This window comes from Empidonax traillii, unplaced genomic scaffold (assembly GCF_003031625.1).
Source record: "Empidonax traillii isolate 1590-97213 ecotype Southwest subspecies unplaced genomic scaffold, ASM303162v1 scaffold1114:size179974, whole genome shotgun sequence".
Taxonomy (NCBI): domain Eukaryota; kingdom Metazoa; phylum Chordata; class Aves; order Passeriformes; family Tyrannidae; genus Empidonax; species Empidonax traillii.
Genome location: NW_020956307.1, coordinates 40,064 through 171,000, shown reverse-complemented (window position 1 = coordinate 171,000; position 130,937 = coordinate 40,064). Strand labels below are relative to the sequence as shown.

General features: G+C 38.7%; 6 protein-coding genes and 1 long non-coding RNA gene across 18 annotated transcripts in view; all 7 read right to left on the bottom strand.

Annotated features, from left to right (window-relative positions):
* LOC114068708 (sodium/hydrogen exchanger 4-like) overlaps nt 1–2,648 on the bottom strand; it is a 9,745-nt gene extending 7,097 nt beyond the window's left edge. The window contains exon 1 of the mRNA XM_027905053.1: nt 2,304–2,648. Within this exon, the coding sequence (XP_027760854.1) occupies nt 2,304–2,565 (262 nt within the window). The 5' untranslated portion in view covers nt 2,566–2,648. The remainder of the gene's footprint in view (nt 1–2,303) is intronic.
* Nucleotides 2,649–4,456: 1,808 nt separating this feature from the next.
* Nucleotides 4,457–19,464, bottom strand: IL18RAP (interleukin 18 receptor accessory protein). 4 transcript variants are annotated; one of them, XM_027905049.1, is made up of 11 exons: nt 19,454–19,464; nt 17,862–17,993; nt 16,602–16,869; nt 16,328–16,502; nt 14,898–15,072; nt 12,674–12,742; nt 12,389–12,509; nt 10,493–10,647; nt 9,486–9,623; nt 5,551–5,721; nt 4,457–4,911 (listed from the first exon to the last, which is right to left on the bottom strand). In XM_027905049.1, the coding sequence occupies exons 2-11, from the start codon at nt 17,983–17,985 to the stop codon at nt 4,541–4,543; spliced, it is 1,767 nt and encodes a 588-aa protein (XP_027760850.1). In that variant the 5' UTR covers nt 17,986–17,993; nt 19,454–19,464; the 3' UTR covers nt 4,457–4,540. The 4 variants fall into 4 exon arrangements, with proteins under 4 accessions (XP_027760850.1, XP_027760848.1, XP_027760849.1 ...); XM_027905047.1 differs by lacking the exon at nt 19,454–19,464 and adding an exon at nt 19,338–19,439; XM_027905048.1 differs by lacking the exon at nt 19,454–19,464 and adding an exon at nt 19,081–19,416.
* Nucleotides 19,465–27,103: 7,639 nt separating this feature from the next.
* Nucleotides 27,104–43,405, bottom strand: IL18R1 (interleukin 18 receptor 1). 2 transcript variants are annotated; one of them, XM_027905051.1, is made up of 9 exons: nt 43,122–43,405; nt 37,175–37,352; nt 35,947–36,100; nt 35,382–35,444; nt 32,445–32,601; nt 32,131–32,264; nt 30,592–30,753; nt 29,166–29,324; nt 27,104–27,513 (listed from the first exon to the last, which is right to left on the bottom strand). In XM_027905051.1, exons 1-9 carry the CDS (start codon nt 43,388–43,390, stop codon nt 27,155–27,157), a joined length of 1,635 nt encoding a protein of 544 aa, XP_027760852.1. In that variant the 5' UTR covers nt 43,391–43,405; the 3' UTR covers nt 27,104–27,154. The 2 variants fall into 2 exon arrangements, with proteins under 2 accessions (XP_027760852.1, XP_027760853.1); XM_027905052.1 differs by having other exon boundaries at nt 27,104–27,510; nt 43,122–43,383.
* An 883-nt stretch (nt 43,406–44,288) lies between these two features.
* On the bottom strand, nt 44,289–47,896 carry LOC114068707. The gene is made up of 3 exons (XR_003573651.1): nt 47,127–47,896; nt 44,787–44,936; nt 44,289–44,500 (listed from the first exon to the last, which is right to left on the bottom strand). It is a non-coding gene; the product is annotated as an uncharacterized LOC114068707 (long non-coding RNA).
* A 7,234-nt stretch (nt 47,897–55,130) lies between these two features.
* Nucleotides 55,131–80,063, bottom strand: IL1RL1 (interleukin 1 receptor like 1). Of its 2 annotated transcripts, XM_027905045.1 has the most exons (13): nt 79,971–80,063; nt 79,441–79,501; nt 76,894–77,007; nt 75,928–75,998; nt 73,554–73,755; nt 73,100–73,268; nt 72,855–73,017; nt 70,365–70,433; nt 68,348–68,480; nt 68,099–68,256; nt 60,168–60,311; nt 59,333–59,491; nt 55,131–55,492 (listed from the first exon to the last, which is right to left on the bottom strand). In XM_027905045.1, exons 4-13 carry the CDS (start codon nt 75,992–75,994, stop codon nt 55,146–55,148), a joined length of 1,611 nt encoding a protein of 536 aa, XP_027760846.1. In that variant the 5' UTR covers nt 75,995–75,998; nt 76,894–77,007; nt 79,441–79,501; nt 79,971–80,063; the 3' UTR covers nt 55,131–55,145. The 2 variants fall into 2 exon arrangements, with proteins under 2 accessions (XP_027760846.1, XP_027760847.1); XM_027905046.1 differs by lacking the exons at nt 79,441–79,501; nt 79,971–80,063 and having other exon boundaries at nt 76,894–77,048.
* Nucleotides 80,064–103,137: 23,074 nt separating this feature from the next.
* LOC114068703 (interleukin-1 receptor-like 2) lies at nt 103,138–117,353 on the bottom strand. Its single transcript, XM_027905044.1, has 11 exons — nt 117,335–117,353; nt 117,026–117,118; nt 112,181–112,424; nt 111,689–111,875; nt 110,715–110,877; nt 108,972–109,037; nt 108,300–108,420; nt 106,200–106,348; nt 105,712–105,855; nt 104,495–104,656; nt 103,138–104,016 (listed from the first exon to the last, which is right to left on the bottom strand). The coding sequence occupies exons 1-11, from the start codon at nt 117,351–117,353 to the stop codon at nt 103,625–103,627; spliced, it is 1,740 nt and encodes a 579-aa protein (XP_027760845.1). The 3' UTR covers nt 103,138–103,624.
* A 10,110-nt stretch (nt 117,354–127,463) lies between these two features.
* The window catches only part of LOC114068702 (interleukin-1 receptor type 1-like), a 22,774-nt gene continuing 19,300 nt past the window's right edge, over nt 127,464–130,937 (bottom strand). For 6 of the 7 annotated variants that reach the window (XM_027905038.1, XM_027905041.1, XM_027905039.1 and 3 more), the window contains exon 13: nt 128,524–130,778. In XM_027905038.1, the coding sequence (XP_027760839.1) occupies nt 130,402–130,778 (377 nt within the window). In that variant the 3' untranslated portion in view covers nt 128,524–130,401. Of the gene's footprint in view, nt 127,733–128,523; nt 130,779–130,937 lie in introns of those variants that run through there. The other variant, XR_003573650.1, reaches the window with a different exon arrangement.

The following is a 130,937-nucleotide window of genomic DNA, read 5'->3' as shown; positions in this document are numbered from 1 at the left end:
GATACAAGAAGTAAATACTTGAGTTCATCACTGGGGGAGATTTGTGATGCGAAGCAAAGATGATTGCTCCTACCAGTGCTCCAATGGCAATCAGGATGCAGCTTTCAGGCATGAGTCTTGGTAATCGGTGATAGATATGAAAACCTTGAATAAAACATTAGGATATTATTCAAGTTTAAAGCAACCTGATGTCAGACAGATGTTTTGCCTGTGTTTGAATATTTTGTCTTCAGACAGCTTTTGTTCTTGGGATTATGAATGTAAAACCAGGCAGCACTGTTCCCCTTGAAACTAAATGTTCCCAGACTTGTATCATTAAAGCAGGCCAAGAGTTTGGCCATGAATCTCTTCTCTTCCTGCTTCCCAGCTCTTGATTTTTAAGCAAGTATGCCTGAACCTAATCTCCATTTCTGGGAAGGCAGAAACTTCTTTGAAAAGATTCTCCACAATTTGGAAAGAAATATTCTTCAAGAATCCTTAATGCCCAACTGCTATTAGGTTGTCTACTCACTATACCAGGAACTGTGTAATCATATAGTGAATGAAAGGTGTCTCTACTAGAAATGTAAGGAATTTTTCAGAATTTACAATAATGGGAATGAGGCAAACTAAGAAACCTTTAAATGCAATGTCTGTGTCTCTATGTCTGAAGGTAGGTCAGCCTTCATCTTATAGCTCCAGAAGGTAATGCCATGAGTGTATTTCTGTGACTCTTGAATTATCAATCTTCAAAAGTAAAGGAACAGAAAAATATTTTTATTAAATTTTCAATAATAAATGTAGGACACTAGTTTTGTTGTTTGTTTTTTTTTTTTTCCAAAAGGTATGTTAATATTATAACTTGTCTCATCTCCCTCTTAATTATCATGCTCAAGTCTTCTGTCAGTTTTACAGAATAAGGGGATTGTTTTGCCTTTCAAAACCTCTAAAGTGTTTCCCACCCTGAAATCTTGAAATCCACAAAGATAATACCTGAATAAAACACTGAAAATGTTAAACAGTTTGAAAATCTTCTTCTCTGGGTAACCAGATTATTCAGACCAACTCTTCCTTCCAAGTATACTTGAAATCAGCAGCTCCACACTTTGCATCAAAAATAGTATTATTTGAAAACTCCCATTAAAGGGAACAGGTTCACTAGGAAGGCATCACATAGTTCTTCTAAAGTACCTATTTCTTGCTCAAAACAAGAATATTGAGTAGATGTGCCATATGGCAAGTCCTGTGCATTTATGGATGATGAATAAAGAAATTGGTCAATATGCTTACTGCTAACACACTCCACTGATGCCACAACAACAAATTTTATTTTATGCTAGCAGTGAAGACGTTTGTTTATAGGAATTGGATTGAGACCATCAGCTATAATGAAACTGGCAAATCATGGTCAGTGGTAATGATTTTTGTCAGCAGGGTGACTATGATATGAAAAATGTTTTTCTTCAGGCCACCTCCAGAGAAGTATCAGTCACCTACCAGCCTATTCTATAGTAATGTTTGAAAATCCCAGGGAAAGATTAAAAAAAAAAAAAAAGATTACATGTGTCAGCTTTTCATATTAGTACCATCTTCATTTACTGGACATTGCTGCATTAATTCAGAGTAGTCAAAATAATTTGAGCCCAGCCATGAAAATGTGTAAGATATGATGAGCCATTTGCTGTGTTAGTTGCAGTCCCTACTGTCCCATGAGTTATTTTGGTCCATTCAGATACCCACATGGAGTTCTAGTAGAAGCTGGATGCATTGGTATGTATTCAGAAGGTACCCACCGTACATCTCTGATGACCTACACCCTCTTAGACTCTCAGTGTCTCTCCTCTAGTATTACTTTCTGAGCAACTTTTAAGAGCAAATATGTAAAACAAAGGCCCAGAGGGAAATATTTCCTATTATTCACACAGCAGAGGAATTCTTTCCTATTTTGTCCCCCAAATTCAACATGTTGAGATCTCAGTCTGGTGTAACTGATTTCTACAGCAGTTTTATGTTGCAAATTCTGGTATCTTGTGATGTATAAACATTAGGAAAAGGGTTGGACAGCACTGTGTAGGGGAGCTGTGTTGCTACTCAATAACATAGAAAACCCAAGAGATGTAAGGTCATATGTTTACTTAAGTTAGCTGGAAGCATTCAGAGATGGAATATTGCTACTGCCATGGTAATGAACATACCTGTTCTTTTGAGGACAGAAAAAGTAAAATCAATCCCAACTACAAAAATGCATGGAAGGTACTTGGCTATGTGGTATATTTTTGACTTCTTGCCGAGGTAGGAGGACCCAAGACCCATTTTCTACTTACCTATTTTTGCAAGAGAGGCAAGGAGGATCCAAAGAGTAACTTCATAGGGAATTTGCACATAGTCATAGTCCACTGTGAAAACATGTAGCCTCGTATCTTGCAAAGAGTCAACAGCACCCCCAGGATCAGGTTCATGGCGAGGCAAGAAGCTCTTGCCCAGGTTGGGCTCATCCACATAAGCAGCAGCAGAACAGGATATCAGACTCAACAGCAACAGCAAGCAGTTCAGAAGCTTTGCACATTCAAGTGCAGCAGAGCCCATGTCTGGGGCTGTGACTATTTTATGACAGAGTATAGAGGATGCATGAAGGTGTGTAACACTCACTTCTGTTGATTCATGATGCTCATAGCCACAGCCACTTCATCCTCAGGACTGTTTCATTTACCTGTTGGAGGTCATTTTAAAAGCCCTAATGTGCCTGTCCTGTTCCTTGTGTTACAGACGGACCTGGAGTTTGTATGAAGATACCGGTTCAGCAGGTTCCTCTGACCCAGATAAACCTTAGCCACAGCATCGCCCTGTTGAGGAATAAAAAGCCCTTTCCAACTACATTATTTATCCAGCCACTTTGATTTTTTTCCCCACTGTCAAAAATATATTTAACAAAAAAAGAAAAAAAAAAAAGAAAAAAAAAAAGAAAAAAAAAGGAAAAAAGCTGCAATGCTCAGAGTTCAGGCAGCAAGAGCAGCACGAGTGAATAGCATCAGCTGGGAGAGATGCTGGCAGCCTGGAAAGTCTGGAGACCTCGCTTCATGCCTTCCTCTCTTGCCCTCGCTCCTCGTCTGCCTCCCCAGTCCAACTGGAACCTCGGGCATCTCACTTAGCACTGCTCACTGATCCCGTCGCAACTGGTAACAAAACTGCTCGGTGTGTAAATAAAGGGACTATGGCAGGGCTCGCGGTAGGGACATCTGGTGGGGGACCACGAAAATTGCGTCCTTGTTTGGAAAAGGGTTGTCTCTCTTAAACGCAGGTTTAAACTTACCACATTTTACCAACAGAAAGAGGAAGGTCTGAGTCACATCACACGCCTAAAACTTGATTTTAAATTATCTTGTGTTTGGCCTTTGCTGGCATTTACTGGGCAGCCACATTATCCTCCTTCAACAGAATATTCAGCCTTACAGAACTTTTTTTTGAAAGGTCAACATCTTTTCTCCTCCACAGCACCACCAGTCCTTCCACCGAAATCTTTGAACCCAACGCAAATTTAGGTAGATAATGCTCAGCCTGCTTGCAGAAAAGTTGTTCCTTTTTTCAGTATACAGCAGTATTTCTTGAAATCCCTTTCCGAAAAGGAATCTAGAAGATGAGATATTCAATTAGCGTTATAAAACAAGCATTTTTTTACTGGAAGGCCAAATGAAGTCTACAGAAAAACAGATCAGTGGGTATAGTACTCAGATTTTCTTAACACTGAGCATTGCATTTCACTCATCTACAGCCCCACACACAGACTGCAAGCTGTCTCGAGAGTAAGTGATATGAACCCTGGAGAGCTGGTAGTCAGAAGACTGCAAAGGAAAGGCTTCAGAATCCCTGGAAGTGTTCTAGCTGTGACAACCAGGGCTTCGATTTTCAACTGCAACACACCCATAATGCCAACATGTTCAGTGGGCATTGAGTAACCAGCATCAGACAGGATAAGCAATGTGCAGGTGTCTGTGAGTGTGAAATGTTTCACAACTGGTAGGAATTCTTTCTCTCACTGCAGGAAGGATGGAGATGCCTGGGATCAGCCCTGGGACAGTGCTCCTTCTTTTCTGAATCCCGTAGGCATACCCAGTTGTAGCAGTCTCTCATGGCGTTTTCCTGGTTCTCCCACTGGAGGAGGTAATTCACTTAAAGAGTTTGGATTTTTCCCACTAGGCTGCATTGGAAAATTAAACTACAAGCTTCCTCTGGAGTTCCCTTTTTTAATGATTTTCTAGGAAAAAAACCTATGAAAATATTCTCAAAGAAATACAGGGAAAGAATATTGCATGTCTCAGAGCAAAAGAGTATAATAAATATAATTTAAAAGTAATCAAATAATTTATGAAAGATAGCTCACATTTATGGTTGCATGCAGTGACAGTTTTACTGTGGGGCTACAGCACTGTCACACTTCAGTCGTTCTTACTGTTTTGGAGCAAGCTATTGCTGACTGTAGTGACAGTTCACAGTTGTCAGATGATGTAGAAAAAGTTTTTGACAATCAAGACACCATTCCCAAGCCCTTCTGACATTTCTGTTATCAATATACCAATCTAAAAACCCTTTGGAATAAACCCTTTAGGCTGCAATTTCCCAGCATCTTAGTAGTTTTCACTGGCATGTGGTAACGCATATATTTCCAGAACTTCTTGTCTGAAGGGGCAGAAATAAAAGACTTCCAGGTAACAACTGGTAAAATCCGAAGAGCTTTCTTCACTGCTGGAGGTAAAGTCTCTGGCTCTTGGAAAGCCTGGAATTTTATTAATACCAGTTTGATCCTTTTATCTTCCAATGCACAGTTCACCGCTGCCTGCAGTTCAAAGATGCTTGGTCCACTGACGTAGGCTGGGCTCAAGATAATTATTACCCTTCTGCTTTGTTTAATAGCTGTTACAACTTCATCTGTGTATGCTGGAGAGAAAATGGTGATAGTTACTGCATTCTACAATGGAGTTTTTATCTTATTAGTTCCTTTATCAAAAGCTAAAAAACAGAAATAAGGAAAGACAAGAAGAGGAATGCTGATCAATCACATAACCTCTAGAAATGTGTTTGCTATCAGAGGGTACTATGGCTGATTTGATACAGCCTTGAGAACACAGCTTTTTCCTCAGGAGATGAAGGGCACAGCTGAGACCTCAACAGACTTTGTTGCTACTCAAACAGGGTCTCAAGGGACACTGGGACTGGTCTCTGTCTCTCCCAGGAACCCATGGCTTTCTAATTACTGCAGGTAGCACAGACTAAAGTTGTTCAGGAAGTAATTACTGAAATATCTGGGATCTTCTTTCCAGGGAATGGAGTCTGCTTGCAAAGACATTCTTGGATAAGAAGCTTTGTCTCAGCCTAGTAACTCCCAGTGATCACACTCAAATGTACGTATGCCTCAGGAACAGGGACCAAATATAAAGAACAAAACATTATGATATTTGAGCATAAACTCCACTACCAAAATACACAATTTGTTGATATGAAGCATAAGGGTTTTTTAGAAAGTGAAACACAATTTCATAAAAACTGAAGAACTTCTACTGTCCACAGTGAACTTACCTCCTCCTGGAAGAATATCTCTTTCAAGAATACATAACTTGTATCCATATTTATTTTCTAGCATATCTGGAAGAAGCTCCAGGGCAAATTTTTCCTCACTAATTAAAGTACAGTCCCTTTCAGAAGAGTCTAGTTTTGCATAGGACACAAACGCATCAAATTCCTTGCCATCTAAAATAAATGAATAAAGAAATAAAAAACATTGTATACATTAACTGGCTGAAGTTATATATATACTATACATATATAATATATATAGTCTGGCTGAAGCATTCAGCTTCTTTCTTAATGCTCAGTTTCCATTTCTATCTATTTAAGTAGGCACAACACAAACCTGTTTATGGAATACAGCTGTCCATTTATCAAAGACAATCCCCGCCCTCATTGTCTTGCAAATTTTGTAGACATACTCTACCAAAGCAAAGGAGGAAGCTAGAGATGACTAGTGCAAGGTAGTTTAAAGATCTGGCCCCTTCCAGGCAAAAGCCACGTGGTGGGAAATGATTCCCTGTCTTTTCTCTCATTTGCCCAAATGCTGCTTCCAAAAATTTCTCATCAATGGCCAACCATCTTTTACAATATAATTAGTTTTTAAGTAACACTGTTCTTAAATATTAGCTGCTTGCAAAAGATTTTTATGTTTTCATACACTGTTATGTTTCTAAGCACAGAGACTGGTGTAAGGAGCAAAGCCTAAGTCTCATTAAAGTATCAGTTCAGACACCAAGTACTGACCTGTAACTGAACTTTTTTTAAGTCTCATTAAAAGAATGTTTGTAGAGTGCAGGTGAAAAATATGTAAAGAACTTAGCTTTCAGTCACCCTGGTACCAATGTCCTGAGTTAGGCCCATTCTTAACTACAAGGCAAAAGCAATCGCATCTATTTGCTGAATAAAATTTGAGCTACATCTGAGGGAGAAGGAATCAAAAAAAAAAAAGGATTTCTGGTGAAAGCAAAAGGCCCGGTGGACTCAGTACATTTTCCCATATGTAGTTTTTGAGGCCATTTAAGTGTCCTAAGATGGACAGAACTGCCAAATTTGACAGGGGAAATATTGGAGACTCAAGTTTTTTGGAATGGCATCGTTCAGGCAGCCCAAATTACACTGGACACCTATGAACCAATTAGCTGAGTTGTATCATATGTCAGCACAGTTAATAGAGACCAGAAAGAAATTCAGCAGTTTAGAGCAGATTGCTGCAGCAGGACAAGCTGAGAAGCTCTCTAGATTTCATTGTATTGACTGCATCTTCACTGCACAGGAACTGAGACACCAACCTCCAGCACAGACACCTAAGTGTTGAGTATCATGATCCACATGCCTCGGTGTTAACAATTCCTATCCCTGTATATAAGATTAGTATCACAATCAAGAGCTAGAGCCACCAAGTTGCCACAGGATCTAGAAGAGTCCATATGGAAAGAAAACACACAGAAAACTAACGACATGGATGAGCTGGAGTTGGACACCTATATTCAGAACCAATATGTAGCAGAACATGTGTCACCAAGACAAAACATAGGTGTGCAGATTAGGTTTGGATGCCAAGGATGAGATCAGGCAACATACTGCATTTCTGTTCCTCCCCCCTGCTCCTGGCCACACACTTTCAACCATGTCCTTCTACTGGTGTAGAAGCTCTTGTGGTAACAGAGGAAGCTGATTCCCTTTGCTGGCTACTTACTGATTTTTACTGAGTTATTTTTCTACCAAGCTGAGCCAATTTAAGTGCACAAGAGTGAATCACCAGCAGCAGGCACACAGGACTAGTGTGGGAATTGAAGGTGGTGCAGAGGGTCACTAGATTGATTCACCTACAATCTAAATTGAAGCTTCTTTAAACACAGTTTTTAAATGGCAATAAATTGCACTACAAGCCAGGTATTCCTCATTTCACCCATAGAGGTCACTGTGATTTTATTAGACAACAACCATTAGTGAACACATTCCTTTACGATATAACTATTACAATAGCAAGTTAAAGCCAAATACACAGTAAGCACCACTAGGACTTTTTTTTTCCCCCATAATTGTACAAGACAGTTACAAGCTGAGGAACTTTTGGTACAAACATTTAAGATCCTCAAAGTGTAGGAAATGAAGAATACCCAGCTAAAGCAAAATGACTGCGTCTGTGATCTATAAATGTTAGTATCAAAGTCCCTGCATTGTTTCTTTCTTCTTGTGGAAGAAAGCACGGTTTTTAAGACTTACATCTTAACTGGCTAAGGAGGAAGCCCAAGTGTTAAAGAGGCATGAGAGAAAATGTGACCTTGCTGCAGTCTTCAACCACCAAATGGGAGGCTACAAAGATGATGGAGGCAGTAATAGATAAGGCGGCAACAGACACAAGTTGCAGCAAGGAAAATTCTCGTTAGAGGTTAGTGAAAAAGTCTGCAGTGTGAGAGTGGTCAAACACTGGAACACATTCTGCAGAGAGGTTGTGGTTTCTCCATCCACAAGATCCTGCACACCCTGGTCTAGGATGGCTCTGCTTCTAGCAGGATGTAGGATCAGATGACTCCCAGGGGTACCTTTCAACTTTGTAGGATTCTGCAATTCTCTGATTCTACGCTAAGAGGGGTGTGAGGGAACAAATGATGGAAAGGCAGAAGCAGCAAAATCAAGTCATAACTGCTGGTTTGTTAGTCTATGAGCAAGCCCTTTCAGACCTCAGGTGACTTGATATGCATCCACATGAAGTAAGAAGGACATTATCCTGAAGGTGAGAACACATTTATCCTTAGAAAACTACCTGGGTAGGCACAGTTGGTTTGCACACCTCATATAGCCCCGCTCTGCAAATGGTGCTGTGTGCATGAGGTACATGAGGACGGGGACTGCCACTGTGGAACCCAAGTTCAATGCACAAGTCTTGGCATTTCTGTCTCTGTCCTACTGACATAGCGGGTGTGCTCTAAGGGGACTTTCCAGAGGTTCTTAAATCACTTGGTTACCAAATAGCGGGGAATTTTTGAGTGATTTCCCAAATCACTTTTGCCAAGTGCTTTAGGGCTCACAAAAATGTTTTCCAAAAGGACAGTTAATGTCTAATTGTGTATGTTTTTATAGGTACCTAAACACAGTTATTTCACACTCACATATAAGCTACATATTCACATGCAAACACAAAAGCAGACTCAGACACCTCTAGCTAAAGCTACATTAAGATGCAAGAATTTTTAGAAAAATTTTTGGGGGCACAAACTTTCAGAATTCTTTCAACCCTTGTAAGAAAATTATACATTAAGTTCTTGGAAGTAGTCATAGTCATAATCCTTTCTGATACATTTTTACACTCTCTCCTATTTCAGAGGCCCGTTTCAGCTGAGATGATGGAGCAATGCTACTACAGAGATTTGAAATATCCAAAGCTAATCACTCTAGTACAAATTTCAAGACTATTTCAAAAATTTTTAGAAAGGAATATGAATTTCCCAAACATGCACTTCTCAGTTGGTGCCCTATATCATCTTATTTCTCTCTTTTGTTTATTCTTCTGAGAAATTTTTGGCTTAAAGTGAAAAAAACACAATACTTTGGAGTCCTTCACTTTGTTAGCTAAGAACATTTCATTCTTGTCCACAAGTACTGTTGAACATTTTGGGAGAATGATGTTAAAATGTTGGAAATGTTAAATTATTACCTGCAAATGGACTGCCAAAAGTCGACTCTAATTTTCCATGGGTAAATTAGGATAAAAGCCTAACTGTGACATTTCAGTTGGTGTTAGATATTTCTTCCACACTACCTGGCGTTTTTCATCTGCATTCACTGAGAAACTAACTAGGTTTGATAGCCTTTGTATTGGGTCAAAGAGAGTAGGGTCATTAAGAGAATTTAATTAAATGAGTAATTTATTCCAGATTATCCCACATGACAAAAGGCAGTAGAAAAATTGGAGGAAATTAATATTATACAAAGTGTCTTACCTCCTGAACTTTCATTGTGGACCAGATAACTTCGGTACATCAGCACTATTTCAATCCAGTGCTGGTAAATAAAGGCAGTGCACAAAACAAACGCAAATAGAGTAGAAATGGCACTGCATAGTATGTATAAGAACAACACTGTAGAAAGAAAAGATTCTATCATAACTCATGCTTTCCAAAACAATATTTACACTTAGATAAGAAGCTCAGTCCAGAAATGGGGGCAAACCATTTTACAATCTTCATTCTTATGCAGCTGTAAAAATTTAGGGAAGTCAGGATTTCTTAGGTAGCTGCAAACCTTAACACAGAGTTTCAGTCTACCATCAGGGATCTTTCTTGAATAGCATCTCTTTGGTAGCATCAAAAGTCAATCTGTGATAGCAGGCACAAAGAACACAGTCTCTGGTATACTCAGTAGTGCTGAAAGTAGTCATCTCCTGAGATGGAAAAGTCACATCAGAACTGATAAAGCTGCACACAATGCTGTGCTGGCAGCTTGCTGTGCCACTCCAATGATGAATCTTCACTGTGAACTATAGTTCAACAGTTTAATTTCCACAATGATTCTGGTTTTGACCTTGAAAGGCTTGAAGGGCTGCCACATCCATATCAGTTATGGTAACTTGACAGAAACATGCTGCTAACAACGGGGAAAACAAACAGAAATGTCCTAAGAAAATCAAGGAATACTGTTACTTTCAGCGGCCTCCTTGCTTCAATTTAGTAGATTGTCTTTTAATGTTCAGAGATGCTACTCTCCTCTTCTTCCTCCCAGTTACTCTCTAGCTTCTACTTGGCTCACCTGTCCCCAGATAACCTTGTCCTTCTGAGTTGTCCTCGTAATACTGTGCCTTTCAAGACATTTGACAAATCAAACTTTTCCCATTCAGCTTCAACTTCTGCTACTAGCTAAAAAGCCAGTGTCAAAGGGGAATGAATTTGCAGCAATAGAGTAAATCAAAATGTGTCTTCAGGGGCAAATAGTTACCAATTGATAGTTTTACCTCTCTGCTTTCTTTTCAGCTGAATCACAGCAGTGGCATTCCCCACTGAATTCTCAGCAAAGCATGTGAAGTTGCTTCTGAGGTCCTTTTCAGTAACTTCTTTCAGTGTTGCAACATGAAGAAGTATGTGCCCCTTCAAACCTTTTGGATAAACACTAGAGAGAAAAAATTGCGTATCTTCATGGTACCTTTGCTGTTCATTCACACAAAAAGTCTCCAAACTACTTTCATAAAAAAAAGAGGAGCCTGCAACTTTTTAACATTCACCTTGAACTTTTAATAGTAATGCAATATTCTAGTTTGGAACTTCTATTTGGTTTATACATTGTAAGGAAAATACTAACAAGGGCCTGAAGACTGAAAGGTTTATTCTTAATTCATCAACTCAGCAAAATATTTATCACTAGCCTAGTTTTCAATATATAATCCCCTTGGTCTTCTATAAGATCATTTGTGTTTTTCTAAGATGCAAAAAGTTCCCCTAGCAGAAATGCAGAGAAATTAAACTTCAAAAAGTAGCTCCAAGAGAGAACTAGCTGGGCAAAAAGACTGAGCAGCACAGTCTCTTGCAAAGGGGTAAAAAGCCCAAGGACAGGATAGGCAAACAGAAGAAGATAGGGACAGAAGTATAGGAAATGAAGAGGTAATGGAGGAATCCCTTTGGTGTTGAGTGAAGGATACGGATAACAGACCTGTGTCTGCAATCACTCTAGAATGCCCAGGGTTTCTGAGTTTCAGCACTCCCCTTTGAAAGTACAAGTATGAGCATCTTTGGGTCATCCTAAAGGCACCTCACATCATGGCCCTGCAAAATGACAGTCTCCTATGGCCCTACCACTGCTAACTCAAGATACACAAGCAGAAGCATGGGTAAGGATTCAACCTGTACCGAAAGTCTGTGGGGAATGTTTCATTTATTTCTGTTTTTAAAAAAGAGACAAACAGAAATAGTACCCATGTGAAAAGCTAAAAACTTGTTGACAAGAACATTACAAAGCTAAACATTCAAAAGTTAGGAAAATCCAATTTCCAATCTACTCATGAGTGAGTGTGTGCATGTGTGTGTGTGATATCATAATTTGTTATTTTTTTTTACCCATATGACTCCTAATATGAACTTGATTTTAGCAGTGACAGCAGGGTGTTTGCTTCCCTCAGTGTACAGTAAAGTTTACTCATAAAGGTGACTCAGAGCTGTATAGTGAAAGACACACTTTCCTGTGTTGCCTCCACTGTATTTCTTGCCCAAGTTGAACACTGCATAAATGAACAAGAACAGGAAGGAAAGGGAAGCATGGTGACCATAGGGGTTGTTCCTAAGTTACAGAAAACCTTTTCCCCACGTGTTTCTTCTCTGCAGGGTCTCATTAATTCTTGCAAGGGAAGACTCCTAAAAGTCAGTGCCCTGAAATCCAGGGATGAAAGTCCTCAGACTGGGTCTGTAAACACTTCAGTGTTCACTCCTTTCAGTGCCCACAGTACTGCTTTATTGATCTGATTTATTCCCCACTTGGAGACAGCATCCAAGGACAGACTGTGTGAATTGCTAGCAAGGCACAACAGAGGCACTGTCTTTCTTCAAGAACACTTGAAAATAGCTGATGGCAGTACAGGCAACCAAGCACCACTCATGTTGAAGCTATCCATAAGCTAAAGCTTTAGGAAGAAGAGTTATGATTCAACAGAATGTTTGAGTTCTTGATTTTATAGCCATCAATATGTGCTTCTGTATGTGAAGTGAACGTGTCTCATGCTTATGGACATACACATTATTAGATTGAAGAACAAAGCCTTCTGAGTTTCTTTCAATAAAACATATTCAGTAAAGTTGTTGTAGAAGGATTTTTACAGTTGCTGGCAGAAGTAGTAGTAAGACTAAGGGGAGAGGTTTCTCACCTTGTTTCCTGATTCAATTTCTCATTTATATTTTCTTCATTGTTTCGGTTCCATGTTACCCTCATCGGAGAAACTGTTTCAAACCCAAACTGTACACAGCATTCCAATTCAAGTGGCTTTCCTAGAAAGAATTAACACAGGAAAACCATGAATGGAGGTCACTAGAATATTTTTATTAAATAGTCTAGAAAACAAAGCTGTTTTGCTTCATCGAGATTTATCTTTATTTATCAATACCTCATTTAAACATGTTCTTTTGCTTTGAAATGAGAAATTAAAACTTACCAAGTTCTGCTTCAAGGATCACAACACCATTGGGATACAAAAGGTTTGGTGGATGAATAGTGTTTTTAGCTGCAATTAACAGGAATATTATTAATAAGTATAAATAGCTATTGTCAGTGCAGAAGACCAGAGAAAATGGCTTACAATTTAATTTTTCAAATGTTAGGTGGAATTTAGACACCTAAATCCAAGAGGATGATTTGCAGTTGTTGAGATATCTGAGAGTACACAGATAAGGGAGTTTCAACCACAGAACTCATCTAGCAACTTACACACCTGCTATCTCAGTTACTCTGAGACACTGTCAGCTTATATGAGCTGAGGAGCTAAGCATACAGCCTGCACTTAAGATTATTTAGGATGCAGAAATGAGGACCCCCCCCTGCAAGACCCCCTGAGGGATGTAAGTCTCATCCCAGTTCCTTGCCAAGCCTTTTTCCGTGCCCAGTAAGCACACATAGAGCAGACACACACCTCTTTAACAAGCACAGGTATTTGCACTAAAACAGCCATGCTGTTTTCAAATCACAGGCTGCCAAAGGGCACAGAGAATGACACCCACAGGTTATACAATTAAACCCACAGCTCTGATATTCTAGGAAAGTCCCTTATGGCAGGAAATGGGGCCACATAACACTTTTTTTTTCCCACCGAGCCACAGCAGAGAAATGTATGAAAGGTTCTGGGGTAGTATATGTGTATATGTCACCTTTTAAGTGTTTTTCTGACTGTGTATGAAGTGAAGGAAAAGAACTGAGGACAGTGTGTCAGCTAGGGTTCAGCCAGATCAGAACAAAAGCAGCGCTAGTCCATGTGTGCTTGGAAAATACTGTGGCAATATAGTCAGAAAGAAGAGTGAAAGAGCATCAGATATTGTGAGCCACCACATAGAGCTCTCAAAAGTTGGTGAGACATTGTTTCCTGTCCTGATGGGGTGTATACATTTTTTCCTATGAATTCTTAGCACCAAATGCATAAAACACCTGAGGGGAAAAAAATCACCTATTTCAGAGAAGTGCTATCTTCACTAGATCATTGAATTTCAAAGGAGTGCTTCCTCACTAGACCATACAAACAGGTTGCCTCACCAGAGACACCTTTCTTTTGCTCCCTAAATCTTATTCTCCCTTCCACAGAGTGGCCCACTTTCCACCAGGATTCTGAGAAACAGTCCTGTGCTGTTGTCATACAGAATCAACTGTACTGGGTCCATACAGTTCAAGATACAGAATAGATATATATACTTTCCTATGGGACTTGTGATTCACTGGAGTGACTGCAGTGTCTTACAGCACTCAACCGTAGATATCTGGAGAAAAGCATATGTGGAGAAAAACATCTCTCCTTGAGCAAATCAAATAGTCTCCCTCAGTACTGATCCTGAGTTGCTAGCAGGCTCCCTTGCACAGCACTGATGCTGTCCAAAACCACTCTTCCAAGGCAATATCTGGACTTCACCTGAAGGCAACTGAAGATAGTCAATATTACAAAATAACGCCATGCCACATCGCTGTGCCATAGAGTCCTAGCCAGTTTTATTTAGTAATGCATACAAAGCCTGAAAGAATGGGTCATGCAGGCAGTGCATGCAACAAACGGCTTGTTAGATTGCTCACAGCTCTCCTGTTTACTCTGCTGCTAAAAAATTAGGAATTGTGGAAGAGAAGCACTGATCCCACCAACCGCACCTTCCTTATCAGTGTCAAGAGAAAAAAAAAAAATTAAGGTTTCATCCACACCACAAGGAACAATTTTTTACCTAACTCATACTTTCTCCCTCACTTCAGGGAGACAGGTAGGATCGAGATACAGTGCTTTTGTCCACATTTCCAATGTAGGATCCGCACTCCTTCCTCCTAGCATGAGAATATGTTCCTAACACTCCTCATACAGTACATGGAGAACACTGGCACCAGATGGAGTTTCATAAATTCTACTCCCAGATCAAGAGATCTAAATCCTTTTGTAGATTTGACCCCCAGTGAAAGGAACTACAATAAATCCAAGGCAGAGTTAGATCCTGAAAATTATGGCTACATGCTATTACTGAACCTTCAAGGTTCTAGTCAATGTCCCAAGATGTCCTCAGAATACTTGGATTTTAATGGTCCTATAGCTAATTCAGATTATGGGTTTTTCAGAACAAGAGCCTGAACAAAAGACATAAATTAACACAACAGAGAAAACATACTTCAAGTAATTTATTCTGCGTTATATTACTCACCAGTGACTTCTACTGTTACTGCTGTTCTCATTGTCCACTTGGTAGTGTTGTCATACAGAGTGTAATCACACACATATATTCCAGCATCTTTGTCATAGGTTGGATTCAAGTAGATTTCATTATGCCTCAGCTTTAGGCTTGGTCTGCTTTTCCTAAGTTTTATCCGATGACCATCCTAATGAAAAGAATTTCAAGGCATTAAAGTCCTTTTTTATTGCTGTTGTTGCTGCTTTTAAATTATATTTTTAATATATTTTTATGTGATTACCATGGCAGTAGGGCTAAACCAAAGTCTTTCCACTGAAGCCCAAAAAGAGATGTATTAGCAGTCTGATGACATTTTTCAGTTATACTAAAAAATATGTGAATACCATTGTCTTTTTAAAAATTAGTTGAAATTTATGGTTGCTGTGAGAAATGTGAAATCATAAAGCTAAACTAAATTAAATGCCTATTACTAAAGAGAAACCAAAAGGACTACTTTTTTGATGGACTAAGTATATTACAATTTGTAAAGAAATTATTTTGAAAGCATTTTCAAGTTCTTTAATTAGAAGTAAATCATGAGTTTGGATTGTCTGAGACTAAGAACACTGTCACTACTTTTAAAAGAATGAGAATAGACTATTTTTTGAAAAGTACTCTTATTTTTCATCTTAATATTATTCCACTGAGCACATTAAGAATTTTCTTTAAATCAAGTTCCTGAAAAAAAAATCCACTAATGCAATTGCGAAGAAATCCCTTAACTTCAGTGGGCTTCAGACCCAAATGTAGGTAAAGATATACTCCTTTCAAATTTGGAAGTAAATAAAGAGTAACTTTGACTAGATCATAATTCGGCTTCATAGAATAAATAATGTAAATAATACCAGGGAGTAAAATGCACAATTGAAAATTTATTTATTTTCCTTTGCTCATTTATACAGGTTTAGACATTATATTGCAATCCTTACAAACTGTAAATCAATAATGTTTCAGTGGAATAGTGTTTCATTAAAAAGAGGAGTCTTGGAAAGAACAATTTGAAACATTAAACTTAAAAGAATTTAATTTCTAACAAAGACACTTTTTCTTTAGCATATTTGATATTTTCAGAATTTAAAATGTCCAAATGAACTCAAAATTTTAAATTTCAATCATATGTTAGTTTGTAAAGAACCTATTTTGATTCTCAATTACTTCAATCTCTTAGCTGAAGAGAAGACATTCCTCATCTTCTGTTTCATGGGATAATATTTTGGGTGTGGTAAATTTCTTCAAAACTCCTACTTAAAAACTTGATATATAGCAATTCAAGATTCCACTTTCGTGTTGAATTTCTCAGGCTGCATTGCCTGTCAAAGAGGAGTTCAAGAACATATGGGACATGAACATTAACTAGACCTAAAGCTCAGGTTTTTCTGAATGCTACAGAGACTGACTCTTACCTTGTACCATTTTACGTCTGGCTTTTTTATATGACTGTAACATTTTGTCCCAGGACAGGTTATTGAATTCCCACTGTCAGCAAGCAGATATAGCATATTTGTGTTGTAACCTGAACATTTTGCTGCCTTCTTTGTTTGAACCTCCAAAACAATTTTAAGACATGGGATTTTTTCCCTGAGTTATGTAAGGGAAAAAAAAAAAGTAAACACTTAATACACAAACAAAAACAATAATTCTTATTTAAAAATATAAATATTTTGCTCCATTACTTACCATATAGTACACATGTAAATTCCAGAAGCATTGTCCCTTATTGGTTTAAACCAAAGTGCATCCCCCTGGAGAGACAAATCAGAGCTTTCCTTGATAGCCTTCAGTGTCTCTTCATCTTTCTGACGCCAGAACCACTTCACCTTATGCTGATTTGGAAGTGAGTTATTATAAATGTGGGCAGCATCTCTATCTGGTAAAGCACACTGTAGAACAAACTCCTCACCATTAATTGCACGATACCATATTTGAGGTTCAACATGGGAACACCCTAAAAAGCAGAATAATAAGATATCAGTACCATCTGAGAGAACACACAGTCATGGTGAAAAATAAAAATTAGGAATACTACATAAATAGAACTTTACTTTTCTTGTGTTAAATATGTTTTTATGTGATCAGATGCTGAACAAATAGGAAATAGATTTCCTTAAACATGCAATTTGCCAATGTCTTAAAAGTTTATTCAAAGGTTTCCAAAGGTTTAATAGGCCTTTTTTAAAAGCTTAACATGAAAGTATCCGAAGATTTTTATTGAACTGAAGATTTTTTCATGGGTGCCAACCTGTTGAACCTCAATCTGTAGAAAAGCAAATGCAGCGCTTCTAGATCTCCTCATATTAATGGAGAAGGGACTGAAATAAACTTGAAGAAGCATATCCTGCCCTCCACATGTCCTATTCAGGCTGAGACTCACAAACATTATAGTTCCACTGCTTTTAAATCCTTGCCCTCCTATGTTTTAGTAGCTGTCACTAAAATTAAACAATTTTTTTGATTCTGAAAGGCATAGTCAGCCATCCTAATCCTCTTCCTTCCACTCAGGCTGTGGTGACCCTTGAAAGTATGGTAGGATTTCATTCCAGCAGAAAGGAGGGCATGAAATCTATTCCTCACAAGCCTAGCTGGGGGACTCTGCAGTTTCAGTTTCTAAAAATTAATTGGATGAAGCTTCTACAAATAGACGAGAAAAAGATTTTGATAGATCAGTCTTGTTCTGCTTTTGTCTTCCTTCTCCCTGTTCCCCACCTCCCCAAGAGGCTTGGACTAGCTGCTGGAGACTTCAAGAAGTCAAAAAAGTGATTTGTTTGTTTCATTTGGGTCTCAGAAATTCTCCTTTACATTTGTCCTTTTCATTAGGGAATTGAATTTTGAGTCATATTTAGAATAAATTGTACTACCAATACTTTAAAAGCTTGCAGAAAGGCTATTTGTCTTGGACATGTGCAGGAAAAATCACAAAGGCAAGGAGCAGACTCTTACCCGGCAAGTTAATCCCTTTAACTTCTGCCCCACGGACAAACAATGTTAGTATCCAGCACAAAGTGAGCATGATTTTCTTTATCAATTTTGGTTGATATTCTGAGACATTTTCTTTAAGAATCATCTTGCTTTCTGTAAAAGAGGAAAACAGATTTTTTTTTTGTAGATAAGAGTCCAGTAAAATAGATAGATAATTCCATATTTTATTCTGTGCCTCTATAAAACTAGTAGACACTATTTCCTACATATTGTGGTTTTTTAAATTGGTGTTTGTAGCACTTTACTTGTTCTTACTGTTTCTCATAAATGCAGGATAGATTATACTCAAGAATATGCAATTGTCTCTTTAAATACACCATCCATAGAGTTGCTTATAGATAGATTTCCAAGTCATACCTACAGAAGTGCAGAACTCCACATCTGGAGTGAAAATGCAGATCCTTCCTCCTTTCATAGGAAGATGTTCTCTAAGATGAGAGGTAAGATACCAAACAACAACATCAGTCTTCATCTAATGACAACTATTAACAACAGGCATCAAATCCATAGAGATCTGTTGTATCTTGAAGGTCAGTAGGCCCAGAGTGTGTTGACTGGACTTCTCCGAGATTAAACCAAATCTGAACAAGTGCTGCAGCTGCAAATGGGACCAGAGTAGAACTGTGCAGAAGTAAACCCCCAAAGCATGTGCTGTGTGGACATATGTCTTTGGTTCTAACTCTTTGACTCAAGAGACATGCCCCCATAGGGCTTTGTTACCGGATAGAATGAACATACCCTAGGATGCCAAATAAAGTCGACACAGCAACCTAAAAAACCCTTCTTCTCTTCCATGACTTACCTGGGTGTGCAGCATCGGGCTTTGCTTTTGCACCCCAACACTGTGCTGCACTGCTTGAATGCCCCTAACAGAGTCAGGGTAATATCTACATCATCATAAGGTACCAGCTCTGTGGTGTGCCATCTGTAAGCTGAGACTGGGAACACCCAGGGGGTTTGGAGCAGGTCCACAAAGCACTCAGCTGCATCCAGACCCCTATATGACAGCATCTTGCCCAAGGTGAAACCCCAAACCCTGCTGTATGAATTGTTTTCCCTCTTCTACTAAGAGGTCTGATCTGCATCCCACAGCCTTCTCAGCCACAGGGCTAGAGTGAAGGCAGGCTGCCCAGCATGCATATGGTTTAATCTGGGTATTTAGTAAGAACATACCCAACACCTGTGACTGACACGTCTGCAGTGCCTGACTCAGCAGTAAAGGTCGTGTATTTTGCTGATGTTCACTTAGTGAAACTTTTCATTGTGCAACTGAGACCTCAAGAGGTTTTTTTCTTTCCTTTGGCCACAGAGTGACTCTGCATTTGCACTGCTGTCAGAGAGGCACTGAGTCAACCCCAAGGAAAAACAGAAAAGGTTGGGCAAAGGCAACAGTCCCTTATCAGTTGGCACTTCATGCAAATCAGACACCACACATACTGGTAGGCATCAAGTGAGCATCCAGTTCACACTGAGCTAGCAAGAGAGGTGATGAGAACTCCCACTCTGCGCCTTTTCAGGCAGCTGTTCTGTGTAGAAGGGAGCACTTGAGTCACCATTCTCTTCAGCATGTCTCTATTCCTTGCAAGTGAATGGAATGCTCTATTTTTATCCTCAAAGGTCACAGAGAGTAAGTTAACTCATTTGTCTGAACCCATCCTGGTGCTTTGTTACAGACTGGTTGCTGTCCACTGTCATCACCCTACATATCTTTCAAAATCATCTTGAAACTCCAAGCTGGTATGTAAGTCTGAATAAAGAGAGTTTACTGCCATCACTGGGCAAAAGCCCTCCATAACTTTATCCACTCTTTATCCACTGCATATGATCAATGGACCCTGACTCTTGTATCTGGGTTTATGACAACTATAAAGACCTTCCTCAAGGCACTCATTATGGCTGCATCTCTAACTATGTTAATTCTGTATAAACCCGAGGATGATGTTTTGAGTTATGTCACCCAACAGCCCACACGGCAAAGTGTACTGGTGCCAGTAGCAAGCAGGGACCTTGTGTGAATCAGTGCTGCAGGTGAGCTGATGTAATGGGTTGCTGTTGTCAAAAGCAGAGGAGCAGGTACTGATCTCTTCACTCTCATGAGCAGTGACAGGACTCAAGGAAATGGCATGAAGCTGAGTCAAGGAAAAGTTTAGGCTGGATGTCAGGAAAAGCTTTTTCACCCAGAGGAGCACTGGAGCAGGCTTTGCAGGGAAGTAGTCACAGCATCAAGTCTATCTGAATTCGAGAAGTGTTTGGACAGCACTCGGGCACAGGATGTGATTCTCGGGATATCCCATGCAGGGCCAGGAGTTGGACTTGATGATCTACTATGATCTACTTCTCTGTCCTCCCCCATCCCCTCTCCCTTGATCCCAGGCAAAATGGTCCAGTCTCTTTCCTGTGACAGCTCTTGTCCTTTCTGGTGACTCATTCAGTCTGTTAAGCCATCAGAATCTACTTGAGGAGTGCCTGACCTGGCACAAGATAAGCAGTGGAAGCATTTACTTCCCAGCTTCCCATATATGTGTAACTGGGGACACAAAGCCTGCACGAAATGAAACTACATCAAGTGACCATTCACAAAACATTTAATAATGTCAGTGATACAAAATGTCTCTGATCTCCAATTTACTGCCATACTAACAGTACCCTCTTCAAGCTCAAAAGGTCACCACAAACAGGGATGTGTGAAAGGGAGGGTTAACTAATGAATGTTACAGCTTTGGTTAGCAATCTGTATAATTGTTCTGTTGTCTTTAACTAGATATGGGAAAATACACCACGGCTTTTTTTTTTTTTTCTTTTTCTGCTAACTGATAACACGTTTATTAGAGAATTTCGTAATCTTTGCACTTTTATAGTGTTTAAAAACTATGGTATTGTGTGAAATTAAGAATTGTCATCTTGCAAGTGTGCTTGACAGAAACAGGGAAATTCACAGCAGAAACAGACAGCAATCACCATTCAGGTATATTTGCACTGCAGGTGGACTCAAGGTGATTCAGTAACTCAGTTTACTCAGTGACTCATTTTATCTTAGTTGGTATCTGCCAGAGTAAGTACGTACTCTACTCCAGGCAACTTATTGTCAAAAGTCTCTGCCTTCTGCCATGTACATACTCATATTATCATATCCTTAGTCTAGGGACTTAGGATACCATTTAATTGGAAAGTATCTTATATACAAAGGAAATTAATATGGTTTTGTGCTAATTTCCTGTGATAAAAATATTAGAGAAGAATAGGAACTGTATTATTTTGCCTATCTTTCAACTCCAGAAGGATCTCACAAGAAAACAGTAAATTTCTATTTCATAGCCTTTGGTGTGTATTTACATTAAATACAAGCAAAAAAAAAATCAAAATCACTTTCTTGAGAGTTGCACCAAGTTTCAGATCTCTGAAGTCTAGTAAAGACTGGCATTCCACAATCTTACAATCTACTATTCTGATTCTGATGAAAACCACTTCAGCATCAAAGCTATCAATTCCTGTGTCTCATATCAAGGGAAAGGCAAACATAATCTGATTCCAGGGCTAAGATTAGTAATAGCCACATAGGAGATGAAAAAAAAAGCTTCACCATACCTACAAAGCAGAAAAAAAAAACTTCATGAAGCTACTTACTAAGACACTGTTGTTTGTCTGACCAAGCAGTTAAAGACAATTTATGTTAAAATGTAATTCAAAGGCAATGAAATGAACTCACCTTCTAGCAGATGGGGTAGAGAGGGATAAAATCAGAAGGTAAAAGATCTAATTTTAAAAAAAATGTATCTGAAAATATTACCTGCACACCCTACACAACATGATAAGAATTGTGGTTAGTTCTAGCTGTGCACTGTGTTGAGTCTATTTCCTTTACAGGAATTTCCTCTACCTCACACTCATCATCCCTTCCTTTCTCAATTTAGTTGCATTAGGTTTGAAATTTCCGGATCACTTTCTTGTAAAAAGAGCTGGGGAAAAACCTCCTAGTTAAAGATCAAAGCCTCTCAGTTTCTAAAATCCTCTATTTGCATTGTGTACAAAAATGTGTTGGATTTTTTAGTTTGTTTAATTTAAGAGGAGAAAGGGTAAAGGCTTCTTTTTCTTTTTTTTTTCCTCCCCATATGCTGTATTAAGATGGTTCAAAAAATCTGTAATATCTGAAAACTACAAGATTATTCCAATGTGGAATAATATTCACTCTGAGAGTCAATGTCTCCTCAGCCTTAATGCCCCCAGCTACCTTCTACACCCACTGCAAGTGGGTGCTATAGTGGGGGCACTATTACTGCCTATCTGTGTCCTCCTAGTTAAGCCTCATTAGTTCCCCAGACACAGCTTTGGCAGAAAGAGAAGAGGAGCCCTGATGAATCTGAGCCACCTGTGACTTGCTCCTGGGACATGCTAGGCAGGCAGAGCACTTCAGCAACACAGTCCACACAGTCCAGTCCCTGTCCCAGGCTTCCACATGGATGCGAAACCCATAAAAGACAGACTGCACAGTGACTCAAACTACTAAAGCACCTGACAACACTTTGCCATCAATTCAGACTCCAACGCTCCCTGTTTCAATAGAGGATATGTAAATTCATGTACATCAGTTTGCACCAGACTCATTTCAAAACAGCAGGACTTGTTTTTTCTTTTCTTGCGTGAAGGTCGCTCTCCTTACTACAGATTTTGTCAATTGCTCAATTTCTTACAAGAAGGTAAAAGAAGCTGTTTATTGCATAATATGGGATTTCAATGTTGTCTCTGTTTTTGTACACGTTCCTTTATACAGTGACCAGTACTAATGCTTGGGTCTGTTCGGTTCTGAGCATTTGAAGATAGAGAATTTGTATTCTCAGCTTCCACCATGTATTTAGCTCTCTGCTCATTACAGAACAGAGCCCGCTGATGATCAAAATTGGTGTTTGTCCCCTAAGGTCTTTTTAATGTTTGGCCCCAATACAAAATAGACATAAAATATACCTCGTTCATTTTAAATATTGTTATACTCTCCAAGTAATAGGCTTATCACATTCAAAAAATTAAGCATACCAGTCGAACTATTACCTCAGAAATACATCTTAAAAATACATCTTCGAAATACAATAGAAGCACCAGTCTCACAGAGTTTTGAAAGCCATACTACCAGAAGACTGAGTCATATTGGTTACCATACTTCTTGTAAATAGCACCAAATATTTGGCTAAGCCTCTGCTCCAATTTACCCTTTCCTAAAAGTAATATAGATGTTAAAAAAGTAGCCTCACACAATTGTATGTTCCAGGTTCATATTTACCCTTGGCTGCTTGACAAAGTGTGAAAAGGAAAGGGTAAAGGACCAACCTAGAATATTCACCCTGTTTCTTCTCTGTCCCCTCCCTCTCCTTTCCCTCCCTCACTTGCCCTCCTACTCTGCTAGAATTTAGCATATTTTACACTATAGTTCCAGAAAACTGTGCCTCCTCAGCGCCCTGTGGAAAGTCAAGGTTGGGGTCCTTATCTTACCTTGTCCATCTCACTTCTGATCAAGTGGGAAAAATGTACCGTCTCAGTGTGTATGCAGTGTAGTCTTACAGTGCTGGGAGCATTACATCTCTTTAGTGTTCTGGTACTCTTCTGGCACTATTCTGGTTTGACACATTTACACATCACCTCCTTCTCTGCCCAGTATGGTTAACATCTAGTGGGTAAGAAATTTTCCTCTCTGATTATCTTCTACAACGAGTTGGTGGTGCTGGCTCTGCTGTTACAGGAAGTGTATGAACAACTATGATTCACAAACCCTATGCATTTATAGGCCCTTATAGAGTACTACCCTGTAGTACCAACACCATATACAATAGTCCCAACCCTTTCCTACATTTATGTTAAAACTATCAATAGACAAGGTTTCTTTGATACTACTTTTTTCTTCCACCCTGTATTGTGTGCAGTAGAAAGTGGTCAACCAGGAACACTAAAAAAATGCAGACACAGACTATGTTCTCACAGCCAGTTACTCTGTTGTGGTACGGGCAAGAGAGACAAGAATCTTCAAGACTGGTGACTTACAACAGCTGTCTTCTCACTGATCCCATCTGTGTCCTCCTCAGGGAAATTAAATATTTCAATAGGTTGTTTGGATTTGGCTTTGTTTAAATTGTTCTTCACTACAAATGAGACATTCATTGCTTGTGGAGAGCTGGTCTAACCACAGTCTTGCTTTTTCCTGCCTTTTTTTTTTTTAATACTCAAAGCTTGATACTTATTTGTGGCAGTGCATCCTTCCCTCCCCTCCCTCCACCTCACCCCTCTGGCCACACTATGATCTTACAAATGCTCGTTAGGCCTTGGCCTTGATGAAGCACCTGGACTAAGCTCCCCTTGAGCTTATTAGAAACCCTGTCTGTTCACAGCAACTAGTGCTCCTGTTTTTTAACTAACAAACAGCCTTGGAAAGTCCTTGCCTGAATAATAAAAGTGAAATAACGTTTTCATTATCAAACTTTCAAAGAAAATTTCTGACCCAAGTTGTGGCCAGGATGGAAAATTACTATGACTCCTATAAACAGCAGTCCAAAATGAAACCCTTTGAGCTCTCCTGGACTGCACTGGGCTGTCACCAGCAATCTCGCTCAGAGTGGTGCCTCTCAGAGACAGTCAGCTCTCGCATTCACCACACTTGGAGGACCATCACCGAACGACAATGGATCCTGGGCTGATAATCCTTCTGCTCGAGGCTCAATCCTTTGTTGCGAAGATGCAAACTCATCTGACATGAGAACTTCATTGAAGTACTGGGGAATTTTTCACATACATACTTCTCTAAGTCTGAGTACATGTGAGTGTGAATATTCTATTGCAAATGTACAACAAATGTTGCTCTCCCAGATTCTTAAGTGTGGGAGGAACATGATGAATGTGTGAGCAACTTATATTGTGTGTGGTACTTTTATAGACTTTTATAAACTTTTACATAGTTTTATAAGTACTATAAGTTATAGGTCCCAAGATGGCCACAGGGTGTCTTTTCGAGAACAAAGAGAAATTGGTGCCAAGAAGAAGGTGGAGTTCGATAAAGTAAACAATTGCCTTGTTACCTGTTAATAACCAATTATAAAGGTATTTATAATGCATGTTTACAACTGGACAGTGACCTGTAACCAATTATGTGCTTCTTGTCATGAGACCTTGTATACAGATGCTATAAAAACCCTGAGCTATCCTAATAAATCGGACATATTTTAGATCTCATAGATCGTGTATGTTTCCGGTGCCTCCCCGTCAAAACTTAAGTACTTCAGATTGTAAGTTAGGCCTATAAGTAAATTGTAGCTGTTGTGAGTTGTACTGTAGCTGTTGTGCTACAGTAAATTTTAAATGAATCTTTTGTTAAATTAAGTTATCTATTAAGTGCTGTTAAACCTTTAGGCCTAAATTTTTTTTCAAGTCTGAGGCTCAGTTTAGCTAAGAGGTGTACTCTGAACCTTGTACCTCAATTGGATGGTTCTCCTTATTCCTTTTTATCCTTACCCTTTCTTACCCTTATGCTTTTCTTGTCTTACTCCTCAACTCCCCCAGCCTCCACATATAAAATTTTTGGACTGATTTTAGATTTAGATTGATTTATTGTAGGTTTTACTCTGATTTTGCTTTGTCTGCTTTAGCCATCTAGCAAACAGTAAAGTGAACCTCACCAACAAACTTTGTCACGCTTTCACTTTTAAATAAAACCTGCTTTTGCTAATATATTGGCCAGTGATTCTTTAAGTGACCTTAAAACACTCCTTCACAACACTACTTCTGTCTAACTGCAGGAAAAATGGAAGCCACAGAGTGGAGAGGGAGAAATAAAGTTTTATTAAGTGAAAAAATGATACAAAAAACCTCAATATAAATCACGGACATGACCCATTACCTCAAATCAATTATCATGTGAATTCACTTCTACATCGACATATACACAAGCAGGCGAAACATCACAACTATAGTCTATAAAAGTAGCATTAACAGTTCCTTTTCTCTATGGACTGGTAAACGGAAAGCGGGCATTTCCAAGCCCTTGATTAATGTCAGTAATTCAGGATATTGGAGCAGTAAGATCAACATCTGGTGTTAGTATGAGTACGCACCTCCTTAATTTCCCTTGTCTCCCTTTACCACTGCATGGGCAGTGAGGATCAGCTATAGAGATTAAATGACTATGTCACGATACCTTTCTGTGCAAAAATGCTTCCCCTTTTACAGATGTTGAGTAGTTCAACGTACATCTGCTTTGCTGGCATTCAAACAACTTTGGAGTTAATGGCATTTAGCTTTCAACCTCCCTTATGTACAGTCCTCCATTATTGTGTAAAATCTCAGGATAAATTCTGTATGGTGTCACAGGCTTCAGGACACAGCTTCATGGGGTGTAGCAAGTAAACGCAGTCACATCATCTCTCCAAGCTGAGGTGAAGGGAAAATTCAAGCTCAGTTTCTAATAGATGATTCTCATAGAGGGTAGAACAAGCCATGTGCACTATGCATATTCATATGCGTAGTATAACACATTAGACCTTTAATTACTTATATCTCATCTCCCTCCTCTCTCTGCCAAAATGAGCGTTTACATTCTTCTCAGTGAAATAGGATGCAAAGTCTTTACCTTTTCTCCAAATCATTCCCTCTTGGCTTGTCTATACCATGTACAATTCAGTAGCAAATACTGTTAACCTGTCCAAATCTGCCCTATTATTTCTAATCTCCCTTTTCTCTGTTTTCATTTGTTTTTTCTGCTTGACATTGCCCAAAGCCTGCATGCCAAACTCTGTAGGACAGAGCTGTTAGGGTCTATTTCCAATCAGGATCCTTAGAAAATATTAAAATACAAAACAAAGAGCATCTAAGTAAAAATAAGATATTGCAAATACTAATGTATTTATTGAAGGGCCTAAAAAAGAATGCAAGTAAAACTATTATCATTCTACATTACTGAAAAATGTGAAATAAAAATGTTTTTCATTGTGTTTTGTGCCATGTGGTAAGTTCTAAGCAGAAGGAAACTTCTGCTCCCTGTGCAGATTGCTGAGAAAACTCCCTAGGACAGTATTTAGCATTGGGATTAACACAATCCTCATCACTGTAAAAGCTTTTACATTCTTCTACATTCTTCTCAAATGTCAGAGATGGCCTCTTATGAACACTATTTTCCAAAATATTATTTAGTTTTATCAGTTAGCAGAATTTCCCATTTTCTGCAACTTCTGTCACCAGACTTGTTATATGACTGCCTTGAAGTCACAGTCCTCAATCCATGGTTAAGCAGCTTTTGAGCCTAGGTCAAGATTATAGTGCCTTTTGGTATTTATCTTGGTAGGTTTTGCTGGCATCAGGTACCGAAGGTTCTTCCAAAATCTGGAATTCACTGGAAGAGATTTATCTTTTTTCCACTTCACAACCCTCTTTGATGGTAAAAGAGACAGTGATTCTGGCAAGAAACTGTAGTCACTTATAGGCATATATTCAATTAATATGATTTTAATTTTTCTTTCAACTAGGGCTTTATGCAGGCCACTCTCAAGTTCGTATATGGCTCTGTCAGAACCATAGTTCTGGCTCAGTATAATGATTAATCTTCGGCTTTTATCAATGAATGAATGGATATCGTCAACAGCTGCTGCAAATTAAAGATAAATATGTTGTTAAATTAAACTGAAAGAAGAGGCATTGAATTGACTTTTTCTTTAACATTCACATCTGTACCAAAAATGTTCCTCTTATAAAGTGATAGCATGTGAACATCCTGTCCTTATGAAGTGATTAATATATATTACATATTAAGAGTCTGTGAAAACGAACTCAGGTAAAGCCAAAACTTTTTTTCCAGACCAGACCAAACCTATTTATAATCGCCATCTACTCTAGATAGCTGTCTGGCAGTTGTCACATGGACAGAAGGTGACAGCAAAATTTAACTTTCTCCCATCCAGAGATCTCTGCGCTTTCATCACAGATATTACTGGAGTGATTTCACAGAAAGCCACCAACAAGCAACCTCTCTCCAAATACCCAGTACCCTTCAGGTTACACCTTTCTTTACGACACCGATCACCCAAATCTATTGCCAGTAATCCAAGGCTGATAAGACTGGCATGTAATGACAGAATGAGTTCCAACTGTGTTTTATATTAATGACTTTTGGCATGAAAATTGATGAATGAAAGCAAATGGTGATACCCTTTAAAAACCAGATGCAATTCTCATGCACGGTTTCCAGTACTTGTTTCAACACCATGGAAGAAAGTCCACAAAGACCAGAGATCTAGAAAACATGCCTTGTAGGGAAAGGCAAAGCAAACTACACAAGTACCCTAAAGAAGAGAAAACTGGGGGGAAAAGGAGACTGACAATGGTATTGAAACATCAAAGGTTTCTGTAAACAGAAGGAAACATTCAATTTTCCATGTTAAAAATGGATCAGACCAGAGAAAAGGAAAAAAGCTAAAAGTATTGAAGGAATCAGACTGCACACTTCAGTAAACCTTTTTTTAACACTTAGAAATAACAAGTAAAAATTAATGAAAAAAAAAGGTTTGGGAGATCTGTGGCACTTCTCAGGTTAGAAAAATATTTCAGGAATAGATATAAAGAGACAAGATCCTGCCTAGTGAAGAAGGCTGACTGAACTTATTATCCCATGATTTAATAATGAAATCCTAATCCTCTACTAGATCTTTGGACTAAATAGAAACTCCTAGTATCTTTTTTCCAAGCATCTGCAAAAGGCAGATGTCAGATCTATCCACAGGCCACGTAGAGAAACAAAATTCCGTGTTCTCATTTCTATTTTGTTATGGCACCCATTACATTCAGAAAATGGTTTCAACTACCAAATTGAAGATACAACAAACATACAAGTTACCTAAGAGTAACTAGTACCAGAGATTCCAGTTGCTCTGTGCAATAATGTGAGTACATTCATTGGCCCTCAGCAAAAGCAGTGCAAAAGCACAATTATTGGGAAATATCTGACAACTTCTGTGTTTTCAACTTCCTCCGTGCTCTTTTCATCTTTTCATCTTAGTTCCTTGTAATTAAAGATATATATGTGTCTGTGTCTCTGTGTAAGTGTATATGAATTCATAGATATATCCATAAAATATGTAAAATGTGTGCAAGCAAACTTTGCATGCCCACAATCTAAATTAAATTAAAAACGTATCCTTTCAATACACAACACATTTGACACAATTCCTTCTAATTACAGATTTCTACCATTGGGTCAAAATGATGAGTCTATTTAATGACAAGACTTTTTAATACACTTACCTCCTCCAGGGAATACATCCCTCTCAAATATACATAACTTGTACCCAAAGTTTTCTTCTAATATCATGGGTAATATCTTCAAGGCAAATTCTCTCTCTTCTTCAGTTGAAGAAGCACAGTCTTTCAGGTAAGACACAAATGCATCAAATTCTTTTCCATCTGAGAAGAAATCGACAATTGTTGTCTTGTTAACAACCATCAGAAATCCAGTGTCTGATGGATCATTCTCGTTTTCAAAATTATTGTCTAAGTAGCAAAGCATCTAGGGAACTCCTGCTCTGTCTTTTGATATCCTGAAGAGTCTTCAAACACTCTTCATCATATTCAAAAGAAGTCTCGAATCAATTTAAATTTGATACAAAAGATTCTGATTGCATTTGGCAAATACTTGAAAATAACATTTCCTTTCCACAGTAAAGTGTTTTGAAATAAAATTCGATTAATTTAACCAGTTAAAGTCACATCTGTGATGATGAAGAAATGAAGGGAAGCAAAAAATGTATCTGTAACCTGATAAAATTTAAGAGATATTGCAGATTTCCACATTTATTTTGCTTTTTGAGTCAGAGTATGAAATAATTCTATAGAATGGGTACTGGCAAAAGAAAATAAATCAGTTACTCTTCTAACTAAAAGTTATAACTAAAAGTTATAAGAGCATGCCATGTCTGGTCATGCTTTGGGGAGTAATTTAAAAACATAAAATCAAAGACCTATCCAGAGGCCAGGTCTACCACATTGAGCGATCATGAACCTTGCCACAGAACAACTATCTAGATTGATACAGAGGCACAACAAGGAAGTTTAGGAAAATCAGGTCCATACATATAGCAAGTTTTTTTACCCCAATTTTCAGAAAAATTATTCCCAAAATTGGGTAACTGTCAGGCTTGCTTGCTGTGATGGCCACAGTGATGCTGCTTGGTAAGATCCTGCTCTCCTTAAGTGCATGTAATGACAAACCTATAAACATTGCAATGGCCCCTGCAGTCAAGGAAGCATTTTAACCTTCCCCTCACTGAAGGGCGTCAGTGAGGAGAGAACAAATTTCTGTCAGTCTGCCTGGCTGACAACTCCAGAGTGCTCATCCTCTTCACAGATAGATAACTGCAAACTTCTCCACCTTTATATACTTTCGTGATGAATAATATGGCAGAACAGAGTTCATCTGCATCTAACCACCCGCTCTAGAGGCAGCTTCTTCACTGTGTTTATCTGCTGTTATTGCCACAGGTGTATAAAAAACACACTTCAGCATCTGACCATCAAGTTCTCTTTTATATATTCTTTGCTGTTTCTACTCACAAAACTCCTGGATATAAGATTAATTTTTGTCTTCCTCAGAGATGATTGTTTTATAAAGCCTTCCAGGAACTATTTTTTAATCAATACACTTATTTCAATGCCAGCATTAGCAAGGTCATACCTCCAGCAGTGTCATCTCTTCTGCATATATTCCTGTAAAATAGAACTAAGTCAACCCTAAACATCACACAAACAAACACTGCAGCTACAGCAACAAATGGAAATAGTAGAGCAAGGACCATTCCAGTTGTAAATATGTGCACAGGCAGATCTTGGGTGTTCCCTGTAAAACAGAAACCCAGGAAATTACAGCTTTATCAAAGAGTATTATATGACAAAATTACTGTGTCCAATACTGATGGCACCTTAAAATCACCTCAAAAAATTAAAATGTTGATGTGAATCCTTTCCTGCCAATAATTCAAGCATACATGCATGCCACTTGTCCTGAGATGGAGAAAAACTACAGAATTACTCTAAAAACAGGAGAAACAGTCTTGCACACATTCACACACATAAATGAAATGTATGTCAGATTAAGACTGACACTACAAATCTTCACAGATGTACAGTATCCCAAAATGGTGGTCACCCACTTTTGTGATGAGTTTTCTCCAGGTTTTTTATTATTTCCTGTTATTATCTACCTTTCATCCCGCTCTCAGTCCATGCATAACAGCCCTTTATGCCCCCTTTAATCTCTTTGGCCAATTTTTTTTTTCTTGTCTCTAGTCTCTTTCAGGCTTTTCTTTTTCTTAATTATCATTATTATGTTATCTTTGGGGCTTTTTTAATTTCAAACATAGAATTTTAACACTTAACTTTGTGAAGTTTTGAAGAAGGCACTGTCAAGTCATGCTCATTGTAGTCTGTATTTCTTTTGCTTTATTATATGCATCATCTTTTGACAAGTCTTTTTTCACATATTTCCTCCCAGTAAAACTTGGAAAGGCCTGATAGAGATAGAAAACAAGAAGAGAATGCCCATTTGTGATGAATCTACAGGTTATCTGGACTATAAATGTGAAGTACTACTTCACATTAAGGTTAGCTTTCCATAGCTAGAAGTAAAGAATTCCTGACAAGAGAGAAACCACCAGCATGTTTCAGGCATTATCTGCAATATAAAAGATTGACCTTTCCGGGGCAGGAGGGCCTGAGGAAAAAGGGGAGCACCAAAAAAAAAATGAAGAAAAAACAACACATACAAAACCCCAACCAAAACCTCAGATTTTAGTTTTAGGAAGGGATGCTCAATAAACAAAGCATTCCAAACAGAAGATTGAGGGCTGCACCAAGTTTGGGTGTTTAATTCCTGTGATCCCACCAATCTGATGAATAGGAGAGGACAGGTGAATGCTTTTTCATGGGATCTTAACAACATGCTGCCCAGGGATCTGTCCCAGCTGTGTCCACAGCAGCAGCAGTTAGACTATGGAGCCCAGACACAGCTGCTCTAGCTACTCCTTCTGCCCATTTCAGAGCAGGAGGAATCACCCAGGGTGTTATTAGGTCCAGTACTAGATGGACCAGGGACTTTATAAGCAGACAGACATATTTGGAGAGATGTTCTGAAATGAGTAGCCTGCCCTCAGGATTGAGAAGGCTGCCATGATTAATAATTAAGTATGAGAATTATGATTTATAGATTATGTCATACCTTTCTTCAGTTTTACTATTTTTATCTGTGTGCTTTCATCAGCTTGCAACATGCAGGTGAAATTACGATGCAAGTCCTCATCTGTTACTTTTTTAATCCGGAGTAGCCTTGTGACATAAAACTTGTTTCCCAACCTGCAAGGAGGAATGGTGTTAGCAACACTATCTGTACAGAAATATACAATCACCAGAGAGGCAGATTTAGAGGAAAGGGTTCTAAAAAAATCCCATCAGACTACAGTTTTACTGAATTTGCAGTTGCACAAAGTGCAGGACATTATCCCAGACAAAGTGAAGCATTTTCAGGAAACCTACTGTAATTTTTTGAACTCTTCTTCACATATTGAAGGTTCGTTCTCGGGGATACCTGTGCATTGTTCTGGAAACGTTTGGTTAATTAACCAGTAGAGGCTGGCATCTTCTTGCATATAATAACCCAAGAAACCTGTGCAATTGAGTATCTCTTCTTTACCTAAAAAAAAAGTGTAACATGAGAAGATCTAGTCAGAAGTAGTATTCATGTTCACTGTGCAGTAAAATGTCAACTTTCCAGCCAACATATCCCATGAGCTGTGCTCTCTTATGGATTTCATATCCCCTGCTCAATGTTTTATAAGTGTTCTGTTGAACCCTGTTGTAGAGTGACAGTCATCCATTGCATTAGGTCAGATAAATCATCACAGCCAGCTGAGTTTAAATATACCAGAGTATTTCAGGTTTTAAAGAACTAAAGGGAAATGGCCTTGATGATCCTTATGGGTTCCTTCCAACTCAAGAGATTCTATGATTCTATGAACTAGACTGTGCTCTGCAGGCAGAGAACAGGAGAGGACAACATATCACCAGTGGTCCACAACCAGGTAAAAGTAAATAACTGGTAAGGGGAATTATAACCCATTGATTGTAATAAGTTAACTATATCTGACTATTCAATAAAGCCAAAGCCCCTGCTGAACTCTCATAGAACAAGTTCTCATCCCACACCTGGAAATTCCTGCATATATGAACGTCATTTACTCAGTCAGTTACTTGTCCAATTCAAAGCACTAAGTGAAAGTGGCAGAAACCACCCCATAAAGTTCAGTTATTTTTAAGAAAAAGACAACTGTGCCCTTGGAAAAATAAAGGCAGAAGATTGCAGCTCTGGAGTGCGAGATTTTTTAAACACTGTCATAGGAAGCTTGACCTGAAGTTAGCTGCAACTTTGCACCACCACTTCTTGGCTATGCCAGCATGATTGCCAGAGAACACATCCAGAATGCCCTTTATTAAGCCATAAACAGTGCATTTTAGTCCTTGCTCAGGCCATATACACAAACACTTTCCAGTAAGAGAGGCGTGCCCAGCAATTCTCCAAGGGCACATATAAGCTGACTTCTCCAGATTTATCAGAGTGGACAGTTCCAGAATCTTCAAAGCAGGATCCAGATGAAAATCTGGCCATTTTAGATTCAGACCTTAGAAATCCAAATCACATTTGCAGAGCCTGAAACATAGAGCTAACCTTCCAGTACCATCTACCTTGCAACTCTAGCTTTTCCAGCTATTTTTGGGGTGATTATAGAACACCATCTAGACAATGTTTTAAAGATCATGGACCTAGCTCATCTACAATTCCCTCCACTACCCCCCATGCCATCTGTCTCATGACTCAGCAGGTAGTTCAATGACCTTATCAAATGACCTTATCAAGGCAGATAAGGGATGGTAGTTCATAATCATTTGATGCTGAACTCTGCCAACTTCTAAGGGTTGGGACACGCACAGTAATGAGGAAGAAATGGGCAGGAAGGGTGTACTGGGAGGTTGGAAGTCATGAGGCATCATAGCATTGGGGTACTACAATTGAAAAAAAGACCTATCAAGCAACATCTGTAAGAAGGAAGGAAAATTAGCATTTGAGGTCCTAGATGAGCAAATGAGATACAGGTATGAGCCACAGAGGAGGTAACACTTAGAAGGGAAGCATTAGGTAATGGAATGGGAGAAGCTCTCAGGCACAGGAGAGGAAAAAGACAGGTAAATTTCTGGTTTTAAAAATTAATTACAGCCTCAATCACAGAATCCTGGATCCTGTCCAAGATTGTGTGAAGCCTCCAGATCATGTTATCTAACCTACTCCCAGTCAGAAGAACAGGTAAGATCTCTTGACAATATAAAAAATTCTTTGAAGAAGGGACAGATCTTCATGTCCACATTACCAGGACTGTCACCCCCTCACACTTCTCATTTCCCTGAAGAATAACATCCTCAACTGTGTCAGGTAGTGTGATGGTTCGGATTTGGCTCCCTGCCAAATGCCCAAGTAGCAGCCCCTCTCTTCCCCCTTCTTACTTCCCCCAGGGCAAAGGAAAAAAAACTATATAAATTGAAGAACTCGAAAATCAAGCTAGTTAAATAAAAAAAAATATATATTTTATGTATATTACAGTTAAGATGCTATGTACACAGCAAAAGGGAATCCAAACACCCCCCGAAGGGATAGGGAAAGGGGAAAAGGAATAAAAGGTAACAAAAAAAGAAAAAAGGACACCGAGCAGATATACGCAATCAAACCCGAGAATTAGTAAAATTACTAGTAAAACAAATCTCACCACGTCCCTTAGAAAAAAAAAAAAATTGACTCACACACGGCCAGCACTCCCCAAGCTTCCACATGGCAGGTCAGTGGATGCTGCAGGCCTCACCCTTAGATAAGCGAGACCAATGCAGGGACCCACTGTTTCCGAACTTGGGCGGAAGTGAAGAAGAACGAAGGCCGCTGCTCCCTTCTTTTTTTACCTTGATTCATGTAAAAATCGTATGGAATACTGGGAACACTGCCCCTTCCTTGGTTACAAACTGGTAACCAGGGAAGGCCTAGATTAAAACCACCACAGGTAGCAAGGAGAGTTCTCACTATTGCTGTTCACTGAACGAACCATGTATCTTTTACACACTGCTTCACAGGGTTTGCTATCTACAAAAGAAAGCCACGGAGAGATTGTTTATCACCACCACCACTTCCTCTTGCCGATCATTGCAGCAGCCTCAGCTTCTGCCGCTGTAGAATGTACATTTAGTGTCCTGGTATATCAATCATACAATACACTGGGCAAAACATAACCAGGTGTGAAGTTAGATGAGATACAGGAGGGTGCACAGACAATTCTTAGTTGATTACACTTAACCAGACCATCAACCATAAAGAGATCAGAATAAAAGCATATATGTGTAGTGGCTACCACAAAGATTCTTGTACTAATTTCATACCTATTTCTGTTTCAATTTCTTCATGGTGTCCAATTATCTCCAAAGTTACAGCCTCTGGTGCATCTAAAACAGAAACACTGCTATTGAAGTAATAGCACGCATACACTGTTCCACAGTATAAATTACATACTTGGTCTATTTCTAAAACTAATTGCATACATTCCATTTAATTCAAAGAACAATATATGGACTCTGGTGTTGCTAAGTACTTTAAAACACAGGATGACTTGTTGAATTTTTTTCATATACATATATATGCAGTGCACAATTTAAAATGGTTGGAAAGGCTCTTTTGCAAAACTCTTAGTAAGTCTGTATGACTGACTTCCAGCAGCTATTTTGAAAAAAAATAAAACTGCAGGAAAAACATACTAAATACATCTTCCAAAATAGGTAATATGTCATCTTAACTTCTGCTTTTTTACTTTTCAAATTATTGTGAAATAGTTTATATTACCAGATTTGTTCCCCCTTGGATCTATTTATCAAATGAGAACTGCAATAAAAAATCTCCATTATAAAGTGAACCAAAAGTATGCTTCCAAATTTTAGAAAGCTTTCTTACCTTCTTCTACTACCAGTTTAATTGTGTTTGTGCTGTGGTATATCTTCCCTTCGTGACTGATTAAAATTTTACAGGTATATATCCCAGAGTGCTGTGCTGTTAAGGTTCCAAAATGCAGTTCCCTCTCTGTTTCATGTTCATAATTCTTACAGTCCTGCATGAATAAAACCAGAAAACACTATTGTGTAGCCCAAATGCATTCAAAACCTTAAAGAAATTAAAAACTGCTTTTGAAACAAAGTTCAAAAACTTTTGACCATTTAACCCATTAGAAGCTGGGTCCACTGCAATTTCAAGTAAGCATCTGAGTACAAAAAAAATACTGTATTGGGAACTCAAAAGCACTCTTTTTTTTTTTTTTTTGTTCTTTCAAAATGATGGCTTGAGTCTGTAGGTGTCATCTGCTTGTGGCCCAAAGTTGTCTAGTTTATGAGGAGGTTTCAGGTTAAAACAAAACACCTCAACAATAGGGAAAGTAACTATCTCAGAGGGTGACAGGAATTGGACTCACATGAGTTTGATCTTTCTATGCCTGAAAAAAACCTATAGTCTATTGGGGTTTTTTAATTCACAGCACACGCTAAGTGAAATGTCCTGTGAAAAGGCAGCAATGTCTGGTTCTCGTCTGAATTACCTTAGATCACTGATAGAAATTGTCCAAGAAACGTGTTTTTCTGGATGCATGTTTACTAGCAGGCTCTTGCTCAAAAGGCGTGTGTGACCACCCCTGTTTTATCTCAGCTTAGGGAGTGATAGGAAGACTGAAAATTTTCGCCCAATCAAGTGCTAAAGGACATTTAGGTGAAGGATGGCTGCTTCATCTGTCTCACACAGTACTAGGCATTAAAATATTAAGCACTAGTATACTCAGTTTAGCTATGAGAGAGACCAGTCTGGGGTATGGCCCTTTATTGAGGAAGCATTACAACCTGTGGCACTATCCATCAATCTAAATCAGCAAACAGACATACACGTCAGATCTTTTACCATTATAAACTACCAGTTTAATAACTTCTGAAAAAAGTACATTTTTCTAATAAATCTGAGAGGAGAGAAAAACTTTGTTTCGTGTATTTGTCTGTTGTTTTTTTTCCCTAATCACCTGAGAAATAAAAGCTTTACAGTGTTTCTAGATGCTTCTAAAAATTTGCTTGCAATTAATTTTTCCTGCAATCAGATATTTTGTTTCTACAGCCAATTATTTGAGTGAAACTGTTTCAGTAATTACCTTGTACCATGTTATGCTGTCATTTTCATTGACAGACAAATCACTGCATTTCAGTGAATGACCAGTTCCAGCATTTTTTAATTCTGTAGTTAAATGATTCTTGTTGAAACAGCTGCTTTCATTTCTTTCAATTACATTCAGGGTCCACTTTTGAATTATGAAATGTTGTTTTCCATTGCTATGAAAAAAAAATCAGCCAAATCAGTTTTAGGAGCTTCTTAAAAGAATGCAGCCTAGTGAATTACACACAAAATACAAAATAAATTCCATAATACATCTGTTAGGTAAAAAGTACATCTACAGTGACCTAATTATTTATATTCACCATTATTACTTTTCCACCCCCAAGTAAGTATTACTTCCTTTAACAAACAAGTTACATAAACTAAATTGACCATCACAAAACATTTGACAATACAATTATATCTATGGAATATGGCAACATGTGCTACATCAACCCGAACAAAAATGCAACAATCTATGGCATCAAGTGTAGTTACAGAAGAGCATAAAAGAATTTCAGGACCTTGAATCAGCTACATATTTTGCAGGTATAATCTCCTATGTGTTGCTAAGGTTTAAAGCAGTAACTGAAAAATATACTTCTAAAATATATCAAAACTGAAACAGGCAACTCTACTATTGTTCACAAAGCAACATTATTGATTGTTTGATACTCTGCAGATAGTCACTGGTATTTTGGAAATATTCCAAAACTCCACAAGTCTCATGAATTACAGCATCATTTATGGATTCAAGCATGTCTGCAGAACAAGGCATTTTGGAAAGGATGCATCTCTTTTTGAGTCCTGCACTGACAAAAGATCTGCAGTAGCTCACCACCCCAGGTTGACTGGAAGAGTCAGGAACTACCACTTCTACAGCAGTCATCACATCCCCTGCAGTATCTACAAACGATCACATGAATATGCTCCAAAAACACCTATTTTGAATATCTAGGAGCTGATTGTTGCCATTCAGATAACAACCAAGTTCTATCCATATTCCTGGAAAGAATCATATTATACCCATGAGTTATTTCACTGCTGGATATGTCCAAATACACGACTACCAAGGGAAAGGAACCTGGAGGACTTTTGACTTAAATTTGGCAAAGTTAGAGCTTAAGAGAAAGCCATATGTTGCTGTCTGTTAGTGGGTGAGATTCTGTCAGTTAGCGGGTGAGATTTCGCAATTAGCGTATAAAGCTCTCATTTGTTTACTGAACAAACAGGGCCTGACAAAGCAAATGCAGCAATCATAGAGCACTTCCCTCCAATGTCAGTCATATCTTTATAAATATGTTTGAATCCTTCTGCCTCCATGAAAAGAAAAATAAATTGCTCCCAGAGCTACAACTAGTCAAGAATCGTTTCAATGAGAAGGGCCAAGAAGATAAAGCAGTTGGAAAGGAGAAGCATCCCTGACAAGTATACCAGCTTAAGCACCATTCCTGACTGACATGCCCTTTGATTGTACAAGATTCTTAAGAACTATTAGGACATCATTTATATGATGAATTTAGACCAAGTCTTGGGTTGTTTCTTTTCCAGTTCTTAAGTTTGTCAAACAAATTAATTTATGTATTCTGCTCACCCTCTTCCCTTTATAGCTCTTTCTCAGCCTACACAGGTTCTCCTTGTTCTCTTTACTCACTTGAGATATTCATTGCTCATAATTGCAATTGACTCTCTAAACCAAAACAGTGGTTTGGTTTCTCAATCAGTTAACTATGCCATCATAAACAGGAAAAGCCTTACCAAAACTTTTCTATCAGAGGTGTGCTCGTGTGGGTATTCACGGTGGGTGGGGTCCTTCTCAGCTATTCTTCAACATCATATTTACACATTTAAATGAGAGCTACTAATCACAGTCAGCAGTGGGACCACAGTCAGTAGTCACCTTTTTACAGTGCAGTTTATATGATCTATTTTATATATTCTGTTTAGGACAAGATAATCTGTACACCAGAAAGGCCTCTCTCTCCATGACAGTAAAGGTATCTAAGATAAATTTAGGTGTAGACATAAACATTAATTCCAATTAATTCCACTTAGTCTGTGTGTTTCTTCAGGTATCACATTACTAATCTGAATACTGCTGGAGAGGTAATTACAGATCTAGCCACAAAATACATATAATTTTACTGTCTAGATTCAGTAGATGGAAGAAAAGGGTCAATAAGGCCACATGTTCTCCTCAGCACTGTCACTTCACAGAGGCTTTCTTCTGTGATCCTATTTGGTGAAATCATTTCAACAAATATGAGGATTTCACTCGAGCTGGATCAAGATATTCTACCTAATGAGCCAAAATCTGGCAAGGAGCAGCTCCTTAGAAGGTGTCAAAACCATACCTATGCAAACAAAGATGAATTTGTCTTACAAAATTTCTAGTTTTCTGCCATATATATGGTTCTCAATCAAAAAAAAAAAAAAAAGATGCATTTATTCGTATTGTTTAAACTGCTAGTTGTCAGAATTGTTATATTTTCTCCTGGTTTTTAATTGTTGAGACCTTTGGTGAGGAACAAAACAGTTTCTGGTTTTTCAATTCCCCTCACCAAACCCACCAAGAAGGAACAACAAAATCTATCATCTTTACTCAGGAGATGATACAGGGAAACAAAACTCCTTAGAGAATACGAACCAAGTTTACTGCATACATAGACAATTCTAAGTAATTCTTTTGCTATTTCACTGCAACAAGCCAGTGTTATCTCAATATTTCAATCTACTGCAGAAACTGTCACTGTACCTTCCAAATTGCAATATTGTGTATTTCCACTGCTTTTAACCATTCTAAATATACTAAAAAAGTAAGCAATATTAGAATTTTAAAACGTTTCGTGTTTATTATGGATCTCTGTACTTTCAGGGTTTTTTTGGGAACCTGTAAGCTTTCTCAGTTTCAAGGTCACCAAAACAGTGCAACCTGATGACCTGCTTTTTTGTATTCTGTTTTTCTCTTCGATAACCACAGGATACAGGCTACAAAACCCCACACAAATTAGAAATCCTGCCAAAGATCTATGACACAGTTTTTCTGCTTACCACTCTCACTACAAGTACCTATGCAATTTTTATTTTCAAGAAATGTTGCTGAACATGGACACATTCAAACTTACAGGTGATGTTCATTAATTCCTGAATTTATATCCTACGTCTAGTATACTAACAAACACATGTGAACACATCAACACACACTTCAGGTTTATCTGTAAAACTTCTGAATCTTCCTTAAGTCAAAAATAAGTGGTTAATACACCGTGAAAATATTGCTTCATCACTTTCATCTCTTGCTTCTTGCATATTGTCAGTTGTAACATATCAGGGGAAAAAAATCCCTACATTTAATTAGTTTTCAAAATCTGTCAATGTCTTCCTTTCTTGAAAATCTGCAGTATATGTAATTGTCACACTGTTCACTCAAACTGCCTAAACAGTACTCCCATAGAGCTTATAAATATCTATCTCTAAATTAAACTGTTGAAAATATAAAAAAGATAAATAAAAATTGGAATACCTGTTTTCAAAATCAGAACTTTAACTCCACTCTGTCATTCTTATTAAAGCTTAAATCACTTCAGTAGTTCACAATAGCCCCCAATTTTTCCCTATAAATAGAGACCACTAGAAGTTCTCCATCTCTGCAGAAAACAGTTTCTCTAATAATCTTTTGTATTTGCTTAAATTTAAGTCATTTAATATGCTTGCCATTCGTGAGAACCATCAAATAAACTAAGCCCAAGACTCCATTAAAATCCTATGGAAAAAATCCCCTTATGCCTACTGTTCCAGTAGTAAGACCTATGAAGAGTTCCCACATGAGGACTGCAAGATTCTAGCATGTGCCTTCATTCTGGTCCTAACAGAAAAATGAGTATTTGTCTGGGCCTAACAGACAGAAATTGAGAAAAAAAAGAATTCCATATCAGCGTAAGAAACTCCTTTCTTCAAAATAAAAATGCTTTCTTTGAAAACTGAGTTTTAAAATGTAGTGGCATAATATAGTTCTAGAAGACAAGACAAAAAAGCAGAAAACCAAAACTCATAATTCCATATTAATGATTTGATGCAATCAAAACCTTTCTTCTGAGTTTCTCACTTAAGCAAATGAGTAAATCAAGACATTTCATAAAGGATTCTGACATTTTTGTGTTTTACAATAAATACTTGTTTTAACAAACTTCATCCTAATAGTTTTACTTCAGTTCTCTTCCTGTCATCTTCTTCTTCTATATGTAAGGCTATTTCCCACAGTTCTGAGGTTTATACTTTTTCATATTAGTTTTTCACAGTTCTTGTAATTTACTGTGGATTTACAATCATTACTCCAAGTCCTTAAAGTAATGACAAACCCACAATGATTGTGAATTAAAGCTGGGGTTATCATAGTTTTTCTCTCTTCTTTCCTGTCTTTTTCCTCTCTTTTTAAACTCCTTATGACAGAATTGTCATAAGTTATTGTCAATACCCTGGCAATTCAGGTATGCTCTCCACCTATTTTTCCCCATGCCAAGAAAGAGTGTGCATTTTGTGCCACTGGTAAGGTGTTGCCATTAGAGCAAATTTTTAGATTTGATAGCTTTTTTCTGAAGTGACCATATAGACAACTGATAAAGGTCATAAATAAAGCCACAATTTAAACCTCAATTCGGACTTGATATGTCAAATACAGTTCCATGTCAACAGACAAGTGTCTGTGTCAGGTACCATCGAATATTAACGCCTACACACCAAAACTGAGCATCAGGCTTCAGCTGTGCTGCTTCAGGCAAATGACTGTACTGAATAATACAACAACAATACACAAAATTGCAAGATAAAGTAGACAAACTACCATACTCATCACCCCTAAAGATAATTCTTGTAAGATTGAGTTTGGCATATATGAATAACATTTTTATCAAGCTTTACCCTACAATTAACAATATTTAACATTTCACATACCATGACTTTGTACTTTTAAAAACAAAATCACTAAGATAATAATAATTATGATACCTGGAAAAATAAAACATAAAGTTTTCAGCTTCCAAGTTAACTTGGACATTAACAATTGAAGTCTAGCTTAGAACAGTAGATTATCAAACTTGAGTCTGCAATGCTATTGGAAAAATGTGAATAGCATTTTTCAGTATCCGCAGTCCCATACCCTTCACGAACCAGGCAAGAATCTTAAATATATTTCTTAGAGGACAGCACAAATCATTACATGCAAAGTAATCTGCTTCAAATTAATCATTGCTTCAGTTGTAAATGCTGAATTATGGTTTTATTGTAAGTCAGTCATAAGACTTCCACGCAGCAAACCTTTGGTTTAGTTCCCTAGTCCTTCAAGATGTTCCAGTGAAGATTACCACGAAATAATGGAGGACTCCTTTTTCTCTTTTTGACTCATGATGTTATAGAGTGGCAAGAAATCAAATCCAGTTATTTCACTTGTTCTTTGAATGGCTCCAAGTGTGTAAAGGTTTGCACAGAAGCTAGAGTTCAGCTATGCCACTCTTTGTTTATTGCTTTACTATACAGATAGATGACTTGGCAGGCCTCATAGTGGGAGATCCACCCAACACTGCAAACAAGAACAAGTCTGGGGAAGAAGACAAGCAAATGTTTCCTTTCACTTGGCAGTGGGCAGAAGGGTTGCCTATCACTCATTTTGTTTAGGTAATTAATCACAAGCCAGCAGAAATGCTACCTGCCTTATCAAAAGGCTTACAGAACATTTAAAAGGCTGCAATTGCTTCTAGTTCTTTGTAAGTATTATAGGTTCACCTTGATGGTTATTGTGCAATGAAGTAGGAAATGACACAACAGTTAATGCAGTTCCCTGCACCTCCTTTGTAGGGATGCCAGTAGCTGTACAAAGGAAGACAATGAAATTATCTTCATAACAGACATGTGCAAAGGCAAGATGTTCACCTATTGGGTTGTGTACCTACCTGTGAGTGACAGAGTAATTCCCAGAGTCACTGAGTTCAGCTGGCCAAAACTCCAGAAAATTCATTCGTGAAACAATTCTGTGTGTTTCCTTTACCAGTTGCTGCTTTCCAGCATTTTCTCTGTACCAGTTTATTGTGTATGCTTCCTCCTGAAAATGCTCTTGCCTTGACTCAGGATAACAAAGGAAAAAAAATTCCCCTTCTAGCACATCAATGGAGGCACGAAGGGGACACAGCCTCTCTTCAGAGAAAGGGGGAAAAAGATACATTAGGAAGCCAAGTACATCTTTCAGAAAATTATGTTAGCCTGACTTTAAAGTGATTTGCTGTGCTGCTGGTCTTTTTTAAAGTGACTTGATTTCAGCAAAGTAGTTTGGCAGCATTTGTTTATTCCAGCAATACTTACTGAAAAACTCAGTTTTCTAAGCCTTTATTCTACCTTACACAAGTAAAACCAGAAAGAAAAGGGGGCTGAAATAAAAATAGGACGTGTCCCTATCCCTATAATTCTTTCATGTAAGTTCCACAGTGTCAGAATCAAACTGGCATAAAGGGCAGAATCTGTCCTCACTCTACAGTAAAGCAGCTGCCACCAATGGAAGGGGAAAGGGAAATTCTTCACATATGGTTTGACTTGACAAATATGGCTGAGATAAAAACACAGATCCTATGAATTAACATTTGAACTTTCTTATCTTCTTAATTAAAACTATGTACACTATCCACATAATGTACATTTCTGAAAAAACTTCAGGTATCTTTGGGAAAGTTTCCTTCAAATTAGATTATGTATGTAAAATTTACTTTTGAAGCCTGCCTTTCCAAACAAATTTTCCAAATTTACTTTTTCACATAGAAGTCATAAAAAAATATAGCAAAGGAACAATGGTCTAGAGTTAACAGCAGAAAAATAAAATAAGCCTTTCGTCTCTATTTCTCCTGAGATTCTCAGAGATTATTGTTGTTTAGCAAGTATTGTGATTGCACTTCTGAACGGCACAAAAAGAAACAGACTCATTCTGTTGGTTGCTGTGGCTCTTCATACAGGTATGGTCACACACAACATCATCAAGCGTCTCCAGGTAGCATCCTTGCTCTAATTATTTCATAAGTTCCTAAGTCTGGAGCTGGGCTGAAATTGCCAAATCTTAAAGATTTTGTTCTTAACTGCAAAATACAAAACTTGCTCTACTCCAAGCGACTGTCAAGAAGATGGCACATATTTTAAAAGTTCTATTACTGAATTAAAGACTTTTACTTACTAGTGGAAGACTCCATGATGAACATTAAAAAAAAAATCACCAGAGTCATTTTCTTGAGTTACTTCTCACTTCTTCTCCAGAAAAATGAAACTGAATTGTTCTTGCTTCTCAGAAAGCCTAAGAAAAACAGATTCACAGTTCATCACAAGTGCAGTGAAACAGATTTCTTTGAGCATGTGAGCAGCGTAACTATTGCTTGGTGCTGAAGAGGGCTTTCCAAATGGGAAGTTACAATTTTTTATCATAACAGCTATTTTCATACATCAGGTAATTTATCTAGATTTTTCTTAGCAAGTTTAAATTCAGAAAGCATTGCAGGGTTTCCTTCCTCCATTTTCTTGTTCAATAGATGCATTTTACAATCTTAGAGAAGCACTCAAATTCCAAGCCAGTAGATACCTACCACAGGATAAGACAGTGCTTTTTTTCCTCTCCAAAGAACATAAATTTCGCAAGACTGGACCTTGTAGAAAGAGCTAGGAGAAACTTCACTTGCCTTCAATGAGACCAGCACAATGTTTTAGATGGGGTATGGTGATGGCTAATTTTGAGCCTGTTGGAAAACAATGAGAGACATAAAATTTTTTCTTACAATTTTGTCTATGGAAGCAATAAGCGCCAGCTGACAGCACTAACATTTCCACTGAGGGGCAGGACATGAAACAACTCATATTCAATTGCTTCATGTGTAGTCAACTGTGATTTCAAAGGCAAATGGAAAACACTACTAAATAAGACCAGAGTGGAGCATCTTCTCTGAGGTTCCTCAGAACATCAGGTTAACTGACAACCAAAGACAGAGCTAGTCCTAAAACTGTGCCTCAGTTTTGCTTATAAAACAGAAAAATTAGATGCATGATCAGCTCAGTTCAACCCCTGAAGCCAAGAGAGATACCCTTGCTTAGTCTGACCCAAACATGCCTGAAAAAACGAGACACACAGACAGAGTCGAGATGTATTTCAGAGATCTGCCAAAAGAAATCTCATTAGCAATCCATTTCTTTGGATTTAATAAGGAAACCTGTAGCAATTTGAGAAAGCACACACTTACTGTGGTAAGACACGGCCTTGAGATTTACAGTCAGAAACTTCCTGTGACCTAAAGAGTCTGAAGGCAGGAGGCTACTGCATTTCCAGCAGTATTCCAGAATGACACTGAATTGTGTAGATGCTTTCCCTCTGAGTCTTTCTCCTCAGTTTTTTAAAAGTGTGCCACCATCCCATAAAGCACTGCAACAAGATGAAGGAAGTGTTTCACATCTCTTTTTTCAGACAGACTGGTAGGCAGATCCAGATTTAGAAAGCTAGAAGAACTTGGATTCTTAGTACTACAACAAACAATTTTAATGGGTCATACTGTAAACTTGCCAGGCCTGGTTTCAGTTCCCTACTACATACGGATTATCAAGATCCTACACTTCACAAGGAAAGAAGGGCCTGTCTCTTTATTTTAATCTCTTGAATTTACCTCCCTTTTCCATCCTATAACATCCAGAAGAAATACAACTGTTAGAGACTATAAAACTATGATCCACTACATCATTTATCACCAGATTTTTAATTCTAAATCCAATTCTTTTTTGGTATATCACATCAGCTCACAGTGGGAGTTTTGCTGAATGCACACAGTATAATGCAATCTACTTAGTAATAACCAGGTTTGATATTCATGACTACTCTTAAAAGCAAAACACAGGACCTTAATATTACTCTCCCATTGCTGTTGAACATGTTCAATTTGTCTGAAATTGTTCTATTGTAGGCTAAAAGTATTTACATTTGAGCCATACAGTTTGCAGTACTCTTCAATATAAAGCTCCAAGGGGGGAAAAAAGAGAAGAAAAAAAAATGTGAAAGTCAGCTAATAAAGAGAATCTTTGAGGAACAGAATAAGATTTTTAATTTTCAGGAAAAAAAGGAGAGTTATTTTAAAGTAAAACAAAGATTCTATGTCTAATAAAGGGGTAAAGAAATACTCAATGGGCAAAATGCTAAGGCAATAGTAGGGAATTACAGTTTCAATGCAAATTTTTTAAATCACCAATTATCTATAAGGCTCAATAGCTTTAAGCTTTCTTTTCAAATGTTATACATGTTTAAAAACACTGATGGAGTTTTAATAATAAAAATGGTTCTTAAAAACATTTGTGAAAATGTTTTTGTGAAAAACATGTGTTTTTGTGAAACCAACAAAAACAAACCTTAAGCTTAAACAAACTGAAGGTTTAAGTTCTGTAAAGTACATTAATGATATCTCATTAACTATTCTGTGTCTTTAAGCACCATTACAATTATTCCTCATTTTTACAGAACCACCAGATTTTGGAATGAAAGGGAGATGATACATTGAAGTGGTTGATCCTCAGTTTTGGTCAAGTAACTCATTTTGGTCAACACTTTTGGAAAACTCAGTTTGATCCCAAGGGGTTGTGACTTCATTTGTCTAAAAAACCAACAGATTCCTCTGAACATCAGACTGTTTGAACAATCATTTTGGGGTCAAGGGAGAAAAGCACTTATATGCCCTCTGTCAGAATGGCTTCTTGTGGTATCTAAGTATTTTTTAAAATATCACCAGATAGTGCCATAATTTGAAGACATTCATGAAGAAAATAAAAGTATTTAGCAAACAGTTGTCTTAACCATACTTGGTCCAGGCACCATTCTGCCAGGACTGCAATTTGTTGGTAAAAATGAAAATCCACCTTAATTTCAAAGAATGTAAGTGAAGTTGTTTACTTACTATGCAAGTCTTACCAGGTGGAAAGCGGATGCAGAAGTAGTCTTTCAAACTCCAGAGAGCTGCAGCTTGTACTTATAACTCTTCTGAACCTCATTCATCAATGAAACAGAGTAGTCCCACTCAGCAAGTCAATATACAGACAGCTCAATCTGAAAAACCTCCTGAAAACGAAAAGTAGACTTTCTCACTTTGTGAACACCTGACTGCAGGGAGGAAAACAGAAAAGGTAGATGTAAGAAACTCATTTTTACATTAATGGAATGCAAACAGCGAGTCCCTAATATTATTATTTTTTCTAAACAAGGTCTTTGAGGGCTGATATACAAATCTTTTAAGCACGATCTTTTGCTCCCACCCGCATAAGCCCCTACGGACGGAGCCCATCCTCCTCCAAAGCCACCCAGGTGAGGAGGAAAGGGTTGCAGACAGCCCAGAGCGGGCGACCTGGCAGTGCCAGTGACGAGCCGTGTGCTGAAATAAGCCGCTTTCAGGGCTAAATTATTTATGACAGCTCTGTAATAAAGAAAAAGTGTATCATGGCCCCCAAGAGAGGTGTCCGAGACGAGTGGCTTGGGGGTGCGCGGGCAGTGCCCCGGACAAGGGAAAGGCGGCAGGGTCGGGGACAGGCAGGGTGGGGGACAGGCGAGGGCCCCGGAGAAGTCCCCAGACAGCGAGCGCCGAACCCCTCACGCCCGCAGAGATGCCCTTGGGAGCAGGCACTCGGCTTCTCCCAAAGAGGGGAGAAGGAGCCGCCCGCCCCCAACCCTCGGCTGGCCCAGCCCGCCTGCCCTCCGCTGTTCCCCCCTGCCCCTCCGAGGCCGCCCCGCCGCCCGGGCCCTTCCTGCCGGAGGAGGTGCCGGCGGGGGCTGCCCGTTCCTGCGCGGGGTGCGGGGGGGTCCGGGAGGGCGCGGCGGGGCCGCTTCCCGGTGTCGCTGGCAGGCAGCGGTGCCAGGGGCCGGGGCCGGGGTCGGGGTCGGGGTCGGGGTCGGGCAGCAGAGCGAAGCAGTGCCAGTCTTACCGAGGGCGCTGGGCTGCCACCCGGCCTGGGCGAGACCCTGCGGTGCGCCCCGCGAGCAAAGGCAGGGATGATCAACCTTTCCAGGGGACGGTGGGGGGGGAGGGAGGACGCCTTCGCTCTCACAACCTCCCAGGGGAAGAAGAGGCGTGAGGAGGTGATGCCTGCCGTTGTCTTTACCAGAAACGCCTCTTCCTCCGTTTTTGTGCTGAACGCCCGTTGTAGGACTCTTTTCCAAGAAATGTGGTGGAGACAGGATGGAAGGTTAGGAACGAGTATATTAGGCTAAGTATACCACCTTTATCTCTGCTACAACTTCCTCTCCAGCTCTCTGGCTGATTTGAGAATGAGGACGTGGAAAGAGCTAAAACCGAAAGGCTGATATTCTGCAAGGACTACAAAACACACACACACATAAAAACACAAAACCAAAAAAACAAACACCACACCCCCCAAAAAAAGAAAAAAAATTACAAAATAGTGTCTAGAGGAAAAAAGACCCGACAAAAGACATGATCCTACGATGTTTTTATAAGAAATGTCCTCATGTTAGTGCTATTTTTTTCTATGTTACCATCTCCTTCAGGGGGAGAGTAATGTGAACTTTCAAGACATGAAACATTTTATAGCTCCATTATTGCAAAAGGAGTGTATATATTCATTTCTAAATAAGCCTTCATGCCAGTAGTTGAGCTGGCTTTTTAGCTAAATGTTGATATATTGGAACAATAGCTCCATCAGGAGCTTCTGAGTTTCTGATGTGCCTGAGTAAATGAATGCTTGCCACTGTTAATTACACAAATAGTTTTTTTGCTAAGTACTGTGCAATGATTCACTATACTTCTAAACAAAGTTACTTTGATAACGGCAGGAAAAAATCATTCCCTTAGGAATTACCCAGGACAACTGTGAATGTGGAAGTTTCCAATTGCAACAGATGTCACTTCAGAGGTAAAAGAAGCAGGTTACACTAAAAAGGACACACAGCTGGGTTTCTTGCATATTTTCATTGCCGAGGTGAACCAAAGAAACCCTGGGGAATTTGACTCTCTCACCTCATTTCTTGTCCTCGTCACAGATTGAAATAATATGTATATAACAACAATCAGACCTTTGGATAATGTAAATCAGCACAGCTCCAGGAAAGTCAGCTAAGAATCTAACTCACTATAGCTGCTTTAAAAATTTGTACAAGATACTTTGTGGTATTTTTGGGTTTAGGACTTAGTACTTGATTTTAAAACTTAAAAGCATGTCATAAAAATTATAATGATTTTACATGACAGTCTCAAAGCTATATAGCACCCAACAAATAAAATGATGAAGTAAAATGTCATCAGCTTTTTACTTTCACAAACCGAGTCTTGTTAGTGACAGTTCGGAAACTTTTTTTTTAACTCACTTTTTTGTAGAAGTATTTTCCATGAGTTGTTCTCACATTCTTTTGGTATCATATCCTTCTGAAATACTCTCAAGTTTCTAAACTTTCATCTGCACCAGAAAGTGCTGTGTTCAAGTGGTCTTTTCAACTATTGTCATAGTTAGTCATAGCTTTGTGGTATATGAATGTATATGAAAGGAGAATAAACTTTACACTTTTTACTCCTGAGACTGATACAGTTTTAATGAAATCATAGGCACATAACAGAGAAATTACTAAAAATAGCTACAGCTCAAATTTTCAATTTGAAAATGCCACAACAAAAGTGAAAGTTTGCATTAATATTGGAAAACAGATTTTTGTATGAAGCTCTGACCACCTGACCAACTAGCCAGGGAAGACGAGGTACTTCTCACAGTTTTTCACATCTTTCTTTCCATCCAACATACACTATGCCGAGGTACTAGCTGAAAAACCTAAACTGTGAAACTTTCCACCATATATTGCAATGTGTCCAACTCTTGCAAACACAGTCTAAACCTGTTTGCTTTTAGCTGGCAATAATCCATTTTAATCTACTTCTTTTATCTCTATATACCAGTTTTATTAATTCTTAAGCTATATTTGATAGTTTTTTTTCAGCATTATTGGTCCTTGATGTCAAAAAGCAGGTTACAGACTGACAATGTGTCTGTTAAAGCCTCATATGTTTCTCAGAAATTTTAAAGTACACAAGTTGAAAGTTTTCAAACTTTGTTCTGCATCAGAGCATCACAGAATAATTCAGGTTGGAAGGAGCCTCTGGAGGTCCTTGGATCCAGCCTGTCGTCAGAGCACTTACAACTGAGATCCAAATACTTAGAAGGACAGAGATTTCACAGCCTTTCTGGGCACATGTTCCAGCATTTGACCGTGCATATGGTGACTTTTTTTTTCCTAATATGTAATATAAATTTCCCATATTCTTACTAATGCTGGTTACTTTTTTTCCCATCTCTGGTATCCTTTAAGAAGAGTCCAGCTCTGTAAATTCTCTCTGTCTTCATTAGATTCTTGTAGATAGAAATAGGGCCTCTTATCTTCTCCCTGAATGACCTGCGTTCTTGGTGGTCTTTCCCTGGACTCCACTGTCAATGCCTCACTTGTACTGGCTTTATTCCATCTCAGATGCAGTACTTTGTACATGCCTTGGATTAAATCTTGTGGGTTTCCCATCAGACCATTTCTTCAGCCTGTTGCTGTCCAAAACAGCAGCCCTCTGTTCCAGTGGGTCACCTATCCCTCCCCAGTTTGATCTTCTGTCTGAAAATCCACTGCTTGTGCAGTCTGTCCCATTGTCAAGGTCATCAATAACGATGCTCAATAGTATTGGTGCTGATATCAGTCCCTGAGGGATACCTCTGGTAATGTGCTGTGATCTGAGGTTTGTATGTTGGTCCCCCATGGACTTTGGTCCCACTCACATTTGCAGAATTATCTGTTTGTCATTAACAGAGATTGTACCAAGGCCCTTGCTCAAAACAAGGTATGCAACATCCTGTGTTCTCCTACTTTCCACAGCACAGCTGGATAAGCATGATGTGTTTCTAAAACAATAGCTGTAGTTTTTCAAACCTTGAAAGAGTCAGGAATATAAAGTTGTAATTCAACAGAATATACTATCAATTTTATATATCATCTTCCAAACATAATTTATCCAATGCTGTAAGAAATTAATATTGCATATACCACAAATAATACCTTGCTACAAAAACTTTCAAAAACTTCTAAAAATTCCTTTGAGTGGTCAGTCTTTTGGGCTTCACAACCATGTGAACTGTGTAAGAACATCAAATCTCAATGCTATAGGAAACCCCAAGACCATTAAATATGTTCACACAAAGGCCTTGTGTATATTAAATGCATAGGTGGTGAGGGCAGAACATTCTGCATGCTGTCTGAAGTTATCCTATTTCGTAGTAGCAGGAGCTGATTTTCTTACTTTAGAAGTCACCAGAGGCTTCGCCACTAACATCAGTGTGAGATGAATCACTGCTTATTCCTGTCCCTTCTTTATTTCTTTATTGCCAGCAATGCAGTGTATACTTTTTTGTATGTGAAGTATCCACTGACAAGGCTTTACAACTGAGGGCATACAACTGTGTATGACTGTGGTTATATGGCAAAGAGACATTTTTGTTCCTTTAAAATATGTTATTATAAGAGAGTCAACGCTGTATTCTTAATGCCAAATTCTGAGCTGCTGTTTACAAGTTATACCATGTGGGTTTCAGGAGATTACAGCAATATGCACACCCTGAAAAAATTCCCTGTGTTTAATTCTAAAGCTGATATACTAATTTATAGCTGATCAGAATCTCTGAGTGCCTGTTCACCCACGAGATGGCAGGATGACTCCGTTCTATTAAGAAGTTAGAGCACATCTGCACTCAGGAGTCCCTTGAGGTGCCAAAGCCAGAGAAGTACAGGTCAGAAATTAAAGGACATTAAATTTCTATGTGGACAGTATAGTTCTCTAACAAAATTGCCTTGGTTCTCTTTATTTTAAGCTTAAAATATCCGAACTGCATCATCTTTATGCTTTAAATGTTTATTCCTATGTTGTTATTTCTATGTTTATTTATTTCTATGTTGAAAGCAGAGATTTTTTTTTGCACAGGGCAGACTGTCATTCTGTTATTCCACAAGGGCAGACTGCTTCATGTAAAATAGCCAATTTTAATTAAAACCATGGGGTTTTAAATTTTGATTCTTTGTAAGTTACATATCACAAAATCATAGAATGAGGGTGGAAGGCACCTCTGGATGTTATCTGGTTATCTAGCAAGGTTATCCCCTTGCTCAAGATTGCCCTGTGTCCAGGCAGTTTTTGAGTGTTTCCAAGGCTGGAGACTCTACAACTTCCTGGGCAACTTTGCCAGTGCTGGGTCACCCTCACCACCCTCACCATAAAAACACCTGTTTTCTGGTGTTCAGAGGGAACCTCCTGTTTTCATGGTTGTGCCCATTGACCCTGGTCCTGTCACTGGGCATCACTGAGAAGAGCCTGACTCCCTCTTCTTCATACCCTCCCTTCAGTTGAGAGATTTCTATTCACCAGGCTGAAGAGTCCCAGCTCTCTCCACCTTTCTTCATAGGGGAAATGCTACAATCCCTTTACCAACTTCATGGTCCTTTGTAGTACTCTCTCCAGTATGTCCATTTCCCTCTTCTACTGAGGAGCCAAGAACTGAACACAGGACCAGATGTGGGCCTCAGAACTGCTGAAATTGTAATGATGCTGTAAAAATATTCCACAGTTCTTTTTGTGCTTTCTCTCTAACACTACAAATGTGATAACATCTGTGCAAAGACGTCCATTTTAATGCATAGCTCAGATTTCTTTACTAATCATCAAGGAATACCAAAAAATCTGTGACAACTGCAGCATTTTTTACTCATTATTATGGTCACATACTTACCCCCTGGTTTTGTAAATGTTATTTGCCACTGCCTGTATCTGCCCCTTTTCTTTCTGTCAAGGCCGTGCTGTCCACTGCTGGCATACCACAATAAGAGTTGTCAGGTTTTGCTTGATTACTTTCCTCTTTTTGTCCTGGTTGACCATGATACTTGATACAAAAGTAGTGTCAGTACAAGAGCCATTTAGTGAGTTTGTTTTTCACCACTATAACTACATGTCTGGCTAACAGAAGTCAACGAGACAGCAGTATGTTTCAGAGTAATTTGGTTCATTTCTGACCCCATGCACTTTCTCATTGTACCTTCTCCTGATCCTTTTCCAACTTCAAAATTCATCCTAGACTTTTGTTTCCAAGATACTCACTTATCATCTTTTCTTGTTCATCAGATGCCCAGGACTCAGACTGTATTAAGAACTGATCCTATAATAATCTCGGAAATGAATGTTCTGTCTTGCTCAGAAGCTTATGTGAAAAATCTTCATAATATATAACAACAGACTTTCCTGCTTTTACGTATGCCTTAGTATTCTTCCTGTGGGAAGAAATGGTACTATAGGAATAAACCAAGTCTCCTACACTGGCATGAATCATTTTGGGGAGCTTCCACAGAGACAGTAAGGTTTGTCCAGAGGGGATCCTTAGGAATAGGACCCCACACTACACACAATCTAACAAGGCAATAACAAAATGCAATATTAGATGCTTTATACCTGGGATGAAGTGAGCGATGACAGAGTGAGCACTTGAAAATATAACTCATCAGTGAAAAGATGTTTGATTTGCCATACATCTTTTATTATAATGTTGAAAAATATCTGTACATTTATTGCATGCACATTTTTCTACTCCAAATAGCTATCCATAAGCCTGAGGATCCACTTATCCAGTAAAAACTTACAGTAAAAGGAAAAAACTTGCCTGTTCTGTAATCCAGGGCTTGGTAACAAGAGGTGTTCTGCATCGAATTTTCACTTTTTTTAATCTATTCTGTAGCAAGTCTGAAGCTGAAAACAGAGCCTGCTTTGACAGTAAGAAATTTCCTGGTTTTAAAAAGCTAAAAAGACAAAAGTTTCCAGAGATATCTTTACTAGAATACATTTTGTTCATATTTCCATGAACTAGGAGGAGATTTGGCTCTATCTTTTAGGGTATTCCCTATCATAAGTATAACTAGGCATGAGTTCAAAGTAGGGGAAAAAAAAGTGGATATTTCTTGTTATTAAAAAGCAGTTTATTGTCTGAGTACCTTAAAGGAACGCTATCAGTGTCCAAAAGACCACTCTAAATTTTAAAATGTTATTTCCTTATGGAGATCATAGAATCACAGAGTCACAGAATATTCTGAATTGGAAGAGACCCACAAGGATCATCGAATTCAAATCCTGACCCTGCACAGGACCATCTCCAAGAGTCACACCATGTTCCCAAGGGTATTAATAGCAGTAACCGCATGGCCCATTGTACCTGAAAGATTTTAAATTTCCCCTTTGTGTGAAATTGATTTTAAGATATATATAATATTAAAAAGTACATATAAATATATATCGGTGTATTTATTTCCCTTAACACTGCATTTTTAATGCTGTATTCACATCAGTCTTAAAAGAGCTTTTAGTGAGGCATCTCTGCTAAGGAAAACTAAAATTTCATGGTGTGAGTATCACAATTGAATAAAAAAGAAATGTGGCAAAAAAAAGGGAACTAAAGCATAACATTATACTTTCTAGTGGCGTAATACACATTATATTTTCTAGTCCAATAATACAGAAAGCACTTAGTTTCATCAGCTGCATTAGAAACCTGGAAGGCATTCACCTATTCACAATAATAACTTTCTCTTATATTTACAACTGTATATAAAAAGAGTATAGGTACCTTTAGCTTCATGCAAAATTCTCCACACAATCTAGAATTAGTTCTTCACAGAGCTCTCATACCTATAGAAACTTCCCTCAGTTCCCTAGACCTCTTCTATCAATTTATCTTGTCATTATTCAATTGAAGGACTGAAAAAAGTTCAAAAAAAGTAAAAAAAAAATTAATAAAAAAAACCCCCACAGCCAGACTTCCAGACTGTAAAATCACGTACCTTCTGAGAGGAAAAACAATTGCAGGCATGTAGTCCATCCTGAGAGTTTAGCAGTATTTTTGTAGACGGTTCACCCAGCGTTATCTGCTTGTGAGGACTTGAGTGCCGGTGGCATGTGGTACCTCACCTGCTTCCAGAACTTAGAATTGGGTGACTGTGGGTGCACAGTGTGCTGCTCTTTCCATTTGATGGTACCTTGCTGCTTAATAATAAACCTAAGAGATTCCTGAAGCTTCCCATAAGTCCCAATTCTCTCCATTTCCAGAAGGATCACCTTTGTGTCATTCTGAATGAGGGCATTGTATAAAGCAATGTGTTGATCATAGGTATGTTCTTTACAATTAACCAGCTGGTGTGTTAGAAGGATGATCAGCCGTCTACTGCTCTGCATCCTCTTCTCAATTGCACTGACAGTATCTAGCAACATACAAGAAAATTATGAGACTCTGATCTTTCTTTTAGAACCCTTTTGTGTTTGGGCTCTTCATTTTCATTGCTTTTTAACAAAAAATAACTTTTGTCTCACTTCAGCCTGGTACAGTTTATTTATTGGAAGAAGACTTTGTACCCCAAAAAAGAAAAAAACAACAACCAACCAAAGGGGGAAGCAGGGGGAAGAGAAAAGCAAAACAAACAAAACCCACAAAACCACAAAGCTTGCCTTTCAAACGTTTTCTTTGGTTGTAACAGTAATATTTTCACTGATCTTAAGAATTGCTAGGAATTTTTAGTCTAATGACCTTAGAGTCAAGTTCTGTAGATTTGGATTGCATCAAATAGTGCTTTGGTAAACAGTAAGGAATCATGTTCTATCAAGTTCAGTGCTTTAGAGACTGATCTAGCAATACTTACCCATGAAAACTAGTAATGTGGAGACTTTGGGGTGACTTGCTTCTAGGAAGCTTATTTACAGGCAGGGAGAGTGTTGATTCTCCTGAGTTATAGCATGCTAAGCTATACACTAATCTCTGCATTGGGTTGGCATTCACCCTGCAGGGGTGCATCCACACTTGCAGGGCATTTGTATGTCAGCACAACTGAAGGTGTTTAAATTTCCCACTACCACGATGGCAGACCTGATCAATGGAACTGTGACTGTGATGCTGGAGGTGTTGAACCTAGGAAACTCAAGAGCCAGCGTGGTATGGGAGAAAATTCTGGAGCAGCTTGGAAAGCTCCACATCAAGCCTCCAGGAGCTGCTTTTCTCAATGACCTGCTGGGATGTCTATGGGAGGAAGACTGCAAATGAATGCCTGTTCAGTGAAACTCTCATCTCAGTTATAAGAGGTTCCTGTGGTCTGTAGAATAAAATCTGGAGTTGTTTTGGTGGCAACATATGATGCTGGGCCAAAAGAAAGGAAGTGGGAGATCCTAGATGAAGAAATTCAATATAACAATTATTTAACAAGTCAACTGATATGCAGACATCATCAGCCAGCTGCATAAGCATCCTCTTTTCCTTTGCTGGGGGCTGCCAGCCCCTCAGTCTCAGAGGCCCAGCTTTTTCAGCTCCTTACTTTTTCAGAAAGAAAACCCTTTCAGTGACTTCTCCATTCTCTTTCCTGGCTCTGGGACTACTTCGTGAAAACAATTTACCTTTCTATAATGTTCACCAATTCAAACTCTTTTCATTTTCTTCTTTTCCTGATGTTAGGAGAACAGATACCTTGGAAGGTGAGAAAAATGAAGCTAAGCAGCTACTCCCATAGGTTTAGTTCCCATAAGAGCAACAGTTAAAAGAAAAAAATTCTTTCTCAGTTTTGAGGTGCAGTCCATTGTGCTCAGGACTGAAAGACCATGGACCTGAGGAGATACTAATTTCTTCATTTGGATTTCTCATGTTATACTTGTGGCAAGAGGAAAGATGGGGCTGCATGCTGCAAATACTTTAACCAAGGTATTCATTGCAGCCTGTTCCATGAATTTTAGAAGTTTATATAAGTTCAGAAAATATTGTGAGAGAAAAATGCATCACAACTGGTACAGAAAAAAAATCAAGCATCTGAAGTCCAGCTAGGAAAGTATGTTAGTGGAAGTATAACATAAGCTTGTCTGGTTCTCAAAACCTTTTCCAGTCCTTCGCCCATGGCCACTGTTGAAGATAGGACATTTGGCTACACAGAACATTGCTCCAGTGAAGTGCAGTCATTCCTCTGTTATTTGCTCGTGGTTTCTTGTATTACAGATACAGTGGGTCCAGAAGTGCTTTGCTAGATTCGGCAGCAAGGAATGCAGTTGGCAGGAAAATGAGACCATGAGAACAATGGAGTAGAGGTAATGTTGGTGAAACCTCCCATTTTTTGGGTAGTACTTGCGTTTGCAACTCTTCAGGTCACTGCTAGGTTGTAGAAAATGCCAATAATTGGCAAGGTCAGGAAAAAAAAGAATGCTAGTTTAAGGAAACATAATAGGAGTCCAACAGCTATGCAGTGCTGTTTATCACTCAAATCATTCTGTATAATTTTCCCTTTTACTGGAAGAACACAAGTTTCAAGTAACAAAGCTTTGCTCTGAAACCAAGAATCATAAGCATTTCTTGAAAAAATAATTCCATTTTATATACTCCCTGCAATTATTATTTTTTTCCCTAGAAATACATGGAGTTTTACAATGAAAAATATGAAAAACTATGATGCATGTTCAGGAAGAATCACAATAATTCAAAGAGGCCTTTCCTGCTTATCTTTGTTTAGAATATTTTAATTGTAGGGTTTTGGATTTGGAAACCTGATAATGAAAGGCTCAAGATCAAAAGATAAACAAGATTAGGGAGCATATGTTTAAAGTCCATCTTCCTGGAAGCAGAGAACTTTTAAGTGCTCCCAGTGGCAGGTAGATTCAAAACAGCTTTTCCACTCAATTGAAAACATTTTTTGGGCATCAAAGTGGATAAGAAAGAGAAAAGGTAAAGGCTGGAGAAGTAGGCAAGAAGAGAAAAAGAAGAACAATAGTCAACACTTGTGGCATTTTTAGATTTTTTATTAAATCAGACCAAACAAGTCAAACAGAAGTTACTCACTGTCCCAGGCTGGCTTGGTGAGTCTTTTATCTGTCACTCCTGGGTTACAGGCTTCCATTCATACCTTCACTAAGTGAAAATGTATTTGTTTTTATCCAACCTGTTAGAGCCCTTGTAGGTTACACAGTATTAAACTCAGTTGTATGCCATGCTCAGTTTTCATCATGATTTCCATCCAGCAACCACAGTTTGAGAGTAGTATCTCAAAAGAAAATATTAAACTGTCTACAATCTCCTGAAGAGGTGGTCTAAGTTTTTGTCATTGGCACTTTTGTGAGCTACTCTTAACTCCTTGTGCTGGATCTAACAACAGTCTGGCTCAGCAACTTTTGCAGCTTTTTTTTTACATTTGTGTTGCAGTGTTTTTTCTCAAGGCCACGCAGCCCTTTCACAACTCTCCAGCAGAGAAGAACATCAAGGACCTCAGCTCAGGACAGATAAATGATACCTGGCCCAGTGCAGATGACTTCAGAAATGTGTAACAGAAAATATGCTGGCTTAGGCTTCGTGCCTGCTTATTGACAGGGAGAGAAGATCTGGTCCACAGAATAAGCAGAGCACAAGATAAACAGATAAGTCAGCTCTGGAGGAGAGCAGATAGCAACTAGGTGACAGAAGTCATACAAGATAGTGTAAAGGCGTTCACATGGAATTAGCACAGATCAATTAACATGATATTCTGCAAGACAAGAAAGTGGAAATAAAGCATACCAACCCTCTCCTGAATCAATGCTGGGAATTGTGTGAAGGGAAAGTAGGTCATGTCAGTGAACAGAAGCTGAACTTCCTGTGACTTTAATGCCCTCATAACACCGGAGTGATAACAGCAAAGGTATTTCCTCAACTCAATTTGTGGTTTTCTCCTCTTTCTTTTGTTGTAGACAGCCTCACAACTAGTACTCACATTGTGGCTTTGCCCAGACAATGGCTGTGCAGTTAGGTTATCCAAAGAGCAGGTGCATGTTTGAAAGAATCGCACGTGGGGTCACATTCTCTGCACATTTCAAGGTGATAAACAATCTATTCCCCTTCCCTGTAGCTTGCTTTTCTTTGCACACTGACTAGCACTGGGTGCCCTTGTGTCACCCTGCCTGAAAAAGCAGACGCACAACTGCTGAAGAGGTGAGCATCAAGCTCGAGAATTTAAAGTGGCCTCCCAGACACCTAAAAGAGCCTAGAACCACAGTTTGCTCATGCTTGACAGGTCATTTAGTGAATTATTAGATCTGAAACTTACCTTCTCCGGGATATATATCTCTCCCATAAATACACAATTTATATCCACATTTATTTTCTAGAATTTCTGGCATGATTTGATAAACAAAGTATTCCACAAAATTAGCTTCATTGGTGTGATTTTTGGGGTAGATAACATATGCATCATATGTCTTCCCATCTGTAAGGCAAAACAAGGAAACTGTATTGTGTCGGCATGAATTAGAGCCGTCTGTTGCAAAAATTAGGAGAGAAATAAAAATATCAGTCTTTGAAATAGATCTAAGAGGGAAGTTCCTGCCTATCTAAATAATGTATATTATTGGATGCATGTTTGGAAATTAGCGACTGTGCACATTTGATGTTTTCTATGCTCAGTTGTTATGTCGTGTGTTTGTACCTTTGGAGAACCTGAATTTCATATTGTGAAGGCTGAATCCTAGAGTAGGATTTCAATTGATCAATGCATATTACCATGAAATAGAGATGAAGCTCAGCATTTGGTATTTCAGTGATACAATGGGCTGTTAATAGACTTCGTCTCTCAGGACTTAAATTCTTCCATCTTGAAGAAATTGCTTATCATTACCACAAGATATCATACTTCTGAGTAAAAAGCTCCATTAAGATGTAGTCTTACAGTCAGAATCAAGTACAAAGTTAAATATTTATTTAGCTCTTTGCTTCATTTCTCTCAAATATGTTTTCCATTACAGCATTTTTATTCTAATCCCAAATGTTTAATTTCTTTCTTTCCAGGGGAGATCCTTTCTTTTGTTCCTTTCTGAGGTTCTTGCTCAAACCATCCTAACAATAGATCCCACGGGGAACAGCTTTCTTTCTCAAATCTTACTCACCATCCTTGATGGAGTAGGGCTGAAATATCTCCCGATACAATAGGACAATATCAGCTCGGAAGGACTGATAAAGTATAACCGAAACTGCTATTGCAGCTAGCAGAACTAGAGATCCTGTGATCAAGAGGACATTACAAAGAACCACTGCAAAGGAGAGGGATATATTGTTAGCCACAGAGAAGTTAACCCATGTGCTGAAGATTTAGCTTGTCATATTCTTACTTCTTTTACAGCTTTAAGGAGCTTAAAACAGGGATGATAAAGCTTTTTCCTTCCCCAGTTCGTGTTGCCAACACAGAGACCCCTAAACTAGAAGTGTATTAAGCAGTAGATAATTAGTATTTACTTTGTTGAATCCAGACCTATTTATACTAAATACCGCAGCTGACAATGACATTTAAGTATTTTGTAACTTTGTAAAAGTGTTAATAACACAACCAGGAACAATGTTCAAACATTTTGTAAGACATCTAAGCCTACGCATGAAAACTGTTAAGTGTCCACACAAGGACAAGGCCTCTGGCATGATTGCACAAACAAGGTACAAGGAAGCATGATGTGCATGTAATGAAATCTGCGATGTAAGAACTAAGTACATAAAACAAGAAGGAAAACAGAACATGTCCTGGTTGTAAAAATATAATAAACTGCGCTGAAGTCAGATGATGTTCTCTCCTGCCTTTTTCTTTAAAGAGGATCAAGGAGCATAAAATAGCAAAATAAGAAGAAACAGGAAAGAAAGTAGCCAGCCACTTTAGCTCCCGCGTCCCTCATGGACGAGCTCCTGAATCTCTCAGCACGTTCACCTCAGAGATGAAGATTTATCATGGATAGATTCAGACTAGATACAAGGAAGAAATTTTTTACCTTTACAGTGGTAAAACACTGGAACACATTGCCCAGAGAAACTGTGAAAGATGTCCTTCCAATGGCTGAGGTGTTGGGACTAGATAACCTTTAAAAGTCCATTCCAACCCAAGCCATTCTATGAATTTATAATTCTGTAAGGAAGGCAGTCACCAACTCTGTGCTAGTCTAGGACATGATTGTGATTATCCCTCTTCTAGAAGAGAGCTGCATTTCTATCGCAACCCAGATAGACACATTTTTGCAACAGTCCATTTTTCCTCATGTTCTGTGATTCATGGAGCAGAAGTCAAGCCAGATATGTGCATCTTCTAGATAACATCTAGTTCTGCTCTAGCAAGAGACAAGGTGAGGTAGAAGCAATGTCGTTTCATACTCATTTCAAACTAGAAAGATAGAATCTTAATCTACAGACTATTACAGTCATAAGCTGAAGAAGATTCTTGACCTATGTCCTGGATATACCAGGATTCAGTATTGAAAACACTATGAATTCCAGATGGCCAAAAATGAAATTAAAATATCAAAAGCTTTCTACAGCAATTGCACAAAAAAAAGATGCAGGGAAGATTAATGGCAATTGTTTCATAGTAGAAATCTGTTCGTAAGCAAATGAGAAAGATACCAAGGTCTTCTCCACTTGGTTGTAACATGTAGACTCAGACCAGTCCCATGTACATTTTTTCTCTCACAACTAAATCCTTTAAGAGATTTCCATGCACAGTCTACCATCTTTACATAGTTATTTGTGCCCAAAAGGATAACTCACTATCCTATAGTTGTAATGATATAACTGCTCTGGGGACTTTTCTGTGGTTCAGATCACTGAAATTACTTGGAATAAAAAATATAGTCCAATAAATTGGATTAGGTGATGAACTTTTACCCCCAAAAAACCACACATGAAAACATCTAGAATGTACATCTCATCTGCATAAAAGGGCCCATCTGTATTTTTATTTTACTATGCCCTGAACTGGAATATCACTAGAAGCATATATCCCTTCAGTATTAAGAAGAGATTTGAGGTTCATTGCAATTTCAGAATTATTTTAGCTGAGGAGAGACACACTCTGTTGAACGTTGACTACATAAATTTAAATACATTCTAGCAACACAAACATGGAGATCAGCTGTGGCATCTTCACTGTAAAGACCTTTCACAGCATCCCAACCCATGGTGGGTGATTATATGTCCTGCTAGCAGCTCCACACAGCTAAGCCTTATGCATTCAGAACAGGGGAACAGCCTTTCCAGGCTTTTCGTCCTCTGCCTCCAAAACGCACAACGGACATGTGACTGCAGCAACAGACCACTCACCAGCACTTGTGGAGGTGCATCTTACAGCAGGCCAAACAGTCAGTTTTACTTTCCTCTGCAGAAGAGGCAGCAGATTGGAAAACGCTACAGATTGTATGCAGCCAGTAAGTATGCTACCAAGTGAACACACTGACCACCACCAAGGAGCAGTTTGAGACCTTTTGCTTGGACTTGGCACTACATGAATGAAGTAAGATAAAATATTTAGCAGTGAAAAGTCTCTTATTGAAATTTACAGGTTTCCTGTGCTTCTCTGGGAGGTATGGATTAAGGCAGTGTATTGAGTAGTACTTATAGAGGAAACCTAAAAATATTAGTGCAAGAGAAATTCTGCTGAATAGGTATAGAAAGAAAGAATTTAGAAGTACATTTTCTCTTTTCTCGGGTAGGATGTGAGGTCAATCTAACATGATTTTCACACTCTTCACATTTTTTCTTTGATATTTAAAGGGAGAAGGAAACATCAGGATTGTGATGAAGCTTACCTCACCAGTGCTAAACCTGAGGAAAACACCTTCCAATAAGATGGAATTGAGCAAGAAAACAACTAGCTCCTTTTATGGTGAAGTTTGGCCATTTTGTATTTTTCACAGTGCCACATGATGCCTATGAAGGAATCTTGTCTTTATCGACCTCTTCAGGTTTTATGATTTCATCCATTTTCCCAGTCAATACACACACACACACACACAATGAGGAAAATCCTATCACTACCTGGTGAGGACAACCCAAACATCAGAACTTGACACTGTTTCTTATTGATTCATTTGTTGACAGTGTGCCTATCACAACATTACAGTTACTGTTGTAATGCATTGTCTCTATAAACATCTAGAGAAGAAACAGAATCCAACAACAACTTCTGCAATTACAAACCTAAAAAACTGTTTCTGTTTGGTTTTGTACTGATTAGACCAAGGCTGGAAAAGAAGTGATAAATTTCCTGTGTTTATGCAGCTTGTAAAGCATCAGACAAGAATTCCACAGAGGTCTTCCTGGAAGAGCAAGTTCAATTCCTGGTAAGACTAGCTTAGCCTTTCATTTCTCTGGAATAAATCAGCTGTCTTCAGCACAATGGGAGCAAGTGCCACAAGCCCCTGAACAAGGTTGAATAGATCCTGTTGTTCCATTTGACTTTGCTGCATCATTTAGTGGCAGAGTTCATGAGTAGGCTGTCTTCTATTTATTTACATTCAAGAGTGATGGGAATACAGAACTATCAGCTCATAAGAAACAATATTGGGGAGGCCAGAGAAAACAAGCCAGGTTTCCTGACGAACTCCAGAGCAGTTTTTTCTAACTTCTCTGACTTCTAAGAAGGATCCACTTCCAGACAGTAAAGACAGAGATCTGGGTCTGGAATTCCTGTCCACATCAGTCTACCAAATATGAGTCAAAAGGTTAGGTTCAGCATTAAGTATCTTTGAGAAAGAACAGAGCTGATGCTTTGGGCTGAACTTTATCTCTGCTTTGAATAACTGGAATTTCTGGTGCTCTTCAGAGAAGAGGGTTCATGCCATAAGGATTTGTGGTCCTCTGGATATTTTATATTTCCACATGAATAAGAACTGAGGAATGCTCAGGGAGAAATAAGATGATGCTTGTGGGTCAGACACATGAAAAGCCACCTCCAGTTATTTAACAAGCCCTGAATCAAGATAATGAACTAAAAAGTAGTGACAGCTTATATATTAAAAAAGAGGGAAGGAGTTGAAAGGTATTTAGAAAGTCCATATGTTCCCTAGCAGACAGGTTAAAAGGGATTCTGAGGGGATCTTCCTGTCCTCGCTGGTAGAAGGAGATAACACATTCACTGTTTCTCCAATTGTTTGTCATTGCCTCTGTCTCAGGAGCTAACAGCTTCCCTCCCTCTGCCAGCAGAGATACTTTCATGAGCATTCATGCACTGCAGTTATCAACGAGATGGACTGACATGAACAGTGTAGATGATTAATTTCCTCATTCTTGAGAGGTGACATCTTTCAGCATAAGAGGTACCAAGCAGCTGCAGAGGGCAACTGGGAGTAGTCTAGCAGGTAGAGTCTCTGTCTCTTGCCAGGTGTGCAGCAAGACTAGCTTTGACTTTGCCATGAAAGATGGAAGAAAAGGGAATTACAAGTTGTCACAAATTTATTAGCCTTAGTGACCAGAGGCAAACTACTCCAGTGACACAGAAGATTTCAGAGCATATGAGAAGACATGTCTCATGGCAGAGAGAGAATGTAAAATCTGGGATGATCACCATCTGTGGCATTAAAAATATAGTACTGAATATAAATATAGTACTGAAATGAGATGTGAAGTGAAGGTGTTAGGGATGTGTTGGTGAAAGATTCAGAAGATACCAAACAGCTTCAGGCAAAGAAGGGACAGAAAGGATGGGAAATAGTGTGGAAGATGAGTTCCATATTGACTACGGGTGATCAAAGTCTACGCAGGGGTTGAATAAGAAAAAAATTGAGAAATCTTCCACAGCAGAAGGAGAAGGCAACCTCTAAATGTAGCAGCAGCAACAGCAGCTGAAATATGCAGGGACATTAACACCTCCTAATGGAGGCTAGAATACAGCTGCAGAGATTGTCAAAATTCATAGTCAAATCCTCATTAAATTGTTCTCATGAAACAAAGAAAGAGTTTGCCTGATTTCTCTGTGTCTGAAGGACATGGTGTGCGTAGTCTGGATACTACCAACTCACACGAAAAGGAGCTGACTACATTGCATTATACCTGATAACTGAGGTACTTAGGTCATATAGCTCTTTTCTACAGAGCTGATCAGCTTCTCTTAGGAACGTTTATTTCCTTTTTATAAAGATAAGTGAAAAGACACTTCAGACAGACACTTGAGATAGACACATTTTTCACAATACAGAACTTTTCTTCGCACACATACACGAATATATTCACATGAACACACCACGTATATATCCTAAGCTGGAAAATATACTTTTTTCACTGTGAAATGTCAAACAGCTTTGCCAATGACATGCATTCCTGGTAGTATTAAGAAAGTATTTTTGTTTTCCATGGGAGCAAAACCAAACAGCTCTCAACTGTGAAAGAAGGTCTTCCCTTTCTCATCACTCCTTTCTGGAATTTTTTTTTTCTTATGTGCATTGCAATTGTTTCTAAAGCAAATTGTTAGGGTCAATTATAGTGATATTATTAACAGTGAACTAGGACTTAAAGTATTTGATTATGAATCAGAAAAATAAATTTAATTCCTGGTTCCCCCCAAAAAATTTCCATGTGGTGAACTGAATCATTCTTTCAGCAGGTTTTTGTAAGACTGAACAGATACGTACGCAAAGGAGCTCTAATGCAAATGCTTACAGCATCTTTGCTTCCTCCCTGATCTGTCTCCTGTGCTGCCAAATACTATTTATCCGGTTCATTAAATGTCCCCAAATGGACTAATTTGAGTAGTAAGTGGCCCAATACCCATTCAACTCTTAATTCCTATCACAAATCTGTGCTACAAATTATGGTAATGTAACCCCTACTGAACGTCCTAAAAAAAAAAAATTCAGAATACAGAACAGGAATTTGTGTAAAAAGAACATTACAGGATAGTAGCTAGCAGGCACAAGTTGTGCTGTGGGAAACACTGAGGAGCAATCATATATTTGGGAAAAAATGCACAAAATTTTTTTCTATTAAAAACAAACACACAAACAAACAACAACAACAACCAAAAAGGAGAGCGCACATTTTTATTACACATTTACCAGATGAGAGGCACAAGAAAATCCTACAGCATTTTTATTATTCTCAGAGGGAAGCTGTCATTGTTCTAGCATAAATATTGCTCAGCTGTGTGAGAAGTGAGTGAAGAAAACTAAAGCAGAGCACAGCTGCTACTGGAGTATCATTGCTTACACCAACAGTGCTGAGGAGCAGAAGCAGACACCTTGTCAGTAGCAGCAACAAGGAGAAAGGAACAGGTATCCACACAAAAAGGGCAGAAGCAAAAGGGAGATCACAGTCAAGAGCTTTCATGGATGTTTACTGAAGATCTATGAAGAGAAAACAAAGTAAGATTTGTTGACAACAGAAGTCAAATTCAGTGATTCACTGGATGAATGTAAAATATGTTACACTCTTTTCTTCATCTCGTCTGTAATACAGGACCAATAAAGGAGTTGCATTGCTGAACTAGAGTGAGTAGAAACTGTTACTCAGTTTCCTTCCCTCTCATTGCAAGTACATTCCCACATTCAAATAGTGCAGTGCAGACCTGATATGCTTCCAGCTTCCTGAGTGATGCTACACTCACACACACTCATCCAACCAAAACATCTCCTGCCACCTTCTTTTGGAAGGAGGTGGTGCTATCCTGCTGTTACAATTCATCTACATGCCTTCTAACCCTGGCTATGGTAAGGAAAAAATGTCTAGTCCTTGAAGCTGTGATCCTGTAGAAAGTTATGGGCAGTCAAGAATACTGCAGAACATAGATCTGTGCACACCCTGTGATCATAATACACTTGATTTTACTCTTCCCACCATTCACCTGTAGAAAAATAATCCCTGTTCAAGGCCTTGACATTTATTCTCAAGGTCCTCAAGAAAAGAAAGCAGGTTTAGATTAGATATTAGGAAGAATTTATTTACTCAGAGTGTGGTGAGGCACTGAAACAGGTTGCCCAAAGAAGCTGTGAATGTCCCATCCCTGTTGGAGCTTTGAGCAACCTGGGCTAGTGAAAGATGTCCCTGCCTGTGGCAGGGAGGTTGGAACTAGACGATCTTTAAAGTCCCTTTCAATCCAAACCATTCTATGATTCTTGGTGTTTCAGCATATCTGAAGGGATAAGAAAGGAAACCATTAACTGCAGCTTCTTCTTGTGCCTTCACAGACAAAACAGCATTTTGTGCCGTAGGAATCTAACCTATGAGTGCTGGTATCAATGCTTAGGAATCTGCCTATCCCTGTTAAAAAAAAAAAAAAAAAAAAAAAAAAAAAAAAAAAAAAAAAAAAAAAAAAAAAAAAAAAAAAAAAAAAAAAAAAAAAAAAAAAAAAAAAAAAAAAAAAATCCCATAGGAGCTAAGGATCATTCTGGTCCCCACCATTTACTGCCTTGGATTTTGTTTCTGTTTCAGGTACTCCTGGTACCATGAACTCAAAAAACAAAACAAAACAAAACAAAACAAAACAAAAACCAAACCAAACCAAACCAAACCAAACCAAACAAAACACCAAGGGTAAGCCTTTGAAGTGCTACTGATGCCTCTGTGTGTCACAGAGTGAACACAGTGGCCCTCAGAGAGAGAAGATAAAGAGACTCCAAAGAAGTCACACCACTTGACATTCAGTCAAAAAAAAAGGGCACTACAGTGGATGCAGTATGGGAAGGAAGGCAGATCAACTGGCAAACCAGCAGCTGAAACTCTTATTTTTAAAGTTTGCCTATTTTCTGCCATGGTTTCACACTAGAAGCTACAGTTTGTCACAGTGGAGAAATAAGGTAGAAAAAGGATACTCTTATCACAGGGCTGATACAGTCACACTCTGTTCTGTACATTTCATCTGTCGCCTGATACTGAGTTATCCCACACACACACAACAGAATTTACCCCAAGGACTTTCAGCTATGAGAGTTTTGCCACTGGCTTGAATATAGGGGGAAGACGCAGGCTGTTTTTCTTCTTACTAGGAGAAACTTTCTTACTAACCAAAACAATAAACTCACCAACATATTTCAAACTGAGTTCAAAGTGTAAAAATCGAAATGAAAAATCTTACCCTCAAATTGTGTTTTGAGTTCTAATGTCACTGTGACTCTTGTGTTGTACATTGTATTCAGTGCTATACACGTGAAATTTGACTGCAGATCCTCCTTTTTTACTTCAGTTATATTCAAAGTGGTCTCTTCATAGTATTCTTGCTCACTTCCTTCAAAACTAACAGAGAAAGAAAGAGCTGGTACATTCGTTTTAATGGCTAGGCACAGTTTGCATAGAAGAAAGATTATTCTGTTTTATATACACTTACAAATGTGTTTCTTCTTGAAATCTTGTAAAATCACAGTGTTTCGCTGGGATGTTATTCACATCCCATCTGACAGCAGACACTGGCTGTTTCTTAATCCCCAGGAGGGCCTGACATTTCAGAGACAAAGCAGTACCTAATCAAGACAGAGAGATGTAAACATTCCTCGATGAAAAATGTAATTTTATTTTTCTCATAACATCTTTTTCTACAACATGACTTGTGAGTTTTGTCTCAATGAATTTGACATATTTTTCTGAAATACTGCTGACAAAATGATGCGTAGAAAAGACACAAAAAGAAAGAGTAAAATGAAATTTAACAAAAGATCTAGTAAGACACCAAGGATTACAAAAGGAATTATTTATATTTATTAAGATGAAGAAAAGGTACATTTTACTTGTGATGTGTAACACATGTAATCAGCTACTGAGAAACATGGAAATTATATGCTGATTTACACACCAATGTATATAGGCAATATGACATTTAAATTTTAGTATTATTTTGCATAAATCTTCTGTGCAGAATCTTATCTTGGATTTTATACAAGCTGGACAAGAGTAAAGTAAATCTGTCCAAGCAAAATTAAAACAGGAAATTATTTATTATGTATTTGCCATTAGGAAATGTTTGTTCCAAAGTAAGAGTCACCATTTCACTAAAAGAAGGTATAAATAAAACATATTAAATTGTTTCCATGTAAATCTTCATCTAAGGACTTTGATAAGATTATCAAATCTTATGATTAAATCATGAATTGGTATTTGAGAGCATGGAGAAATCCCTTCAGCTTTGCAAACAAGAGACAATAGTATCAGTACAACAAGTGGGTTCTCTATGTAAAGTGAATTTGCTCCATGTAAGCAGTGCCAGATTACTTATTGTCCCAGACGGGTAGACAGAGCCCACAGTGCACTAGGCCCTGACCACCTTATTAGCGAAAGCTTTTCCTGGAGAACAAATCTAATTCACATCTAACAATGTGACGAGACAATGGGGGGAAAGAGAATAAAACAATGGTAATGCAAGTCAACATGGCAAGTCTCTGAGCCATAGTGTGTGGCACCTCAAAGAGGCCTGTGGGCCCCTGCAGTACTTGCTACCAGAGCAGTCCTACTGTAGGACAGAAACAGTGGAGTGGTAATTGTGATCCCTTCTCCCACTGGCCCAGCTTCACCCCACTTGCCCTGGGAGACAGGCGTCCTGGATTACCTAGTTAGGTTTAGATGGGCTCGGACACTTGCTGGAGAGGTCCACTTTTCTCCACTGACTATACAAAAATCCCTGACAACTCTCACTCCTACCAGAACCACCTTGCTCTGATGGTGCAAGTTACCCAAGACAAATCTGAATCACTGAGAACATCTACAGGCCTAAACAAAACGGAGGTAGGGAGCAACCTCTACATAGCAGGCTCTCCAACCAGCTATTACTAAGTTCACTCCTTGGTCCTGTCTTTCAGCCCTCACAGTATCTTCCTGATAGATCAGACTGGTCTGATCCATGCTAGACAACATGGACATGGGAGAGGCAATATTCCTCAGACTCAGAAGGGCCAGCGACCGGCCCCTTGCTCTCCTTCACTCCTCGACATAGACAGAACCCCTGTCTCCACATGGGGACTGAAAGTAACATGGAGTAGGTCTAATTACGAGAATAGCCCATCCATCCCTTTTAAGGGGTACCACCAAGCAGTTTCAAGGTACGTAGCTAAAGTTCTCTTTGAAGTGGATGGAAGCTTTCACCCCTTCAGCTGACACATAATGATTGTGTGAATAATCCTAGTCTATCCCAGGGAGAGTAGAAGAGGTTATTTAAATCCCCTTAAACTACACTTAATACCTGAAAAACCCATCAGTTATCTCTAACTTCACACAACTGTGCTACCAGTGAATTAAATCTCGCAAACATTATGACGCAAAAGTGTAATGAAAAATAAAAATCTTCTGGAAGATCCCTGTGTTTGCTAGACCATCACAAAATGTTAATTTAAAAACAATTTAAAGTCTATACTCACCAAGCTCCACTTCTATTACTCCTTTATTCTTTGGAAATAAGATTTGAGGAGGTAGAGGTGAGTGTTTTACTTAAGAAATAAAAGAGGAAAAGAAAGCACATCTTAGAAAGTTGTGAAAATGCATTTTGTTAGATAACACTTGCAATCTGTACAGTTAATATTTTATGATCACAAACACAATTGCAAACCAACAGTGTTTCACATGCCTGTTGGAATAATCTGGTTTTATTCCTATGACCAAATATGTCTGGGGAGTATGTAATGTAATGGCCAGTCTCTTCGTGAACGAAGAACCGGGGAAGGTCTTTCCACCTTCCAGCCTGCGCATTGGATTTTTTAGGTGAGACACAGTGTGCGCGGAACTGAGCCCACCCTTTAATCCTGAGGTTCATCTGCCGGGGCCAAGCACGCTTGGACAGTGGCAGCGAGGTCCTCAGGACGTAGATGGATTGCCTTACAGGGCTAACGAGCTCCATCTGCCCGGGGAGGGGCCCTGACCGGGACTCGAACCCGGGTCTCAGCATTCACAGCGCTGTGCTTTAACCACTTCACCACCAGGGGCTCCCCGGGGAGTATGTACATGAATAGTGTCAGTATTTTCTACCCATTTAATATTTAAATTTGAACATAAAGAGCGAGGAAAAACATTAGTTTCTGAAGTACTGTTTTAGCTGCTGAGTGGGGGGAAAAAAGCAAATGCAGTTATAGACTTTGTTTTTTCAGCTGCCTTTTTTTTTTTTTCAAGAGATATAGCGATTCCTTCCAACATTGGAGAAATTACTCATATCCACTGTATGAAATAGCTAATATGTACTTTTATGCAGTGTTTGAAGTAGTAACCTTCTAGCCCATAGCTGCCTGCCCAGGTTTTTCTCTGTTTACCCCATCTCTACAGCTTGACAGCCAAGCATGTCTGCTTCTGAAGACTCTCTGCTGTCTGTGCATCTTTTGTTTCTGCACACAACTGCTTCCCTTTACATCAGTCTGCATGACATTGAGCATTCCTCATCACAGAGTGGTGCAATCGTAAAATCTTAAAGTTTGGAAAAGACCTCTTAGATCAAGTCCAACCATTAACCCATCACCGCTGTGTTCACCAAGTGAGCTCTAAGTGCCACATCCACTTGCCTTTTGGATAGTTCCAGGTGTGGTGATTCCATCACTTCCCTGGGCAGCCTATTCCAATGCCTGACTACCCTTTCAGAGAAGAAATTTTTCTTATATCCAATCTAAACCTCCCTTAGTACAACTTTATGCCATTTCCTATAATTATCTTCTAGAAGGAACACTATTTTTATTTTGATATATTTATTTTCCATTCCCACTAATAATTGCTATGGACATGTCCAAATTACATCCAGTCACTTGAATTAGGCATTCAAATACTTCAGAATTTTTTCTCTTTATGCATTTTTCTTCTTTTCTTGGCCTTTACACTGTCTCAGACTTCCCACTGCAAATGCATTGCTTGCTATCGTTTTCCTCATTAAACTTTTCCAACTCAAGGCACCTCTGTGAAACCCATATAACCTATATACCCTAAAAAAATTTCTGGATTCATTTGTGCCTCTGCTTCCCAAACTACCAGAAAAGCAGTTCTCTTTACCCATCCTAACTGTTTCTAATTTTATTAACTGAATCTGATAAAATAGAATTGTGGAGAGAGCCAGTAGCTCTAGCTATCTGAATATGCTAAGTTCTTAGCTGCCAGCATTCAGAGGCAGAAGGTCCTCTGGATCAGTATGAATCTGGAAGGCAACAGGAATGTACATCATAATTCAGTATTATTAACAAAATATAACAGCTCCACTCAACAGCATACTAATTTTAAGGTCTGATAAAACCTCAAAGAAGTTGTCTTTAAATACTTTGAATTTAGCAAAAACTGGAGCAGGTATGACAGACCCAACTCAGATTTCATGTTATGTTGCAATCTCTTCTTTCTGCGAGGATTCCAAAATATCAGACTGACTTCAAAATCTGCCCGGATGTAACATAGGCTTTTGTAAATTTGAATGCCTTTATGCTAACAAAACCCAGAAATTTTTATTATAACCTAGGCAGAACAGTATTCCTGGCCAATTAGAGAAGTTTTGATGGAAGTACATTCAAACAAAAAATTGTTTGGCAGAGAAGTGTACTGAAGACCAACATGGTGTTACACAGAAGAGGAGGAAAGGCACAAGACTGTCTAAGTTACTGTACTAGGTCTCAGCTCAAATCTGCATTTTGTCCAGCTCAGAATAATTAGAACAAACTCTGCTACTGAGTTGTGGGCACAGCAGCAAAAGACTACAAGCAAGGCTCCTATGCTCCAAATCTGCATTCTGCCCACAAGCTGGGTGCCTCCCCACAACAAATGAACATTACTTATTTTTGAAAAAAAAAAAAAACCCACACCTTTTCTCTTTATTGTAAAAAAGAGTTTTCCTTTGCTCTAAGTTGACATTAGTCTTTTTATCTTAGCAAGCTGCAAAATGACTGCCTTACCCTCACTTATGAAAATTCTTGTTGCTGAGGCATTAAATACATTTCCTTTATAAGTATAAATAAATTGACAAGTATAATAACCATCATCTTCCCTTGTTGGGTTCTCAATATAAATGTATTTTTCTTTCTTGAAGTATCTCTGTCCCTGAAGAGGTTTGCAGTCCTGGAAAAGAAAAATTTATTTGGTTGCAAATAGCTTTTCACAGTATTCTGATCTACGCTGGCACTCTCGGGGGTTTATTTACCTTATACCACTGGATGATAGTAGCATTCTTATAGTTATCAATAGTAGGACAAACAATTCTTCCTCTTCCAGTGTCATTTGCGTAACGAATCTTACTTGGGAAACATATTGCTTGCTTGTATGAATGCACTTGCACACTCACGTTGAATGACTTTGTACGATTTCTTGAACTTTAAAAATGGAATAAAGGTATGTCACATAGTCTTTGTATACAGAATATATTAAATATTTTTTTTAAGTGTGAGTCTTGTTCTATAAACCTCTGTACGATTATTTTATTTCAGTCACAGGTTGATTTTAACGATCTGTTGTAAAAATAGCAATTTCAGGAAGAAAACTTACGCAAAGGTATGAAAAAAAAGCATAATTTCCCCAAATAATAATTAGAAAATGTTAATAAAATGCCTATGTTTCTTGCTAGTCTTACACCTTTCATTTTTCAATGTGGCACTTACAGATATGTTAGACAAGTGTAGTTTCCAGAATCCTCTCTAGAAGTTGGCAGAAACCAAAGAAATCGTTCTAAGGAAAATATTCGTGATCCCTCCTCTTCTGCAGGAATTATTTTGTTAGTATCCATGTGATACCAGGTGACTTTTACAGATGAACTCCATTTGGGACATTTTATAACCAAAGCCTCACCTTCCATTGCATCAACTGTAAATGAGCAAAAGATTAAAATTTAGATGAATTAAACCTTTGCCACACTGAGACAGAGGAGAGCTTGGCATTCCTGGATCAGCAGGCTAGTCATGTCCCTCTAACTTCCTTAGGTTTCCAGAGATGACACATAGCAAGCTTATTCTCACGAAAATTTTTTCATTCAATTTTGTTTACCTTGAGTTATGGAGCCATTTTTTTCCAAAAATAGTAATTCAACTGTGAGACTGAAACAAACAAACAAAGCCCTAGATTCTAAGCAGACACATGCAAAAAAATATGAGGATTTAATTGAAAAATAGTGATTTCTTAAAATGAACTTTTTATGTAAAGCTTTACCTGAAATACTGTTTTTATTCAAAAGAGGAATTAAAACACAAAGAAAAATACTGGCTTTAATGCTGCACTATGAAGTTTGCTTTCCTTATCTCAATATAATTGATAATTATTTATACAATAGATAACAGTTTTTGTTCTACCTTGTTAAGGCAGAAAAAGGAATTTTTTTTTCATGGAAGTAAAGAATCATAGATGGAGGAAGTCTACAGATTAGATCCTTAGGGGAAAAAATACCCAACCAAACATAAAACATGAAAGAAGAGATTCTCTCTGAAGTTCATGAAAATGGGGGGAAAAAATTAAAGAAATGTAACAGACTGAAAGGAAGAATTTGATGTGAAGGTGGGAAGGTGAAAAGATGCCAGAAATAAATAAGAAACAAATAAGTAGTTTCGGACAATAAAACACACATGCTCACACATAAGAAAAAAAAGGAACAAGTTGGGAGTAAAACACTACATTCTTTAATATTTTTTTTAAATGCATATACTTCTACTTTTGAGTACTGAAACTGGTCCAGAGAAACTTGAATCTAGCAATTTTCACAAATATTTAAGTGCTCGGGCACCTGAACAGGGAACTGGCTACTGAAAAAAGAAATACTGATTGGAAAGTTATATCGCATTTTGAGAAGAGAAAGACGAGGAAATGAGCATGGATGGTGATGGGATAAGGATGGAGATTGGCAGAGAAACTTCAGTAGGTAAGGGAGCATGAAAATGAGAGTAAACAACCAAATAGGTAACCAAAATAACCATCAAAAATGACACTGCGAGAGTATTGCCACCACCTGGCTTTAGACATGTAGGTGCACAAATCAGGGGATGAGTCTCTCTAGATGGTGAGTTCTTCTGCTCTGGTTCTTTCTAAAGAAGCAGTCCATCTCTACCGATATTAGGTGTCATCTCGCTTAGCCACATCAGGTATGAATACCCTCAACCCCGTCATTTTAGACAGCATTCCCACCCATCAACCTTGCAAAGACAGTGAGTGGGACATATCAGGGGTGTCAGAAAAGGCAGCACTGTCCCACCAAAGGTGCAGAAAATTAGTGGGGAGAGGGAAGACATGGAAAAAGAAAAGACTCATCTAAACTCATTTACATCAATGAAAATTATTTTGGTAAATTCTTCAACAGGATCTTAATAAATCCTAATTTGTTTGAATCTTAGCATTTGTATTGTAAAACTGACAATATGGAGAAATACTTAGAGATCATATCTTACAAAATTTTTCAGGCAAACAAGCATCGCATCTAGAGAATAGAAGTACATGAGTGCTATGTAACACTGTGTCACTGGGCAGCAATTTACAGCTGAGTCAGAAGAGCTGACCCATCAGAAAGAGCTTACTGTTCTGACCGTCCCTCATGAGCAGTGAAATGTTGTTGATAAATTGCACTTTTCAGTTAATACCCCCAAATCTGGGACATTAAAGACCATCTTCATTGAGCAGAGCACCCAGTTACACCCCTGGTTCAGCAGGGTGCATATGCCCTGTTCAGTGCAATTTAAGCATGCTCTTGGAGACATTGCCCAGTTGGGACCTTGAGCAACAGCTACTCTCAAGTTCTTTCAAAAAGACCCTTTTGTTTCTGCTTGCAGAGATGCCAAGTGGCAGAGTAGAACCTAGACTTGATGTTGTAGAAATGGACAGTACTTGCCTTGTTTTAATATACAGAGAAAACATATCAAGTTTTAAAGTTGTGATTTGCAACCTGAGATAAATTCAGTAATTTTAGGTTTAAAAATAAAACTACCAATTTGGAAACAGCCTACACGTTTCTACAGAACAAACCTCATCAGAAAGTATTTTTAAAATGTGACTTACATAGTTCAGTTGTCATGGAAACCGAGAGGAAGGTAGATAGGAAGATCAAATCTACGTACACCATCATATTTCTAAATCAGAAAGAAAAACATTGGTATCTTAGAATATACTCTGACTGCATCAGTAATACTGTGCTGATGTACATCGTCTAACAGAAAATGGTATCATGCAGTGATAAACTGCATCATGTGAGCTGCTCTGTATAGTGTATTTCTGTGTGTGTGTGTGTGTGTGTGTGTGTGTGTGTGTAGCAGTGGTTTTGCAGCTTTGAGGAGATGTTCTTTGTTTTATTATCACTGTAATAGCTGATGTTCCATTGGAACTACTGTTATGACTTCCTTTAGGGGTTGGGGAATTACTCTGCCATGGTGAGCCTCAGGCAGAAGCCTCTTTCCATGTGGTTGTTTCTTTTAAGGAAGCTATATGTACACTGGCATTCTCTTCACAGTCAAGTGCAGAAAAATTATACCTCAACTTAGAAAAGAACAAATCCTGGTTTAGAAAATATATACCCTGGCTTTGAATTAAGGTTACATCCAATCAACTACTTAGGTGCCCAAGACCTTTTTGGCTTTCTAAGCAAGTGGAGGTGTTTTCACTGACAGCTCCTCTAGGTAAGTATTTAGCAGTAAGAATAAAACCAGGGTAGTGCCATCAAAAATGCTAACTTGAAAGGGAACTGAAAAAATGAACTGGAAATGTAGGTAAAGGAACATATATTATACTCATGTAACAGCAGTAGGGCAAATCCCATCCTTCACTGATGTTTTCATTTGTGTCTAACTGATATGGACCTTCTTGTAATTCCCATCTCATGGAATGGCTTCAGAACTCCACAGCAAACCCCTTCATTAGAAAAACTGATCATTTGATCATGGACATTACATTGATCTAATCCAGGAATGTCTCAGGAGACAGCAGGCATGCAATCCAGCTATACTATGTAGCTGTAAGCATTCTACTTACCATTAATAAATCCTTCCCTTGAATGCTGTCCTTCACTGCAGATCACAGAGTGGTGGGTTCTATTATCATGTATGAGTAAGAAGCACTCCCACGGTACTGCAGATAATTGACAAGCTTACAGGAGAAATCAAGTTAGAAATTAAGTATAATTAATCTTGCAGAGAGTGAGCACAAGAGGAGTAGTGAAAAACAGGCAAGAAATATAAGTACCGTCATCACACTTATGGCAAGGAAATTTTATTTCAGTGCCAAAGATTTCCAAACTAAATAAACATTGACAGACCTTATCTAAGCCTACATTTTTGCCAAGTCTGAAATTCACAACAGATTCAATTTTGAGCTTTCACAAATGTCACCAGCTTTTTATTGATTTGGAAAGTTTCTTCTTTTAGAAGGTTTATTAACATCCAGGGGGCTATTCTAAAACTGTGAAAAATAATAACGAAACTTGGTATTAGAAAAATGTGAGAATTTCAGTGTAGGTGTTGTGCAGGGGTATTGACAAATCACAGGAAAGATAAGGTTTAGACCAAAAAAGCAGAGTCTCAGCATTAATGTCACAGCAAGACTGATGCCCTTGTCTTTTACAGAAAGTGATTGAACAGCCAGTGTGTGCGAGGAGCTATTTGCTTTCATTAGAGCAGGACAAAAGCACCACATACAAGTGCAAGTCTATTGACTTCTTTAATTCTAAGGTAACTTTGCTCCAGGTGAATAGACTTTTAGAGGATACTTTTGAACACAACAAACATCAGGAGTTTTACGCTGGAAGAAATTAACAAGAACAGGGTTCATGAGCGACCTGGGTCAGGACAAACCCTCAGGAGAGAAAGATATGTTGCAGAACAGCACACAACAAAATTCACAGCATTATTTCTAACACTACCATGGACCAGAAATACCCTGAATATTCCTTCTCTGCTGAGAGCCTTTTCCTAGCAAGTGTTTGGTTCTGTTCCAGGAAATTATTTGCCCCCAGCGAGGTATACCAGCAGTTATACTAACTGCCCTACTATTTTTTTGGGCTATTTTCATTAAGCAAGTGATACCTCAGCAAGATGACAAAAAGTAAAACAATAGATTTTTTTAAGGAAAATCAGTTTCATAGACTAAGTTTGGAGACTGTCTGAAATGAGGTCCTTTCTCAGTTGATATTTTATTTGTATGTGCCTATTATGCATTTGGCCACAAGTAATATCATCAGCAAAGATATTGGAGAGTCCCTTATTGCCAATGCTATTGCAGGCCTAGAAATGGAATGCTAGTGATTAAGAAAAAGTTGTGAGGAAATATGCTTTCTCTGTTTTTGAGCTTTGTCCAGGAAGGGAGCCAATTGCTTGCTCTCAAAAACTTACCTAACAAGTGCCAGAATGATTCAGAAGTAAGAAATTTATAATTTCTTATCTCCATACTTGCTACCAGCCTGCACCAAAAAAGTGCAAAATATTTGAGGTAGGATTCTCCCCACCAAATTTGATGATTTCTTTATTGATTTTCCCTCCATTTTTAAGCTGCCTTGTACTGGCAGCAGTTTAAGTAGAGTTTAGGGTTTGTGTGTATGAATACGGACAATATATGAGGCTCTAATTAAAGAGGAATGTTCCCTGAAAATACAAAGAGATCAGGCACTTAAAAGAACAATGTGATTCTGTTTGCATTTTCCAAAGTCAGCAGCAAACACCAAATTGCCTCAACACGAACTGAAGCAGAGGCTGCAGTTCTAGACAGAAAATATCAAGAGAAGAACTAGTTTTATAATGCCTTACAGCTTGTGGCATTACTCTGCACAAAGCAAAATTAAGGCACTCATGTCCATGATCCTTGGGTCAAATGAAAAGAGCATTCTGAGGCACAAAACACAGGCAGTAAGACACCTCAAGTGCCACAGTCAAAAGAAGTTTCCGTAGCTTGAAGCACTGAGAAACAAAGACCATAATTTCTGGAAATAATTATGCAGTTTCTGCTTTTGTTGTTTCATTTAGAACATTTGTTTTATTACATTTGTCTAAAGTGAAACCTGGATAACATTTTTTTGGGTCCTCAGTATACCATAAGTTTAGATTGCTAATATTTAGGGGGATAAAAGATAAGGAGACATTTTCCATAAATCTCTTTCTTCCTATAGCTCAGATTAAAAATTTCAGTGTGATGCTGGAAAAGCACTAGATCCAAAATCTGGGATACCTGAGTGTGTCAAAACCTAGCTCCTAATGATTAAATATCAAAGGAAGGTGAAAACTGGGAACCCTCTATGTATGTTGCAGAAGCAGTACTCTATAGGGTTTAATTCATTGTTTCTTCAAAGGCAACTGTCTTAGTAATATATTTTTGATTTTCTTTCTAAAATTGTATTTGGCAACAGAATGTTTATAGTACTGTTTATAAAAGTGACAAGCATTATAAAGGCACCATATTTTGCATGCTAACAAAACAGGGAAATGTTATTGCAATTTCTACTCTAAAAAGCTTAACAGACTTTATGATGTAAACATATCATGAATGAGAAGTTGTGTGAGATTTGTTTACTAAGACATAGAACACATACACCTTTTGAAAATGATTTTCATTCTTTTATTAAAGGAGAAAATCCATTCTGACTGAAAATGGGCTGTTAAAATAGCAACAGTAAAACGGGTCTTATTCCAGAACTAGCATTCACAAGAGTTAAGAACGACACTAGTTACAGATGTAAGTGTAAAATTAAGGAATTTCAATATCAAAATATGGAAATGTTAGAATTTATATACACAGTATTCATAAAAATATTTTGAAGAAAGAAAGTGCATAAATATATTAACCTCTGATAAATCAATTGCACAGTAAAGATTTTCTGTGTCTCTCACTTATTAGTAAAGCTATATGCCAGAAAACTGAGGTAAAATTCATTTCTAAATACATTTCATTGTAAGGTAAATCTTTTTGCTGGTCACAACATTGTCTATCATGGAAGCATATCCACCATTTTAATCTAGTATTATTTCTTGAGATAAAGAAGCACATAAGTGAACTAGAATAAACTTTCTTACCAAATTCTTCAATTATTTTTGGTTAAATGATAATATAAAAGTTTGACCTACCATCTGGAAAATTCAGAAAGCAGAGAAGTGGCTTGTTCTCTGTGGCTGGGTCTTTCGCACTGATTTCTCTGCTTAGCTTGTACCAGATATTACTGGGAACTGCTTATCTGGCTTGTGCAGTTCATATCTGCATAGCAAAATACACTGCTTAATCCTGAGACACCTCCCACTGAAGAGAGCAGAACATGCAAATTACTGTAGTAATTTATCTTAAATATCTATCAGAGGTGGCATCTCATAGTTCCAATCAATCAGATAGCTTTTATCACTAGCATAGTTTTTCCATTAATTGCAAATTATTCCATTTTATTATATTGCAATAAATATGCTGGCGGGGGAGGATAAAGAGGGGACACTGATGGTAGAGGCTTCTTTGAAACGGATTCTGCTTGAAAACAAGTGAAAGCCTTGCCTGGTCTAGTCAAGTGAAAGCTCCCTTAGAACAGCTCTAAAAGTCCCTTGTGAATCAGGAATAGTTTTTAGTGAAGGAAACTGCTTCACTGAAGCTAAACTGAACAAAGAAGGTGCTGAGAAACCAGTTTTCTGCATCATCAGCTAAATTAAGTCTCTGAGGTAAAGATTTTATTCTATGGTCATTCAAACTCTTTTTTTTTTTTTTTCCCTGGCAGAGTTCTGAATACCATTTGTCCCTTCCAGTGTTCCTGGGACTCTACTGTCAGCATGCAGCAACTCCACATCAATACACAAAGATGTACCAATCCTACTCCAGTATGCAAAAATCTTACTGATGTCATAACCTTGCTCTCCCTCGTTCTTGGTACAGCACTTCCTTTGAAGTGATCTGGGGGTTGCGCTTCTCATATGACATAGAAAATGCAAAAGAGCTAAAAAAAACCCCACCTGCAACGATGAAATCTCACAATGCTTTGGTCAACCAGTCAGGGGCAGATCAGACCCCTATTTTGAAAAGTTCACAAACTACTCCTTGCTCAGGCTTGTGAAGTTTCATCGACATCAAGGTCTTCCTCATTTGGGATGTGAGAGACTTGTAAAAAAAGCCTGGAGTAACCATCTGCATTCAGTGGTAGGTTCAACATCCTCTAACCACGATGTGTCAGGTTACTCTGGGGAAGGGTTAAATATAATTCAGGTAAAGCTAACTTCCATTGCCTGGACACAGAATAAGTTATTCTATCATAAAGTCCATATCCTGAAACTTAGATCAGAGATTCTTATAGCGTTGCTGCACACCTCAGAAGACCCTTTCATCCTGTAGTTTGCTACCCATGCCCAGGTTGTTCCCAGATCATGGTGCAGGCGGGAATTGAGCTCCTGGCTAAAGAGGATAGTTGCCAGCTGACCAAAAGCCATTCTGCAGCTTTTGTAAGAAACTACAATCAGTGTTGAATGCCTTGTAACTTTTGGCCCATCTTTAAAAAAAAATCCTACTGATAAGTATATGGAAAAGTGTGATTACAGAAATACCTCAAGAGATTTCTTTGAGGAGTTAGATGCATCATGCTCCATTGGCAGCCTGTATGGATAGCACTTCAGCAAGCAAGGGAATCATCTGTTCTCAAAGCAAAGAGGTCAAGAAGTAATGCATTTAAACTGAAGCAGAGAAAAGTTAGAAGAGACAGCAGAAAAAATCTTTTGACAGGAAAGGTATTGAAGCACTGGAAGAATTGCCTGGGAACCTAGTAGAGCTGCCACTTGGTATTAGAGAAAAATTTACTATTGATATAATAAATGCTGTAGCTGACCCCATAAGCCCTTACCAGCGGTAGGAGTCAATGGCCCAGAGATTCAGCTGTCCATGATTCAATGACTGGTTTTAGTGCAGGATGACTGTATGAATTTAACCCAGTTGTGTTGGCAAAATTATTCCTAGGCTGTGAAAAGCATGCACGCCGAAGCAAGATACCAAAAATGAAAATCCAAATCAAAGGAAGTTATTGACATCTTAATACTTAGGAGTTCAAGTATGAAAGAGGAAAAATAATAACACAGAAAAAGAGGAAGTCCTGAGATAAAAGGCAGTGATAGGGAAACAGCAATTCAGCAACTGCAGGGTTCTCTATGCTTCTAGAAGCAGTGTTTAGTTTAGCAGCATGTTAAGTCCTACTTGCCTAATACCTAATTCTACTTGGCAGGAAATACTTTGTGTGTGAAATTTTTGGTCAGTGCTTGCAGACTGTAGACAGTACACACAGTAGGGAACATCTGGAGACAAGTGACCCTGTCAAGAAAGGTTTTGCTCTCTACTTTTATTGAGGCCAACCCAGGGAGCACTGGTAGCAAATGGTGGGATGGCTGGCGGAGATATTGTTGGGTGTGTCCCCACCTGTGTTACATCTAATGTTTTTTAGCTGTTGAGGATCCACCCTACTGAGGTTGCAGTGTCCTTCCTGTTCCTCTGTGTCATGGTGCCTTTCTTGAGGCTAAAAAAGGCATCTTGTGCTTTGTGTAAAAGAGAAATCAGAAAAAAATTTTTCAAGGTTTATAATATTGTAATGGGGATGGATTTCTCCCAAGGTAAGAGTTGCCCCTGGTCTTTATTGTTGATCATGCAGTCCTATTACCATTCACATTGTGATAAGAAGGGACTGGTCCCCAAGTAACTCTGCTGGTTCCTTTCATTGAGAAGTTTGAGACAGTTATCCCAAGAAGACACTGTTTGAGGGATACATATTGGGTATATTGGGTTTATGGGGCAAAACTTGGGAGGGTACAAAGGTGACTTCTGTGAGAAGACACCAGGAGCTGCTCCCATGTTGAACAGAGCCAGTCCCAGCCAGTTCCAAAACAGACTCACCGCTGGCAAAAGCTGAGCCCATCAGCAACACTGGTAGCACCTCTGAGATAACATATTTAAGAAAGGGTAAAAAGTGCTGCACAGCAGCTGTGAGAGAAGACTGCAGAGACCAAGGTCAGTGAAGAAGCAGGAGGAGAAGGTGCTTCAGGCACTGGAGCAGAGATCCCTGTGCAGCCCATGGAGAAAATCATGATGACACAGTTTGACCTCCTGCAGCCCATGGAGGACAGCAGTGGAGCAGAGATCCACCTGCAGCCCATGGAGGATTCTACACTGAAACAAGTGGATGTGCTCTGATGGAAGCTGTAGTCTATGGAGAGTCCATGCTGGAGCAGGCTCCTGGCTGGAACTGAGGACACTGAAAGGAGCTTATGCAGCAGCAGGTGTTCTGGAAGGTCCTGTGGTCCATGGTGGACCCACACTGGAGCAGTCTGTTCCTAAAGGCTGCAGCCCACGCAAGTACCCACACTGGAGCTGTTTGTGAAGAACTGGATCCCATGTGAAGAGCCCACAATGGAGAAGTTTGTGAAGGACTGTCTCCTGAGAGAGGGACCCCTCCATTGCAGCAGGTGAAGAGTGTGAGAACGAAGAAGCAACAGAAGCAAAATGTTATGAACAGACTGGAACCCCCATTCCTCATCTCCCTGTGCCACTCGGGAGAAGGAGGTAGAAGAGTTGGCAATGAGCCTGGGAAAAAGGGAGGGGTAGGGAGAAGATGGGATTAGTTTTAGTTTATTTCTTATTCTGTTATTAATTGGCAATAAATTAATTTCTCCAAGTTGAGACTGATTTGCTCTTGACACTAATTAGGAAGTGATCTCCCTGTCCTTATCTCAACCCATGGACTTTAATAGTATTTCCTCCTCTTGTTCTATTGAGGGAGAGGGTTAATAGAGCAGCTCAGTGCAGCCTTGGTAGCCAGTCAAGGTCAACTGGCATGGCAGGCTCTCGCACAACAGTGAGGACATGCATGTGGACAGGAAAGGATTAGTAAGTTTATAAGTATTAGAAAACCATCAGTATTTTTACCATACTCATCCCTCTCCTTCATTCCACCAAACCAGAGATAGCAAATCTCTTATAAGATTTTCAAATCCACTGTAGTTGCCAGAGAGTGTATTAAAGTTCAGAGGATGCAAAATGGAGGTGACAGCATCTTGAAGAAAACAGCTGACTAAAGTAACAAGAATTATATCTGTCCTTTTTTATGTGGATGGCACGCATTTCCTTTGAGTTGCACATTTATACATTACTTGGTCACCATATATTTATTATTTGATCATTAGAAGTTTAGGAAAGATCTTAACAATGATAGCTATGCTTGTCAGGTCAAGGACAATATTCAAACAAAAATCATAGCATAGTTAACAGAGCCTATGTATCTTAAAACCAATTTCCCTTCGTAAAGAAGTTTTCAATTTCTCTGCTCCATGTCTTGCCCCAAAAGGAAAGTAGCTGCGCCGCCATCCCACAGAGTCTGGATACAGCCAGCCAGAATATACAAAAATAACAGCAGCTGTTCTGAATGTCTGAATGTCACCAGACCACCAGCAGGATCCCCGAGGGGAGACCACAAAGCCCACCAGGGAGAGGATCAGTGCAGCACATCTGTTGCTCTTATGGAAATTAAAATACTTCACTGAGTTTTCAGGATCTTCCATTCCCACAGATGGTCCTGTCCTTGGATGCCAGAATAGTTTACAATACAATGGTGAGAGTGAGTCTGAGCAATTATGTTTGGGCAAGAAACCTGTACAAGGTTTTCCCACAAAAGAAACACCAAACAAACCAGCCCTCCTGTACCCAAATAACAAGCAGAGACAAGATGTGTGTGAGTGAAATCTTCCAAATTTTAAGTTAAAGGCCATTAGATGCACAGGAAGTCACTTCTTGATGAAACAGCATAGACTAATTCCAGAAGTCTCAGGTCCTTATAGCCAATCTACCCCTCGGAGTGCACAGGAAGCTAATTTCCTCCCGTGTAGTACCCACTCTATGTTTCATTACTGTGGAAACAATTATTTAGCACATGATTGTTGTTCTTATCTGACCTCTTCCTTGAGAATAAAGAGGTTTTTTCTGCAGAATTTCTCAGGAAGAAATGTCTACAAATACACGCCATTCTGGAAATCATACCCCAGATGCCTAAGAAAAAGTTCTTATTAATTTACACAACTAAAATTAATGAGGACTGTCTGGAAAGTCATTGAAGATAATTTGTTGACAAATTATAATGTTTATAATGACTTCTTACTAAATATTTTTGTTTGTTCCTGAATGTACATGAATTACTGGAAGTTAATGTCTTACTGAGAAAAGAGGGTCATGACATACTGAAAGCATGCAGAAGCAGAGCTTTTGTTATAAAAAATATTTATGTTTTTGATGATTTCACTATTTAGGAAAATGCCTTATCTTTTATCTCTAGGTTATGGACTGGATTTTTAGAAGATTTTTTTTTTCTTTATAATCTAATTGTATTTACTGTCAGATCTGTCTGCAGCTTGAAGTTTGCATTCCCTGAAAGTGTAAAATGTTTTGGAAAAAAACCCAAGGTTTTTCATAAAAAGGAAATGTCATCCAAGTTACTTTTTCTGGAATAAAAAAATTCAACATTTTTGTTAGTTTTTCTATACTTGAAGCAGCCAGGTGTCCAAACCCTAAGGATTCCCATGCTAGGGTTCAGAAAACCTTAGAGCACCTAATCCTTAGACCTTAGAGCACCTGTCAAAAAGGGAGGACTATGAGCATGAAAACCTCCTCTGGGCCTGAGTCTCATCATCTAGTTACATGGAAATTAGGATAGAGTATGTCACAAAACGGAGTGTTTATTGTGCTGTATATTCCCATTTTGGCCAACTGCAAGAAATGTTGAGAATTGAGACAGTTACCTATCTCTTTAAAGATACCAAATGGTATGCAGACCGCCTTTTGGCACTGATTACGTTGGATATCAGGCTTGTTTCTTCCACCATGAAAACAGAAACTCAACACACTCTGTTTTACTATCCCTCACCAACCAAGAATCCTCTGTTTATCAAAAGCCTTTTTGCAGCTTTCCACATGATTTCCTGCAAGTCATCTTGGGAGATGAGCTGTTCCAGGACCCAATCTTCTTTTCCCATCAATATAAAATGAGCTGTTTATTCTTATCAATAGTCACCATGCCTACTCCCACTGCATGACGTAGTCTTGGTGTATTAATTGCTCACTTTTCCATTGCCACTGGGGTCAAACTCCTAATTTCTGCAGGATTCTACATGGAAAAGAAATTGTATGTAACTATGGCCTGTTGCAAACCCAGGCATGGTTCACCATGGCTACTTCACAGATCTATGAGTCTTTGTATACAAGCCTGCAAGGTGCCAATAAGAAGCAGCAGTTGCTGGAAAGATGCAGGAGACGCTCTACCCCATCTTCTTTCCCCAGATGTAGGCATTATAATACAGGCAATCCACAGTCATACAGGAAATGTATGACGGAGCTACTTGACATTAGGCAAACATTTTTTTAAAGCCATTTATTCTTTGGATTTTGGGTCCATGACTTCTGGGAGGCAGCTTTCCAAGGCAGTGGAGCACAAGCACCTCCCTCCCCTGTCAGAGGGTGAACCCACACCTAATCAATGCCTACACTAGAAATACAAGTCTTTAGTGTGGATCCAGCCAGAAATGGAGGTCAGTTCTTGTCTGTTTTTTATCCAAAAGTGCCAATTAGAAACCTCTCTGTTCCACCTCATTTCCATGGCCAGCAGCAGAGCGTGTGGTCTCCTAGCAGCTCCTGAGGACCTCAGCACTTTCAAGAGCTGCAAGTTTCAAGGAATCCTGCCTGGTTACTCTCAGAGTCCACGACCACAGGCCAAACTGTTCCTAGACTTATCCTCTGCAGCTAACATCCTACAGAAACAAGCTTGTCTGAGACCTCCTGGATCAGCAGCAAAGTGTGTGCTCTGTACTGTATGACATGAGCAGGTGTGTCTCTCTGTCCTCCTCTCACCGTATCACAGCCTCATACACCAGAGCCCCACAAACAATCTATCTGTGTTTCCCAGACCCACAGGTCCAGTACTGAGGCTGTAGGACAAAAATAACTTCCAAATGTTGGATGTTTCTTAGATCTGTGAAGTTAATTGATACGCAAAGGCCACCCTATCATTTAGTCCTGTAGCAGAATGATTGCTTTCAGACAGTGGATAAATTTTCATGGGAAATGCCATAAGATCAGGTGTCCCCTAGCTTTATTTGGTTTATTTAAGCCCTATTCCCAGAGAAATAACCCTACCAACACACATAAAGGGATCATCTTTCACTACATGGTGAAGCAGGAGGGGTTAATCGAAACACTTTCACTGTAGGCCCATAGGAGCCCCCTACCCCCCTGTACAATTATAGTTTACCATAAGCTATACTTTGTCTACTGTAAGCTGCATTTTGTACAAGAAGACTTTGTCCTGTGCTGAGGGCATCAGACCTTAAAGGAACCACAACAAACACTGGACAAAGAACCCCAGACCCATAAATCTCATCCAGAGGAGCCAAGGTGACATTTGAATGAGTAGGGTAGGCCTAAAGCCAAGGGTTTCTTTAAGGCTGAGCGATCAGAACACAAAAACAATAGAAAGTACGAGAGGTCCCCGAGGTGAAGTGAGGATGAGGATTAAAAAACAGCCCCCAGGTTGAAGGCAAACAGGAACTCCCACTAAAATATTCCTCAAAATGGAAACCACGCCTCAATCTCCGCCCTAACTTCACCTGTTATGAATATTGTAATCAAATGATGCAATAATATGAATATGTAAAAGTTATGTTGTAATCATGATCAACACATTGTATAAATTACCTGTTCTTACTGAATCACTTTAGAGTTTTTACCTGGCCTGAACAGGTAAATCTCCCCGGCGTCGTCGATAATCAATAAATACCTTGCTGCTTATGGACTTAAAACTCTGTCTCTGAGCAGTTTTACTCACCTGCCCCTTTTTTTGGGCGTCAATGGAAGGAACATCTTGGGGTCATTTTGGATTTTCTCTGAAAACAGCCTGATGTTCAGCAGCTGCCAAGAGGCCTGACAGATTGTGAAGAGCTATTAGCAAAAGAACAGAGAACAAAACAGGAAATGTTATTATACTGATGCAACACATCCTTATCTTGAACTGGGTGAAATTCTGGTATCCAGTGACAGAAAGGAAATAGTAGCATGAAAAAAAGTTACTAAAATGAGCAGTAAGGATATCAGAGGTAAAGAGGGCTTTTGCTACAAGAATAAACCAAATTGTCTGTCACTCTGCAGCTGAGAAAGGAGAGGACTTTCAGCATTAGAAAAAATTACACAGGAAACAATTTTTCAGTACCTCTCCTAGGGTAATGATCAGGTATATGGTTAAAGCAGAAAACAGTACTATTTCACATAAATAAAACCCAAACCTAATTGCATGTGAAATTATTAGTAAAGTAGATGTGCAGTTGGTTTCAAAAGGCATGACTCAAATTTAGGAACAAGAGATACTTTGATCTCCATTGAAGATGTTATTAAAAAAGCTGTTTTAACTGAGGATTTCCATTCCACATGAGTGACACTGGTAGGGTTTATTATCCTCTCCTTTGCCCATTATTAATGGCTTGGGCTTTTGGTTAGCAATGGGATAAAGACCTAGGAATGGGGGGGGTGGGGGATGTTGTGCAAGCTGGTATGATAGTTTTTATTTTCTTACATTAACAGGAAAACAGAGGAAATGAAAAAAATGAAAAAGTGTAGTTAACTCTTACGTGAACTTAAATTTTTTTTTTTTTGATCAGTTATTACATTTCATCTCACAAATACTGTGATTAAAAATTCTTCTGAGAGCCAAAAGAGAAATTTGTCTTCCCTGAAACCAGGAATTCCTGCAGAGGCTGGAGATCTGTTCCTGTAAGGTATCAAGTTGTGCTTTTTGAAAAGCCACGTAAGTACCATACATTCAAGTACACAGCTCTGTTGAAACTTCACTTAGTTGATTCACCCATCCAAGGCATTAGGGCCTGTGGGCACTCTGCTCAGAAGCACATGAGCTCTGTAGCCATGGCCTTCCATTGTAGGCATTGCCTTACTGATCATTGCTTCACATTGCTTTTGGGTTTTTTTAACTGGTCACTCAGTGCAAAAGGAAATTTAACAAAACCTATCTTGTGTTCAAATGGCCATTGAAATATGAAGGAAGTATTGTTCCACACAGGTAAGGTCTAGACTGTAGACACATTACACAGCTTGACAGGGCCACCATGTCAACTGCAGACTCCATTTGCATTAAAGTGGAGAATCTAAGGAAAAAACATGAATACAAAAACAGCTGCTTTGAGCACTGCTGGGTCCCTCTGCTGCTGTGGAAACTATACCTCGGTGTCAAAGATAAACAATTATTTCAATCATGTGAGCATGCATCACGTACTGGCCTCCCAAGCAAGTGTCAGCCACCTTGGACATTTTGTTCAGATAATTTCATGAGTGAGTGCCATAGCCAATGCCCAGACCACCAGATTAGCTCAGTAATGATCTTGAGGCTCTTGTGTCTTAAACAAGTTGTGTGACATCCTCAGATGACATTACAGAGATGCACACTACGTAACACAGTAATCACAGGAGAGGCTACCAGGCTGAGCGGGGTCTCTGACCAGTTCAGTGCTGCCCCAGCAGCCCCACTGCAGACATGCCCACACTGCTGGGGATATGATAGGATAGGTGGGTGACATGGGCCAGACACTGGACATCCGGACAGTAACAAGGTTCCCTATTGTCTTATTTTAAAGAAGATGCTGACTAGCAGGAGGCTTCTTTCCTGGTAGTGATTTCCATTATCCAGGAAAAAGGTATTTTGGTACATTATAAAGGATAGCATCAGTTTGCTTTCAACAAAGGCCATTCTAGCCCAGACAACACAAACATGGCCACAAATGGTCTATCATTCAGGCTCCAGTGGTCATGTATGTCTACCTAAATATTGTCTGAATTGGGATGTAGAAAATAGGATTAACCCACACCTCAGGGAAAAATTTCATATTTCCAATATCCAGCACTGCCTGAAGTCATTCAAGGTCTCTTCTACACAGGCACTCTGCAGGATCAGAACCCCATCTTCTGGAAAGGGCAAGGATTTGCAAAATTATTTACAACTTGAGAACAATCCAGAAAACTTGAGAACAATGACCAAAAAGGCTTTCAGTCAGAACACATAACTGAAACCAGAAGACCCAACTTTTAAGGTCTGTAGGGGCTTCTGAATCACAGGAAGAACCCCCCACCCTGTTTCCTGAAACTGAGATGCTGCTTGGTGGAGCTTATAAATCATGAGGAGGACAAAGAACAACCAAGAGTGAATTTGACTCCAGCTAGCAGGGGACGGACATTATTGAGGAGTTTGAATTCTGAAGCTCTGACTCCTCTTAAGTTGGTTGGGCTCCAACACATTTGCTCTCAACAAGCAAAACTGTACTACCATGTACAAATTGGCCCAGGTACCTCGAGAGAAGAAAGCGACCTGGAAGGAGTTGAGGGAGCACACTGTCCTTCAAGGAGTTTCCTGATGACTGCTCTAGACACAGGGCTAGTATGAGAATGAAAAACTGAGCAGAGGGGCACCATGCATTCAATTTTTTTGCATCATCAGAGCTGGTTTTGCTCTGTTAACATCTATTCTCAGAAGACAAATGGCCAGCTTACATCATGACTGGGGGTAGAAGTAAGCATTTCCCATTAGTTCTCTCTAAATTCAACAGTAAGGATCAATCAAGAGTAGCCAATTTAGAAAGCAGAACTCTCTCTGAATGTCTTAGAGGTCCTTGTCTTTTACCACTTACCAGACTGGGCCATCCCTTTCCCTTTGGGGGTTGTGTGTATCTGTGTTCTTGTCCATAGGCACTGACTTTTCCAGCTGTGCAGGATATCACAGAAACAGTACTACGATCATGAAAATTACTTTATACTAGTTTTTTCAGACAACCAGAAGTGTTCTAAATGAGAGTGCTTGGGTAGAGAGCTCTTTCCACAGACTTTCTTCCTGCTGCTATCACAAAGTTTTATCAATACTGTTAAGTCAGCATAAAGTTTCGGGTTGGTTCCCTGCCCCAGCAAAACCTCAGATGTCAGATCTGACCTTTGGATAGCTGCAGAGTTTGAATTTTAAGAGCTCAGCAGAAATGGCAGTATATCATAAAAAATAAAAACAGAAAATTGATTTAATCTCTCTCTAAATTACTAGCAAAAGCACTCTCTTTCTATGAATTCATATGCTAAAGGGTGGAAAAACACAGTTTAAAGGTACTCATAAGTAGAACAGCAACCCTATGGCTGATAAGCCAGTGAAGGAGACATATCTGTAAAGCAATCGCTGCATTATTTAATCTTGAAAAAATAGCTAGGAGATACTAAAAACGGTCAGTCATTATTCTTACTAAAAATATTCTATTCCTCCTATTTCTTCCAGTTTGGTCATTTGAGTCAAACAATATCTGGAAAAAAAGGAGCTAACTTTTAATGAATTAAATTTTGGGTAAATTAATGAGAAGGAAGAAGCACACAGAAGTTTAAGTCAAAATGTCCCAGTGGGAAGCAGTAAAAGTATTATCTGCATCAAGACAAAATAAATATTTATGTTCCAAAAACTAAGACAATAAAATAGTAATGACAAAAGTAGAGCCTGCTCTAGCAAAGTGTTTCAAGGAGCTTTTCACTGAGTTTCTTTTCAGATGGTACGTTAAAGCTTGAAAAGAAAAATAAATAATATTTATTGCAATAAACAATGGAAATACCAGATCTTGAAACAACCAACATCTATTTGGGATAACTGAAATCATGTCAAAATGTCAAATTTTTGGAAGGATAAAAAGCAACTGGGGAGTTTGTTGAAGCAACATAACGGACAATGACAACAAATGTTGTTGACACAAAGGAACAGGCAGGCAGTGATAGTCAAAAGTAGACAATGCCAAATTTTGACTAGTCTACAATTCAGACAAGATGATTCCTTCCAAGAATTGCCATTTATTAAATTAAATTATCAATAAATGACATTAAAAAAAGGTGTGAAAGAATGCTTGCCAACAGCAGTGGCAGCAAACTTTGATGGAATAGCTCCATTCTTGTATTTCTGTTATGGTTCAAGTCACAGAAATATGACAATAGCTGTGCTGGTTCAGACCATCTACCTCAGTACTTCTTCTGTAGTAAGGGCTACTAAGAAAAACAAAGAGTAAGATCATATCCAACATACACTGTAACTCCATCTCAGTAGTATCCTAGCTTTCAATCGCTTTCAGCACCAAGAATGGTCTAAGGCTGTTATATTTTGTCTGTTTATTCCAGGGTTGGTCTCTGCAGGAACGCATGTGGACTTCCTCCTTATACAGTGTTCTCTGTGAAAGAGTTACACAGGGCTGCCTCTTTCCTCAAGATCCATCATATTTTTCTCTCTAACATTCTAATGGCCAGAACTGAGATTGTGCTGAAGCAAGAGAAAAGAATGGGTAAAAAACATGAGAAAAGTTGTGTTGATTGCTGAAAATACCCACCATTTGAAGCTGGTGTGTGAGACTATGCTACTTAGTGTGGAATATGACCTTTTTTTGCTCAACCCCTCGACCAGGGCAACTGGAAGTCCGTCAGATGCAATGCAGAGATAAGAATCCTTAAAATCCAAGTGGCCAGAGAAGAGAAACATTATCTCAGTGTATTCCTGACATGGTACTGCAATCTACAGAGGGAGCTCCAAAGGATCACACTTGAATGTTGGAAATGGTATAGCCACAAGAACACAGACCATCAACTGCTTAGCCCTGCCAAGTCTGTGCTTTAGGAGCAGTGCATCCGACACCACCTTAAACATCCACTCATGCCTTCCCTGACTCTCCTGTGCCAGAAAAGGATTATTTTGTGTTCCTAGATGGCAGAGAGTTCAGGAAAAAGATCTACCTAAGAACTAACTAGTCAACAAGAACAACAAAAGGTGTTATTGTTCAGCTGTTTTGGTTCTGGGGCTGGTTTCTTGGACAGGCAGCTGTGCTGGCATAATAGAAAGGGCAGACTTGAGCGGGTGTGGACAGACAGAGGGAGCAGGACTGTCCAAACTAGTGAGGACAGTGATTAAGCACCTGTCAGACCATGATGGAAGAATATCAAAAAAAGTGACACAAGTGTTCTGATATCCAGTGGCATTGGATGGCAGCACCAGCATGATGCCTGAATACATTTCTCTGGTAACTTCCTGGGGGGGTTGTTAACCAAGAACCAATGAAGAATGATGTTTTCTTCAAGAGAAAGTTGATTGTCTTAATAACTCCCAGGGTTCCAAGTCCTTCATAAGGAAAGACAGCTCTGATGGGGATGTGTTTAATTGTGTTATGTAATAAAAATAGACCAATTTATTATTATTATATCTAATGGAAATAGACACTGCTCTTTGCAGTTTTCAAGGCTTACAGAACAGAGTTTCGGTTCTGGTACTTCACCCCAGGGACTTTCTTTCCCACTAATAGCAACAGACTTCGCAGAAAGTACAAAAACTTCTTTTTCACTCTCAAGAGAGAAAGTCAACAGCACACCCAAGTCTAAATATTTGCTGACTTAGCATGATAAAAGCATCTCACTGCAAATACACTACTTGGTTGGACACTATTGGTACTACCAGTGGCAAAAGGCCATGAAAACTGGAACAACACAGGTCAAACAAGCAACACAAAACCCGACAGCTTTCACTTCAGAATTTGTTTGCTGCTACAGAGGGGAAAAGGAAGCAAAATACTAAAGAAACTACCGGGTTCAGACACCAGAATGCTACCCTGATCATCCCAGAATTTCAGTGGAGCTCAGATTTCACATCTTGAGTGCTGGAAATAAAATCCATTTAGTCTGAATTTGCCATAGCCCAGCAGCAGCAAAGGCACAGAGCTCTTGCTGGTGTATGCTGGCAAATAGGCAGAAGGGAGACCAAAGCACACCATGAGCTCAGAGCACCCCAAGATCTCCAGGAGTGCTTATACAACAATGTAACCTATTTTTGTTCAGCCACCACTGCATTCTGGAATTCATGACATTAAAACACCCCAGCGTAGTCTTAGCTCACAGGAAGTGAGGACAAAATCCATTAACCTGCCAGCACAAGGTGTCTCTACAATCATAAGGCTGGATCAAGCAACAGGAGAGAACAGCTTGATAAGGCTGGATCAAGCAACAGCTTCATGTGGGAGCATGTCTGGTCTACAGGCTGGGCCTGCCTGCTGTTAGTTCTACTCCTTCGTCCTGAGGGAGTGCGCGAGGAAGCTCTAAGGATGATAGAGCCAGAATCAGACCTCAAACACTGCATTAGCAGCCTAGAGGATGGTCAAAGCACAGAAGTGACTATGGCATGGGAGCCAAGCTGGCTTGAGCTGACAGCTATGAAAGGTGCAGCTGGAGCCAGCACTCCTGGGAGGCTGTATGTGCAGGTGCAGCACCAGAGCAAGGAAGGCTTCACTTTCAATGCCCACCTCAGCACTCAGAAACGTCATCTTTTTCCAGCAACAACAGAGCATCCTGCCAGAAGCTGAAGTGCACTGAATCTGGGCAGTGCAGAGGTGAGAAGGTAGCAGCAACTCACCTGGCTGCCTCTGCAATTGGAGAGCCAGCCCAGAGCTTAGGGCAGCTGTCGAGATGATACCAGTCAGATTTTCAGCAACTCTTTCCACTACTGAAGACAGAATGCCCAGGCTCAGTTAACTGCTGGCCTGACTCTGCAGAGCAGTTTTCATGCTTTTCTCCAGTGTTTGTTGTTCCTCTATTTTTCCCATCAGCCCTTGAAAGTAAACTGGGTCCTTTGGCTGTGAGACAGATCTTGGCCCAAGGAATTGGTCAGCTGAAGCTATTGCAGCCAGCACGTCTCCCTCCAGCCCTTACAAGCCCCTAGTCAGAGAAACATAAAGACTCACAGTAACCATACTTCATCACACAGCAAAAGCCTCAGTTTCTTTCCCGAGGCATTTATGATCACCTGCAGGGGGTATAACCTGCCCTTCTTTATGAAATAGAGGTGCAGTTTTTCAGTTGAGGTAAAAAATAACTGCTACCACAGCTCCCCTCAAAAGGACTCTGTACCCTCTGCTTGAGAATTTTTTGCCGACAACAAACCAAGAGCTTTTAGTGGAAGAAAAAATCCACTCCACATCTTAGGCAAGGGAACTTCCATGACACTGGGGCTTGTGAAAGGAACATGGTGTTCCAGGAGGTGGCTTTGCTCAGGAAATATAAAGATCATAAAGCTGATTTGAGTTATCTGCAAAGAGAAAAGCCAAGGGCAGTGAATATGTCCATATAAAGCACATTTGTGGTTAGAGAGAGGTATGTACAAAGATAAAACGGCACTTTGCTGCTTCACATGTCCCACAAGTAGTTTAAAATACTTCACACGATAATAATCAGTAATTATGTGTACTGCTGCTGTCTTTATTCCTCCTCACCTCCTCCCTTCTTCCCCAGGCCAGGCCAGGCCAGGCCACGCCACAAAGACTTCATAACGTTGCCAGGTCTAGCTCAAATTGGCCAAACACTTTTGAAGCATGACAAGGATTTTATTTTTATTTCAATTAGCCTCTTACACAGTTGAAATGGTATTTATCTACCAAAGAAGAAGTCATATGGTTACTTTTAAAAATGACATGTTTTCTTTTGCAAAACACTCTTTGATTCAACTCCCATTATGATATGACCAAGAATTCTCATTTTATTTCCTATAAAAGATCATCTCAGACCATCCACCTACACCATAAATGGCAACAGCTACCACCCTGTATTATTCACATCCTTGAGAGAAATATATGTAGTGACTCTCTTCTCAAGTGCTTTAGCTTAGTTCCAGCTAGGGCTTGTTGTAACTCAAAAGTGCAAGCATATGAGTAAGGAGGTTGTTTTTTGTGAGGCACAGCTGTGTGACCATGAGGTGAGTGAAAGGCAGCCTTTTTTTGGTGGGTTTCAAGGAAGAGAGGTAGACTGAAGAAGAAGAGAAACAAGTGCATGTCCTGACACAGATTCCTGAAGCTTCACCAAACCCACTAAGCCCTTCTTTTCCATAACTCCCAGCCTCCCCCAGAATACCACTGACTGCTTATTGTCTCCCACAGCTGGAGCAGAAAATTTCAGCTTTGGCAGGACTGTACATTTGAGGGTCTACACATGAAGCATGCCTGGGGCTGCTCTGGGATCCTTCAGTCATCAGAGGACCTTCATGTATTTTAATGTGTGTACTACTATTACACTTTAAGTGTATCTGAGTACTCGCTACAAAAACAACTGCTACAGAGAGCTACCGATTAGGAACTACTCTGTCCCAACCATCTTTGCTAATTCCTTTCATCACTTTCTGCAGTCTCATCTTCACCATTAGTTCTGGAACTCAGAATCACTTTGCCTGAGCCATAACCATAACAGGATTTCTGCTTTGGATGCATTTACTATTAATACCAATGTTAACAATGTTAAAAATGTTAACATTAGTATTAATATTATTATTAATAATATTATTAATATAATATTAATATATAATATTAATAAATATAATATTATTAATAATAATATTAATATTCAAAAGGGCATTAATCCAAGTACAAAATTTTGCTCCCCAGAGATTTTGACAAAGGTTCTAGACAGACTTTAAAACCTCCCAATCACTTTCATTTTGGAAATTCTCTTCAACTGAAAAACCATATGGCTGTAGACTAACTTTAAAAAAAAAAAGAGGGGGAGAGGGAAGCACGCTACACACCGTGGAGAAAGGCAGTTTGCAAAGTCCCTTGGGGCCTGACCACACCATCCAAGGCAAAGATTGAGGATTGGGGATTGGGAACTGGTCATCTCAGATAGCAGAGACTGCCTGTGAAATTCAACACCCAAATTGTCAGACCAGGAGAACTGGCCAGTGCTTCCAGCTCCCAGGAAAGCTGTGGCACAAATTCTCCATGCTTCACCATGTCAAGCGAGCTATGGGACTCTCAGTTGCCTGGGGAGCAGATGGCTGTTAATGATCCTGCAGCCATCACGAATAGCAGATCTGTTGGAATGCAGATCCCAGATGAAGCAATCTCCATTCATGGTCTTTTTCTTGGAATAATCAATGGGAAGTGTTGCTCAGTCACATCTAATTGACATGCTGGAGGACATATGCTGTGTCTGCAGAGGACAACTCCTCCCCATTTCCCAGTTAACTCTGAAACACTGAATTAACAGATACATAGACTGGAAGGTTGAAAATCTCATTTTCCACTAAATTTATTGTTAGTTCCTACAAAGGATGGGAAAAGCACTAAAAATAATAATTACAGTATAATTCAGAACTGCAGTCATCAGAGTATCTTCTATTTTGACTCCCTTTTGGTGTGCTTTCTTTTTTTTTTTCTTTTAATGTTGTGGCTTGGTATTATTAGCAGCAGCACTTCATCGTGATCTTATGTAAACAGTGTGGCTTTTTTCAGAAGGGGAAGGCTTCAGTCTCAGGCATCACTGCGTGGAGGCATTGCACAGAGCAAGGCTGGTGTGGTTGGTTCATGGCTCCAGGGTTTCACTATCCCCACAGCCACTTCCTATGCAGATGTTATTAATCCCTCACGAACCCTCATCCTGGGACAACTGATCTTTTCCCATCCTCAGCTATCTGCTCTCTTGGACGTGATCCTTTCCTTAATAATAAGCCAATTCATCTCCTAATTTAGGTACCCAACTAACTTTATGGCCCAACATTCCAAAAATGTCAAACATGCCAAAGTTAGCAGTTTTTTTAAAAGTGACAGCAGATGGTGCTGGCACATCCTTGGCTCGTTTAAATGCATATGTGTACCAAGCCCTTCAGATCTAGGATGAGGAGACATGTTTTTGTGAAAAATTTGGCTTTTCTTTTAAAAGTCAGCATGTGGTCTATTCTCTTCAGTCTCTGAGGAGAACCAAGTTCTGTTTACTTTAAAAATACAGGAATCAGAGCCAGATATCAAGCAGAACCAGATGTCATGACCCAGAAGAGAGCATACACAAATGGAAGGGGGACATATGGCATACAATTTCTTTCCCACTGTGAGTGTCCCTGTCCAGATACCTCTTTAGCTTTTTCCCTTTTTGTTCCTGCAATATGTAGGGGAGTTAATTGCCAAACGTTTTTCTGTTTTGAAGGCACAGATGAATCTTATTTTTCTGTAACTCCCAAATACTGTGCTTGTTCATCATTTCAGAAGTGGGTGAATTTATTAACTCCTTTATATGTCAGTAATGTTTTCACACAAAATCACAGAATATACTGAGTTGGAAAGGACCCACAAGGATCCAACTCCTAAGTGAAAGGCCCATAGAGTGACTGAGCCCGCAACCTTGTCTTTACTAGGACTGTGCTCTAACCAGCTGAGCTAATCCCAGGGTCCTAAAGATGTATTTGCCCTTCAATTTCTGCTATGCTCCATTTGAAATGATGTAGTTGTGTCACACCTTACCTAAAAAGTACAGACCTAGTTGATACAGTCTGAGTGTGCTTCCCTAGGAGTGAGAGGTAGGATAAGAGTAGACAGCTTAAATTTCTTTCCAAATCCAGCTGCTTGTCATCTAATTCCGTGGCACACAATAAATTGTTGTTATGCATTTTGGGGAAGAAAAAAAAAACCAGAAAAACAAACAAAGAGAAAACAAACAAACATTATGGGTAATTGAGAAAAAAATACCTTCTTAAGGATTTGTTCCCTTCACATCTTTCAGGAGACAGTAGATAAACTGAGCAGGAAAGTGGAAAAGATCAAATCAACATTAGAGATTAGAGGAGGGATGAGGCAGCACTGGGATTTGTTACCTTAAACAATGTAGAAAAAGGAAGCACCCCCCTGATACACATAGCAAGTGAGATAAGGGAAAGAGAGAGCATGGATTTTAGTAATTGCCACAGAAATAAAGCCAGTCAGGGAAACTGCTTAATGGAAAAGAAAGAAAAAAACTGAGACAATGTTCAAAATGCCCCTCCTACTACAGTCACTGTTCTGCTCTGCTCTGCTCAAAAAAAAAAAAAAAAAAAAAAAAAAAAAAAAAAAAAAAAAAAAAAAAAAAAAAAAAAAAAAAAAAAGCACAAGATCAAATGAGTGGCTGGCTGTAAAAATGAACTAGAAAAATTTACACATCTAAGTCATCTGATCTGAAGTAGCAATTCAAAACTAACCTTTTTAGAACAGAAAATTCACTTTAATGACTTGGGGAGCTTTCTACCTTTCTTCACGGTGAAATAGCAACTCCTGATAAACATTGTCATGTTCAAGCAGAGTTCTAACTCCATCTGTAATGCCATAGTGACCTAGGTGACTCTCAGAGGAAGTCACACAGGCTGTACTTTTTAACTCTGCGCTCTGATGCCCAGCAGACATCAGATTCCTTTTTTTCAATCCATTTCAGCATGAGAAGCAATCTTAGAGTGGATTGAGGAAAAAAATGGTTTGCACTACTTCCTAGCTCACTTTTAGTGACTATAGTTCAGTTTGACTCAACAAATGTATCACATACCAGTTAATATTATCCTAACTTAAAAGAGAATATGCATACATATCAAGTGGTGTGCTTTACCTTTACTCTTGAAAATAATGAGTGTAGGGATGAGAGGAGGAAATCCTGTTGCTCCTATGTTCATGTGTTGTAGCATCTCTGAATAAACCAGAGACTTGGAAGTACCCCAGAGTAAAGCTGCTAGCCACTGATTTTCCTTACATGTATTCCTAAGCTCTGCAATATAATACTTCCTTCATACTTCTAGGAAAAAAGTCTCTCCTCAGCACAGATTTATTAAATATTAACTATATTCTGCCTGCTTCATCTTAAAGTTGACTGCAGCTATGAAAGGAGGTATATTAGCTGAGCTACCATAGCCTCTGAACAAAAGGCAGAAGGGGCTTCCCCCTTGAGCAGAAGTTCAAGGCACCAAGATAAAGGGGAAAATGTGAAATTGCCTTTGTACTGTTCTTACTTCTAGGATGCAATACAGAGATAAATTAAAAGAGAAAAAAAAAACAAAGTCAGGCAGGGCTGTCCTATCTGGGGCTATTGCATTGACTCTACCAGGTCCTAAGAGCTCATTCTGGGTTTGGGCTCAGAGCACGCTTCTCCCAATCCCATAAGCCTCTATGTATGAGCTAATACAGTCATAGATGTTGTGCTGGTTTGGGCTGGATTGTTTTTTCTTCACAGTGGCTAGTGTGGGGCTGTGTTTTGGATTTCACATGAATACAGGATTGAAAATACAGAGATGTTTTTGGTAATGCTGAGCAGTGTTTACACAGAGCCAAGGGTCATTCTGCTTTTCAGTGAGGAGACAGGGTTTGCATGAGAAACTGGGAGGAGGCACAGCCAGGACAGGTGACCCAAAGTCACAAAAGGGTATTCCATACCATATGACATCATGCTCAGTATATAAAGTGGGGGGAAGAAAGAGGAAGGAGGGGACATGTGGAGTGATGGTGTTTGTCCTCCCAAGCAACCATTATGCATGGTACAGTCCTGCTTTCCTGAAGATGGCTGAATACCTGCCTGCCCATGGGAATTAATTCCTTGTTTTCCTTTGATTGCCAGGGGGGTGGGAGGCTTTTGCTTTCCCTATTAAACTGTCTTTATCTTAACCCACAAGTTTTCCAGCTTTTACCTTTCCAATCCAACTGGGGGGAAGTGAGCAAGCGGCTGTGTGGTGCTTGGTTGCTGGCTGGGGTTAAACCACGACAGATGTGTTCATTAGAACATGAAACAGGCATATCTTGGCACTAGTCACCATAGAGATAAGAATGTGGGATATAGGAGGAAAATCATGAAAGGAGGGAAAGTCTCCCAGAAAACACTACTCTCACAGTATGGATGGAAAGATACAGTGGAATTAGAAAATTTGAGACAAGTTAATCACAAGGGGAGGAAGGGATGGGGCAGTCTGGAGCACCAAATAAATTTGGACAGGAGAAAATGTGTGGTTAAGGTTGAAAAGTAAAAATTGTGCAGAGAATGCTTTCAATGCATCTTACACCACATACCATTCAGAATGTGTTTGCTGTCAGTATAAGCAACGGTCCTGATTTCGGACAGGGTTAATTTTTTGCAATAGCTGGGAGGGGGCGTGGCTGAGGGGAAGTGGCCAGGACCTTAATGTTATTGGATACCACCTCACATCACTGCCAGAGCACAGGAAACGGACTCTCTCTGGTTTCAGAGGAGAAGGAAGTTTCTTCTGGTGGGGAGAAAAAAACGGTGGGGGAGAGCCGATCAGTATTGTCTTGGGCTTTATATGTAAATCATTTCTTAATCGTATACCTTTTGTTATTAATCTTGTTGCTGTCACTGTTTGTTTTCTTATCTCGTTGTGTCCAGTAAATTGTTCTTAATTCATGAGTTTTGCTTTTTGTGCTTCCAGTTGGAGAGGGAGGGGAAGCAAGCAGTGGTGTGGTTTTAGCAGGACTACTAAATATATATTTATATTTAGGAATACCATTCCTAAACCATGACAACAACAAACTGAAATATACCTACTACACTGTGGTAAACAAATACTCTTTCACAGACTACTCTGCATTTGCCTTTTCCTTCCGATGCTACAAGTTTTCAGAAGCAAACCTCTTGCCAACTAATCATTTTTGGACTTGTTGAGATCTGGGGTTTTTTTAATAAAGAGCAATCAGTACATATGTCTCTATGGGACTTCTTTTATTGGACCACAAAAAATTAGTGTGTTTTCCTCTGTGACTTGCAAAAAACAGTTTCCAAGGAGAGAAAACAGAGACAAAATTCAGCTTTAAAATTAAGTCCCATGATAAACGGATAAGTCATTTCATGTCATGTTGCATTCAAGTAGTTAGCTAACAATTAACCGTGATGACCAAAACCTTTATCCCACACTCACTTTCACATAAGAACACTAACATATCTACATAATTATACTAAATGTGGTTGTTTGAAAGTATCAGGTAAATAAATTCTCTTATCTGTCTTCAATTAAGAGTCTTTAGGAGTCTCGTTTAGTGGGAAAATGGGAAAAGGCTTATCTTGAATATTGTACCAAACCTCCAAAAAGATCTATGAAAAAAGTGGGCAGAAATCATAACAGCACATTCACAGAAGAAATAAAAAATACCAGCACAACTCCATTCAAATCAGTGTACTTTTCTGTAGTACTGCAAATCTTATTTCAAAGTCTATGGAATTAGAAGGTTGAAAATATCCAGCATAGTTTCAATATCTTTTCTTTATTACTTTTCCCCGTCTACATGCAAAATAAGAGGGTTCTGGTTTTAAACATAAATGAAAAAAAATCTTTGAAGGAAAATGAAATTTTCAAAACTTTCCTGAGCAAGTCTAGGTCTAAACACAATGTAAAAATTTGACAATAATGATTATCTAAACTACCCAAGTTCCTAAATTTATTTTTTAAATTGAAAAATGATTCAACATCTATAACAATAGTACCTCATCTTATGAATCTATCCTGTTCTCAGTTCTCATGGTGACAACTCAGAACAAGTCTCAAGTCAGTCAAGGCTGTGGAAAATTATGCAGTTGTAAACCCCATATCAAGAGAATGAGAAACTGCTCCTAAGTAGCATTTGCTAGACATTCTCAAAGGAAAAGGTACCACGAAATGCTATTGCAAATCTTTCACTCTGAATATCTATTTTTACTCCCTGATCTTGATTTCTCTCTCCCATGAATACAGCCCAATGAAGAATATATTCTATAGTATGCATACTTCTGAGAACCAAGTGACAGATGCTATCCTAGCAATAAACATGATGTAAGAACCTACTTAACCTCAGAAAAGAACAACAAACAAAACAAAATAAAAACCAAGCAGAATTTGTCTTTGCATTCAGATGCTGCTCTTCAAGGCTGGACCGTGAAAACTTCTGCTGCTTCAGACAACCTTGAAAAGGAAGCAGAGTGCCATTTTCTCATGGTGATGCACACAGAACAATGGATTGGGGTCCAGAAATACCAATCTACTTCCAAGCAGTTTGATATAGGCACATACCTCTAACTTTTTCTTTCGCAAGTAGACAAGATACCATTTCTGGCCGTTACGATCTGGTCATGTTTCAGAACCGGCCATTTTCCACTCCCCCCAGGAAACCCAGCCCAAGCACAGTCCTTTGATAGATTCTCAGTGAATTTCTGTGTATGCAGTTAGAGACACAGAATGAGAAGTGGTTTTCAGAGTAGCAGCACATTCTAGAACTTCCAGTTCTCAGAAAAGCTGAAATATTTTCAGTTTCCTGATATCACAGAATTATTCAACAAATGTTTAAAAAGCCATTTGTTGAACACACGTGGTACCAACTGTTCAGCTGAAACACATTAAGTGTTGTGAGTTTTAAATATACCTGCTATGTCATGTATTTCCTCAACTCTTTAAAGAAACAAGAACAAGGCCTTTTGCTCAGAAGGAGAGCTCAAGGCTTGCACAGCGCAGGCTTTCCTGCAGCAATGAGGAAGTCAGACAGTCATGGAGAAGTAACAAGAAGTGGAACAGAAAGACTAGGAAAATTCTGGTGATAGAAACAGATTTTTAATTTATCAACTGCAGTTTCAATTTTTAAAAATGGACCTCACAGCTGCTTCTTCACAAGACATTCATGTGGACCGTGACTATTTAATTGTGTACCACCATCACCGTAACCTTTACTCCTCATATCTAATGAAGGCTATCACAACAAATTATGTCACTGTCAAAAAAACAGAACAGAAATAAAGTTGCGCAAAGTTTTTCTTTTAAGGTGTAATTTAAGGAAGGGATGAGTAGTTTTTACATCTCAAAGAAAACATTTGGTTTGTAATAAGAAGACTTTGTGCAAGAAACATCACAATTCAGAATTACCTTCAGTGTTATTTTAACAGGTGCTTCTTAACTTCCCTTTGCTGCAGAATTGTTCGAAGTTAAGGGCAATACATACACTTCAGAATAAGATACTTTTTTCCTGAATGGCATTTGATAGCGCACTTTTTTCCAGAATCTTGTATTTGCTGAACATGATTTTTCTGAGAAGTCACCTTTCCATTTGATAGCTCCATGTTTTTGCTTAATGTATCTGATTGATTCTGGCATGCTTGTGTAGTCCTGTATTTCATCCATTTCTATAAGAATCACTTGAATCCCGTCGCGGATGAGAGCATTATACATAGCTAGTTGTTGTTCAGAGGTGTCTTCTAGTAGGCAGCAACTAGATGTTTCTGATCCCAAAATAATCATCAGTCTTCTGCTTTGCTTAAGAGTTTCATCAGCAACACTGACTACAGCTGTAAGTAATAAAGGAATGATCAGAGTTTCCATAGAAACTTTACAACTGATGTAAAATACTTCTTAGTTTTAAAATTGCACATAGGTGAAGCTCAGAGGACTGGTAGGTTTAAGATCTTCACGCTGTCATTCATGATTCATGATCCACTGCGTGACATAACTGACAAAAAATTAGTTTTCTTCAGTCCCTAGGAGGAGATATCATTCAAAAAACTTCAACAATATTATTAATGCTGTTGAATCCTCATTTGTTCATCAATAAAAAGAAAGTGCAGACCCTCATAACATTGGAACAAACTTTTCAGTAAGGAAATAAAAGAAAAAGAAATAAATTGTCTATTGGACAAATTATCCATTAAAAAATAAACAAATACCGCTTCCTTTTCAAAATATGTAGATTTTAATTGTATAGATAAACTTCAAGCTGAGAACAATGTCCCAAAAGACAATTTAATAACTCTACTAATTAAAGCATACCTTCTCCAGGTAAATCATCCCTTCCAAATATGAAGAGATTATATCCACATTGTTTTTCTAAAACATCTGGGAGTATTCTACGAACAAAGGTTTCCAGACAATAGAAACTTCTGCCTTCACTGCTTTTTGCATACAGGACATATGCATCATAGATTTTCCCATCTAAAACAAACACAAACATTTCTATTAAAAAACTAAAACTGAAATGCCTTTATTGCAAAGTTCCATTTTGGTGTGTTTAAAAACAATAATGGGGGCCTGATTTCACCTATCTGACAGAATAACTTCAAACAACTAAAATGCTCTGCAATTCAAAAGAAAGATGATCAGCTACTGAATCTAAATTCCTTTCCCATCATGGAAAGGGAGGAGGCAGAAAGTGAGCTGGATGCCAGTCCTAAGGCCTGCAGGAAGGAGCTCCCAACCCCAGAAGTTGAAATTACTTTTCTGTGAAAACATTTTGGACAGCCATGAGTAAACATTAACTACATCAATATATGTAATTCATTCACTTTCAAGCTATGGGGAACTCCAGACAGTCTAATTCTGAGCACTGATACAGAAAATACCTATGATGTTGTTCTTATTTCAGATTTTTCATACCTGTCTTTGTGTATTTGTCTACAGTACAGCAAATAAAAACACACAAGAAGAATCACAGAACTAGAACACAGAACTAGTAGCAAATTTTCTCTTCAGCATGTAAATATCATAACTTACAGGATTTAGAAGGAAAGTGGGGGTAAAAGGGAGAAATTGCAAAACAAAACAAAAAAAAACCCCAACAAATTAATCTCTGAGAAATTAGTCTGATTCTCAAAGTAAATATTTAATGCACGTCTTTAAGCAGCTAGTTTACAGGATGTAGCTCTGCTGACACCTATTGTTCATCATCAGAGTGACCATATCACTACATGTAAAGAAACTACAGAGAAGCAAAAAACAACATGCTAATTTGGGAATAGCCAATAATTCTTTTTGGCCTATCTCACCATGACTGTCTTCAATATTACAGATTTTATTACCTCAATCATTACATATTTTACCCATATGTCTTAAAAAATGCCCCTCAAAAATGTCTTTGTGTGTATCTGAAAATTCCTGACGAAAGTTCCACATACATTCTACTAAATAATCCCATTTTTGCTCAGAAGCAATGGCAAGTGAAAAAATTCAATAGGATAATTACACTTATATACCTGGTCACATTCACATACCTTCCTTACTTGTAAGGGCACAGGCAGAATTACGGTACCAAAGCACCAAATCAATCTTGAAAGTCTTGTAGATTATTAAAATAATAAATGTTAAAATTAACAAAGAGACAAGTGATCCAGTCAGCCATCTTCGTATATCAGGAACTGCACAAAAATATAAGAAGATTGCTTTTTAAATGTTGAATTTGTCCAAATCTGATCTTTCACACAAATGCAATACAAATTCGAATATTATTCATTTTTTATTCATATTCATTATTTATATTATGACATTAATATTATTCATGTTGTTTTTCATTTCTATTTACCTGGGTTTTAAAATAATGTTAAATACACTACTACAGTGACTTTCCCTGTGCACATGCATGTGTACTGCAAACTGTAATGAACCTGTCTTCTATTGAAACAATACAAAGAATTTGGTATCAAAACACCTTCTGGGGAAGTAAAGACAATCACAGGCTTCAAAGATAACCAGTATTTCTTACCTCTGTGCTTTAATATAATATAAGATGCAACCTCCCCAAAGGCATTTGAAGCTTGACAGACAAATGGTTGTTCATAATCTTCACTATTCACTTCTGAAATTATTAGCTTCACAGAATGCATAGGGCGTCCATCGTCAGAAGTTTCTTCCCTGTCAAAAAGGTGACAAATAGAACCATAAGCCACAGCCCTTTCTGGAATGGCTTCATCTCTAACATCCGCAGCACAACAATGGCTATTTCCCTCTGAAACTTCAACCACACTTCACAACAGATGAGCAATTACATTGCATGAAAGAAACCTGGTCAGACATTCATACTGACATTTAGCATATGTATTAGAAAACATCAAGACACTAAGACATTACCTTATCTGGAGCTGTGTTTCCCCAAAGGAATATAAGCTTTCTGTAGTTTGAAGGACAAAAATATACCTTACAAACCTAAGCAAACCATTGTTATAGACTTCCCAATCCCTGTAAGAATAGATGGACAGAGAGATTCCACAATGGGACATGACACAGAAAGAGGCCCTGGAACAAGGCGTCACCTTGTGGTCAGCAGCTCTGGGACAAGGAGGACATCAAAGGTGGTGACATGCAGCAGACACCACCAATTCACAGTGTGATTCCAGCTACAGGGACTGGAGTCTAAATGGTGCTTCACCCCATGGATCAGAACAGACTTGTAACAGCTGATTGTGTCAGGTCACACCATTAAGAGACCCAGATTATCCCCCATACATTGTACAAGGGCATAAAAGCACTCATACTAACTAGTTGAGTACTGTGACGTGTGGCTGATGAGTGAACTAAACAAGCTTTTAACCACCAGCAAACTGTGGGATACCACTACCTTAGTTAATCGTAGACCTCAAATGCAAAATTGACTAACTAGTCTGCTTTCTTTCCTGAAAACATAGTGTAGTTATCATTTAAAATGCAAAATAAAACATAACATAAAGGGCATATAAAGGACCACATGAATCATTTTCTAAGCAAAAAGTTACAGTAATTTGAGCACTGTAACAGGGAATGAATAAATCAACATCACTAATGCAAATGACTAATAGTTGCAAAGATGACCATTTAAGCTCTAGGAAGTAAAAAAGATAACATTGCTTTTACAATATCAACTCAGTGACCATGTGCCTCTGCATTATGACCCAATTTTTTATGGCATTACAATTCTTTATGACAGTATAATATATTACCTTTATGCGAGTGTTTTCTCTTTGTGAGTACCCAAATAATTCAGATCTTTATTTCTCCCTTTGTTTTATAATGAATACTTATTNTTTTTATACACAGAACCACCATGAGATAAGGGCTGATTAAAAACCCTGCAATTTTTATTTCCCAATCTCTAATATATAAGAAAATTTAAGTTTCCCTCTTGCTCCAATTTAAGTTGTTTTTCCAATCAGGTATAATTTCTTCTCTCCTAACTAACTCCATTTAACCTGCTTTTCACCATCACCTTGTCTCCCTCTTGCCCTTTTCACGCTTTCCTCAGTCCAAGTCTTCCCGAAACTCAACTCATCACTGGAAATTTGTCTCGCTTTTCTCAGCCCTCTAAGCTTCAGTACAAATGCCCCCAGTGAAGTCTTCCATTAGGTTTTCAGCTGATCTCTGTTATCTTTCTCTAACTCAAGGCTCTTAAACTTGGAAATCTCAGTTTCTCCTGTAAAGCACAGGTTTGTCCTCTTGTGACTTTTCACAGAGGCAGATAGGAAGGGAATGGAGAATGCATCAAAAAGAGACAGTCTGGAGATAATGCACCTGGACATGACTGATGCAACCAAAAGAGGTTTACATTACAAGTATGAGACTGTAACAAAACAGCTTTCCAAGTTTGGAAATTAAGACAGATTTTTTACAATGACCAAGAAAAGCACAATCTCATGTGAAGTCCATGTGCCTCCTAGGTTTCAAGTTTTTATTTCAAAGCAGGAAGTGAATTGGGGAAGGAAAGCGTTAGAGTTTTTTAAAAGAATGCTATTTAAAGTCAGGGAAAAAATGTTGCTTAATATTTTAATGCCAAAGGGAGAAAGTTCCACTTTGGTTGTCAATACAGTATATTCTAGTCTGAAAATATACTTACTCATAGGGACTTGCAAAAATTCTGCTCATATAAAATACATCAATATACACACCGTTGCCTGTCCAAAACACTTCATACCCATCAGCACCTGTCGTATTGCAATCCACTGTAACCTGCGAGCCTATAAAATTGTGTTACAAAATAAAGAGTTAATTTCCATAACCTAATGAAAGTCTGTACAGTTCTGTTCGCTGATTCCCACACAGACCAGCTAACGATGGTACCAAACCCTTTCAGAAAAGGTGCTCTGACAGAGGGTGTATATACTCAGTGATCTGCAGATCCAGGAAGAGAAGGGTAGGATGGAAAAGGCTGAATCCAGGAAGATGTCTCCCCCTGGGGTATCACTTTGCCTGCAGTTTTGAGATGGATCTGTTCTTAGAATCTTAGAAAGCAACAGATGTGACAGATAATCAGTTGGGTTCCCTATAATTTTCTTTGCATCTGAGAAATTTCCCTAGGATTTTGGAAACAACACACCTCATTTCTTTCTCTCTCACCCCTCAATATTCCTCCTTTGGGTGATGAACAAAGAGAAATCAAGCTGGTTACTGAATTAGTTGAGTTTTTTTTCAAAGAGACAAAACAAGAAAATACATAAAAGGGCACTCCTTGAGTATAAATTTTCACTAGGATACAAATTCATATTTTCTCATAGAGAAAACTACTTACCAAGTTCCACTTCAATCGAGTTGTTTCTTGGGTAAGATATTTCTGGAGGCTTTTTTGGTTGGCTCACTAACCAAAAGAAAGGAAGGGCTTTTCAGAAAACCTTTAGGGCAGTTGCAGTCTGTTCTACAGACAAGGCTGTCAGCAATTTTATAACAAACATCACTCAATACTGAAAGTATCATATCTCAGTAGTCATTACTTCTGACTTGAAGCCAAGCTGCTCTTCACTCTCTCTCTTCCAAACGTAATGCCTCAAATCTCCACACACTCATGATGGACTGGCTATTCCATGGCACAGAAATTCTGTAGTATTGCATGCACAGGTGCTGAGAAGGGTATGGGCAAATATCTGCTGCTCTAAGGTCTTGATAGCCTGTCACCCAGCATCCCACAGATACAAAACAGAGCCAAGTACACTTAGAGTGCGGTTCATCTATTTTAGACTTCTATTATTCTAAAGGGGAAATTTAATTTTTATACTCCAGTTAAAGGCCTTAAGATTTTTCCCACAGCCTTATCTATAAGTAAGTACAATGCCAGTGATGCATTTTAGATGTTTACAACTAAGACTACATATATGACACTCTCCAAGTGTACAAATTAACAAACATAAATCATAAAGCATCTCTAGCAAAGTACACAGGATTGTCCCAAATATATCCTTCCCTTCCCATTCTGAAAACTGGGTCTGCATTATTGTTTGGACCCCAAACCACTATTTTAGTGTAAACTTGCTCAGCTGGAGTCTTTAAAAACTACCAAGGTACCTTCAGTCATTTATGGCAGTGAAATGATTTTGTGTCTACTCAGTCCTAGAAGCCAAAATTCCACCAAGAGCGAAGTTCTATGGACAGCTTTTAAGACCAGAATGATCATTTCATTTGATCCACCCTTACGTCCCTTAGATTTTATTTATTCATACAATATAGATGTATAAACATGACACATACTCCCATCATATGTTTACACACACACTTCTGCACATACGTATGTATACATATATATGCACACAGACAAAACAGGCAAACACAAAAAGAGATCATTAAATAGTAATACAATATATTAGTAAACCTTAAAATGTCTTTCATTGCTGGAATGCAAAAAGCAGTATTTGCATTGCTTACCTTGGAGTAGCACAGTCTTTTCAGTGATCCATTATCAATCTCATGATGCTGTGCTAGCAAAGGATTTCATATTTTACACCTACACCATCTTTTATAATTTTTTGTTGTGCTATTGGCTCCCAAGATAAATCAGGGTTTACTGAGCTACACACACAGCATCAGAGATTAGAAGCTCTTGTGCGGAGCAGCTTAAAACCAAAAGCAAAAGAGACAAAGGTTTGAAGGAAACAGATGGTACACACAGAATGAAGACACTGGCATTACTTGGGCTGGTTTAGTTCATTGCTCTTGCATTAAGAGAATAATGTAAAAGAAAAAGAAGGAAGATGGGCAGGATAGAGAGTACAATAGAAAGTATTGTACCACCAAGCCTTACAGGGCATCTGTTTAGAGACTTTGCCAGCTGGTCTGGGCAGCAGAGCTTTGTTATACTGCAACTTTGAACAGGAGAGTGAATCTTCAACATGGTGGCAACAACAGACAAAGTATAAATACCCACAGTCAGTATTTATTTCCCTCACATTTAGGTGAAAACCAGTAGCCCTAAGCATGACTATCCACTGATTAGGTCTTTCTGCTTTGGTCTATGAACACAAAGGCAATGAAATTATTTACTTACCTTCTACAATCAGACTGACATCCCGTGAAATGTTATATTGTTTTCCATTGTAGTTACGTGTTGTTTCACATGTATAGTTTCCTTGATCATGTACAGTCACATTGAAAATTATAAGATTACTGTTTGAGAAGGCAAACCTTTTCCCTTCCAGCAGCTGGCAGTCCTAAAAATGTGTAGAGAACTCTGTTAATTCATATCACTGTACATTTCCATGGTTTGTCTCTCTTTAACACAATCTGAAGTTTCAGTGGACCACAGCACTGAGATGGATGCCTTGCAGAGGCTGAGGGAAGGCAAAGGCAGTGGAATAAAAAGCACTGCCTGCTTCATTTCAGCTGCGTTTTGAATTCAAAGATACCCCACTTCATCTCCTTTGGAAAACAACTTTCGATATTAGAGAAATAAGAAAGTAAAATGCGAGTGTCAGGATTTTTAGAAGTGTTCATCCATTAAGAACTACTTAATTATAACATTTCATTTTTTAAGGAACCTAAATACTACCGGCACCATTTGGACCACGTGGGCCTGAGGCAGGAGTTCTGCAGAAGGCACTACATTCTTGTAACAGAAAGAGCCTTTAAATGAGTGTGAACCACGTGAAACGGAACAATTTAATAGAACAATACTGAGCACGTGATGGATATCTCACACTAAATCTGTTTCCATGAAGCTCCGAGTGCGTTTTGCTGGCAGGTAAACAGATGCCCCCTGGTGGATTCGTGGGTCAACGGCGCTCCTTCACCTAAACTACCCTGAATTTCTACCCTGTTAATCAAAAAAAAAACCCGATACACCTTTAAAAGATAAAAAGTCTTAATGCTCTTCCAGTGGTTTTTTTTATTATTTATATATATATAATTTTATCTCCCTTTTACAATAAATCTTTAGTTTTTCTGCTCCAATTTTCGAAGATCAGTGTTTTTTATTTTAAATAGTGGACAGCTATAAGGCAGTAAAAATCACCACATTCTCACCTTATACCAACGAACAGGCTGAATATCCTTCTCATTCCTGAAATAATCCAAGTGTGGACACACAACCTTTGCAGATGATGATGTGAATACCACCTCCTCTACAGCAAATTTTTCATTTAAGCATAAACCATCAACCTTCTCAAAAATTGTTACTTTTGTACACATTTTCTTGAAGCTTGTCAAGTTTCTGCAATTTATAGAACATAATTAAATTAACCTATTTGGCATATTTTGCAACTCAAAAATATATGGCATTCTTTTTGGAGAAGAAAGAGAAGACAAGAAGTTTATGGTTCCTTAATAGATTTACTTTTGCCTACAAGGAAAAATAACCCAAAACTAGATTTAATTTCCCCAGTCTAAGTTAGTTTTTATGAATGCACTCTCTATTCTTCATTAGCATTTCTCTTTCCCTCAAAATTTTGCTTGCTTTCTAAAAGTTACTTATTTTGAAACTAATTTCTATAATTTTTTTTTTTTTTTAATTTTCACCTTATGACACATTCATAATCTCCAGAATCTTCTACCACTGCAGGAAGAAACCAAATTAAATTCTTCTGCTGATGCACTCTAGACAGTTTGTCTCTAGGCACAGCTGTCTGGTTACCAACTTTATACCATGTTAAGTTGTAGTTTCCACTTTTCAGGTTCTTTTCCGGTGAACAGTTAATAGCAAGAGGCTGCCCATCAGGCACAAGAATTTGCCCCAACATCACATCATAGGCTTCACATTTCTCTAAAAGAAAGAGATAGATATTAAAGAAAAACTCAAACACCCTACAAGAATATACTGAACTTATTTCCTGATCACATTTATAAAGTTAATTGGAGTTTTCATCTCCACTCTCAAGTCAACCACTGAAATACAATTTTAATTCCTTTCTAGCTGAGAGTACTACCCAGTGGTATACTGATACAGCTGTATAGCCACTGAAATGAAATACCGTTATTTGAATGCAAAATTTACACTCCGTAGAATGTTTGCAGCAGACTTGCATGTTTAACTTCAGATGCAAACTACTACAGTACTTGTTTTTTCCCAGTCTGTTGCACGTGCGTGCAGACAAACACACACATGCACACCGATTTCACATTTAAGGTCTTTATTTTTACCTTCCCTTGAATGTAGTCAAAGTAATCTTTCAAAACAGACTATGCTTTTGATACTCAAATGTCCTAAGAGGACACTGAAGTTACAGATCGTGTTGCACAAATATTAAGTTTACAATGGACATTTCAACTCACCCTTCATTTTATGAATATTTAGAAAGGAATTATTGCAATCACCAATGAGCTCATTTTCTTTTCTTCTGACACAAACAGACTCGTACAGGAAAAGAGCAACACCATGAGTTTGGCTTGGGGTTTTTCGGAGTTTCTTTTTGCAATATGACAAAAAAGGCACCACCTCTGGATACCATGGTTCCATTCCTAAGTTAATATTATATCTACCTAAACTTCCTTGCTTTATTAGATGTAAGAACTGACACAGAGTCATGCAGGTATCTGTCTAGCCCAAAATTCTGGCACTGATAACAACCAATGCCAAATATGCAAAAGAGAGGAGAACACCACAAATATAGTAATACTTTGCTTTCTCTCCCCTTATATTCTGCATTAAAATCTATTCACTGGCTTTTGTAATTTCTCTGGGTATTATGCGTTTCTTGGTATGAGAAATGGTAAGTAATTTTTCTCTCTTCTGCCTAGTCTATGGTATTTTTATAGATCTTCATCCCATCTTGCCTCAGTTGTTTCTTTTCTTTATCTCCTTCACTTAGTGACTTCTCATATGGAAGCCATCCCATATCAGATGACACTGTCACTCATCTCCCTAACCTTTCTGAAACAGTCTTTCTGAGATGGAATGACCAGAACTGCCCAGTTCAACTGACACACATTTACCATGGGGTAACAGAGTTGCATAATGAAGCTTTCTGCTTTCTACTCTGCTGCTTTCCAAAAATTCTGCTTTTCTGCTCACTGCTGATGACAGAGTTAATGATTCCAAAGAGCATCCAGAGATATCCAACATCATTTTCCCAAGTGGTTATCAATTAACTTTATGCTCTCATCACACACATACAGTACACATGCTTCTGCTACAGGTGCATGACCCTTCCATGACCCTTCACATCTGTTTGATTTTACTTACTGACATTGTGTCACTAAAATATTTGATATGCAGACAACCTCTTCATAGCGAGCATCAGTTTCAACCATCAAAGGATAATTTTGTGTCATCCACAGTTCGCATCACCTCGCCATAAATCTTCTCCAAATTACTTATCCAAACATTGAATTACTCAGATATCTGTATTGAATGCCCCACAATAACTGTAATGGTTATGAAATGCTGTGGCCACAAGAACTGATAACACTTTTCTGCCACTAAATGCCACTTTTCTGCCACTAAATAATCTGAAATAGTGTAATAGGCCCCAGGACACTCTAGAGACCATTCAGCTGGAAAGTTGATCTTCAGAGAACATTTAGGTCTTGGTGGACCACAAACTGACCATGAGCCACCAATGCTCCTTCATGGCAAAAAAGGCTAAGAGTGACCTGGGCTGCATGAGGAACTGCTAGATTTGACTTACTGGAGAGAATCCAGCACATAGCCACAGAAGTGATTAAGGGAAAGGAGCATCTCTCACTTGAAGAGAAAATGAAAGTACAGGAACACTTCAGCCTAGAGAAGAAAAGGCTTGAAGAGCGTGTGAAGGGATCTTATCAATATGTGTAAATACCTGATGAAAGGGAACAAAAAACAAAGAGACAGATTTTGCCAGCATGGCTCACTGAGAGGACAAGAGGCAATGAGCACAGATTGAAACACAAAACATTCAATCTGAAAACAAGAAAATACTTTTTTATTGTAAGGATGATCAAACACTGGAACAAGTTGCCCAAAGAGGTCATGGAATCTCCATTTGCAGGAATATTCAAAGTCCAGCTGGACACAGTTTTGGGTAACCTGCTCTAGCTGACCTTGGGGTATGTCAGTAAGGTTGGACTGCATGACCTCAGGAGTTCCTTTCCAACCTAAATGATTCTGTGATAAGATACTACATGAAATAACACGTGTTTGAGAGGTCCCCGCTCTTAGGACTATTTAAAAGAACTCACTGGCATGCATGTAAATTAACTTTTACAGGCATTTTCACAGAAAGTTCGTATTACTTGAGTGGAAAAAAAAAAGTTTCAGAACAAAACCTTCCATAGCCAATAAACTTACTTGCAATAATTAAAGACAGAAATGCTGTTGCAATATTACATGAAAACACTGGTTTTGCCATCACATTTCCCTACAGAAATGGAAAGAAAACTTTCAATTAGTGGCTTCCAATATGAACTTCCACAATTTAACGTCAACATTTAATACAGTTAATACAGGAATTACACAGTTAATTCAGGACACACTAAACACAGGAATTGGCTTTGACTTGTTTTGAGCCTCTTACCCACTTGTTTTACTTAACATCTCCTAATTATTACACAAGAAGAAAAAAAGTAAGTAAATATTTCCCATTCAGCTTGGGAAGCACTCAGGTTTTTTTACATCTCTAGCACATTCCTTCCAACTTCTTGCTTTCCTAACTTACAGTGTTATATTCTCTAACTGCCCCTTAGATGGAATCTGATTTCATACTTCTGAATATTTTTGCCACGCGCTACCACCACTGCCTCCAGTTATGCTACAGCCTGTCTGAAATGGGGAGGACAGAATTTGCGTATAGTCTTCAAAACACAGGTGCACTGTGGATTTATAAGCTAAAACAATTATTGCTTTTTTCTGGATTTTTTCCCTAATAATTTCTAACCACCTCTTTGTTCTTTGAAGACTAGTGAATCTCGACATGATATTTCCATGGGCCTATGTAATGAAATTCCAAGATCTCATCACTAGGGCTAAGAATCAAATAAATCCAGTCAGCTGCTGAGCATGTGATGTTAGGATTTTGTCCATATGTTTTCATTTTAAATTTTCTTTATATTTATCCACAAAAAAATTTCAAATGCTATTATTACCTAGTCATTCACTATCATGACATCTTTCTGCCACTCTTTGCAATTTACATCTCCATATTCTATCCTGAATAGCTTTGTTTTGTTGGCAAATTCTGCCGCTGCAACAGGTTCCCTCTGCGTTTGGAACTCCAGTAGTGATCTTCCTTCACCTGAAAACTAAGCGTTTATGTTTTACCTGCTTATTTACACATCTGAGAATGATTATCAGGACTCTTTAGTAGTCTTCTGATCCATAGTGTGCTTGGAGAAGAATCTATTAGTTGCATGCCTCTGGCAAGCTGTTCCTTAACTTGACCTGCCTTACTGCTTTTTTTCTGCCACAGTCTTTTGCAGCACTATGAGAGGACAAATGTTCAAACTAAAGGATGAGCAGGAGAACCCCATCCTGTTGTGAAGAATCTTTAGCTGATCAGCATTTTCTACAATAGTAAAAGATGACACTTCCAGCTGTTGTGTCTTACTTCACCAAACTGACTCAGAGGTGTGCCATACACTGAGTCATCCACACTGCTTCTTGCAGTGCCTGCTTGCTTTCTTCTGTCTTCCCTTTCTCTTTCCTCCTCCCTCATTGCAAATTTTCACTCAGGCAGGTTTTTTCTTGCCTAGCTATAAAAAGGAATGAGTCCTACAAGAGTGCTGAGCATAGAAATACACAAACCATTAAAAGCACTGAAGGCAGATTATGTATGTTTGTACAAAACCTACAACTTTCTTCACTAATTGTGATGGACAGTAACTCTGAAAAATCGATAGTTTTTATTTAAAAAAAAATTAAATTATTTCCATTATAATATTTTCAAGATAAATCAAGACTGAATAGCTTCCACTTATGACCAGGTATTATCTCTATGACTTCTCTGAAACAGTTTTTTCATAAACTGTGTTCTATTAGAACATTACCTTACCCAAGTGTTCTGTCTCACATGAGCTGTCTGAAGTGGCCTTTTGCCCTAGCAGCAAATTCAGCACATGCAGCAGTATTATTTTGCCACCTCTGGAAAGAAAGTTCCAGCATCCCGCTTCTCTGTAATTTCAATGTTCTTTCTATCTGTTTAAATTTATAACTTGCCCTTTTGTCAACATGGAAGACTTGCAAATATATATAGCCTTGTTTTAAACCATATACACAAACTGCTTTGAGGAGACTCCTTCTTGTTTCCTACTTTCCACAGTGAAAAACTTCCCTTTCTGTGGAAAGTAGACACAACAGAAAAACTAGGCTCTGCTCTGTCCATGCCTTCACATAATTAATGATGAAAATAACAAATGTACAACTACAGAGTCAAATGTAAATGTTTCTCCTACCACATTCCGCTATGTTAAACAGGTAAATTTCTCCCTTTTTCCAGTCATTTTGTCCACATCTTGAGCTTGCAATTAGCCTGTGGAGCTTGACCACTCATGACAGAATTCAGCTGGAGTTATCTTTGCCCAAATTTTCTGAAGGGGAGAAAAAATTCCAGGTATCTGGGGCCATGTCCATAAAGTTTCACCCTGAAAGGAAATATTTTTATCAATTTAAGTTAAAAAATCCCAAAACATACCATAACCAACCCACCAAAAGAAAAGTCTGAAAGAGGTTTTTAATGATACATGCACCTGAATTATAATTACAATATGCACGAGAGCACATAGTAAGGTATAATTCTCATTATGGATTTCACTGTTTTTGGCAAACTTGTGGCAGTTTTTCTTTTAATATCTCATTCAAAAATACAGACATATTAAAACATGCAACAGTCTTGTCCTCAGAATTGAGGGAACTAACAGCAAGTCAGAGTATCACACTCTTTCTGCTACATAAGTCCATGAACATTTTAATTATAAAAAAAAAAACCCACTATGTTTTCATATTACCTTAAATGCTTCTATTAAGTGCAAGGCATGCCATGCCTCTTCAGGAGAGATTAATCAAATGTCTCACTTTTGATCTAGAGAAAACGATTACAAATACTTTGTTGGACATACCTAGCCGGTGCAGAAGAGCTGGGTTACCCGCACCCCCCAGCTCCGGAGCGTAGTTACAGCACTGCGACTGTCACGGTAGCTGGTTTTCTGTGAAAATGCCTGCTGGCATTCCTCAACAGGTACGGCAGGAAATCATTTTTCAATACCCTTCGTTTAAATTCTGACGTATTCCTGGACACGTTGGAAGGGGCTGTAGCTCCCGGGCGGTGCGGGAGGCGCCGGTCCCGGCAGGGTGCGGGACGCCAGTGGGCTCGCAGGACGCCCTCCGAACTCAGGGAACGAGATCCAGATGCGGAGAACAGGCTCTGTCACGCTTTCTGTCAGGAAGCGAGCCACGGAAAGCGCAGACCTTTTACAACAGGTTTCACTCCCACTCCTAAACTGTCCCCAGCCCTCAGTTTCCCCAGGCGGCACCACCTCGGTCTGAGCCACCTCCCAGCCCCAAAAGTGGGTCGTCAGAGCAAAGTAGGACCACCGGCGCAGCTCTACGAATCTCCTCCTCGGATTAATCCAGGCTGGCTGACGCGGTCCGCCCTGTTAGACGGCTGTCAGAGACAAGCCTCAGCCATCCTCCCCAGCCCTTCGCTGTCGCGGGTTGGGCTCAGCCTCCGCCCCAGGAAATCCTCCAAGTAAAGATTGCGAGATTTGAGGTGGCTGGCCTTTGTTTGTTTGTTGGTTTGGTTTGGTTGATTGGTTTGTTTGGGTTTGGGTTTTTTGGGGTAGGACGGACAGCTGCAAACCTCCCTAGCTGAAGATACCGTGGTCCTGGAAGTGAAAGAGCCCCTCGAGACTATGGGGGCTGTTGGCGGGAGCATCTCAAGGATATGAGCTGATTTATTTGCTTATTCAATAGGCTGCTTTGGAAGCTTGGTCTGAGTTACCCAGACTGCCACCTGTCATTGACATATTTGGCTCTGAAGCTTAAACTTACAGGTTCAGTCTCATTTAGCCTGAGTTATTATCTACAAACTTGAGAGCTACTAAGCAGTCCTGACATTTTATAGAGGTTACTTGAATTGTGGCTTTTCTGGAAACGGTATTTTGGCCAGGTTCTGGTGTTTCTTATTCCTCTTGTTTCACTTGCACACCAGAGCCAGAGCTTTTCAATGCAGAAGTTCCTCAAACGTAGTTTGTTAAACGCAATAGGATACAGGCATTTCTAAAGCTGCATTGACAGTTGTTTACTAACTACTGAAACAGATAGTAAGATAGAGAAAAGCTCTTTCTTATGTTCCTCTTATGTTGCATTAGGGCAAGCAATTTTATGCAAGATTTTTAGTGTCTGTATTATTTTGCACCATCAACAAACACCTATTAACACTAATAAGTTAAATCTTATTATCATAAAGACAAGAGAGATGTTCCCTACTCTGTTCCACTACATTGTTCTAGAAGCAATGATAAAAAAACAAACAAACAAACAAACAAAAAAACACTTTTGAAGGCTTTTTTCTGAGACATATACACTAAAGGTTCTGCTGTATGCAGTTGTGGTCATTTGGGTTTTTGTTTGCTTGTTTGTTTTTCTCAAATTTTCATTATAATACTACCAATAGTGAAAAAAATGTTTCCACTAAAAATGTTTCTGGTATGAAGAACTTTGTTAAAACATTATCAAAATGAATAGGTAAAATGAGAACTATTCAATCATTTAGCTATTCAGTAATTGATGTGAATCAGAATTCGGAAAAAAACACATATAGTGAAGCTGAAGGAATATCAGCTGAAATGGCTGGATTTCATGGGACAGCAAAAATACACAGTACATGGCAGTTATAAGACAAAAATTGCAGGGAAGAGCAGAGAAGTGGGTTATCCAAGGAAAGTGGACATTGACACTAGTCCACATGAATATTCAGTGTGGTCACCAAGGAGATCTCAAAGTAAACTAAGAAACTTTTCATCTAAACCAACAGAAGTATTTTGTCTCATAAAGCTCTAAGATAGAATGAGCTGTTACAGTTAGCACAGGGAGTTTCTCTACAGTTCATCAGTGCCATCTTTGAACAGAGCTTGCAGCAGAGCAATGATCATGATGTGCCTTATCTTTCTGCAGCTGAGGAGTTGTTCAAAGAAGACTGCTTCTGTTCAAATTAAGAGATTGAACTTGGAAGTAGCATTTGGTATATGGCATTTTTCCAAAATGTATTTGTTAAATAGGGTATCACTGTGAAGTCCTTTTGCCATCGGACTATGGCATGCATCTACTTTATTTATTTGATAAATTTTATACAGCCAGTGAAGGGAGCACATTACCTGCAAAAAATAATTCAATCCTTTTGAATTTTGCTTAGAAGAAAATCAGTGTGAAAGCATTTTCTTATGTATGGATGGAATGGAAGTTGCCTGGAATGAATTCAGACCATTGCCTTCCATTACCACAAACCTCATTTTTTAATACATCCAGTAGCTTTGTTCCAGCATTTAAGATCACTTCACCAACTTAAAATATTGACAACTTTTTCTTTTCACATATATTCATCTCCTTTGGGTGTGTAGCTGCATTAACTTTTTTGTTTGGATCAAGAGAGCACTTGTATCGCAAAACAATCCTGGAACCTATGAAACAGATTCCTTTCAGATGAGGCAAAACTTGAAGATGAGCTCCAGCTACTTAGGCAATCTATCAATAGTGCCTGACAGCAGTTAGTTTGAAATACAGTCTCTTGGGGGAAAAAAAAAAAAAAAGTGACAATGAGTAATTGTTAGTTATTTTAAGGAAATTTTTTGTAAAATTCAACAGTCTTAGGTTTTGCCTGCTCCCGGTAAATCATCCCTTCTATGTGAAAAGAGAAAGAAACCATGTCTCTAAGACATCTGGAAGTATATTTGGGGCAAACAGAAATAAGCTGTAATCTTATTTTTTGGTTATGACCGTGGTATATTTCATCACTTATCTTTCTCAACTGAAACTGAACAGAGCAAATAAAAACCTAACAGAGTTTTCAAGTCCTTTATGTATATTTTTTTTACCAGTTCTACCTTAAGCTTTTTTGCATAAGATAATTTTGATTAAATCATTATCATTGTATGTACACATTTTTAAAGGTAAAAGAAAAAAATTATCAAGAAATATAATTGCAGGTAATTGTTAAAGTACAGTTAAAACTGCATAAAAGTTACGTATTACACAATTTGAAAACAGAAGATGTATTGAGGAAGAAATATTCAAAACCACTGTAATCTGCAGGGTATGCAAAACCTATTGATTAAGAAAGATTAAAATAGGAGTGGAAAATTGGAAATTGAAAATGCAAAAGTAATGTTGCAGTGTTTGGTTGCATCACATTAATCTGTTGTTTTATTTCAATATCCATATTGCCTTCAGCATGGTAACCAATTATCATGGCAAAGCCAGAAGTGAAAGGCTGACTGGGAAGCCAGCGAACAAATGAGGACAGAACATGCTTGAAAAGGGAAAAACCAAGATAAGGCAGTAGTTACTGTCATGAAGGGAACTTACTATGGGGATTAGCCACTGCCTTCATATTGATATTTTCATTAGTCCTGTCAGCCAAAAAAATGGGAGTTTTCCTATATAATTTACCAATGGCATAACAGACAGAAGTATATGATCCTGCACGTTTACCCATGAACTCCTCCTGCACAAAGAATTTACACCACTGTGTTATTGCTTTTAATTTTAAAAACAAAAATAACCACTTGCCATCCATTGTCACAGAGTAAGGAAAAGAGCTGTGTGTCAAGATTTCTATGACTCACCAGTATATATCTTTTAAATAAAAAAAAACAGCAAATGCTGCCTTAAATCAGGTTAACTGTTTTCAATAGGGTTAGAGAAGTACCAAAGGCACCTGTAGTGCACTGACTCAAGTGTTCATTATATATATATAGTGAGAAAGGCACTCAGACTCCATGGGATATTGATTAAAATTTGGGTTGTTGGAGATAACCTGAGAAAGTAAAAAGAAATAGCACAGATAATCTTATCTATCTTCAGATGCTGGGAACACAGAGTTGCGTCGGCCAAATCTCTAGTCAGGGCATGCCACACCATGCAAATTCCATCTGTGGCAAGATCTGCAAGCACTGAAGAGTTGAGATTTTTTACAGTGTCCCTAGAAGCAGACAAATCTGCTCATCATCTTTACTGTCACGCAAACAGATGTTGTATGAAGACAGGCTGTTTCGCTTCGAGTTAAACTGAGACATGTGGGTAGAGTCATCACCAGGTGCCAAGTGGGAGCTGCCTTTTGGAGCTTTTCCATTCAGGTGAGTTGGCTCCAGGTGTACCTGTAGCCACCTGGTACAGGCAGCACAGCTCAGGCCTGCACCTAACTGCATCAGCTCTCACGTGGGTTTAGGACTCACATCTGTTTAGGACTCTGACAACACTGATCAGGGTGCTGGCCAACCTTCAGCTGAATGTTGTGTACTGTCAATATATTAACAAAATCAAAGATTTCAAATAACTACCGGAATACTAGGGAAAATGAGAAGCTTACTTTTCAGGAAAGGTTTAAGTTAATTTGTCTTGTCTAGGTTAAATTGAAGACAGACTACAACTGCTGCCTATAAATAATACATCCGGTAGATACCAATGAACTAGTTTGTTAGGATTAAGCATGATAAATCACAGAGAGAACAATACAACTGACACCTGGGATGGTAATGAACTTGCCAAAGGGCAGAGAAAACCCCTTCCTATCCCGTGTTTCCCAAGTTCAGGCTTTCTAGGTGCTATATATACACATTGCACAAGTGTCCACAGACAAGGAAAAAATGCATTTATAATCAAATACATACGACACTGTAAGAAAACTGTGGGGTTAGAGATGAAGTCCTCTAAGAACTGGAGGGCAGAGAAGGGGCTTACAGTTTAGATGGTGAAAAGATTATACAGAAATAACCTAACAAAATTTTTCATTAGATCATCTCCTGCAAGTCTTCACAATTACTTTGTTAAAAAGCTCTTAGCAGTCCAGGAATTGCATACTACATTTTAATCTGTGTGATTACACAGGCATAGCACGCAGATGACAAGGCTCAATGCCAAGGCACAACACTGGTCTTTTAAAATGTGTAGAGTAATACTTGCATCTTGCAACAGTTAAAATGCTGGTGCAAGGAGTCCTTCAACCAAACAACTGCAAGAATTTTAAGCTACGCCAGCAAAGGAAAAGAAAGACATAGTGAAAGTATTGCATCAGTCACTGCAACTTTCAAGCAAATGCAAAACACAGAAATGTAGGTCTCTAACTTCCTAAAAGGAGTTCTCTGGGCAATTCACAGAGTCAGACCTCCCACTTGTGGTGGGTTTTTTTATTATTTAAAAGTAGTCAAGAAATTATTCCAGCCTCTTTGTAAAAACTTCACTATAGGTCATTAAAACAAGTTTCTACCAGATGCCAGCCTGTACTAATTTTCCTCTAACAGAAACATTTTTGCATGTTCCCCATCAGACGTGTCTCCTCTATGGTTTTTACCCCTTATGCTCTCCTACTGCAAGTTTCCCAGTATTCCACGGAGGCAAATCTTACAAATTCCTTCTACTGTGCAAGAGACCTATACAAACTCCTATCTCTGTATGTATATCACAAGGTCATATTCAAAGAACCCTTTTTTTTTAATCTGTGAACACAAAGACAAACCCAAAAATTTGTGGAGAGTGTAGAAAAGGTTTTCTAGTAAGAACAAGCCTGAATAATCACAATAAATGCATCATGAAATTGAAAAATGTAACTTGTTATAACCTGTAGATGGAAGAGATACATTAAATAGTTAACAAGTTTAATTTCAATCATATGAATTTTTGGAAAAATAAGCTCATTTTCTTCTCAAAGATGCAAATACAAAATGTTATCTGTAAAAAAGGCACTAGCCTAAAAATATGTAGAAAAGAAGTGGGATAGCACTAGTCTAGAAATTTCACTAGCAGATAAGAGAGTGACATTCTATTTTGCAAATGAACTGTAAAAAAATAGGCCTGCACCTGAATTATTGTTCTTTATGCCTATAATATAATTATCTTTCTATTTGTTTGGGCTGCTTTGTTTGAATGTAGTACTGACCAAAAAAATCCCTCAGAGACATAACAAAATTATTACGGATGAGGAAAGAAGAGGAGGAAGCATCGTTGTGACCAGAAATACCTGAATAATATTTTTTCATATTAAATAAAGATTTCTTTTGAAATACCTACCCTATGTAGTAGACAACTATTCAAATCATTCATTTAATAAAAAAGGGGGGGGGGTAAAAGTACCCTTTTGGCTGGTTAGTACTTCATCTTCTCATCAGTTTGTTATCTCAATCCAGCCAGTACCTTTCCATTATTTTCTTTTTAAGCCAGAAACAAGCAAGCACCATTACAAGCACCCCATAGTGTTTGATTAATCATCTGGTTTTAAGACCAGCATGGTATTGATACAGCTTCCAGGCTTCTGTAACTCCCTGTTGTTTTTTACAGATCCATGTAAATAATCCAACTGAAAACATTTCTGTAACACTAAAGGACGACTTTTGAAAACAGCTGGTTTCTGTCACAAATTGTTCAAAGTTTGTAGTCATAGCAGTGGTTTGTTGGAAAAAGTCCATAACACTGGAACTATAACAATATTTATATTTACACTGGTAGCCTAGGCAGAACAGAGATTCTTCAGGGAATGAACAACATCAAGGGCTCCTGGGTAAATAAAGCAATGGCTGAGTCTGGAAAAAGGGACTGAAAAAAGAAGCACCAGCATCTGACAGAATCCTGTTTATTCCTTTGGGGTCAGTGGGAAATGGGGGCTGGCACCTTTAACTCAATGTTAATCGAGGGTTTGCACTGAAACTTCTCAAAATATTTCAGCCTATCAAAGCACTGACCATTTGTCACCTGGATGGGCTCTGCTGGGCTCTGCTCTGCTGGGGCCCCGGGGCTCTGCTGGAGATCTGGGCAGAGCATGCCCAGGACTCCCTCTGGGCTGCAGGCTGGACTTTCTTCCAGGGAAAGCCAAAGAGCTTTCAACACCTTTGCTTTTTTTTCTGCTGAAAATGGTTATTGTTCCAATCTAATCAAATACATTTAAATAATTTAAAATATTTCACCTACACTAATGCTTATAAAAAAGATCATATGGCTATTAATTTTCCCTTATGTCTAAACATAAAATAAATCTCATAATTAAAAATTCAGTAGAGGCAGTTAGCGTAATGTCAATGGACAAAGTATTCTTTCTCTGAAACAATACTGATTAGGACACACAGTATTCAGTGTTGTCAGAATTTTTATACCTTGATCATAACAAAAACCATTTTAACAGAAGCCAGCAGTATTTTTAAATACTAAGACATTTAAACCTATGTTTTTACAGCTTGTCATGTAATGAAAAAAACCCCAAACCATTGAGTAAACATTTTGGTGTGCAACATTTATATTATTTCATCCTTTTCCTAAATATATTTCATCATTAGCTTCTAATGAAACCAGTATACCAGGTTAGGGAAGTAGTATATATAAAGAAAGTGTGGAAGTTACCCAGAAGGAGTGGGGTTGGGGTTTGGCTTTTTCCCTCTTTTTTCCTCTTCTCCTTTTTATTACTATTTACCATCATTAATGTATTCTACTTTGTTTTGAATTATTAAACTGTTCTTATCTCAAAATACAAGTTTTACTTTTGATTCTCCTCTCGATTCCAGTGGGGCTGGGGGGACAGAGAATCGGGGTTGAGCAAGTGAATGCATGGTGCTTTAGTTCCAGCTAGCCTTAAAAATACAACACAGGGATAAACGGGACTCTTGGGCCCTAAGGAGGGCTATTAAGGCTTATTTGTGCCCTAGGGGCCCTTATGTTTTTAAACCATCAGTAAGAGGAGACCACCCATTCTCTGCAAATACCAGACAAGACTTATAAAATGCCTCATTAAAATCATCTATTTTTAGAAAGGGAAAGTTTCTGTTTCATTAGAACAAAATAAAACCAGAATTTCAAAAAGAACAAGCACAAAACTACAGAAAAAAATGCGTAGGTGCTGAACAGTCTCTTTAAAGCTCTTGCAAGACAAACATTCAAACAAGGACCACACACAATACAAAAATTTAAAAAAGAAAACTTGTGAATTTTACATCATAGGCATCATACCTTTCCATTAAAATCTTATTCCTGAGATCATTTTACATGCAGAAATTAGACTGATTTTCTGGACACCAGCTTAGTGTCTTCCTGAAGTCACTGGTTTTCTTTTTTTCCCCCAGCACACTTTCTGTCTCTTGCTTCATCCAAGGGCTTGGGTTTGGTCAATTTGCTTCCATTTAAGTTCATTAACCAGAAGACATCCATGAATTAAATTAGCTTTCCTCACCTCACATGGAGATTTTCTTTATTCTTCTTACTGAATGGAAAGCTTCGCTTGCAATGGCTTTGAGGAGGATGGGACTAAGCTAATGTGTAAGACTTGAAAAGCTCACATGGGAGGGCTTTGTTACTGTACTGGACCCTTTCCTACTATTCCTCTTTTCCAGGCAGAAAATTTGCTGGTCAGGCTGGCTTCAGCTCTTGCAGTATACCATGCTGAGTCCAATTACCAGGGAATAGCGATTTTCTTTGACTTGATCCTTCCCACCCCAATCTTTTAATCTCTAAGTAGGTAGATTTAGTTCAAAGGTGCTGTATCTTTGAAGAGGTGGGGAATGAAGAGCAAATCATCTACCAGCTCTTGTTTTAAAAGAATTTATGCCATGCTGCTGCCAGCATGGAAGTGATGCTTATAGTCATCCCCTTCCTAAGGTGAAGCAACAAATGCACAGGACCTTCAAACACATTAACCTACAGCCTGAACCCTTGCCTGGGTTAGACAGGTGTATAGTATAGATTAGGCCTGAAAAGAAGCAAAATCATTATCAATAGAGGTCTTGAAAACACTTCATTTGGGACGTTTCACATGAAAATGCTGATGCCATCCAAACACAGAATTAGACTTATTGCTGCTGGTTAAACAGAAGTTAAAAGAAGTTCTTGGACCCAAAAAAAAAAAAAAAAACAAAACCAAAAACCACACAAACCAACCTCCACATTGTGACAGTCACACAGGTGTATAAAATTCATTTCAGAAGAACTTCTCTAATGGCTTTCATATCTTCTTATCTATCTTGCATGAAAAAACAAGTATTAAATGAGAAAGTAAACACAACTGGCATTACTTGTACTAGAAAAAGGTATTCGGTAACGGCTTTCAAGGAGTTCAAAACAATCAGAGCACAAAAAGTAAAGACCACTTTATCTACGAGGATTGGAAATGATCCTTTACACTCTATGGTAAGCACATCTGCCCCTACGAAATTAACATGCAGTCTTATGTGAGACCAGTCCCTACAGCCCCACTGCAAAGGCTGTGGCTTTCCTCGAGCAGATGAGAGTCAGCACTTGTCCCAGGAGTCAAGCAGACAAGGCTGCCTCTCCCACATTTCTTCCATCTGAGGTCTCCTGCATTTCCCCTCAGCTCTGGAGGAGCTGCAGCAGAAGACTGCTCAGTTGCTGGGAACCATGCTGGTCCCAGAGAGCAACATAGCACCTTGGAGCTGCTCTAGCTTCACCTTCCTGCAAGGAGAGCACGGGACATAGACACAGCTCCTGTTTGCCCAGGTAGGGCAAGGAGGTTAGCGCTGACGTTGTGCCCCAACCAGATAAAGGAAATGGTTCAGCAGCCTGAATGAAGATTACTCCAGCAGTCTCGTTAGACACTTTGAGTCCCAACTGCTGCTTGCTGTTTTTCCTCAGCCTGCTTCAGTGGAGGAATGAGGGAGGGAAAAAAACAACAGTGCTGTATGAAAAAACTATGTAGTGCCTTTATTGAATTTAAAAATGGACCTTTCTTCAAAGTGCCTTTACATAACACACATGAAAATTTTAGCATCATTTGTATATCAAAAGGAACACATATTTTTTAAAAACTAGTATTTTGGCTCAGTAAAACAACTTGCCTATCCCTAAAGGCAGTGATAACAAGTATCAGTTTTCCATTCAATCTATTCCAGGCAGCAGCAGTAGTTCAGGAGGCTTGAGGTCACGGGAACTCTGTTGGCTGGACTGCATACCGTGAGCTGTCAAGGTGGAAGAACAAAGTCAGTATTACACCCTAGTCCTCAGAGTACAAATACCAAACTGCCAGTGTCTGGTCTTCACATTTGATACAGGGATCTTCTTACAGAAGAATTCTGGGACCAAACCATAAGGCTTCAGTTTTATTTAATTCTTCTGTTGATGTGAACCATAACAATCAGCCTTGCTCAGATGGTTCTCAATAAATTCAGATGGATCTTAAGGTTCTTTTACCCTACAACAGGCTGGCACTGAACACAGAGCATATTTAAAAGCAGATTGTGTGCAACAGCTAAGTGAATGTGGTACTTCATGAGTAGGACTGATCCTCCCTTGACACTTCTCTCATGACTAAAACAAGAATGAGAACAAACTCTAGGCCTTTGCATTGGTCTGTACACACATGACACTTCAGTACCACGACAGTTTGAAATAGTCTGATGTTTCAAATGCACTTCTTTCCCCTCCTATCCTGAAATGAGATTTTTTTTCCATTCTGGCCAAACACACACACAACTCAAAGCTCAGAAGGTATTGTCTCTAGAATCAGTTTCAAGTTTCCAGCATATGCTGAGGCAAGCAAAGCAATTTAGGTGTGAGAGGAACACATTTCTACTGGTTTTTTCACTTGTCAAGCAGAACACAAGGATCAGTTTTGTTTTGTTGAGGATGGAGGCATATGAAAAATACTTGAGCTGTGAAAGAAGAAAAAGCTAATGCTGCATTTCCCAAATTATTAGATGACTTCTGAAGGAGGCAGAACATGGATTTTTTCAGATGAACAAGTGGAGACACTAAAGGGAAAGTTTCTGCCTAATACTGTATTAGCAGCAACGTTAAAGGAGAGGTTGGAAAGTGATGGAGTTTGACATAACAGTAAGTTGCTTGTTTCAAGATAAGGGAACAGCATGGGAAAAGATAGGCTGGAGTTTAAATGGGAGGAGAGCAAAAGGTGCTGCAAGGGAGAAGCTGATGGGATACATATAGGAACTCAGAGTTGCAAGCAGCAGTTAAAGGCAGTAACAGTCAAATCCTGAGGCTTCCATATATAACAAGATTTCATCACTTATAAATGTAACTTTCAAGGACAGACTGAAAAGCATGTGCAATTTGGCTTTCATCTCCTGTTTCTGTAAAATTCATAACTATAAATATAGCATGAAAGAGCTCTGATAATTTTTTTTTATCAATCAAGTAAATTCCCTACCCTGAAAAAAGAATTGAACATTGCAAACTATGTCACTGCCTACCCACAAGTCAAACTTAACTTCAGAGTTAACAGCTGTGGTATATGTAATACTGTAAAAAAAACCTTTAAAATGGAAGATAAAGGATTCAGCAAACACACACCAAGTTTTAACAACTTCATTTCCCAAAAAGCTGTTTGGAAAACTGTGACTGCAGCCTCCAGTACACAGTCACCGCTGATTCCTTACATCATCCGGGCAGAGGGAAAGGACAAAAGCAATCAGCTGCAAGGGGTTACACAGGGTACTTCTCTCTCTCTCACACTTCATGGAGTACTTGAGCAGCAATGCTACTTTAGCTCTGTTTTGTAAGAGTATCTGGAGCTGAAAAGCATCGTCTCATCATACTACTTCTTCTCTGACTGCACTCTGAACCCTTTTGGGAACCAGGAAAACTCACTAACCTGGGAGAACATTAGCCCAAGGAAAAGGACAATTTCTGCCACATTAGTCTGTTCAACCAGCTTCAGCTTTCAGAGATGACAAATGCTAGAGCCAGCCCTCTGGCCAGGAACAGGAGGAAAGATCTGCTCTCCTTCAGCACCAGCAACCCACAAGAAATGGGTGCCCTGAAGCGCCTTGATGTGGTCCTTAAGGTAAGGTAGATGAGGTCAATCATCCTGAAGCCCCATGAGAGACTCTTAAAAGTCATAAGCCAGTTGTTCCACTTGGGTAAACAAATACATTAAGCCACTTAATCGAAAAAAAAAAAAAAAAAAGTCCTGTGGAGATTAATTTTTTGACTCAATAAAGCATTACAAAGGTATTTTTCCAATGTCTGTATGTGACAAGTAACTAAAAATGGCACCATTCTTTAAAATGTATAAAAAAAGACCAGAGAAGAGTATGCTTTTTCAGATTCAACAGCACTTTGGGGGAACTGGGATTGTCTCTTACCTTTTATCTTGGGTGATAACACACTGAGGCAGTAACACAGGGGAATTTATCTTTCAGCAAACTGAAGAAGGCAAATAACAAACTTCCAACAAAGAAAAGGTTTGTGTCATTAAAAAAAATGAAACAAATATTTACTGGCATCAACCATGCCCATTCCATAATATCACAATTATAATTAATATAATTCTCTTCATATTCAGACTTTACTTGTAAAAAACCAAGTTTTCTGGGGATTTTTTGATCGTTTCTTTGCCCTTCTATTTTCAGTACTAGAAGAATTCCACCAAATCACAGTGCAATTCTTGAAAAAGTACTCATGTACTTCCTACATGTGCTACTGATGATATTTCAAGTTTTTCTGTTGATCCAGCAAGAAGAAAAAAAGATTCACATCTGTAGATAAAGCTGAAGTACCTTCACTTAAGAAAATCTGGATAAGATTGCACAAGGCACATGTGACCTTCAGTCAATCCATCACCAACTATGTGAACTGAATTGGTCATTAAGTGTAATTTCTCTTTTGTTATTTAAGGCGAATTCAAGTCCTTTGGTAACAAATGCAATCCTGATGAAGATCCACTTTTTCTGGATGGCATGTGGTAGCGCACTTTCTTCCAGAATCTGGTACCTGCCGAGTGAGACCTTTCTGAGAAGTCCCCTTTCCATCGGATAGCCCCATGCTTTTGCTTAATATATTTGATGGATTCCGGCATGGTTGCATAATCTCGTATTTTTTCAAGTTCAATGAGAATTACTTTAATGCCACCTTGGATAAGAGCATTATACATGGCTAGCTGCTTTTCAGACACATCTTCTAGAATGCTGTAACAGGAAGGCTCTGGTACTAAAACAATTATCACTCTTCTACTTTGACGGATTTTTTCATCAGCAACACTAATCACAGCTGTAAAAAAAAAAAAAAAAAAAAAAGGTTGTGCAAAAATAAGATTGTATGTTTCTACTTTATGTTACCAAATTTTGCAGGTGGCTCATTCACTGTTTAATATTTAAGCCAACACACTTTACATCATGAATAGGGACAGGATATGAGCATGCAAGCATT

Bases quoted from the DNA above. Each gene is read 5' to 3' on its own strand.
- IL18R1 (XM_027905051.1), bottom strand. From the start codon at position 43,390: ATGTATCTTTTTCCCCCTTTCTCTGAAGAGAGGCTGTGTCCCCTTCGT. The intron at 36,101-37,174 runs GTAATTACTGAA...TTATTCATGCAG, and splicing joins ACAGCATAACATGGTACAAG to GACTGTAAGAATTATGAACA. The intron at 35,445-35,946 runs GTAAGAAAGCTT...TTTCTGTTTTAG, and splicing joins TAAACTGGTAGTAGAAGAAG to ATGCACCAGAGGCTGTAACT.
- IL18RAP (XM_027905047.1), bottom strand. The intron at 12,743-14,897 runs GTGAGTAATATA...TGTTAATTGCAG, and splicing joins AGTAACAGTAGAAGTCACTG to CTAAAAACACTATTCATCCA. The intron at 10,648-12,388 runs GTGAGAAACCTC...TTTTCTCTCTAG, and splicing joins AAATTGAATCAGGAAACAAG to TGTTTATCCAAAAGGTTTGA.
- LOC114068703 (XM_027905044.1), bottom strand. The intron at 109,038-110,714 runs GTAAGTAAATAA...TCTTTTGGTTAG, and splicing joins TGTCAGTCTGATTGTAGAAG to TGAGCCAACCAAAAAAGCCT. The intron at 108,421-108,971 runs GTAAGTAGTTTT...ACAATTTTATAG, and splicing joins CTCGATTGAAGTGGAACTTG to GCTCGCAGGTTACAGTGGAT.
- IL1RL1 (XM_027905045.1), bottom strand. From the start codon at position 75,994: ATGATGGTGTACGTAGATTTGATCTTCCTATCTACCTTCCTCTCGGTT. The intron at 68,481-70,364 runs GTGAGTATAGAC...TGTCTTGATTAG, and splicing joins AGTAATAGAAGTGGAGCTTG to GTACTGCTTTGTCTCTGAAA. The intron at 55,493-59,332 runs GTAAGTTTCAGA...GTATGTTGCTAG, and splicing joins AGATATATATCCCGGAGAAG to ATACTGTCAGTGCAATTGAG.